The sequence below is a fragment of the Engystomops pustulosus genome, chromosome 2, assembly GCF_040894005.1.
Source record: "Engystomops pustulosus chromosome 2, aEngPut4.maternal, whole genome shotgun sequence".
Lineage (NCBI taxonomy): Eukaryota > Metazoa > Chordata > Amphibia > Anura > Leptodactylidae > Engystomops > Engystomops pustulosus.
Genome location: NC_092412.1, coordinates 157,452,784 through 157,596,962, shown reverse-complemented (window position 1 = coordinate 157,596,962; position 144,179 = coordinate 157,452,784). Strand labels below are relative to the sequence as shown.

Below are 144,179 nucleotides of genomic sequence, written 5' to 3'. Positions count from 1 at the left end.
GGTATGCAGGTCTTTGTGACAGATTGCCATGTCTGTTCCCTTAATAATGGAATCTCTCACTACGAGCACATGTCTGTCTGATCTTGCCTGTGCTCTCCTTCCCCTTCTTACTGGAGCAGACAAACCCCTGGTTGCTAGAGGCCTTGGTTGCTGCAGCATTGCTACCTCTGAGCTGATATCCCCCTTATCAGCCAGCTTGGCAAACGTATTGGGGTGCACCAGGCCTAGACTCCCTTCAGCTGCTCCCTCTACTCCACCTTCTACATGTTACTCACTCTGAACCTCTATACTACCATGCCCACACCCATCTTCCCCAGAGAGTTTGTGCTCCAGGAGCAGCAATCTTCGCTCCATATTGTCAATTGCCCGCAGCCTTTTGAGTTGCTAATTTAGATGCAGAATCTGGGCTTCCAGATGAGCAATTTTCACACATCCAACACAGCAGTATGCCGCCTCAAACGGTTGTTCAAGGAAAGCATACATGGCACAGGATTTACACTGTGTAGCCTTTGCACCTATGAAGAGAAAATATGGAAGGAAAGAATTCACAGAGGGGTTTGCGCATGAAAGAAAATTCTCAAATTTCAATCCACCATTGATGTTTACACAATAAAAATCATTTTAACCCCTTACTTTACAATTTTAGCCAGTTTTATTGCTTTTTTAGCTCCTATTACTCAGTGATGGTCAGTGTAAAGTGTGGACGGGGACTCTCTAACCAGACTCTTCATGATCCCTCAGTGCTAGGCGATGCTGTGTGGTGGTAGCTTGTAGTTTTTCTCTCCTCATGATGTGTAGATGTGATGTGTTGCTTGCCAGTGTCTGTGTGTGAGCTCAACCTGGAATGCAAAGGTGGGGGCTAGAGGGAGAAAGAGAGGAGCTCAGCTCTGTGCAGCGTCAGACAGAAAAACAAGATGTCTGCCGACTCAAAATATACGGGGTAGATTCTAGAAGAAACTCGGGGTAACCAATATTATATTAGTGACATGCTGTATTTTTGTTAATAACAATAAATTAGGAAATGTGTTATTTTGTTATCGTGAGTACATTTAAGAAACTTGTCTTCGTGGGAATGCCCCTTTAAGTCCCACACTGAACACACTTCGGATCACTGCACACTTACAAAAAGCGCACAGTTTGCTTTTGAATAGATTAGATGCCAAAATAAGCCGCTCCTACAACAAGGATCTGGCTGACAAAACTGATATGAACCAATATGAAGGATAAAATGTACATTATAAAATATCAGAAATAAAACTTTAAAAAGTTTGCCTTTCTTACATGCAAGTTCAAAGTATATCACATACTGTTAATCTATCCTGAGGATCGAGGGCCAGGCGACACCTTTAACCCATTTGGAGAGGTTGCGAGGGGTGAATAAAATTAGGAACTTTTTTCTTTAAAAATGTATAAGAAATAGATGAAAATGAAAATAAAAAGATAAAAATTAAATTCATCAATCGTCCCCTTTTCCCAGAGAATGTACAAATAAACAAAATTCTAAACACATGGTGTATCTCAAAATGTCTATTCAATTAATCTGATCGCCTTTCATGCTGTAAGAGTATGTCATGGATCCAATGCCGGTTCAGCTCACCGGAGCTGAACTGTCATTGGGAAACACGGGCTGTCAGCAGTAATTTTAAGCTGACATCCGTGTAGCAATCAGAGCTCGTGGCAACTGCATTTAGTTGCCTGCAGGTAGATTCCCTGCTTAATCAGTGCCCACTGGAACGTTTTCAGGGGCACCGATAGTCGCTATGACAACCCTGGGGTGAGATCTACTACCCCAGTGCTGTAGTGCATAGTAAACGCCTGAAAGGTCCTGTCACAGACAGGACCTTACAGGCAGTGCGTCAGTCTATGCATCAGCCATAGGCTGACAGTGCTAATAAGGCATAAAATATTGATCCCTGGAGGAAGAAGAGTTTTCCAAACGGAGCAATTGAACAAGAAGCATGCTCTCTCACATGTGTTCAGAAAACGGGTGAAGAAAGCCTAAAGAGGCGAAACCTGAGGTTGGAAGAGGTGCCTTGGCATTTTTTAAAGTTCTAAGACTACATGCACCTTTTTTCATCAGGAAAAGTTTGTTAATGAAAATACAAGATGAACCACATGTATCATGAAGAGACAAAATGAAATATACATACTTGGATATAATGAAATACTGTGCACAATAACGCATACTATAAAATGTCCATACATTAGCAAATGCGCAAACAACACATTGCATAGTGCGACAGATATACCAAGTGTTCATAATACAAAATTATTATCTCATGATTAAGGAAAACAGAAATGGAAGACTAGTCAGGTAGTAGTCGTATGTACCAAACATACATATAAGAAAGCAGACATGCACATTTTTAAAACTCGTTTGTAAGTATATAAATAAAAAAAAATTTTGTCTCTATACTTGGGTGGTCTGCACGACTGGTTCATTAACATTATATAGGATCCTCAACTAATTTCAATACATTAGGGCAAGACACAGAGTTGGACTGGCGCCGAAAGTGTGGACTCTTGGGACCACTTGGGAACTGCCACTGGTGAATGGATCGCTAACGGTCTTCCATTTCTGACCATGGTGGAGTAGTGTGAGTGACTTTTAACTGGAAAGTAAAAGTCAGTATTGCAGGGATTATAATGAACAAGCAATCGAATGATTGTTTGTTCACGTCCCATAGTTGGACAATTAAAAAAGTTAAAAAAAAATTTTAATTAAAAAAAAAGTAATAACCATACAACTGATGTGGCAAGCTCTGTGTAGTGCTGCGTAATCTGTGAGCGCTATATAAAAAAAATTATTATTATACAAACTCCCACATATAAGGCGTCACCATGTCCATAATGACCAGTACAAAAACAGAAAATCATTATTAAACCCGCACAATGAGTAAAAAGAATTTTTTTAAAAATCACCAAAAATTATGATTTTTAGTTATTTTGTCCCACATAAAATGCAAAAAAAGATTTTAAAACATATCTATGTGAAAATGGTACTGTTGTCAAGTACAATATATCCTGCAAAAACAAGCTCACGACTAGCTCTAAATGAAATGCACTTTCAATTTATGTAAGTAGTATAATTTTGCTGATTGTTCTGGTTTTTTGGGGGGTAAAAATTCTACTTTTTATGAAATGTTCTAGTTTTTGACATAACGCAATTTTTTTTGTAGAAAACTTTTGCCATTTTTCTTCTTTGTATTTCTATAAATCCTTTTACGTTTGCTTATTTTCTACAAATTTTAAAAGGTTTATAGTTTTAGTAGCAAGTTTTCAAATTGCGTGCACCACTACCTCCTCCGCATACAGCATGCACTACTACCTCCACATATGGTGTGCTCTACTACATCCACCGCAAACCATGTGCACTACTACATCCACCACATACAACGTACACTACTCCTACTTCTACTTTCACAATGCACTTACAAGTGGGGTTGGGGGGGGGGGACAAAACGGACAATAGGAGGCATAACGCAAGAAAAAACGGATGGCGGTGAGAATAACGCAAGGAAAAAACGGAGGATGGAGAGAGTGTAATAGTGATAGTGCAACAGTACGTATCTCTCCAACGCCACCAGATACAGAATGGAGAGCGGCGGATCTGTCCTGACTTACAATATGTCATGAAATGTTCTGTCATGACACGATCTGTCATGACTGAGGTTAGTCATGACTGAGATTAGTCATGACACAATCTGTCATGACTGAGATCAGATCCCTCGGATCTGATCAAATCATGACAGATTTGATCAGATGCGAAGGATTAATACCTTTTCTACCTTTTAGGTATAATATAAAAGACTGGGGTTACTAGGTGTGGGTTAGACAGACTGTCACACACTAGGGAATTAATTTATAGCCATTTTACATTCATTTGAAAAATGAAAAAAACATGTAGTGTACATTACAAAAAAAATCTTTTTCTCCAGTGTTTGTAACTTAAACCGCTGAAAACTAAAATGCTCTTGAACATTGCAAAGACAAAAAAAAAACACCCATTAATGGCTAATAGGAAAAATAGTCTATTCGTTTTATAGGTTTCGTCTTCAACTGGATTGAAAAAAGTAGCTTTAGGGTTGTATCTAGAGAGTTGTGATCAATCATTCCAACTCAAAATGGTCACCAGTTATGAGCGGTGTACCCCAGGGTTCTGTGCTGAGCCCAATATAATTTAACTTGTTCATGGATGGATTTAATATGACTGTCTAAATTTGCAGATGACACCAAGCTGTGTAACATAGTATAGTCTAAGGAGGATGTTCATAAGGCTGAAATCTGACATGGACACTAAGGGAGGGGAGCTGATTTAACACATCTCTTATTTCACAAATTTTTTTTTCATGAAAATGGAGCAAACATGGTGCAATTACAGACACCATTTTTGGTGAAAAAACAAGTACATTAAAATACATTTCAGAGTTGTGAAAAATCCCCCCTCACCTTAGTATTTTGGAAAACAGTTGGAAAATGAAATTTAGTGTGAATAAATGTAAGGATATGCACTTGGGTACTAATAATCTGCTCACAACATATGTCATAGGGGAATCGAGTCCCTCGATGAGAAGTACAGAGGGAATTAGTAGACTTTGTAGCAGCATGCAATGTCAGCTGCCAGCAGAATCTTGTCATGTATTAAAAGAGGTATGGACTTTCTACTATTAAAAGAAGACCCACAACCACATAGGGGCATACAATTATTTACCAAAATCTGTTCAGGAGAAGAGGCATTTCCTCCTTTAAATTCATATTCTGCAATACTCTTGGAAACATTTAAATAATAAAATACAATAAAATGACCTAATGACATCAGTCATCTTACATGTCAACAGCTGATCCTAGATTATGTTACCTTTTCCTTCCTAAGACAAGAAAACTCAACAGTTAAGAGTTTTAAATGCATTTACAAAATGCAGGTTGTTACACAAGCTGCAAGAAAAACAATTACAGTGGTGTGACTGAAACTCTATCCTCCATCTCTGACATCAGTGAAAACAGTATTATATAACATGCTATTGACGGACAGTTTTGCCATTATTAATAAGATACCATGTGCAAATACAAAGATAAAAAGATGAATGTTCTGCTTGTTGGTGTCTGGCCACTGATAATTATGCCCTTTCAATAAACAAGAGAAATTTCTTGTAGGTTAATGATGGCAGACTTGGATTAAAACATAGAAAATATGGACAGCAGTCTTTACAATGAGTATGTGTTACTTCTTTCAGACCGTTCAGACCCATAAAATAATTGATCATTTTTAAATTTTACAATAGCTAATTCCTCTATGACTCTGTAACGACAATACTATGAGTTAGAGGTCATAAAAGCAAGAAACATTTCTAGGTTTACCTAAAAAAGACTTGTATTTTTTAAAGACATTTTTATTGCGCTATTGTCTTGTTTAATATCAGGACTTCATTACCATGGAAAGAATGGGCTCTTATTTTTGTATAAGATTTTTAGCTGTAGTGATTGTAGCAATGAACCATAAAATGTGCTTGCTTTGCAAATACTCTTTGAAGCGTAACATCACAATTTCAGAAGCAGATTTCAAAGAATTTGAATTATCAAAGGCGAATGTGCAAACTGTCAAAACTATTGGCCACAAGAACAATAATTTAGTGCTATGAAAACTTAAACACAATAGCACTTAAGGAACTATGGGTAATGGCAACAACAATGCAAAAAATATTAGAGATAAATCTAAAGAACTACAATGATAAAATATTGTGCATAATAGCACATTTGAACAACTAGCTAAAACTACTAGCAAAATATATGTTTTTACTGCTCCAAGCTACAGATGGTGCATACCCAAGATCCATCTTGATTCATACTTACCCCACCACAGACACACAGCATAGCCCCATACTCACTGTAGTTAGTACAGTTGGTGGGAAAAAAGTGTTTAGTTAGCCACCAATTGTGCAAGCTCTCCCACTAAAAAATATGAGAGGAATGTAATTGACATCATAGATAGACCTCAACTATCAGAGACATAATCTGAAAACAAATCCAGATAATCATATTTTCTAATTTTTAAAGAATTTTTTTGCAAATGATGGTGGAAATTAAGTATTTTCTTCACCTTAAAAAAAGGATTTCTGGCTCTCACAAACCTATAACTTTTTCTTTAAAAAGGCTTCTCCGTCTTCCACTCATTACCTGTAGTAATGGCTCCTGTATTAAAGACACCTGTCTACCTGCCACACTCCAAACTCCATGATGGTGAAGACCAAAAATCTGTTGAAGGACCAAGCAGCTTGGTGTGAAGAAATTAACTGTGGGAGCAATAATTAGAAAATAGACATACAAGACCACAGATAATCTCCCTCGATCGGGGGCTCCATGCAAGATCTCACCCCATGGATTCAAAATGATAACAAGAATGGTGAGCAAAAATCCCTGAACCACACAGGGAAGCCTAGTGAATGACCTGCAGTAAGCTGGTAACCAACGTAACAAAGGCTACCCTCAGTAAAACAATGCCAGGGACTCATATCCTACAATGCCAAATATGTTCCCTGCTTAAACTACTATATATCTGAGCCTGCTTGAATTTTGGTAGAGATAATTTGGATGTTCCAGAAGAGTATTGAGAGAATTTCATATGAAACCAAAGTAGAACAATTTGTAAAAACACAACTTGTCACGTTTGGAGGTGAGTGAATGCTGATTTGCATCCAAAGAACACTACTCTGAAGCATGGAGGTTTCAACATAATGCATTGGGCTGCTTCTCTGCAAAGAGGCCAGGAAATCTGATCCAAGTGCATTGAAGATGAAACATGGCTGGGTCTTTCAGCATTACAATGACTAAGCATACCACCAGGGCAATGAGGAGTGGCTTTGTAAGAAGCATTTCAAGATCCTGGATAGGCCTAGCCAGTCTTCAGATCTCAACTCCATAGAAAACATTTGGATGGAGTTGAAAGTCCATGTTGCCCAGCCCCAAAATATGACTCCTCTAGATCTGCATGGAGGAATGGGCCAACATACCAGCAACATTGTGTGCCAACCCTGCAAAGACTTTAAAAAACTGTTTGACCTCTATTATTGCCAACAAAGAATATATGACAAAGCATTGAGATGAACTTTTGCTATTGACCAAATACTTATTTTTCTACCATAAGTTGCAAATAAATTCTTTAAAAATCAGACAATGTGATTTTGTGGAATTGTTTTCACACTTTGTCTCTCATATTTGAGGTCTACCTATGATGTCACTTACAGTGGGAGAACTTGCACAATTGGTGGATGACTAAATACTTTTTCCCCACTGTATTTTGAGATGAATAATTGAAGTATGGAGCCGATAATGGTGTAAATATCTTTGTCACCTAACCGGTCTTTGTTTGTAATATCTAGACATTACAATGCTGTCTGCTAAGTGGCTTTAAAGAATGCCAAATTTGATCTTTGTAACTTTCAGTTTAAATGTAAATAAAACTTGAAAATTTGTATTTGAACTTTATTGATTATATATTAGTATGATAAGTATATTTTTAAGTGTTATGCACTGATATGCATATTGCTCTGACCCTTTACTCCAGTTTTGAAGTTTTATCTGTCATCTACTCTTTCTGGGAAGGAAAGTCCAATAGAATTCAGAATTAGCAAACTTCTGAATTTACATAATAAAATATCATGCACTTTGGTGGTTCTCCATGCTTTTACATTTCCATCCACTATTTTTTACTTTGAGACAGTATATATTGTGTTTTCTTATGACCTTATATTATATGAAAATGTAATACCCTAATATTTGAACTTTGCCCATTCTTAAATTTTGGCAAGCTAATTATGTGCATAACAACATAATACATAACAATAATGTATTCTACATGGTATGCTAGTAAGTTATATATGTTGCTGCTCTAAGAGCATACAGGACAAATGCAGACAAAAAAGGCCAAGGCAACGTGATAAAACTTGTACTCTTTATTCTCTTTCCAAGAGATAGAATAGATGGAATATGAAGGCTGCAATAATTTTGGCTACGCTAAAGCCAGAAGAAAAATCACATGCAAGGATGTAGACAGAAAAGTCCAATATTTTGATTTTCCATCTTGAAAATGCATGTTTGTCTTCATTCCCTCTTTACTTTGGAAACTTTACTGAATTGTATGTTGTGCCTATTAATGAAGTAAAAAAAAGTCAAAGGCAGATGAGTGATTCTCTTTCACCTAATGGGAAGGCTTTTCACACCTTGAATATATAGGAATGACAATGTTCACATCAGATGAAAGATAAGTAACCTATACTAGCTTGCTTTGAAATGAAAGAATAGCTAAAGGCTTAGAACTACAAATGACCTGTGCACATCTTCATTTAGAGTAACAAAAGATGTGGTCATATGACATGGCTGTATAGAACTCACTGATGAAACCCAACTTCTACTATGAGTCTTAATTTATAATGCAGCTTTAACCCCTTAAATGTTCTGCACTTCATACTGACAGTATTTAATATTCTATGCCGTGTACTGGAAAGCCAGATTTATAAGGTTTTCAAAACATGCATTTGACAGCATTGATTTACAGGCGGTCCCCTACTTAAGAACACCTAACTTACAGACGACCCCTAGTTACAAACGGACCTCTGGATATTGGAGATTAACTGTACTTTAACCCTAGGCTATAACGATCAGCTGTAACCATTATCAAAGGTGTCTGCAATGAAGCTTTATTGTTAATCCTGGTTCTGATGACAACCCAACATTTTTAAAATCCAATTGTCACAGAGACCAAAAAAAATTCTATCTGGGGTTACAATTATAAAGATACGATTCCGACTTACATACAAATTCAACTTAAGAACAAACCTACAGAACCTATCTTTTACGTAACCCGGTGACTGCCTGTATACCATTCAACTAAAGCCGACATATAGTATTTTATCAACAAAGTATGGTGAATGTGTCTGTTAAAACATAACTGTTATTATTAAAAGTGGACAATAAAATGACAGACGAAACAAAGGATGATAATGTGGCTTTTCCACTCATGTATCTGCATTATTTTCAGCAGTTTATACTAATGGCTAGCATAACAACTGATTAGAACAGTATTCACACTAGATGGAGGGATGGGGTCAGACAAGAGCTGGACAATTGTGTAGTCCTGTCTGTCTTAATAGTGTACTTAGTAGAGTCAGGTATGCCTTCACAGACACTTCGGCCCCTTTCACACTTGCGTTTTTCACGCGCATTTTCTGCTCGTGCCTTTGACGCGCAGAACTTGCATTGCACTCTGACCCATTGTAATCAATAAGTCTTTTCAGACTTGCATTTTTTTTCACGCACACACGCACGTTTTTTTTAACGGCCTTTAAATCTCGACATGCTCTACTTTTGCAAGTCACGCGCGTGAAAAACGCACCATACAAGTCTATCGAGATGCATCAAAAACGCATTGCACTCAGACACTTGCAAGTGCAATGTATTTTTCACGCATCAATTGCCATAGAAAAGATAGAGCTCAGTCCTGAGTCCTTTCACGTGCATTAACGCATTGAAATTGCATTGAAAACACGCGTGAAAAACTGAGACTCTGAAGGCGCGTTCACACGTTGCGTTTTGGTTGCGTTTTCATTGCGTTTACGATGTCTAATTACATTACCGTTTACGTTTGTTAACACAATGTTAACATATATGTTAACGAAACGCATACGTTAACACGTTGTTAACACATGCGTTAACATCGCGTTTACAATATGTTTTGTAAACGGAAATGTTAACAGTGATGTAATTAGGCAAATCACCTCTCCTCAGCTGTTGTATATGCGTTTTAAATGCAATGAAAACGCAGGTCAAAACGCAACATGTGAACACGCCCTGACTGAAAACTGATTGCACTCTGATGCAAAATGTGCATTTTTCACTGACCAAACCCTGATCGCACCCTGATGTGATCTGCAACGCAAGTGTGGAAGGGGCCTTAGGAGTGTGTTCACTATTACAGACTGCCGCCAATTATAGTCCCACATTCAGTCCCCTCAGTTTCTACATCTCCAGATAATTGTCTGCAGGCTTTATGTCTCCATTACATTAGTCCTTAGTCTCTCCCACTATTTAAATCCTCATCCCCTGGCTCCATTCCTTGGATATATATCAGAACACTATGCTACCTTTCTAAACATTCTCCTCGCCCCTACATGTTTCAACAGTTTTATTTTTAATCTGGCTCATCAGGGGACAATCGGGCATAGTATCTAGCAGCAATCAGGTTAGCAGTGTCAGCTCGCCCACTGATAGTAAAGCTATTTAAAGAGCATGCTCCACCCCCATCAGAACAAGCCTCCCTAAACCACCAATCACAAGATGAGACATCATACTGGAGGGCGGGAACACTCCCTCCAGTACTTTGGGGCACATTTACTTACCCGGTCCTTCGGAGTTCACGAAAGTGTATTGTCCGATGATCATGCACTGTGCCGCAATTCACTAACACCGTGCGCCCGATATCCTGCATGTTTTGCTTTCCTGCTCAGGTCCGCTGGAGTTCACCACTTTCTTCTATGTAAGTGCCTTGGTTGCGACCCAATTTTAATCTTAAATCCCGCTCTCAGTTTGAATCAGACGGTTTGTCCGCCGCCCCGCCCCATGATTTCTGTGGAATGAAAGCCGGTGCTGCACACAATCCCCTGCTAAATCCTTTTCCCAGCTGTGTAAATCCCGAAAACCATGAACAGTCTGACAGAAATGAGATCCGCGGACCCTTAGGGCGCGTTCACACGTTGCGTTTTCATTTAGTTTAAAACGCATATACAACAGCTTTGCCTAATTACATCACTGTTAACATTTCCGTTTACAAAATGCATCGTAAACGCGATGTTAACGTATGCGTTTTGTTAACACATGTGTTACCATTGTGTTAACAAACGTAAACGGTAATGTAATTAGGCAAATTACCTCTCATCAGCTGTTGTATATGCGTTTTAAACGCAATGAAAACGCAACCGAAACGCAACGTGTGAACGCGCCCTCAGGGAGCGGTCAAACTGGACCAAACTGCACCCACAGGGGCAGGCCGCGGCCCAATTGCATCGGCGTTTATTTGGAAACGCCTGCGATCGGGAACGAGCCGCCGGTGTTTTGCATTACTTTGTCGGCCCTGATGGGTGCGGCTTGGTCTGTGTTTGCAAGCGCAGCCAAAACGTCCGGTGTGAAAGCGCCCTTAGTAAATAAGCCCCTTCGTGTCTGTGTGGGAGAGATGGTGGGCGGAGATTGCATTCAATTATCATAGGGGACTGTGAGGACGCCTTCCCACGTGCCATTTTCGTTGCAATTTTAAACGCATCCAAACGAAAGTGGGAGGGAGTTTGGCCAAAACACATATGTGTTTGCAATGAAACACATGCGTTTCAGTCAGACCCCCCCCTCCTACTTGCGCTTTGGCTTCGCTTAAAAATGCGATGAAAACGGTACATGGGAAGCAGTTACACGGTGCTTTTTGGTTGCGTTTTCTTTGCTTTTTGAAACCAATTACAATAGCTGATAAAGGGTGATTTGCCTAATTACATTACTGTTAACATTTGGATTTACAAAACACATTGTAAACACATGCGTTAACATTGCATTAACAAACTTAAATGGGAATGTAATTAGGCAAATCACCTCTCAACAGCTGTTGTAATGCGTTTCAAATGAAAACGTGACCAAAATGCAACGTTTGAACCCGCCCTTAGGGCGGGTTCAGACGTTGTGCTTACAAAATGCTGTGTAAACATGATGTTAACATACATTTACATTGTGTTTTGTAAACACATGCGTTAACCATCACATTTACATTTTGTTAACATGTATGTTAACCTCATGTATACACTGCATTTTGTAAACACAACGTCTGAACGTGGCCTAAGGGCGCATTCACATGATGCGTTTTGGTCGCGTTTTCATTGCGTTTGGAATGCATTACAACACCTGTTGAGAGGTGATTTGCCGATTTACATTACTGTTTAAGTTTGTTAACACAATGTTAATGCATGCATTTACAATGCGTTTTGTAAACGGAAATGTTAACAGTAATGTAATTGAAAAATGAATTGTATTTGGATAACTTGGTGTTTTCTCTGTTGCATTTTTTTGTCTCCGTTTTTCAGGTGCCTTTTCATTGCGCTTTTTAAAGCGATTCCGTTTTTTGAAAACGCATGCATTTGTGGTCTGAGTTTTGAAACGCAAGCAATTACTTTCTCAAACAGTAGGGAGAACTCAAATTTCATCCTATGTATCTACCGACATTCCTTCTAGAATATTGTTCTATCCCAGTTTCCTCCTTCTTCGGGATTCGGGAATTACTTGAATGCCAGCAAATGAAATTGCTTTCATGATCCCACCATGTTTTAGCCACATATGGCGATTTTTCTCAATGGGTCGATGGTCCCTCACCCTTCTGCATAATTCCCTATAGGTTTTGCGCATGTAGTCCAATGTAGGCAATCTTCCCCCACCATCCCTCTCATACAGACACAAAGTATTATTAGAGGGAGTGTTCCCGTCCTCCAGTATGTTGTACAATCTTGTGATTGGTGGTCTAGGGAGGCTTGTTCTGATGGGGGTGGAGCATACTCTTTAAATAGCTTTACTATCAGTGGGCGAGCTGACACTGCTAATCTGATTGCTGTTAGACACTATGCCCGATCGCCCCGTGATGAGACATTAAAAAACTGGCGAAATGTGTAGGGGCAAGGAGAATGTTTAGAAAGGTAGCATAGTGTTATGATATATATAGTATAGGGCAGTGATTTTCAACCTTTTTTGAGCCGCGGCACACTTTTTATACTTAGAAAATCCTGGGGCACACCACCAACCAAAATAGCACAAAATGACACTAAAACAGTCATAAAAGGCCTCCCTTTACTAATAAAAAACCCCTAGCGGCCTCCCTTTACTAATAAAAAACCCCTAGCGGCCTCACTTTACTAGTAAAAACCTCTAGCGGCCTCCCTTTACTAATTAAGAGCCCCTAGCGGCCTCCCTTTACTAATTAAGAGCCCCTACCAGCCTCCCTTTAATAATTAAAATACCCTAGCGGCCTCCCTTTACTAATGAAGAGGCCCTAGCGGCCTCCCTTTACTAATAAAAACCTCTAGCAGCCTCCCTTTACTAATTAAGAGCCCCTAGCGGCCTCCCTTTACTAATTAAAAGAACCTAGAGGCCTCCCTTTACAAATTAAAAGACCCTAGCGGCCTCCCTTTACTAATTAAGAGCCCCTAGCGGCCTCCCTTTACTAATTAAGAGCCCCTAGTGGCCTCCCTTTACTAATTAAGAGCCCCTAGTGGCCTCCCTTTACTAATTAAAAGACCCTAGCGGCCTCCGTTTACTAATTAAAAGGCCCTAGAGGCCTCCCTTTACTAATTAAGAGGCCCTAGAGGCCCCCCTTTATTAATTAAAAGGCCCTAGAAGCCCCCTTTTACTAATTAAAAGGCCCTAGAGGTCCCCTTTACTAATTAAAAGGCCTAGAGGCCCCCCTTTACTAATTAAAAGGCCCTAGAGGCCCCCCTTTACTAATTAAAAGGCCCTAGAGGCCCCCCTTTACTAATTAAAAGGCCCTAGAGGCCCCCCTTTACTAATTAAAAGGCCCTAGAGGCCCCCCTTTACTAATTAAAAGGCCCTAGAGGCCCCCCTTTACTAATTAAAAGGCCCTAGAGGCCCCCCTTTACTAATTAAAAGGCCCTAGAGGCCCCCCTTTACTAATTAAAAGGCCCTAGAGGCCCCCCTTTACTAATTAAAAGGCCCTAGAGGCCCCCCTTTACTAATTAAAAGGCCCTAGAGGCCCCCCTTTACTAATTAAAAGGCCCTAGAGGCCCCCCTTTACTAATTAAAAGGCCCTAGAGGCCCCCCTTTACTAATTAAAAGGCCCTAGAGGCCCCCTTTACTAATTAAAAGGCCCTAGAGGCCCCCCTTTACTAATTAAAAGGCCCTAGAGGCCCCCCTTTACTAATTAAAAGGCCCTAGAGGCCCCCCTTTACTAATTAAAAGGCCCTAGAGGCCCCCCTTTACTAATTAAAAGGCCCTAGAGGCCCCCCTTTACTAATTAAAAGGCCCTAGAGGCCCCCCTTTACTAATTAAAAGGCCCTAGAGGCCCCCCTTTACTAATTAAAAGGCCCTAGAGGCCCCCCTTTACTAATTAAAAGGCCCTAGAGGCCCCCCTTTACTAATTAAAAGGCCCTAGAGGCCCCCCTTTACTAATTAAAAGGCCCTAGAGGCCCCCCTTTACTAATTAAAAGGCCCTAGAGGCCCCCCTTTACTAATTAAAAGGCCCTAGAGGCCCCCCTTTACTAATTAAAAGGCCCTAGAGGCCCCCCTTTACTAATTAAAAGGCCCTAGAGGCCCCCCTTTACTAATTAAAAGGCCCTAGAGGCCCCCCTTTACTAATTAAAAGGCCCTAGAGGCCCCCCTTTACTAATTAAAAGGCCCTAGAGGCCCCCCTTTACTAATTAAAAGGCCCTAGAGGCCCCCCTTTACTAATTAAAAGGCCCTAGAGGCCCCCCTTTACTAATTAAAAGGCCCTAGAGGCCCCCCTTTACTAATTAAAAGGCCCTAGAGGCCCCCCTTTACTAATTAAAAGGCCCTAGAGGCCCCCCTTTACTAATTAAAAGGCCCTAGAGGCCCCCCTTTACTAATTAAAAGGCCCTAGAGGCCCCCCTTTACTAATTAAAAGGCCCTAGAGGCCCCCCTTTACTAATTAAAAGGCCCTAGAGGCCCCCCTTTACTAATTAAAAGGCCCTAGAGGCCCCCCTTTACTAATTAAAAGGCCCTAGAGGCCCCCCTTTACTAATTAAAAGGCCCTAGAGGCCCCCCTTTACTAATTAAAAGGCCCTAGAGGCCCCCCTTTACTAATTAAAAGGCCCTAGAGGCCCCCCTTTACTAATTAAAAGGCCCTAGAGGCCCCCCTTTACTAATTAAAAGGCCCTAGAGGCCCCCCTTTACTAATTAAAAGGCCCTAGAGGCCCCCCTTTACTAATTAAAAGGCCCTAGAGGCCCCCCTTTACTAATTAAAAGGCCCTAGAGGCCCCCCTTTACTAATTAAAAGGCCCTAGAGGCCCCCCTTTACTAATTAAAAGGCCCTAGAGGCCCCCCTTTACTAATTAAAAGGCCCTAGAGGCCCCCCTTTACTAATTAAAAGGCCCTAGAGGCCCCCCTTTACTAATTAAAAGGCCCTAGAGGCCCCCCTTTACTAATTAAAAGGCCCTAGAGGCCCCCCTTTACTAATTAAAAGGCCCTAGAGGCCCCCCTTTACTAATTAAAAGGCCCTAGAGGCCCCCCTTTACTAATTAAAAGGCCCTAGAGGCCCCCCTTTACTAATTAAAAGGCCCTAGAGGCCCCCCTTTACTAATTAAAAGGCCCTAGAGGCCCCCCTTTACTAATTAAAAGGCCCTAGAGGCCCCCCTTTACTAATTAAAAGGCCCTAGAGGCCCCCCTTTACTAATTAAAAGGCCCTAGAGGCCCCCCTTTACTAATTAAAAGGCCCTAGAGGCCCCCCTTTACTAATTAAAAGGCCCTAGAGGCCCCCCTTTACTAATTAAAAGGCCCTAGAGGCCCCCCTTTACTAATTAAAAGGCCCTAGAGGCCCCCCTTTACTAATTAAAAGGCCCTAGAGGCCCCCCTTTACTAATTAAAAGGCCCTAGAGGCCCCCCTTTACTAATTAAAAGGCCCTAGAGGCCCCCCTTTACTAATTAAAAGGCCCTAGAGGCCCCCCTTTACTAATTAAAAGGCCCTAGAGGCCCCCCTTTACTAATTAAAAGGCCCTAGAGGCCCCCCTTTACTAATTAAAAGGCCCTAGAGGCCCCCCTTTACTAATTAAAAGGCCCTAGAGGCCCCCCTTTACTAATTAAAAGGCCCTAGAGGCCCCCCTTTACTAATTAAAAGGCCCTAGAGGCCCCCCTTTACTAATTAAAAGGCCCTAGAGGCCCCCCTTTACTAATTAAAAGGCCCTAGAGGCCCCCCTTTACTAATTAAAAGGCCCTAGAGGCCCCCCTTTACTAATTAAAAGGCCCTAGAGGCCCCCCTTTACTAATTAAAAGGCCCTAGAGGCCCCCCTTTACTAATTAAAAGGCCCTAGAGGCCCCCCTTTACTAATTAAAAGGCCCTAGAGGCCCCCCTTTACTAATTAAAAGGCCCTAGAGGCCCCCCTTTACTAATTAAAAGGCCCTAGAGGCCCCCCTTTACTAATTAAAAGGCCCTAGAGGCCCCCCTTTACTAATTAAAAGGCCCTAGAGGCCCCCCTTTACTAATTAAAAGGCCCTAGAGGCCCCCCTTTACTAATTAAAAGGCCCTAGAGGCCCCCCTTTACTAATTAAAAGGCCCTAGAGGCCCCCCTTTACTAATTAAAAGGCCCTAGAGGCCCCCCTTTACTAATTAAAAGGCCCTAGAGGCCCCCCTTTACTAATTAAAAGGCCCTAGAGGCCCCCCTTTACTAATTAAAAGGCCCTAGAGGCCCCCCTTTACTAATTAAAAGGCCCTAGAGGCCCCCCTTAACTAATAAAAAGCCCCAGCCTCTCTTTACTAATAAAAAAAGACCCTAACTGCCTTCCTTATACAAATAATAACATTATATACTTACCCTTGATGTCTTCTTCACTCCTAATGGCGATCCGCCCACCTTCTGTAGCTCCTGCACCGCGCGCTTCTGGTCACGTGACATGGGCCGCGCGGTGCAGGAGCTACAGAAGATGGGCGGATCGCCGACGCGGGGCTTGTAGGTAAGTATGGGGGCTGAAACACAGGGGCGCGTGGCAGCACTACACATGGACACCATAGTTCGGGGAACTTTCCCCGCGGCACACTCAACCATGTGTCGCGGCACACTAGTGTGCCGCGGCACACAGGTTGAAAATCACTGGTATAGGGAATGGAGCCAGGGGATGAGGATTTAAATAATGGGAGAGACTAAGGACTAGGTGGTTACAAGAACTAATGTAATGGAGACATAAAGCCTGCAGACAATTATCTGGAGATGTAGAAACTAAGATGTAGGACTTTGGGTACAGCTGAGTAGGCATACAGCTGTGCCCTGGAGAGGAGGAGGAGGTGACCCCTCCATAGAGAGAAGCGCTGTGTACGACCCCTCCATATCACCGTGCCCATGTACGGCGCGGAATGCGTACCGCCGCCGGACCACCATTGCCGTTTATGAGGACATATATGCAGCCATAAATTTGCACATCCCCACAGACGGCCATCTGAATATACCCTAAAATTGGCAGCAGTCTTGTAATGGCCATGAGCCCTCTCCAAACACTCCCAGCCCCGTGATGTAGTAATGGGGGTAATGGTGGGAGTTTTGAGAGCCCTTAAGTGCTGCAGCTTCACAGGCTGTTACAATTAGAAGACCAGCTCTCCGCTCCCCCTGCACTACCTACTGATACTAGATTACATAGGCAAAGGGAGGAGATAAAGAGCAGGGGGAAGGTGAGACATGTTCTGCTCATTGTAACAGCCTGTGAATCTTCAGCACTGAGTGGGCTCTGGTAATGCCGCCACAGCCATTAAGGTTCATTAGCTTAATTTTAAAATTTGATTTAAAAGGAAGGAGGCCATGGATAACAAATATAAGAAGATTACCACAGTCATAGTGGATCTATGATGGTTTATTATGATGGATCTTGATGGTAGATTTCCTTAATATACTAGTGTATTCACACTAGTATATGACTAGAAGATGTCATTTGCAACCTGATTTAACAAAGCAGTATTAATGTGAACGAACATTGATTGCTTTAATGTTAGTGTAAGAAAAAGTAACATAGTAAGATTCTTTTTTGTGGTCGAGGCCACCTACCGTATATTCCGGCGTATAAGACGACCTGGTGTATAAGACGACCCCCCTACTTTCCTGTTTAAAATATAGAGTTTAAGATATATTCGCCGTATAAGACTACCCCTTTTCCAACACATACAAAACACCGGTAAAAATAAAAAAAAAAAGATTTGAATTTAACATGGTCCTTTTTTTAATTTAAATTCTTATGACATGCAGGTATATAGCAGGAAAACTGTCGCTCATAAACATGGCATACAACAACAACATTACCATTACAGCACAGCCCCCAGTAGTATACAGCACAGCCCCCAGTAGTATACAGCACAGCCCCCAGTAGTATACAGCACAGCCCCCAGTAGTATGCAGGACAGCCCCCAGTAGTATGCAGCACAGCCCCCAGTAGTATGCAGCACAGCCCCCAGTAGTATGCAGCACAGCCCCCAGTAGTATACAGCACAGCCCCCAGTAGTATACAGCACAGCCCCCAGTAGTATACAGCCCAGCCCAGCCCAGCATTAAAAAAAAAAACACTCGTCTTCAGTGTTCCGCGCCGTCTTCTTTCTTCTGCTGGGCGCCGCCATTGATCTTCCCCGGCAGGCGCCTAGTATGACACGCATGCTAGCACCGATCGTGGGTGTTACCGGTAAGCCTTTGCTGCAATATGCAGCAAAGACTTACCGGCTAAGGAGAGGGCTCAGCCCGTTAGCCCTCTCCATGCACCGGGACCCGACCGCCGCCGTGAATACACAGCGGGCGGTCGGGATTACCGGCGTATAAGACGACCCCACAGAAGACAGAAGATTTTTCTGTCTTCAAAAGTCGTCTTATACGCCGGAATATATACGGTACTACTTTTATGGCAGTGATGGCAAAACTATGGAACACAGGGTACTCAAAGCACTCTCTGTCAGCACAAATGGGTTTGGATGTCAATGTTGGGCTGCTGGGGTTGCTGCACTTCTCCAAGGAATCCTCTTAGTAGTTAATAGGCCACTGCAGCTTCTCTAAGCAGAGCAGGAACCATCAGGCCCCTTCCACACTTGCGTTGCAGATCACATCAGAGTTTGTTCAGTGTCTCAGTTTTTCATGTGTGTTTTCAATGCAATTTCGGTGAGTTTTTCATGCGTAGGTAATACGCGTGAAAGGACTCAGGACTGAGGTATATCTTTTCTATGACAATTGCTGTGTGAAAAACGCATTGCACTTGCGTGTCTCAGAGTGCAATGCGTGTGTGCGCGTGAAAAAAGATGCAAGTCTGAAAAGACCCATTGATTACAATGGGTCAGAGTGCAATGCAAGTTCTGCGCATCCATCAAAAGCGCGCGCAGAACACGCGCGTGAAAAACGCAAGTGTGAAAGGGGACTCAGGGGATGCTCTGGGGCGAATCCCATTGCATGACCATAAAGGGTAAATACCCCTGAAAATATCTATTATTATTTAACATCCTTTTATTAGCTTGTGGTAGATGAGGCTATGGATTATAACAAGCCTGATACACCAGAATAGAAGGGGAGATTTAGCGTTTCTCCACCTAGTTGTCCTGTAATTCTAGTTTCTTTTTTGTCTTGTTCTTAGTCTTATTTGTCTTAGTTTCATTTCCCTTGTGGTAAATTGTGTGTTTGCCTGTTAGGCTAACATTGCTGGCTAGTGTGGAGGATGCAATTTGTCACAAACTTTGGACAAAGATACCCAACTGCTCAAAAATCTGAGATTTTTACAACCTAAGAAAAATTTCCACAATAGAAATGTATTTACTAATAGTTCTCTATGTATTCCAGACAATTGTCCTCTTTTTCTATTTTATATAGTATTATAATAAAAATGATTAATAAAAATGCATATGAAACCCCACATTTTTTTTTTTCAAATTTAACCCCTTCCACTCTACGTCATAGGATCCACACACTTCGCGCACCTTGACGTAGAGTTATGTCATGGTGATCGCCCGGGCTCAGAAGCTGAGCCTGTCCAATCACCACGGGATCCCGGCAGTACGCGGTACACAACAGCCGGGAATGCAACTATCGCGATTGCACCTGTTTAACCCTACAGCCTCTATAGTGCATTGCTGCGCTTGCACTGCTTACCTCTCCCCGCTCCTGATCTCGGTCCTCGTCTCCTAGGGCGCGTGCGGCTGAAGAAGCTTTCTCCAAGCTGAAGTCTGACTTTTCATCTGCTCCCGTTCTCATCCGGCCAGATACTGAGAAAGCGTTCCTGCTAGAGGTTGACACCTCATCCATTGGTGCTGGAGCCGTTCTCACCCAGAAGGGGCCCAAAGGCCGAAACTCTCACCTGTGGGTTCTTCTCCAAGACCTTTTCAGCTGCAGAAAGGAACTACTCTATTGGTGATCGGGAGGTTCTAGCTATTAAACTTGCTTTGGAAGAATGGCGTTATCTTCTGGAGGGTGCTCGTCGTCCAGTCAGTATCTATACTGATCACAAAAACCTCCTGTACCTCCAGACTGCCCAGCATCTCAAACCAAGACAGGCATGTTGGTCTCTCTTTTTCTCCTGTTTCAACTTTCTGATACATTTCCGTCCTGCAGAGAAGAATGTTAAGGTCTATGCTCTCTTTCGTGCCTTTGATGTTGTTGGGGAAGATCCTGCTCCCAAACATATCGTTCCTCCTGAATGGCTGTTTTTTGCTGCTCTAGTAGACCTTTGGCAACTTCCTCCAGACGTATGTCCGACCTGCCCTTCGGAAAAGGATACTGACTTGGGAGCAATGCTCTGTCACCCTCCTTTCCCGATTCTACTGGTAGCCAGATCTGGTCAAGGATGTACGTAATTTTGTTAGCTCCTGCACTTTCTGTGCCCAAAACAAGCCATCTCGTCTTAAACCTGCTGGTCTACTTCTGCTGTTACCGATACCCAGCTACCTGTGGAGTTACGTGGCAATGGACTTTACCACCGATCTTCCATCTTCCTAGGGTAATACTGTCATCTGGGTGGTAATTGACCGGTTCTCCAAGATGTCCCACTTTGTTCCTCTGTCCCACCTTGTGTATCCCGAACTCCTTCCATGTCTCCCTCCTGAAGCCAGTCATCTTGAACCGCTTCTCCCGACAGGTACCTCCTCCCGCTCCTGAAGCTAATGCAACTGATGTCTGTGAGGTGAAGGATGTCCTGAGAGCCTGAGGACAATATCCTGGACCAGGATTTCCTGCGGAGATTTCTCTGGCCTGAGAAGAGGGGGGGCTGAAGGGGGGGGCACGACTCATATCTCGGGTTCACCGGTGCTTCTCTGTTCACGCTAGCTTAGCGCTTGCACTGCTTACCTCTCCACGCTCCTGATCCCGGTCCTCAGGACATGCATGGCTTTATCCCCATCTCCTAGGGCACATATGCCAGCTTCAGAAAATTTAAAGGGCCTCGTTAATTGGCGCTGGCCATTTTCCAGAGTTCTATATAAACCTTCTATGATCACTTGTTCATGCCCCTGGGACAAAATAAATCGGTAAAAAAAAAAGTTAAATGAAAGAAGTGCAATAAAAAAAAGTTATTAAAAAAAAGAATAAAAAGTCCCCTAAAGTCCCATCCCATAAAAAAAACAACATAAAAAAAGTGAAAATCACCCAAAAAACATGTATTGGGTATCACCATGTCCATAACAACCCGTACAAAAAAATAAAATTGTCACTGAACCCGTACGAGTTCACCTCGATTTTGTTTTAACCTCTGTGAAACATCTAAAGGGTTAACACACTTCTAAAAGTTGATTTTTCACACATTGAGCAGTGTAGTTTCTAAAATCGCATAATTTACTGGGTTTTACTGATATTTAGGTCTCTCAAAGTCACTTAAAGGGCACCTACCACCACGATTCTACCTATAAAGGTAGAACGGGTGGTAGGTGGATGCACAGAACGCAGGGTATTCGCATGAGGGCGAGCAGCTCCTCGTAGCTGCGCGCCGAAGATTAACTGATAGGCGGAGGAACGAGGCTACTGGGGTGTGGGGTAGCCGCGACTAGTAGCCTCATGTCCGGCTACTGCACGCCCCAGTAGCCGCATAAAAAAATTAGCATATAAAGTAATTAAAGTTTACAAAAGGATAGCCGGGACGTAAGGATTAGCCCAAAAAGGGCTATTCTTACGTCCCATTCATCCACCTACCACCCGTTCTACCTTTTATAGGTAGAATCGTGGTGGTGGGTCCCCTTTAAACCTGAGCAGATGCTTCTAAATAAGGGTTTTGCCGATGTTCATAAAATGAGAAAAATCACACCCAAATTTCTGAACATCTTAACAACCTAGAAAAGAGAGAGGATGCATATAAAGCCACACTGATATAAAGCAGACATTCGGGAAATGTTAGTTATAAAGTTACTTGGGTGCCACGACTATCTGCCTGAAAAGCAGAAAATTTAGAACTAGAATTTTTCAGAAATTTTTGCCTAATTTCCATTTTTTTCATAACAAAAGATATCATCTTGAGGCTACATTCAGGACTGATAGACCAGGTTCAGGTCAAACACAGATAATTGAAACTGTAGGAGCAGTGCAACGAATAAACTTATAGCTGTATTCACCATGCTGGGGGAATAGAGCTATAACCAGTGGTAGATTCCTTAAAACATGTTTTCCGGTGGTTGTTGTGCAGAAGCTTTTTGAACTGTGATGGCCTTTTAATTTCTTCTGGGTACATTTTTGCAGGGATTTGACAGAACAACACAGATATGCAGAAGACTGATACAGAAGACCCTTCACCTGGTTAATTATACAGGACCACATTAAAATTAATAGTAGTTTAGACTGAGGATCTCCAGCCCCTAACAGCTGCCTATACCATCCATGGTATGCTGCCTCATTATAAAGCACTACTCCATGATTAGATCAATGACTGTAAGATTTAAATTAATATATTACATTAATCTGTAAATAATAACTGTGTTTTATATAGGGCCATCATATTCAGCAGTTCTTTACAAATTATAGGGTACATACGTATATGAACAAAACAAGACATAACAGAGTAATAAACTAGTCAATAGTTGAAACAATGAAGGAAAGAATGAAACAACAATGAAAGCTCACAAGAGTTTACAATCTCAGAGGAAGAATGGGTGACACAAGAGGTAAAAGTGGTTGTACGATTGTCCATAAATTCTCTCTAAGTTGATTTGTTGCTCAGTTACTGCACCTTGGGAGAGGTCATAGAGTGTGAGGTTCAGATTAAATAAGACATTAATCTTAAATTGCTGGCAGATCTAGGAACATGGGTAGGGCAGCAGACTCAGATGATATGGAAGAGGTAGAGTAATACAGCACTGTGGGGAGCTTTAAGTGTGAATGTAATTATTTTATTTGTATTTGGAAGGTGATGGGAAACCAGAAGCTCACAAAAAATATCACAGTGCTGGGTTAAAAAAAAAAGACACTATTTGCACTAGATTCTGTGCTGTTGCTTTTTTCAAATATGGCTTTGTGGGAACCTTGTAGCAAGGATTAACAACTGCGTAGTAAAATAAAAAATAATTCTGGCTGCAGCTGTAAGGAAAGATTGTAGAGAAGAGAGTTTAGAAAGTGGAAGAAGCCACAAAGTAGGTAGTCGAGATAAGAGTGAATCAAAGCAGCAATTAGGGTTTTAGAGATTTTCTATGTTGATGGTAGGCGTGGAGGAGGCCCCCTTGTCCTGGTCACAGGCCTAGGTATACAAAGATCTTTGGAGAGATCCCTGTCCTACCGTTCAGGTATTTGTATATTTTAATGAGGTCTCCCCTCTCTTTTTTTCTAAACTGAATAACCCCAAATTTTGTAATATGTCATTGTATTCTGGTCCCTCCATTCCCCTAATAATCTTGGTTGCTCTCCTCTGCATCAGTTCTAGCTCTACTATGTTCTTTTTATAGTCTGGTGCCCAAAACTGTACCCGCTCCTGTTACGATCCCCGCTGTGCATTGTCTGACGATCATGAACTCCGGCACGATTCACTATGATCCTGTGCCCGGTTTCCTGCATGTGTTGTTTCCCTGCTCAGGTCTACTGGAGTTCACTTTCTTCTTCCTGGTGCATGTAAGTGTATGTCTTGTAACACAGTTTAAATGTTAAATCCCGCGCTCAGTCCGAATCTGTCATATCGTCCTACGGCCCGTCCCCCAATTCCTGTCGCATGAAAGTCGGCGCTGATGCGCCAAAATCTGATCGCGTGCAACACAATCCCCTTCTAAATGCCTATCCCGGTCGCACAATCCCCGATTGCGGCACTGGGACCCTTAGTAAATAAGCCCCAATATTCCATGTGTGTCCTTATCATGAGAATCTATTCCTTTCTTGATATATTATATAATTTTGCTTTAGCAACAGCTGACTGCCACTGGTCACTTAAATTAAGTTTACCATACACCAATACCCCCAAGTCTTTTTCAGCTGCAGTTTTACCAAGTAATTGACTGTTTAGAACATAATTGAACTTTATGTTTGCATGGCCCAAGTGCATAACTTTACATTTATCTACATTAAACCTCAAATAAACCATTTCTCAGCTCATTCCTCCAGTTTCCACAAATCCCTCTGTAATGATACACTATTGTCCTCCATATTAATTACTTTACACAGCTTAGTATCATGTGTACATACTGAAAGTTGACTGTGTAAACCATCTATAAGGTCAATAATAAAATATTTTAAAAAGTGGCCCCAATACTGGCCCCTGTGGCACTCCACTGGTAACATCAACCCAATCTGACAATGTGCCATAAATGATCCAGAGAATGATCCACTGAAACCGCATTTTTCTCAGTGTTGGTGGTTGATTTTATGGTGGGACGTTTAAAATTGTATTAAGAAAGAGGATTTATGTTTCGTCCCACCCCTTAACTGCATAGGTTTTTCTTCAGCTATAAGTACAATATATTACTGGAGACTTTAAAAAGAGCAGTTTCAAGGAGTGCAATGTCTTGTAATCACATTGTAACCCTACTGGAAACTGTAGTGGTCTACTGTTATATAGACCTTAATTCATATACATTCTCTTTATGCAAACAATTTAACGACAATAGGATACACGTCTATTTATTTAGTCATTTTTTGGAAATGGAAACAGTAAATAAACAAAATTACAAATATTACTTATTATCTAGATAAATAAATCTAACTAGGAAGTACTAGGAACTGAAGATAAATACATAAAAAACAACACTAACTTGTCTCCTTCTTTCCTGGTCCTTACAACAGCGGTGACCCACCTTAACCAGTAATCAGCATTATAGATTTTCCCCTAGTCCCAACAGTCTCATTTTATGTAACAACTTTTTTTGTTCCACTGTATCAAATGCCTTGGAAAAGGCCAGATACACAACATCCACAGCTTCCACCAGGTTCAATCTTGAACTTATTTGTCCTTAAGGAATCTTTAAATATTAAAAATAATGGTCAATTACAGTAAATAATTCATGCAAATGGACATATAATGGTTAGGTCAGATAGTAGATTGCAGAAAGACATGGGGGGAGAGTTATGGGGCCAGTGTAGAGCTAGGCTAGACAGTCTTCTGCTATGCCAGATTTATCACTGTGATTGATTCTGAATGAGTTGTACTTTGCACCATCTATTAACTAGTGTACTTTAATGTGCCAACTTTACAACAGCCCATCGTAAATATATGGTGGCAAGTCATGCAGGGGAATATGGAGAGGGCTCGGGGGCTAAGCTCTCTCCAAACACAGTGGGTGTCAGCTGTATTACACAGCTGACACCTGCCAGGAACTGCCACGGTCAGTGCTGGCACCTAACCCCGAACCCGATTGAGGCACTTAGCAGGTCTGCTGCTGGGTGCCACCATTTTTAAATGCCAGTCGACGCCCTCTGTGGCGTCATTGGAGGATGCCAAGCCAATTAAGGGCTCGCATAGCTGCTATTAGTATTTGTACAATATAGAAGCAATAAATGTATAATATACATATATGGGCTCCTTGCTTATGCAACCACATTATCATTTACTTATAATAGCTGGAGAATAAGACAATATACATTTTATAATACTCTATGGGGAATCCATCCACTCCCAGGGCCTTTTCATTTTGCATAGAGCCTCTTCTAGTTCCTCTAGTGTCACCGGGTAGCTTAGCAGTTCCCAGAAAGTAATCAGAGCTGTGTGATATAATGAACCGTGCACCTGTGTGACCATGGACAGATTTCTGTCCACTGAAAATAAACAATGAAACTTCCTATAGAATTAGAGCAAGCAGATATCTAGAAAACCGTGAGGAATTGATACAGAAAGCATAATGAAAATTTGTATAACTTTTCATTATTCAAACAACAACAATTACTCTCTGAAATGGGAACATCCCTTTAACTACCATACCCAATCGCCCCCCAGCACCCATGCTGGCAGGCTTAGCCCCCATGGCTTCGGGCCCTGGGGTCCCACCAGCACCACACCACAGAAGCAGCAGATGCCAAGCAATACCGCACCATGTGAACGCGACTTAAATGCTCCCCATGTCCCATGTGGTCTCAGACACTGGCTGAGAGGAAGTAGGCGTCAGCCGCGCTCAACACCTAATGCAGGTTCTGAAAGAAGTATATAGATGGGTATCGCCAGCATAAAGCTGGTACTAAAAAACAATCTCATTATAGTTTGTCCAGTGGAGGCTGGGTAGAGGTAAAAAAAAGAGAAGCTAGGATAGAGTCCTAGGAACCTTGGCAGCAAGAGAAAGAGATTAGAGATCCAGAGAATGATCCACTGAAACCGCATTTTTCTCAGTGTTGGTGGTTGATTTTATGGTGGGACGTTTAAAATTGTATTAAGAAAGAGGATTTATGTTTCGTCCCACCCCTTAACTGCATAGGTTTTTCTTCAGCTATAAGTACAATATATTACTGGAGACTTTAAAAAGAGCAGTTTCAAGGAGTGCAATGTCTTGTAATCACATTGTAACTAGAGATGAGCGAGCACTAAAATGCTCGGGTGCTCGTTACTCGAGCCGAACATTTCCAGATGCTCGAGTGCTCGTTTCGAGTAACGAGCCCCATTGAAGTCAATGGGAGACCCGAGCATTTTTCAAAGGGACCATGGTTCGGGAATAAAATGTGTTATTTAATTGAAAAAGAATGTCTTCTGATAATTTGCAAACATCTGCGATCTATTCTTCACTGTTCCGCGCGTATATTATCTCCCGACAAGTTAGCAGATGTAAAGAACAGTGAAGAATAGAATAAAAACAGTGAACACAGTGAACACAGTGAACACAGGATCATTTAAGATAAAAACACAGTGCAGAACACAGTGCAGAATAGATTACAGATGTTCGGCACATCTGCTTACTTGTCGGGAGATACGCGCGGAACGGCGCGTACAAAATAGCATGTGAAGAACAATATATATGTGTGAAGAAGACATTGCAGATGTATGAAAACATCTGCAATGTGTTCTTTACACACATATATATTGTTCTTCACATGCTATTTTGTTCGCGCCGTTCCGCGCGTATCTCCCGACAAGTAAGCAGATGTGCCGAACATCTGTAATCTATTCTGCACTGTGTTCTGCACTGTGTTTTTATCTTAAATGATCCTGTGTTCACTGTTTTTATTCTATTCTTCATTGTTCTTCACTGTGTTTTTTTAATTAAATGCTCGATCTCGAGCAGGGGAAATACTCGTCCGAGCAACGAGCCGTCTCGAGTACCCTAATGCTCGACCGAGCATCAAGCTCGGACGAGCATGTTCGCTCATCTCTAATTGTAACCCTACTGGAAACTGTAGTGGTCTACTGTTATATAGACCTTAATTCATATACATTCTCTTTATGCAAACAATTTAACGACAATAGGATACACGTCTATTTATTTAGTCATTTTTTGGAAATGGAAACAGTAAATAAACAAAATTACAAATATTACTTATTATCTAGATAAATAAATCTAACTAGGAAGTACTAGGAACTGAAGATAAATACATAAAAAACAACACTAACTTGTCTCCTTCTTTCCTGGTCCTTACAACAGCGGTGACCCACCTTAACCAGTAATTAGCATTTTGGCTGTTTCTATACTGATGCTGTAAATTCTGGGTAAGAAACATGCAAAGGAAAAAGCAAAACGATGCATACAGTGTTAGCTGACTTTCAAGAAGCCTAGTGAAATGACATTGAGCCATGTTATAGCCATTAAGTATAGACACCTAAATGTAAAAAGTACTGTTTTAGAGTCACATTTGGTGTGTATTCCTTTTGGAAAAGACTTGCTGGCTATAAACTCAGGTCATTTCACTAGGCTTCTTGAAAGTTGAGAGGACAGGAAGCAAAGTCTATTACAAATATGACAATAGTATACCCTCTTACATGGGTATAGGTCCAATCCTACCCTTAGCACATTTATATTGAGGTGTTTGTTTCCTTTTTTTGGATGTAATTCTATGACTGATTGTTGTCCTATGGACAGACTCTCCCACCTGAGCTATACACTCACCAGCCACTTTATTAGGTACACCATGCTAGTAACGGGTTGGACCCCCTTTTGCTTTCAGAACTGCCTCAATTCTTCGTGGCTTAGATTCAACAAGGTGCTGGAAGCATTCCTCAGAGATTTTGGTCCATATTGACATGATGGCATCACGCAGTTGCCGCAGATTTGTCGGCTGCACATCCATGATGCGAATCTCCTGTTCCACCACATCCCAAAGATGCTCTATTGGATTGAGATCTGGTGACTGTGGTGGCCATTTGAGTACAGTGAACTCATTGTCATGTTCAAGAAACCAGTCTGAGATGATTCCAGCTTTATGACATGGCGCATTATCCTGCTGAAAGTAGCCATCAGATGTTGGGCACATTGTGGTCATAAAGGGATGGACATGGTCAGCAACAATACTCAGGTAGGCTGTGTCATTGCAACGATGCTCAGTTGGTACCAAGGGGCCCAAAGAGTGCCAAGAAAATATTCCCCACACCATGACACCACCACCACCAGCCTGAACCGTTGATACAAGGCAGGATGGATCCATGCTTTCATGTTGTTGAGCCAAATTCTGACCCTGCCATCCGAATGTCGCAGCAGAAATCGAGACTCATCAGACCAGGCAACGTTTTTCCAATCTTCTACTGTCCAATTTCGATGAGCTTGTGCAAATTGTAGCCTCAGTTTCCTGTTCTTAGCTGAAAGGAGTGGCACCCAGTGTGGTCTTCTGCTGCTGTAGCCCATCTGCCTCAAAGTTCGACGTACTGTGCATTCAGAGATGCTCTTCTGCCTACCTTGGTTGTAATGGGTGGCGATTTGAGTCACTGTTGCCTTTCTATCAGCTCGAACCAGTCTGCCCATTCTCCTCTGACCTCTGGCATCAACAAGGCATTTCCGCCCACAGAACTGCCGCTCACTGGATGTTTTTTCTTTTTCGGACCATTCTCTGTAAACCCTAGAGATGGTTGTGTGTGAAAATCCCAGTAGATCAGCAGTTTCTGAAATACTCAGACCAGCCCTTCTGGCACCAACAACCATGCCACGTTCAAAGGCACTCAAATCACCTTTCTTCCCCATACTGATGCTCAGTTTGAACTGCAGGAGATTGTCTTGACCATGTCTACATGCCTAAATGCACTGAGTTGCCGCCATGTGATTGGCTGATTAGAAATTAAGTGTTAACAAGCAGTTGGACAGGTGTACCTAATAAAGTGGCCGGTGAGTGTAGTGATCCAGAGTGATCATGGGCCTCTTGGATGCATCTCTTATCAGTCTTCTCCTTGTTTGAGATGAAAGTGTAGAGGGACGGCTGGGTCTTGGTAGATTTGCAGTGGTCTGACACTCCTTCTATTTCAATATATCGAATGAATAACATTTCCCATATGTCTGCTTTACGTTTTCCTAAAGTTTGAAATGTCCAAAAAATTTATTTTGATGTGTTACGTGGCTTACAAATGGAACAGCAGTTTTCCATATTTTCAAGGAGATTGCAGAATTTACTTTTTGGGGGGGATTATTATTAATTTTAATGAAATTAATATTAGAAACCCCATATATATCAACCCATTTTCAAATCTGCACCCCTCAAACTATCAGCTTTTAGGAATTTACGTTTTAGCTTTTAGAAATATTGTTAACCCTTTGAGTTCTCCACCGTGATGAAAACAAAATGGAGATGCAATTTAGAATGTTCTAATTTTGTTGGTTATGCATTCATTTAGCCCTACACAATTTATACATTTTCAAAATATAAAAAAGAGAAAACCCATTGTAAAATTTTTTAATGCAATTTTTACGGAGACACCCCACATGTGGATGTTACTTGCTGTATGGGTGCACAGTGAGCCACAGAAGGGAAAGAGCACCATGCATCAGCCAGTTTTGTCCTTTAGACATTGAGCCATTTTGTAGGCTGTACAATTTTAATTTTTCCATGAGTGGGGCCATGAGTGGGCAATTTTTTACAGGATGAGATGTATTTTCCAGTGATACCATTTTTGGGCTGGTATCCGCTATTGTTGAAAACATATTAACTTTTTCAGGCATGGAGGAGTAGAAAAGCATCAATTATGTAATTGATTTTCAACATAATTTCTTTAAGTGTTCATCATAAAGCCTAATAAACATCTTATTTTTATTCTATGGGTTAATACGATTACGGGGATACCATACTTAGACATGTTTCCTTGCATTTTACTAAATTTCTCAAAATAAAACCTAATATGGGGAAAAACCTATAGTTGACTATGTAGTTTGTTTTTTGCGGGACATGCTGTACTTTTTTTTATTACTTTTTATTGCATTTTTGGGGGGATTAAATTGGTAAAAATCATAATTTATGCCAGATTTTGAACAGTTTTTTTACGCCATTCATCGTTTGGGTTCATTAATTATTTACATTTTATTCTACGGGTTGTTACGGACACAGTAATTCTATATTTGTGGGGTTTGTGTTATGATCTAGACTTTTTTTCACTTTATAAGTCTCTTTATATGTTATGAGGCTTATGAGCATTTTTATTAAGTTACTAGCTGTTGCTCCCGGCATAACTGCTCTTAGCTACAACAAAATAGAATGGGCTAACAAAAAATATTTATATGTATCTATAGACTGTCTCTGACTGTCTGTGTGGTCGGCAGTCTCTTTCAGTGACTGTCTGTCATGTATTACAGGGTGTTTGCTATGTCACCCTATGCACGTGCATAGTCTGACACTGTGCCTTTAAGATGACGTCACAGATGACACTGCCTGTGGACAGCCCTGGGGTCCTGATGAAACCTCAGGGCTGCCATGGGAATGATCAGTGCCACCTAACAGGCAGTTTAAATGCCGCAGTTGCTCTGTTGGCTGTATCCTGATGCCGGCCCAGCACTGATCTCTAATGCAGAGCGCTAAGGGGTTAAACTATTCCACAACAGTATCACGGACCTGCCTGGTGTGTTCCTTGGTCTTCTTGATACTCTCTAACCCGTTCAAGTCTAAGCCATTTTAGGTCCTTAGGACCAGGCCCGATTTTAAAAATTTGTCATGTGTCATTACAGGAGGTTATAACTTTGTAATGCTTTCACATATCCAGGGAATTTGGAGAATGTTTTCTCGTCATACATTGTACTTCAAATAAATAGAAAAATTTTTATGATATGTTTTATGTAATGAAAAAAATGGAAAATTGGCAAAAATTTCTAATAAATGAATAAAAATTATTCATTTACAAAGTTCAAAATGTTCTGCTTTTCGGGTAGATAGCCATAGCACCCAAGTAACTTTATAACTAACATTTCCCAATTGTCTGCTTTATATAGGCATAGGGTTTTATTCATCCTTTCTTTTTTAGGTTGTTAGGAGGTTCAGAATTTTTCTCATTTTTATGAAAATCGCCAAAACCCTTATTTAGAGGCACCTGCTCAGCTTTAAGTGACTTTGGGAGGCCTAAAAAGCTATAAAACCCCATAAATTATGCCATTTTAGAAACTACACCCTTCAATGTGTGAAAAATAAACTTTAAGAAGTGTGTTCACCCTTTAGATGTTTCACAGGGGTTAAAACAAAATGGAGCTGTAATTTTTCTTTTAGACAATGTATTAATTTGGGCTAATAATTAAACTGTTACAAAGTATGAAATGCCAAAAAACTCCACAAAGTTTGATACCCAATTTCTCCCGAGTACGAGGATGCCCCATATGTGGTAGTAAACTGCTGTATGGGCACACGGCCGAGCATAGAATGGAAAGGGCATCATTCAGAGCAAATATGCGTTGTCACATTTTACAGATCTGCATTGTCACATTTTACAATATGGGGGAATTATTTTTTTGTGAATGAGATCCACTTTTCAGGTACATAATTTCTAATGGATGTTATTTTATTAACTCTTTCTTGGTGGTGGTTAAAAAAAATCATTAAATCTTGTTTATGGTTTTTAGCATTTTTATTCCTGGACGTTCATCGTACCATAAAAATAATGTGTTACCTTTATTCTTTGGGTCATCAAGATTACGGCGATGCTCCATTTATATAGCTTTTTTATGGTTAAGTTGTTTTGCAGAATATAGACCTCATTTTGTGAGAAATGTGCTGGTTTTTGCATCGCCATGTAACAATGTGCATAACATTTTATATTTTTTGGTTTACAGAGCTTTAGAGCTTATTATTTGTAGGACAAGCTGTACTTTTTCTTCATATCATGTCAGGATAAATGTTACTTTTTGATAACTTTTTATGCGCTTTTTATGAAGTTAGATGTGAAAATTTCAGAATTTTTGTGAGTTTTTTTTTTTTTATGGTGTTCACCATACGGATTCAGTGACAATTTGATTTTATACATTCAAAAGGCACTGTATAATTTAGTCTCCATTACCCAAAAAGGGTAGTTTTGATCATTAGGCTCTATGCAAAGAAACTATTTTATATATTAATATAGAGGAAGGAAAAAAAACCTATGAAACTACTTTTGCATACACATTTACCATTCCTGGCTTTGGTAAAAAATAAAATGACAGGCAGAAGACTGGTTCTCTAAAACACCAGGTTAAATGCAGCTTATGTCTGTAAACTGCTGTCACTTGAATTGTAGATCAGACAATCCTGAAAGATAATGTCACTTCTACATATGGGACAGGTGGCAGGCTGTCTGCTGAAACAATATCTTTGTTTGAGGCTACATTTATGAAACCAGACACAAAAATGTGAAAAGTGATATCTTCCTGCTCAGCTGGTGGGTAACTGTGAGGAGACACTAAAAGTCCATTCATTTGGTATTTTGAAGCCCTGGCTTTTGATGTTGAATTCTAAATTTACTTAGTAGTTTTACAATAAATTGCAAACATGGGTTACATTAAAGGGGTTGTCCACTTTCAGCAATTATTTGATTTGTTTTGTATAAGGAAAAGTTATACAAGTTTTCAATATACTTTCTGTTTCAATTCCGCACAGTTTTCTAGATCTCTGCTGGCTGTCCTGCTATAGGACACTCTTTGTTTACTTCCAGTGGATAGAAATCTGTCCATGTGATGTGATGGACATGCATGTGCACAAGCCGTTATTATCACAGAGAGTAATAGGAAATCGGTGATAATAATGACTTCTGCACCTGCATGTCCATCACATCACATGGACAGATTACCGTATATACTCAGGTATAAGCCGAGTTTTTCAGCACAAAAAACGTTTTGAAAAACCTCATCTTAGCTTCTACAGGAGTCAATAAAAAAATAAGCTTACATACTCGCCCTCTGGTGCCCCGATCCTCGGCGTGGCCCCTCTGCTATATTCTCTATGCCAGTGATGGCTAACCTATGGCACTGGTGCCAGCGGTGGCACTCGGAGCCCTTTCTGTGGGCACTCAGGCCATCACCAGAGATGACTCCAGGTATATTCCTGCAGTCCCAGACAGCCCAGGACTTTCTGTGTACAGAGCTATATTAAAGTGAGAGCTCTACCTGGGACTGTTTTCGGCTATATTGGTGCCTCAGAGTGCTTGTATCAATGAAAACTGTGACAGAGCAGGGAGTATAAATCACAAATTAAATTTATGGGTTGGCACTTTGCGATAAATAAGCGGGTCTTTGTTGAAGTTTGGGCACTCGGTCTCTAAAAGGTTCGCCATCACTGCTCTATGCTATATCAGCAGGCAAAGATCTGCCAGCCGGCGCACACTATGATGCGGCGGTGTCGCCATTGATCATGTCATAGTGTGCTCGGCCGGCAGATGGCGTGGACGCGTCGCTGTTACAGCAAAGAGTATATATGGTATATCTATTGGAATTAAAATAGAAGCTTTTATAGCAGGACAGCAAGCAGAGATCTAGAAGTGTGAGGAATTGATACAGACAGTATATGGAAAATCATATAACTTTTCCTTACACAAAGCATATCAAATATTTGCTGAAAGTGGACAACCCCTTTAACACTTGTATTGTGGTAGTCATAATTTAAGAAGGTTGTATAGGCACTTGAATTCTGTACAAAAACTGGAACCATCACATGGTTTTTGTGATTATGTTTGATTATGATATTATTTTGCACTTAAAATTTTAATAAAAGATTTACAGGATGCAGGTTTTAGAGAACAATGCTATGTATTTTTGATTTTAATGTTGTGGCAGCAGCCATAAGTGCAGTGTTTTTCACACATAATTCTCAAAATATTACCTTTTTTAAGGTAGTTTTTGCTTTTCTTACAGTGTGTCCATACCACAGTTTCCAACCATCTGTGGGATATTTATGCAATTGAGGGTGCATTTTCTTATTTAACCCCTTGCAAAAAGTGTTGGGGACAATGCAATGTTTTTTTTTTTTGGAAAAAATAAATAAATTCTTTAAGTGGTATAGTTTTAACCAAGTGGAGGTTTGACTAACAGTGGTACCACTAGAACTTTTCAAATGTGTCATGGCACCTAAAAATAGATCAAAATTTGTGCTACAAATGGTGCTTCTACGCTTCTGAACCCTATTGTGGACCCATAAAATGGGTTGCATCTACATGTGGGGGAGTTGATATTCTGAACTTATATATAAGAAACTGAAAAACAAAAAACCAGGTTCATTTTCCCTAATCCTGCATGAATGTGTAAATTTAAGGGCTAAACCAAAATTTTACTGTCAAAATGTGAAAATTCCATAAAGAACCTCCATTTTGTTTTTACTTCCACCTTCAGAAATGTATAACTATGGAGCTTTTGAGACGAGCTGACGTTTTCTTTGCTACCAATTTGGGGACTTTACAACCTTTAGATCACTCTTAAATTTAGCAAAATGGCAAAAAGTGGCGTTTTTTACATTTGGGAGCTATTTTCTGTTACGGGGTTCAATGCCATGTTAAGTATTGATAAATACTTAGCGTGTTTTTGACTTTATTTGTTAATTTAGTTTTATATCAGTTATCGGGAGAGGGGTTGATTTGAACATTTAGGTTTTTTAAAAAAAAAATTTTTACTATTTTTCAGACCCCCTTGGGTACTTTAACCCTAGGTTTAAGAAAGATCGAAATACACTTGTTGATTAATGGTATATATTTTGCTGCTCTGTATACAGTTGAAAACGCTGCTGAAAAAAAGAACACACCAAAAAAGCACAAGACGGATTTTATGTATGGATTCCTCTTGAAATCAGCTCCATATTTTTAAACCAGTTAAAGGAAACCTACCACTTGAAATGGCAGGTTTCAGAAGAAAAAACCGAGCACTAGCTCAGGGTGAGCTGGTGCCGGAGCTTATTTTTGTTAGTGTTTTAAACCGCTGTATCGCGGTTTAAAACACTTTTTAAACTTTATAGCTGGCGCAGGGAGGTACGGGCTCGGCGCTTACCATGCGCGCGGCTCTCCTTCACTTCCTATGTAGCCGCGCACGGTCGCGCTCGTGGTAAGCGCCGAGCGCGTACCTCCCTGCGCCGGCAACAAAGTTTAAAAAGTGTTTTAAACCGCGATACAGCGGTTTAAAACACTAACAAAAATAAGCTCCGGCACCAGCTCACCCTGAGCTGGTGCTCGGTGTTTTCTTCTTAAACCTGCCACTTCAAGTGGTAGGTTTCCTTTAAATATACAGAAGGTGTACTTTTGCAAAAAACGCAATCATTCATATAAGAAAACATAGGCTTTTTATATGGCATGGGAACAATTTCCCTGTAAGCACTCCTGGTTGATAAAAAGTGGTCAAGTGTCATGAATCTTGGGATCTCTGGATATGGATCACTTGTTTAGCCTTTGTAGAATGACAAAAGCTGCAGAAAGCTTTTCATTGGTTCCTTGAGGATAAGGTGGGTCAGTGATAAAATGAAGGAGACTTGTTGAAATTTTGGAATTACTGAAAAACAATATGAAATGTCAACACTTCATTGTACTAAATGTCTTAACCAAATCTGGAAAGTGGTATACATATAAGTTACAAGTAAAATAGAGGCTTGAGAAGCAGTTAAAGCATAGAAATGAAATATTTAGGTGATTTTTGACATGCATTAACAGCAAACAACACAAAACTGTACTACAAAGTAAGTGTTTTATCTAAATTCATTGATTTGTGTGCAGCCTCCTGATAGGATTAGTAATGTTCTTTTAGGTATTCAGTATGTTCAACAGCACTGAATGCTAAGTGAATGCTTAGTAGAATGAAAAGAAACCCAGTGACTTAAAAAGTACATCACTTTATCAGTAATATTTTGGAAAAGCTCAATCAGGGTGCAGTTTTAGGTATTCCACTGTCTATAATATATATAGAAGAATGGGTGAGAAGTAAACATCACTAAGTTAGAGAGGATGTTTCATCACCTTGCAACCCCTGCAAGATACAGGGTCATGATGTGTTGCCTAGGGCAGTTAGCGCTGGTGTAATAAGGCTCTATTGGGCCCTGGTGCAAACTTTGGATCGGGGCTCCCTTGTACCTAAACTCTCACTGCGACCCCTGTCCCGCACAAACACTTGAGAATACACATACATGCTACAAAGAATTATACTAAAAGAACCAGACTCCTTATACACCGTATATGTAGTGTCCAGCAGCCTCCCTTATTTCACCAGCAATTATTAAATGCTCACCGCAACCCCCTTGATGAAATGTCAGCAGAGGCCCCCTTGATGAAATGTCAGCAGAGGCCCCCTTGATGAAATGTCAGCAGAGGCCCCCTTGATGAAATGTCAGCAGAGGCCCCCTTGATGAAATGTCAGCAGAGGCCCCCTTGATGAAATGTCAGCAGAGGCCCCCTTGATGAAATGTCAGCAGAGGCCCCCTTGATGAAATGTCAGCAGAGGCCCCCTTGATGAAATGTCAGCAGAGGCCCCCTTGATGAAATGTCAGCAGAGGCCCCCTTGATGAAATGTCAGCAGAGGCCCCCTTGATGAAATGTCAGCAGAGGCCCCCTTGATGAAATGTCAGCAGAGGCCCCCTTGATGAAATGTCAGCAGAGGCCCCCTTGATGAAATGTCAGCAGAGGCCCCCTTGATGAAATGTCAGCAGAGGCCCCCTTGATGAAATGTCAGCAGAGGCCCCCTTGATGAAATGTCAGCAGAGGCCCCCTTGATGAAATGTCAGCAGAGGCCCCCTTGATGAAATGTCAGCAGAGGCCCCCTTGATGAAATGTCAGCAGAGGCCCCCTTGATGAAATGTCAGCAGAGGCCCCCTTGATGAAATGTCAGCAATAAACTCTGCACTCACCTCACCCAGTGATGCCACATCATCAATGTGCGCAGGAACGGCGCATAGACCGTGTTGCTGTGTTACTTAGAGACCGCAGCAGGACCGAGACAAGCCCATTTTGGTGCCCTAGACAGAGAAGCAAAATTGTGCCAAATCCCCCCCCCCTTCCTGCACTGTAAAACTGTAGAGAAAATGCAGCAGAATCAGGGCAAAGCCTGAAGGAAAAAGTAAAATGCCCCATCCCCAATAAAAAAAAAAAAAATCATAATACTGAAATCCAAAAGGGCAACTGCTTTGGGATCATTTACAATAAAGCCCATCATTGGTAAATAGAAAAATATGTCCCTCCAGCGAAAATACTAGACATATAAATATAGAGACCAATTTCTATGCCGCACATATAAATATGTACCAAAAATAAATATACTACAATTATTACTAAATATCAGCAGTAAATAACTACATAAATATATACCAGCATAAAATACACTGCACATCTGGGCTGTAATCAGGCACAGATATCACTTACAGTTAGGCTGCCGCTGTTGCCTTCTATGTCTGTGTTGGCCTGGTCCATTCTGCTCTTCTTCCTATAGTCTCCTCATTGTTGCCAACGTCATGGAAGCTTCTCCGTACCGTGACTTACCACTGCGGAATTTGCCACCCTGGTGACTGACCTCTGGAGAACATCTTCACATCCACATCAGTATAAAGTAGCTCCCACACATGCCCCAGCGGTAGATGGTGGCCGCCCCTCACTCGTACCCCAGCGGTAGATGGAGGCCGCCCCCCACTCGTACCCCAGCGGTAGATGGTGGCCGCCCCCCACTCGTACCCCAGCGGTAGATGGTGGCCGCCCCCCACTCGTACCCCAGCGGTAGATGGTGGCCGCCCCCCACTCGTGCCCCAGCGGTAGATGGTGGCCGCCCCCCACTCGTGCCCCAGCGGTAGATGGTGGCCGCCCAGGAGCCCTTCAGTTTGTTAGCATAAGATTAAAAGTTGATTTTAGAAGGAAGAGGGCCATGGATAACAAATATAAGATTACCACAGTCATGGGGCCTGGATCTATGAGCAAGTGTCCTTGGGTTATCATGCTTGATTGTAATGGTATATTTTCTATAACTGTTATAGATTTGCACCATTACTGATGGCAAACAGAAACACTTTTGTTCAGCAATAGTTACAATAAACTTGCATACAAATAAGTATGCTTCTGGTATTTCTAACAGAAAAAAGCTGAATTTAGTGCAACTGCATTTTCTTGTCAAGTTACTGCATTTGGAATTTTTACTCTGCTTCCTAGAACACTGCATTATGGAGCATTTTAAGCATCCACTAGGAAGTTAAATTTATTCCCATAACACACATAACGCACACACACACACATACACACACACACACTACCCCGTTCTAATAACTTCACCCCTCAAACTCCAAAAAGTAGGAAGCCTGTTAAAGGGAACCTACCACCACGATTCTACCTATAAAGGTAGAATGGGTGGTAGGTGGATGTATGCAGCTATGAGGAGCTGCACGACGGAGATCTCAGGGTAGCAGGAGTAAGGAGGCCACTGGGGCGTGGAGTAGCCGCGACGTGTAGCCTCATGTCCGGCTTCTCCACACCCCAGTAGCCGCTTAACAAAATTTACATATTAGGCTAATAAAGTTTTCTAAAAGATAGCGGGGACATGAGGATTAGCTCTAAAAAGGGCTATCCTCACGCCCCATACATGCACCTACCACACGTTCTATCTTTATAGGTAGAATCGTGGTGGTAGGTTCCCTTTAAATATTTTTACAGAACTTCAAACTAAATGAAGGTCTGATATGGAATTTAGTCATTTTGCATTAATATGTTTCATTGTACATTCAAATTTACCCCCTTAAGCTAAATAAAAGTAGAAAACGCATCTACGAATGGCGGGGTGCAGAAGAGAAGGAGTGCCATTGAGCTTTTATAGGGCAGATTTTGATCAAATCGTTTTGATAGAATAATTTTCAGGTGCCATGACATGTTTGCAGAGCCCCTGAGGCAACATTCACACATGAGGGCACATTTACTTATCCGGTCCCTCGGAGTTCCCGAAAGTGCAATGTCCGATTGTGCGCCAGATATCCTAAATGTGTCACTTCTCCGATCAGGTCCGCCGAAGTTCACCATCTGCCTCCCGGCGTATGTAAGTGCATTATATGCGATACAATTTTAAAGTTAAATCCCACAGTTAAATTCCGATTTGTGTTACATGCAAGCCGGCGCCGCTGCGCCAAAATCCGATAGTGTGCGCCAAAATCTCCTTCTAAATGCCTGTCCTAGCAAATCCAAAAACGTCGGAATATCCAACTAAAGTGCGGTCCGCAGACCATTAGGCCCCCTCTACACTCGCGAGTGTGATGCGATGAACTTGCATCACACTCGCAACACATGCTGCTCGGATTGCACGGCCCGAACGCTGCACACCGGAAGTGAACTCAGCATGTCAGTTCAGTCCCGGTGTGCAGCGTTCGGCCAGTGCGATCCGAGCAGCATGCGTTGCGAGTTCATCGCATCACACTCGCGAGTGTAGAAGGAGCCTTAGTAAATAAGCCCCATGGTGTTTTGTTTGCATTTTGATATGCAATCCAAAGGCTCCACCTGCAATGACGTGTTGAGGTAAGATTGCATTTACTTCACATTTAGTTATGTGACCACAGGTTTCAACCAAAAACAAAATGTGTGAACGTGGCCTCAGATACCACGAACCCCTTAACCTAGAAAATGACTCAATTTTGTAAACTTTTTAACGCATTGCTAGTGATGTTTTTTTCCATTTTACTTTGTGTTTATCACTCCCCAATTTCAATAATCCATAACTTTTCAATGTACAGAGTTGTCTGGGGGCTTATGTTCTGTTTCACAAATTGTACTTCCTAGTGACTTTATTTTAAATTCCATGCCGTGTACTGGGAAGTGGAAATATAATTAAAAAAGCGCATTTCTTGTGGGCTGTTTTTACGTCTTTCAATGTGCGCTCCAAATGACATTTCTAATTTATTCTTTGGGTCAGTATGATCAAAGGGATACAACGTTTATATAGGTTTTATTGGGTGTTCGATTTTAAAAATGAAAACCTTTTATACCAAAAAGATTCTTCATTTTGCCATATTCCAAAAGCAATAACTATTTCATACTTTGATGTACGAAGCTCGGTAAGGTCTCATTTTTTTCCGGGACAAGCTGAAGTTATCACTGTTACCATTTGGCGGTCTGTGTGACCTGTTTTTTATTTTTATGTATTCCAAGACAGCAAAAAAGTGGCGATTCAGACACTTAGGTGTATTTTTCCATTACTGGGTTCACCGCCGGGAATGACCATTTTTATGTTTGCTTGTTTTTATATACTTTTTGATTTGTACTGTAATGTTACATGAACAAGTGCCATGTCTAGTAGGTCAATTTGCCGAATTGCACGGCCCTCCATCCGGCATTATGCTTAGAAAAGCAATCCTGTTCACATCCCATGTATATCTTTGTGGTTTCCCCAGCCCTGTGTATGAGCCTAGTGCTCCGGAGAAAAAAATGAGGATATGTCCTATTCTTGGCCATCTTTGTGGCACTGTCTTTGCAAAGAAGTCTGATGCAAAACTGGTGTCATCCATGTGCCACCATTATTTGTGGATCGGTTACTTAGTTCTACAATCATGTGACACTAAAGACAAACTGAGAGAAAAAACGGACAAGCAATCTGTGGTTTGCAAGCAGAGATGTGTGGGAACGTTTGGACTTACATTTAATAAGTTGCAATGTTTGCTTCTACAGTCACCAATCTTTTCTCCCCACTTCCATGAGTTTATCCACTAGTGACAATCCTGCAATAGTACCTGATAGAAGAGATCAATGAGGGAATTATCAATGTTCACACTGGACATCATAGTCATTCTCATCCTGTATACAAGGCTATGAATGTGAATATACAACATCTCAAGCCAATGGACTACGATTTTCAGGACTGGTGAATATTTAGTCTTTGAAGCTCTCCCATTACTGGTGTATCTCTATATATAGATGCCAGCTGTTTACCTATATGATCCCTTGTGCTGCCAGTGAGCACGAGAAGAGGACTCCCAGAGGTAGAGAGCCCGCACCCCTTCCGACAGGTGCTATGGCCGGGGGCACCCATACAGCAGGGTCATGCAGCGGTGGTCGGGGGACGTGTGGAGCATACGTAACCACAATCCCTCAGCGAGCCTCACAATTTGGAGTGAGATTTGTACACTCCTCCTCCTCCCAGACAGCGCATCATCTGAGGGCAAGCTTGTCCCCTGGATCCAGGGCGGATCTCTCCAGCCCTCCGTGACTGGCTGCCGGGGTCACACATGGTGGTTCCAGGGGTCCCCAGCAGTTCTCGGGTGACCTCTGCGATCTGTCTGGCCTGGCCCCTCCCAGTCGGCTCGGGTTCTGCAGCGCATCCCAGCCACCACCCCCCTCCATGCTCCGAGCATTGTGAACCGCGTTGTGTTACATTACAGCAGCTGCGATTTGGGGAGAGGAGGGCAGGCGGCATTCCGCGCACAGCCATGGCGGGGAGAGGAGCCTCCGCTGCCGGACTCGTGCGCTCTGCCTGTGCCCTCGCCTGGCTGCTCCTCTGCAGGGTGGACGGTGAGTAGAGTTTCGGGGAGGGGGCGGGGTTGGTGGCTTGAGGGGATCCCCGCTCTGTGGTGTCCCACAACTTTTTCTTGCACCGTCATGCCGGTCACCCCACCCCGTGCCATGTCCCCGGGGACTTGTGCCCTGCGGCTATTGTCACTTGTCAGAACCGTTACTTGTACCGCTGTGTGTGTACGGGCAGGAAGTGGCACATTCCTTCACAAAGTCCCTCGCAGCATCCCTGCCCTCCCCGTCCTCATCTCCATGTTTCATTCCATTCTGCCTTTTAAACTTTGGAGTTGTGTGGAGCGCTCCCCTCCCCCGGCAGGCAATTGTCGGCTATGGGCTGAGCCTTCCTCACAGCCTGTATGGTACGGGCCTGGGCAAGGACTGGCTACCTCGCTGTGTGACCTGGGAGACCGTGGCTGATGTCACCGGCTGGTGTGCAGTCACATTGGATTGTGATGTTGTGTGACAATAGGGATTAACCTTCCCCTTCGCTTTGGTTACCACCTGTGCGTGCACAGGCATCGCCAAGGCTCTCTCTGTTATTCCAGTCTCTATGGGAAGGAGCAGAATGGCAGAAGTCAGATATGTTCTCTACCCTCTCTAGAGCAGGATGACCTCAGCAGAGCAGTCCTTTGTGTAATGTGCTGTGTGGAGATATATATATTCCATAGATTGTGTGGCAATGTACTTAATTGTTCACAAGTTGGGACACGCTGGTAGAGTTGGCTTATTCACCTCATGTGTTTGTGGTTATCCACTGCTCTTATTGTCACTTGTTTGTGACAATGACCCCAACCCTCCAAGCTGTCATAAAGCCTGCCACCTGTAACCTTCCTGACACACATCACAGGCCATGTTTTATGAAGCAGTACATTGTACAGACCAGCATTAATGGCAGTGAGTGTATTCTGGGCTGCACACTTGGCAAGCTGTTGGGCATGGCATATAATGCACACAATGGAGTTCATATCTATACAATAACCCTTGCACCTCATAGACTCGTATGTTGTCAGGTATGCCAGTCATCCAGAAGACCCATGTGAATTATAGCGGTTGCATTCCTGTCAGATCTGTAAGATCTTACAACCACATTTCGTATAGAGATTCAGTGTATTTTTAAAAATAGCTATAAAATTATGACTGACATACATAAGGATGTCATTCTCATGAGCTTTGTCATTAGGGGGTCCTGCAGATCATGTGGTATTTTTTTCGGATTTGCACACTAAACTGTTCATCAGGCAATGTATATGAGATTTTCCTGGCATGCACTCTGTTTGTGCCCCATGGAAGTGGTGTATAGTGTAGGAACAGAAGATGTCTGCATCATGCCCTTGTGGGTAAAGGCCTTCTTATATAAGAGCCCAGGACACTGGCTGACAAGTAGTCATAACAGCTAACGGTCTGTGTTTCTTAAAGGAAACCCACCATCATGAATCCACCTATTTACGGGGTTGTCCAGTTTTTAAAAAAATGTAGGGGACGGGTCAGCTTCCACCTGTCCCCATATCTCAGTGCCTGATACAATGCTGGAAAGTCCCACCCCAGCCCGCCTCCAGAATTTTATAAACAATTGGACATCCGCTTTAAGTTAGATCTGATGGTAGGTTCCCATTTATATCCTAAACCCTAAACTATCCTTCCCTAACAATATTCCGCTCTATAACCTCATCTACAGCCTAGCTATTGGATAATTAGCATATTATGTAAACTGTAGATTAGGCTATAGGGTTGGGGAAGGATAGTTTATGTTTTGGGATATTAATGAAAACCTTAATTGGTCGATTCCTGATAGTAGGTTTCCTAAAGTTATGCTGGCGGTCAGGTTTCAGTCTTGTTTACGTGGAATTGTTTGCACAGTCACAGCTACATGCCCTGCAATCTTGGTTAATCATAAATGAACTTTTGTATGTGAACTTTGATTACCTACTGTAGTAAATCATAACCGTCAATGTTTATTCTTCTTCCTTTGTCAGGATGGCTTGCACATGGCCATTGTACCATAGTGTGCACCATTAACTAGACTATAACAACGCACAAATGGATGGTCACATATTTGTTAATATGTACTGCGTTCAACATTTATCCTTACAAACTAGATGATGGAGCTGGAGGTGTCGTTAGTTACGATAATTACAATCGCTCATAAATCTTTTCTGAACACACATTTTACTTGCACATGTGATGTAAGTAAATAGCAACCTGTACCACCCTAATGATCAGTGCTAGGGGATGGAATGCTAACAGTTTGTTGTTTTTTTAGCACATGCAGGCCCATCTACGAAGGCAGCAGATTTTAATTTACATCATTGTTAGCAACAAAGCATGCTAGTAAACTGCATGTCAATGGTTTCAACTGAAATAATAAAATTCCCACATGACAAATTCAGCCAAATAACATGTTAAACGGATTGTCCACTTTCAGTAGATTATTAATATTGTTTGTGTAAGGAAAAGTTATACAATTTTCCAATATAATTTCTGTATCAAAATCTCTGCTTGCTGTCATCCTATAGGAAGTTTCTAAGTTTACTTCCAGTGGATAGAATTCTGTCCATGTGGTGTGATGGACATGCAGGTGCACAAGATGTTAGTATCACACGGATCTGATTACTCTATGATACTTGGCTTGTGTACCTGCATATCCATTACATGACCATGGTCAGATCTTTATCCACTGGAAGTATAAATAGAAGATTCCTATGGAATAAAAGAATCTAGTAGAGCATGAGGAATTAATATAGAGGGTGTTATTTATCATAAGGCGGCTCCTCCTTCTCTTTTTGCCTTTGGAGCTCTGCTGCTTGTCAGTCATCAAAGTGTTATTGACCATTAAATAAATATCTCAGCAGTGTCTGGGATTTATTTTTTTTAATAAATAATTGCAAAATAATCACAAGAAGAGTAAAATAATTGCATCAGCTCATACAATAGGCGGTGAGCGGAGTGAGGTTGATATATATATTTTTTTAGCAAAAAATTGCAAAGATAGATCCACCGTAAAATGACGTTGCCCAGCCTTAAACCATGGTAAATTAGTTGCTCTAGTAACATTTGAAAGAATGATATAAAAAACACCTTTGCAATTAGATTATGAAAAAAAATCGCCTTTTAAAGTAACCTGAAAGCTCAAGTAGCAGTGCTGCGCAGTAGCCCACTGTGTTTCTAGATGCCACAGTTCATAAGACATAGTTCAGAGCATACTGAAAGCAATATTTGTAGTGGAGAGTACTTTGGGGAATTGGCCTATGGTCAGACATGCCACATCCCCCCCCCCCCCAATCATTCTTATTAAACCTCTCTTTTTGCCTTTGTATAACGTTGAAGACACACAGAGGATTGTAAATTATGGCTGCTGCACCTTATATTCTAACTCTGCCTATAATAGAACTATGTGTGCATGAATATAAATAGATACAGTTTGTCTTGTACAGTATATTGTATTCTATTCCAAGGTTCAAAAATGCTGTGTTTTGCTGTTTGAGAACATTGACGTTACTTTTACATCAGGCATATAGACTCATTTATGTGTGAAATTCCACATGCAGCCAGTATATGTACCAATATCTAAAACTTTAGCTCTTTCCATATTGGGCCCCCATGAGATTTGTCATTTATAACATAAGTCTATGTTGGGGCAGTGTTTCCAGGAACATCCTGTGTGTAGAATCCGGTAACAGATTTGTGCTTCTGATGACTTCTCATTCCCTTCCCGAGCAATACTGAGTAATCTGATGACGTAACCTTTTCTGGTCATCTTTTCAGGATCAATTTACTAGCAGAAGACATTCAGTTGTATGTAACCAACTATATTCTGCTCCCCTCATTAAATAATAATTGAAGACCGTGCGCCAGTATTCCATAACCTTGTGCACCCTGCACATTCGGCAGGCAAACTGAACTTAGTTCGTTTTGATAAATGTGGCCCAATATGTTGCAGCTAGCATTTATTTCTTTTAGATAAAATCTTATAAACAGTTTTAAGTGACACTAAACTTTACACTAAAGGAATTCACAATGCAATGAGGTACGTAAAGCATTCTATTGCTCTCAAGCCTTAGCCAAACATTTGTATGGGGGAGGGTTAGGTTTTAGTTATGTAGATTAGTTACCACATTTTTTTTTACCTACTTTAGACACATGGACCAATGCACCTGTCATGATCTTTTTTTCTAGTTTGAACTGTGGCTTTTGGTCTTTGTTGAAACAGTTGCTCAAGGATGCAGGCTAGAAGCTTGCACAGTAATAACACACTCTCTAGTGTTTTATCACTTTACTAAAAGTTATGACCTGACGTGTGGCAGTGCATTTTCTAAATCGTTCAGAAATTTGAGCAGATGTCCATATAAAGGTTATTTGAAGATGCCACGAAGATGCCACTTGTACCTATTATAAAAACTTGACTGCCTAAAACCCAATTTAAAGAAGACCTGTTACCCAGAAATTCGGCACTGGGAGCTGCTTACTAAAGTGTTAAAATAATAGCGTTATGGGAGGTTTCCGATAACGCTATCATTGTAACACTGCTGCATTAGTTTTAGCTGTCTCTTTAAACCCAAGCTCATTTCTTGCTTTCCATGACTTTTAATTTTTCTGCATACTTACTTACTATATTCTCCGTCACATTATTTATTATTCCATGCCGTGTACTGGGAAGCTGTGGATAGAGTCCAACTTTTCTTTGTGGGAAAACCCCTTTAAGGGCTGTTCCACACTTGCGAGTGTGATGCGATGAACTTGCATCACACTCGCAACACATGCTGCTCAGATCTCATGGCCTGAACGCTGCACCGCGGGAGTGAACTCCGCATGTCAGTTCAGTCCGGTGTGCAGCGTTCGGGCCGTGAGATCCGAGCAGGATGCGTTGTGAGTGTGATGCGAGTTCATCACACTCACAAGTGTGGAACACTCTTCCCCTTTGTCCTGAAGGACTGGTCTGCTGCTTGCCCAAAACAACTGGCAATAAGAAAAGAGAGGCGGTGGAACAGCTCAATGAACAAAGTCATGTATATTTTAGGGTGACCGAAAACCTTTTTGGTACTTGTAGGTGTAGTGCTCTGCTGAAAAATAAAAAGGTCTTTCTTGGTGCTCCAACCTGCTTGTTAAATACTACTTATAGACTCCATGTGAAGATTGTGCGGGACATTTATAAGTGCACTGGAATAATCACAAAATTCTTGTGCATTGCAAGAAATTGCAATTATTCTTGAGACTACACCACTTGGCGTGGAAGGGGTGTGAAGGGGCGCTTTCCGGCCCGCGCCTGAGCACTTTCTAAAAGCTTACGAACATTCACTGCTCAATGTTTGCAGGCTTTTACGCAAAACATTGCCAGGACGGAGATGGCGCAGCACGGCTGGCAGATGCATTATGAGATGCTTTATGAGGTCTAAGCCTCATGATGTATCTGCTGTGGCAGCGGGGAGCTGGGCTTTATCATACACCGGCGTTTGTCAAATCTCCCCCGAGTGTTTTCAAGAAGAAATTCTAGGCTAGGGTACCTCGTAAATGTATCACTCTGGTGTTCAGTTTCAATTTTCATGATTTCATTGTTTTTCTTATGATAAGGCAAAAACAAATATTACTTATGGTGCAGCAGCTTGCACCTCCATCTGTACTAACAAGTACTTGGCCTGACTTTGACAATACAGATTGTATTTTTATTTATAGATTTGATTCTTTTACATGTTTTGTTTGTTAAAAATATATTTTAAAATTCTGCTTTTTAGTTGCATCTACAGTTTTTTTTTTTTTTTTTTAAGCAAATGCACATGGAATTTTATTTGCTGTTGCTATAAAGTACTAACATATCCTTCAGCGCTTTCCAGAGGACATCAACAGACCTCATTGGTCCCTTGTTAGGGCTCATGATTTAAAGGCCACACCCCATATATTGCAAGTAAACATTCTTTATCATTGGACAGTTGACTTGTTTGACCAATGTTCATGCAATAAGTGTATGTGCTTTTATCCAGACATGTACATGTTGGGTTTGTTTTTGAAGTATGGAGAGTTCTCAAAGGTGTATTATGTAATGATAGATTGGTTTTATTAGATTTATTTATGCCTAAAATGCATGCAAATATCTTGTTAAAGCTTCCTAGCAACGTTGATTAAAAGATTTGATTTTTTTTTTTAATAAGATAAGTGCCACTTAAAGGGGTTTGCCCATCAAAGAAAATGATCAAATTTCAATCCTCTAGCGATGATTACACAATAAAGATCATTTTTAAGCCCTTACTTTACAAGTCTACTCAGTTTTATTGTCTTCATGATCCCTCTGTAATGTGCTGTGTGAGATCCTGACAATGTGCTTAGATTATCATGGCACAGGGTTTAGCTACAATTTTATTTAGCTTCTTAACATTCACTAGTATCTGACATAGAACAAGAGAAATGAGACAGAACAGAGATGATGAGATCCATGAGATGCATATTATCACAGCTATAACATACTGTCAGCTCTACTATATGCCTCCCCTGGATAAAGATTGTATCTGCCTGTAGCTTGTTGCTTTACTGTCCTCACGCAGTGTTGCTTGCCGGCAGGAAGTCTATGTGTGGGCTCATCTTGCAATGCAATTTGTGGGGGTTGAAGCGCAGAGAGGAACTCAGTTTAGCGTCAGACAGGAGAACAATATGTCCTCCTGACCCTAAACTCAGAAGTTCCAGAGTCAGATCCAGGGGCAACCAAAATTGTGTACACCAGGACTGATAGAGACAGGTTGGAATTATATCTGTGAAATGTTATTTTGTTGTTCTGAGTACATTCAACACCTACGGGACTCAGCCCCTTTTGGCCTTAAGGACGCGACCCCATTTTTCAAATCTGCCCTGTGTCACTATAAGTGGTTATAGCTTTGTAACGCTATGAGATTGTTTTCTCGTGACACATTGTACTTCAAATTAGTTTAAAAATTTGAATGAAATCTTTTGTGTTTAGTTATGAAAAAAAACAAAATTTGGAAAAATTCTTTATTTTCAACGTTCTAAATTCTCTACTTTTGATAGCACCCAAATAAATTCATAACTTACATTTCCCAAATGCCTGCTTTATGTTGGATGGTTTTTAAGATTCCACATATTTTACTAGAATGTTATGAGGCTCAGAATTTAGGTATCATTTTTCACATTTTTTGTAAAATCGCCAAAACCCGTATTTAGATGGACCTGCTCAACTTCTAATTGACACTGAAGGCCTAAATAATAGCGAGACTCATAAACTACACCCCTCAATGTATGAAAAGCCACTTTTAAGAAGTTTGTTAACCCTTTTAGGTGTTTTATATGGGTTAAAACAAAATAGAGGCGCAAATTGTAATATTTTTTCATAATACACTCATTTTGGGTGGAAAATTAAACATTTACAATAGATTAAATGAAAAAAGGCTCCACAAAGTTTGATACCCAATTCCTCCCGAGTACACGGATACCACATATGTGGTGGTAACCTGCTGTATGGGCATACGGCCGGGCATAGAAGGGAAGGAGGCGCCATCCAGAGCAGATTTGCTGTCACATTGTACAGGCTATAATTTTTTTCTTTTTTTTTATTGAGGACCTATAGGGGCTTATTTCTTTTGCCACATGAGATGCTCTTTTCTGGTATGTAAATTTGGGGCATCTATAGCGAATTGGTGAGATTTTATTAACTCTTTGTTGGTGGAGGAAAGGAAAATCATCAATTTTTAGGAAAATATATATATATTTTTTTTGGTCGTTAACCATGCCATGAAAATAGTATATTATTTTTATTCTATGGGTCGTCACGATTCTGAAAAGACCTCATTTATATAGATTTTTTATTTTTTCCCATTTTTACTGAATAAAAAGTAATTTGGCAAAAATGTTGTTAATTTTAGCATCACCGTCTTTCATATGCATAACTTTTTTATTTTTCGCCTCACAAATCTGTTTAATGGCTTATTTTTTGCAAAAAGGATTGTTCTTTTTAGTGGTCTTATTTTAGAGTGCATAACATTTTTAAATCACTTTTTAGAGCATTTTTTATAGGGTATTTATTAAAAAATGATCTTTTTTCGGAAAGTTTTTGCTTTTTTTTCCCCTCTGGCGATTACCGTGTGGGTCCAGTAACGATGCTGTTTTATTATACAGATTGTTACGGACACCGCAATACCAAATATGCGGGGGGGGGGGGTGTTGTGTTTTTTATACTTTACAAGTGTTTTTATGGGAAAGTGACATTTTAGGGGCTTATATTTTAATGTATTTATTTTTTATTTATTCTAATGTATATTGTTCAGTGTTTTTCACTTTTTTTTTACTTATACATACTTGAACTTGAACCAGTGATGCTCTGATCGCTGGTTCAAGTTCAATACACTGCTCTACAATACTATTTTATTGTAGAGCAGTGTAAACTGTCTGAGCATGCAGACCCGGAGGGGTCTGACTGCCAGGGAGACCGGGCAGCTCCGGGGCACATGCCAGTCCTCGGAGCTGCCCAGAAATGGATCGGATCCCCTGGTAAGCGGCGTGGGGGATCCAATCCATAGCGCAAACACCCTTACACGCTGTGGTCATGCTTGACCGTGGCGTGTAACGGGTTAACACCCCCGATCGAAGTCGGCTCCGATCGCGGGTGTTAGCGCTGCTTCTGGTGCCGGCTCCGTTTGTGAGTCGGTGCCAGAAGCAGGACATAATAGCACGTCCCCGTGCGCTTAGCATGTAGCCCCGGGGGCGTACTATAACGTCCTGGTGCGCCTAGGGGTTAAGAAAATTGTCTTCGTGGGAATATCCCTTTAAAGGAAACCTACCATAAGGAATCTACCATCAGAATTAGATCTGCAGGTAGATTCTTCCTGCCCACCTCCGCCCTAATCTATAATTTATTAAACCTGGAACCTAATCTAACTTTTTAAAAATGTTATTTTAGTAATATATAAATTAACTGCAGAGGCTACTGGGGCGTGTACTAGCCTAGCCTGGCCGGGCACCAGGAGCTAAGGCTACAGCACGCCCCAGTAGCCTCCGCAGTTTATTTAAATATTACTAAAATAAAGTTTTTACAAAAGTAGAAGTAGTAGAAAAACCACCAATATTATCTTACCAAAGCTGATGCCATCAACCAAACTACTTTTAAAGTTGTTTGTATGTAGTCCTAGAGATTGAAAGCTCATGGCCGAAGTCAAGCTCTCAGAATATCCCAAAACTAGACTCAACGTCATATGCATGATTTCAGGATTGCTGACTAGTAAGGGATTCAACACTTTATAAATTTTGTACTTTTGATTAGCCCTGAGCTTTTTACAATTACTAAGTTAATAACTTAAGAGGTGACATTCTGGATAATGCCACCACGCTAAACCATAAAGGGAACATGCTCAAGAAATTGCTACTCTGGTAGTGATTTATTACATAAATGGAATCAATTATCAAACTTCATTATCTATGCAGTATAAAAAGTGTAGTAGGATACACAAAATATCAGGTTGTCTATACTATAACCATTTTTTAAATAATCTTCAATCTTTTATTTCTAAATTTGGTTGAGAGCATAGATTTAAGCAGCACTTGAGACATCGCCCAGAAGACAGATGGATTGTCAATGTTTCTATACAAGTCAGAAAATATGAAAGCTGGAGAATCGGAAAGAAATTAATTAGTTCCAGGAAATTATCTGTTAGCCTATGGTGAATAATTCTAAAGAAGGGACAACATCTGTTCTTTTCTGCTGCATTTAGAGATCACTACATCACAGTATTTTATACATCCTCAGTAACTGTACTTGTAGTTACTGAGTAGTTCTGAGAATATATGTGATTTGTAAACGTACACTAGCGTACAAAATTAATTAACAATGTATGATTAGAAATAATATCTCCATTGATCAAGGGGTACACTATAACTAAACTTTGTGAAGGTTACAACAGTCGCCAATCAGTAGGAAGTGCACAGGCCTTTGTCTCTGCGACCACAGGACATCACTAGTCTCTCGCATTGCTCTGGTTTGATTTTGCTTCACTCTTCCTTCAGTCTCTTCCACAGTGTTGTGGTTTCTTTTGTATTGAGTTAAGATCAGGCTTCTGTGCTGGCCATTTCATTGTTTCAGTGTTTTCTTATTCAAGGAATTGCTTTACTCGTTTTTCTGTGTGACAGGGAGCATTGTCCTACATGAATACTGCATGCGTATTGAGTGAAGAACTCACAGAAGTAACCACGTGTTGTTGAAGAAAGTTCTGATGCACACTTTACCCTCCTTTCCTTCTGCGCCTTGCTGTAAGCCTCTACAAAAAGTAACATCCACATGTTGGGGGTCCCTGTACTCGGGAAAAATTGCATGTGAACATGTAACTTTTAGGGCTAAATGAAAATATTACCAACAAAATTGGAGCATTCTAAATTTCACCTTTTGATGTAATTACTATGAAGGGGATTAACAATCTTCCTAAAAGCTATTTCTGATACTATGAGAGGTACAGATTTGAAAATACGGAAAACCGATCGATTTGTAAGCCTCATTACATCAAAATAAATTATGTAGACATTTCAAAAATTATGAAAACTTAAAGCAGATATATGGGAAATGTTATTCAGTGGTTAAACTATCTGCCTGAAAACAAGATAATTCCAAATTTTGAAAATGGCAAATGTTTCAAGGAATTCATCATTTTTATAATTAAGTGTAAAACTTATCAGCCAAAATTCAGAATATTAGAAAAAATGGGGCTGAGCCTTAAAGGACACCTGTCATCAGGTCTCTGTCACTATTTCTGTCACCTCTACCTGGGTGCTTACAAGGATTCCATCCCAGCCTTTATCTAGTCAATTCATCCATTAATCATTGTAAACTCATCTATTCTTTATTATGTAAATGAGGCTGGTCACATGGTCAGAGGCAGTGATGTCACTGAAAACATATTTAGTTTACGGTTTATTTTGCCTGACGGGTTCTCTTTAAGCTATTGACTGGCTACATCCTGAAGGGGTTAAAATACTGCTAGCTTACTCATGTTGGGATATATGCACATAGGACTTGGAGGCCAGATGCATGGAGTGGGCAGAGCAAAGTGACTGCAGGAGGCGGGCTACATAACTACCTGATTGCATTACAGAAGAATAAAATATTATTTATTCATGCTCCAACCTAGAAATATGCTAGACCTATAAGTAGACCTCCAGGGCATGTACATATTACAGAAAAGGGTATTGTTGGGTCGGGGGGGGTCGTTTGGGAACAGGTCCCCTTTAATATCTGGTTCTATAAATTCACTGTAAGACATAGCCAAGGTAAATTCCTTCCTTGCCAAAAAAGGCCAGACTTTCCCTTGGTAATTAGCACTTACTTTACTGTGAGACAAAAGATAAATGACTGGTCCTTTTCTGTAAAGCTGCCCCCCCTCTTCCTCCCCCCATAATACTGAAGATTGGAATCACATGAAGAACATTTAAAGAGAACCTGTCGGGCAAAATAACCCCCCTAAATATATTTTCATAAACTGCCATTAGAAAGCATTGCCTCTATTCCTTTTATTGTCCCTCTACATGCCTGTAAACCTAAGCAATGAGGTCCTAAAGCTGTATGCAAATGACCTGTGAGATGTCCAATGAGTCATTAGCATATTCAAGCTGTCTGGCTTATTCATGAGTGGGAGGCACAGCCACACCCCCAGTGCTTGACTGACAGCCTGTATAATGGTGTGAGGCTGTATAATGATGTGCTTCCTGGTGCTGGCGCCCCCTGTGTGTGTATAGGAGAAATACAACAGCTCCAGGCTGCAGCCATGTTATAGCAGAACATGTCAGGTACTTGTGTAGCTGATGTCTGTGTCTCTGTGTATTAGAAGGATGCAGCATGTCAGCAGATTAACTATGCTTTACTATACATTACACACAGACATGAGCAGGGGGAGGAGAGGGGAGGGGTAACAGGGGTGACATCACTGCCTCTGACCATGTGACCAGACTCATTTACATAATAAAGAATAGATGATTTTATAATGATTTATGTATGAATTGACTAGATAAAGGCTGTGATGGATCCTTGTGAGCTGCTCCAACAGGTAGAGGTGAGAGAAATAGTGACAGAGACCTGTTGACAGGTGTCCTTTAATAGTTTGTGTTTCACATCTTTCCAAAAAGTGTTCAATAGAATTTTTGATGTATGTATACAATTATATTGATTGTGCAGGTGGATCTTGCAGTGATGACTTCAAATACTCATTTATGTGACTGCGGCTAATTTCTGGGCGCAGATCTAATGTGCTGTACATTTATTTACCCAACGGCAGCAGGTTTCTTGTGAATAATGCTGTAGGACTGGCAGGGATCACCCAAATAGCATGAAATTCAACACAATAGTATTGGTTGTTTTCTTATTTTATCACTTGTTCTTTTTAGCCTAAATGTTGGTAATTTGAAAGACCTTAGTTTTGCATAATTGTTTGCTCATATCTTTTCTGTTAATAGGTTTTGGACAACGTTCACATGGGCATTCAGTTTTGTTGATCACTATTAAGCAGAGTAGCATAGTCTGATTCACTGTTCTGTAAAAATATATGTCGTTCTATTGAAACTTTACAATTATGCTTGTATTGTAGAATACTTTCTCTATTTATGAACCCTTGGCAGCTCCTTCTGTAAGTTTTTTTTTTTTTTTTTTCTTTTGTGTTTTTATTATTTGTAGTCCACCTAAAGGCAGTTCTAATGGCATGAGTCGTTTTTCTCCCTCCTCGCTCCACTACCTCCCCCTCCCTTAGCCTTTCCACTGTTCCCTCCCCTCACTTACATCGGCTCAACGCTGCAAGTAGTTCTCCCAGTACTCACCACACTGTACTGGCAGGCAGGTAATCTTCAAAATACAATTAAAATATGTGCAATTGTTATTTATTTTTCTTAAAGACTTTATTTTCATAGGCCTCATCAAATAATATCACAGATATGAAATGAACATACTCCTAACAAAAGATACCCGATTCCTAGGGCAGCAGACTCACATTCTGCCAACTGCACACACACAACTCTTATACGGAAGCTACTCCTCCTCTACGTTTGAGGCAGTTTGTGCCACCAACCATACATCTCAAATCAAAGAGAATCATTCTGGAGTATCTATGGCAGGTTATGGGAGTTTGTAAACTCGTAGATCAGCATTAATCATTGAAATCCATGTAGCTAGAGTTTAAAGGGGTTTTCCCATGAAAAAAAAAAATTTTAAATCTCAACCCACTAGTGATCATTTTTAACCCTCTACTTCAAATATGTACACAGTTTTATTGCTGTTTTAGCTTGTATTACTCTCTAGGCTTTTCAGTGGAAAATTCCAGAGTGTGGGCAGGTCTTCTCTAAGCAAACACATTATCATCCATCTAGTTCTGTGAGCTGACAATATGGTTAGATTATCACGATACAAGGTCTTTATACACTTTCATTTAGCTTCTGAACATTATTCTAGTATCTGACACATAGAAAGAGAGAAGACAGATCAGAGATGATGAGATGCCTATTACACCCAATGACGCAGTCAGCTCCTACATCTCTGCTATTCCACAACACTAGATCTTCTGTTCCTTACTTCCCTGATAAAGAACTTCTGTCTGTAGCTCGTAGTTCTCACGCTGCTGCCAGCAGGAACTCTGCATATGTGTCAGTGTGAGCTCTGTCATGGACTGCAGGGTAACAGGGCTAGGGTGCAGGGAGCACAGAGAGAGGGAGAAACACGGCTCCACAGCCGTCACACAGAAATACAATATGGCTTCCCCAACCCTTAGTCAGAAGTTACAGGGTCTTGTGTAGGTGCAACTGAAATTGTTGGACTTATATCTGTTAAACGTTGTATTTTGGTTAATAACAGAGAATCTGTTATTTTGTTATCCTGAGTACATTTAAGAAACTTGTCTTTGTGGGAATACCCCTTTTAAGGGGTTTCCAGTTAAGAAAGACTACCTTCCTACCTAGATCATTGGCATATGGCTTGACTTGGCTTGTTGATTTGTATCAACTGATCTTTGCAACTGATGACCGTGGAACGCCAGTTATATGTGGGTTCTCTTCGAGGGTGACGGAAGTGTGCCTATTTGTTTATAGAAGGCTAAAGAAGGTTTTGTGAGCTCTTTAGTTCTAATCTCCAAAGGACTACACTCAATTTTCAGGTCCTCTTGTCCAAATTCTGTCCCCAGCTGAAGTCCTCTATTCAAGGCAGTAGGTACTAGATTAAACTCCAAATTAAGGGAAGCAAAAGTCCTAATAATGTCGTTTTGGTACCGCTGTTTAACATATTTGATACCCTTGTGCGCCCAGAATTCAAACTCCAGTAAAGAGTGTACATGTATGCAAAGCTTGGCACTCAGAAGAAGCCACCAAGATGGCTAAAATGCAGTTTTTCTTTATTTTTGTCTCTGGAACATAACAACTTTAGTGCAAATGATCAACGCTTTTCAACGCAGCACGTCGTAGTCATGACTAAGACGCGCTTTGTCCAAACGCGAATGTTCCTGAGACAAAAATAAATAAACTGCATTTTATCCATCCTGGTCACTTCTTCCGAGTGTCGAGCTTCGCATACATTTATACAGTTTGGATCCTATAGCGTGGATATTGCTGCGTGCACCGAAGCTGAGACCGGGGGATTTGGGATTGTCTCCATCTGGGTGAGCTGGATTTTTCACCTACAGGTGTGCCTTCTACATTTGTTACCAGTAAACAGTATAGCTCGGACAGGAATGGGTTGCGCAACAAGGGTGTAACGGGAGACCAGGCCTCAGAGTCATCCCCTGAATCAGAAGTATCTGAGAGTAGAGCCCATTAGCCTATATTTTGATTTTCCACAGCAGTTTATAAAGTTAAAGCTGAGCTCTGGTTGCTATGGGCAAGAAGAACAGCTCTGCCATCTGACAATCTCCTCCAATGGTTATATTCTCAGTAGTTTTGTTAGTTTCATTCATATGGGGCTGATTCATCAAGCCTAGCGGGCTTAGCTTTTAATTCTAGCAAGATGAATGTTCTATGGTTATTAAGAAACTGTAGTATGTGTGTCCCTTTCAATATATTTAGGCATATTTTCATGGAAAAACAAGGCAGAGAAACATGTCTGCTAAAAATGTGTAATATACAGGCTTTATTCCCCCTAAAGACCCTTTTCTGTTTAAAAACGTATTCATGAAATTGGGGATGGCCTATTTTTAGAGTTACATTACGTGGCAGAATGTGCAAGTGTTATGTGAACTCCTTTTAATGAATGCTGCTTGATCAGCATGAACTAATTCTGGAATAATGGACTCAAGTTTAGATGCCTGGATTTTAGCGAAGACGCTTGTACTCTTAATTAAAGAGACGGTTTCCTAGTTAGTGCCAACATGAAGACCCCCTTTTCTTGTGTAGCTACAGCAGAGGTTGTGAGCACTAATGATGTACTAAATGAAGATTTAATTCCCCCAATTATGGAGAAGATCATTTAGAGCTCTGGTGTGCCTGCAATAAATGCAGCTCCATGGAACAGAAGATGGAGTGGCTTCTGCAGACTCATACATCATTTATATTCTTATGCTGATGGGAAACTGAAGGATTCAATAGCTTCACAGCTCTTTTATTACTACAACAACAATGAGGGTAAATGCCAGGGTGAAAAGGAGGAAATGGTTACCAGATTATCACTTAACATCTTGTGTCCTATACATATGGCTTATTGGCGTATGAATTGTAGCCTTTGCAAGTTTAAGTATATATCTGAAATATATCTTAACCAGAGTAGCGTGCAGAGGACTTACTTATACACTGAATTGGCACCAATTCTCAAGGTTAGATGTACTGCTTTAGATGACCGTATCAGTTGGTGCATTGCTCTTCTGGTGACATTTTGATGCACACAGCAAATCATTACTGTAATTTAATTATAGTACCTCTGCACCCAAGTGATACACTGTGGATACAAAATGAGTGTCATATCACACAAAATTCTTCACACTAAACACAATATACAATACATAATATACACACACAAGTATTCACATGAGACCCCATAAGGAAGGGCGCACCAGGCTTTCATAAGATTATAGCCAGACACTATAACCAGGTTTTACCCCACTAAACTTCCTGCCCCTCAGGTAGCATAAGAAATGTGCCTGTTTATTAATAATGCAGAGAGGCTGCAGGGAAAGGGTCACTTCTGACACCCCTTTATTGGGATCTATAGTTAAGTGATTTAAGCTAAAATATCAGACTTCTGCACTAAACCTCCAAAAATGGAAATGTTACACACTGCTTCTAATTCCGCTTGTAATTCCTGAAGTGTTTTCACACTTTTAAAAAGTATGTTCTGGGTCTTCCATAGTGAATATGGACTTAAAATTATAGACAAGCGTGTTAAATGTACCAGCTACAAGATCATCTTCACACTGATCGCATTACAGTTGCACATGCTACTCAGAAGTTAGTCACATGAGGAAAAATTTTCATAGAGAATGGAGATGAACTTCAAGGTAAATCACAGATCACGCCATCTGTAGCGGTTTTTGCCACTGTGGACTTAAAGTGTAACCGTCATTTCAAAAAACTTTTGATATGTTGTAGGGCAGGTAATTTTAAGCACTTTTGCAATTGGATTAGTTACCCGAATCTTGCTCCTTTCTCTTGTATTCTGCAGACTTCCCCTAAATGGCAGTGATCTCTCATATGTCTGTTACTATGGACATTCAGTCTTCATAAAGAAGACTACAGACAGGAGAGACACGCCCCCCTCCCCCTGCAATCAGCTGTTACCTCATGTCTCCCTGCACACAGCTGTTACCTCATGTGTCACTGCCCCAGCACTCAGCCATGTGCAGGGAGAAGTCCTCACTAATATAGTGACCAAACACCTAAACGCATATCTCTCCCCAGCTTTCCCTACACCTGTATACTGTATAACAAATAATCCACAATGACAGAAACTGCAACAGCCCCTCCCCTCCCCCCATCACCTCACACACACAGGAAATGGCAGGAGACCATTTCCAAGTCTACAAGCTGTGCCCTCATGTGCTGTGCTGGAGTGTTACTTAGGTAGGTAGACAGATAGACAGACATGGATAGATAGATATGATATGAGATAGATAAATGGATACTAGATAGATAGAATATACATAGCTCTGGTGTGATTGGTCAGCAGCAGGCGTTTGTGATGAGGTGACAGGAGGCAGGCTCCACCCCTCCATCTTGCTGATTGTAGTTTTTTGAGAGCTGGAAACCCTGGTTGCTATGGGCCAAAAAAGGTACTAAATGAGGACTGAGAGGGAAAATACTTTAAGGAATGATTCACATGGACACCTGGAGCAGAATTATGTATTTTAGGTTTTTTTTTGCTCAGAATGACAGTTACACTTTAAAGAGAATCTGTAGGGGAAACTATTTTTAGTTAACAAAAAAATTAGAAAAAAATTAGTTAATAAGACTCTATGGGCATCTGTCACTATCTGGATTTCTAAAAATGTGGTGACAGGTTTCCTTTAATGAAAGAGTATTAGGAGGAAACCGCTATTGAAAGAAGATAAAAAAGCAAGACTGGAATTAACCATATCACATATTGACAAGCCAAAACTTCTGGGATAGTGCCCTTTGGCAAAACTAGTAAGTCACATCAGCTCTAACTTTACATGCAGAACAATGAAGTACCTAAAAGTAAGGCAGTGCACAGTTAGTTGAGGCGGTCTTATGCTTTGGCAGATTTATCAACACTGCTGGATAATTAATCTGGCTTACCGTATTTTTCGGCCTATAAGGCGCACCAAAATTCCTTTAATTTTCTCAGAAATCAAAGGTGCGCCTTATAGGCCAGTGCGCCTTATATATGAACTTATACAGAAATGTACTACAGACAAGATGTACTGTACATTTACCAGTGTTTAATAGCTCCATCCCCAGAAATTTCCTGCACCTTCCCACACAGTATACAGGGTCCCTAGCTCCTGAAGTGCCCTGGCACCACAACTAACATTGTGCCCATCCTGCCCTCCCCTAGCACGGAGGAGCTGCCATAGTGCCAACCACGAGGCAATCATCATCATCATCATCAGTAAACAATCCCCCATACCTGACAGCTCTGTAACAGGGGAAAGAGAAGGAGCCACAGGGTACCCCACAGTAATAACACCCTCGCTGAGGAGGGAAGGAGAAGGGGCAGAGGGAGACCGCTTAACCCCTGCTTCATCACCCTGCATTAACCCCCAGCAGCCATACCTCTGAGATCGGAGCTCTCTGACACGCTGAAGACAAGTTTCCCGGGAAGTGTAGCTGGCTTGAACTGTGCACAGGTCTGCCACCTGCTGGTCATTTTTAGGTACTGCATTTGATCCTGCTCCTTATACTCCAGTGCGCCTTATATATGAACCTAGATGTCTTAGCAGGCATTTATTAGAGGTGCGCCTTATACTCCGGTGCGCCTTATAGGCCGAAAAATACGGTAGTTTACGACGGTATAGTTGTACTTTACACATCCTATCAGTTGGTGCAGACACTTGCACTTTTTTTGTCCAGATTTTTTTCCCTTCTTTTTTTTTTCATTTTTTCCATTTTTTTTGTCTATTTTAGGCCATGCCCTTTATGTAGAAGATATGTCCCTTTTGGAGCATTAGTCTTATAAGTGTTTAAAACTGATACCTTTTGATAAATGTGGTGCAAGATGTTTTAGACAATTCTTTTGGTGTAAATTATGACTATATGAAATATGCCCCATTGTATGTGCAATATGGGAGAGGAACCGCATATGGCATAGCTGTCTTGAATCTGTGCAGGTTACAAGGAAATATTAAGACTACCAAGGCTTTCTTGAGTATAATATGCTTGGTCTCAGTCACAGATCTAAGGTCCTCAAAAAGGATAATGACCCAAAACACGCACATAAAACATGCAAGGATGGCTAAGACTAAAGCATTGTACTATTATCTTCAGTACATTTTATTGAACATGTCAAGGCACTCTTCCCATTTGAGACAGTTGAAGCAGTTTGATCACAAGAATTTAGCCAAAATAACTGGTGCAGAAGAGTCTCTTTTGGGAGTTGCACAAATCATGTGGACAGGCAACTTAAATTAAGAAACCTGCTCAGATTTTGGTTTCATTCCCAATTCCATTCCATTCATTTCTTTAATATACAAATCTGTGGTACAATTAATAATATGGTGTTTATTAGGATAGTGTCCTATAATTATCAAGATTGTACAATAAGAAATAATAACTTTGACTCCTTGTCTGATTAGAAAGCTTTACTTGTATCCTTTACCAATTTCCATATGGAATGTAGAACAATGAAGGTCATGTGTAAGCTGCTGTCTCAGCAGTAAAGACTGCAGTGGTATCTTCATCTCATCAGAGAAACCAGCTCTGCTGTCTCAAATGCTTATACATGACAATTCCTTCCAGTCAGCTTCTTTACAAGTATTGTGACTTCTCAAACAACATGATGGCTGTAAGGTCAGTGCAGCCGGACAAACTTCTGAAGCCCTGCGTTCTTTAGGGTTTTCAGCCGGTGCCTTGTTTGTTTCCACAATCCAAGGGCATGAGTTTTATTTGCTTAGATTTTGCCACAGTAGCTGAGCCTTTTCTTGCTATTCAGATAGCACTTTCAATGGCAGCTTTGTTATAAAGGAAACAATGACTGTATCTTGTAAGCTTATCAGAGTGTTTTGCAGTGATTTATTTGACCTTGATTTAGAAAGGAAAGTAGTGGCTTTCAGAATGCACATGAACAGTTCATTTTAATACTTAAAAGTGCAAGTTCATGGTCACCCACATCTCCTAGCAACACACCCACTTTAGGCAGTGTTTTCTGTGTTCTGCATACAATGTCATAAAATGTGACTTTCTGGAATTGGAATAGGTTTACATTGATCAGCCATAACATAGAGTGAATAGCATTGTTTATAACGATAACACATGTTGGGAGGTGGAATATATTAAGAAGCAAGTAAATAGTTATTGAAATTGATGTTATGGTGCCTGTAAAAATAGGAAAGCCTGGTTTTTACACATGTTAAATTATGACAGCTTGATGGCTTGTTCACAGCATCTCCAAATACATTTATTTGTTGTGGTACTAGATGATGAGGTTGAAAAATTATTTTAATCCATTCTTATCTTACCTTGTTCCAAAGGAAGGCAACCCCCTATTCATCGCATATTGTGGAATATCTAATTGTGGCATCTACCTTTCTCTTCCTGAAGTCTAATTCCTATAATTTAAGTCCTCTGCATGAAAAAATTACATGTTTATGGGGATACATAAAAAATGCATTGCACTCTATAGTATCCTTTTCTCTAGAGAGTTTGTGTTTGAGAAGAACTTGGTATGATGCTGCATAAAACAGAGGATAAGAAGATCGACTTTCCTAAGGCAAAACCACAAATAAAACATTTTTTTTGCAATTCCAGGAATGCTCAGTGACAGCCACTTCTGTCACCAGTGTCATAGGTTCGCCAACACTGCCCTAGGGTTAAAGTACCCTAGGAGGACTAAATAAATAGTAAAATAAATAAATAAAAAAACCTTAAAAGTTAAAATCCCTTTCCCTATAACCGCACATGCCGGGTGCGGGTGCATGTAGAGATGTAGAGGGCTGAGGCTGAGCCCTCTCCATAGCCGGTAAGTCTTTGCTGCATATTGCTGGTAACAGCCTCCAGGCGACCCAAGGGTGTCTCATTTTAACCCCTTCGTTACAATGTGCTATCAGCCGGTTCCGATCGCTGCGGTCAAGCATACCCCGAGGACTGCAGAGTGCTCCGGGGCTGCCTGATGTTCCTGGAAGTCAGACCCCCTCCGTGTCTGACTGTAAACTGTCTGCATGCTCAGACAGTTTACACTGCTCTACAATAAATTAGTATTGTAGAGCAGTGTATTGAACTTGAACCAGCGATCAGAGCATCGCTGGTTCAAGTATGGGAAAGTAAAACAATGTAAAAACATTAAAGTTACACATTAGACATTAGAATAAATAAAAAATAAATACATAAAAATACAAGCCCCTAAAATGTCACTTTCCCATAAAAACGCTTAATAAAGTATAAAACACACAACCCCCCCCCCCCACGCACATATTTAGTATTGCCGCATCCGTAACAATCTGTATAATAAAACAGAATTGTTACTGGACCCACACGGTAAACGCCGCAGTAAAAAATGCAAAAAATGTTCCAAAAAAAGATAATTTTTAATTATACTCAAGTATAAGCCTAGATTTTCCCAAAAATGTGCTGAAAACCCATACTTGGCTTATAATCGAGTAAAAAAAATATATATAAAAACTCACCTTTCTGGCTTCGCCCGCTGCTGGCTATATACTGGGGCAGGGGGCTGGCTATATACTGGGGGAAATGGGCTGGCTGGCTATATACTGGGGGGCAGGGGCTGGCTATATACTGGGGCGGGGGGCTGGCTATATACTAGGGGATATGGGGTGGCAGGCTATATACTATGGGGCAGGGTCCGACAGACTATATACTAGGGAGGCTGTGACCAATGCATTTCCCACTCTCGGCTTATACTCAAGTCAATAGGTTTTCCCAGGTTTTTGTGGTAAAAAAAAATGCTCTAAAAAGTGATAAAAAAATGTTCTACACTCTAAAATAAACCCACCAAAAAGAACAACTCTTCTTGCAAAAAAGAAGCCCCAGATTTGTCAGCCGAAAAATAAAAAAGTTATGCATATGAAAAGATGGTGATGCTAAAATGAACAAGATTTTCTCCAAATTAGTTTTTATTCAGTACAGAATAAAATACACAAAACTCCCACATATTTGGTATCCCTGCGTCCGTAACAATCTGCATAATAAAACAGAATCGTTATTAGATTCGCAAAGTGAACCCCATTTAAAAAAAAAAAAACTCCAGAAAAAGATAATTTTTAATTAATACCCTATAAAAAAAAATGCTCGGAAAAGTGATTAAAAAAAGTTATGCACTCTAAAATAAGAACACTGAAAAGAACAATCCTTCTCGCAAAAAATAAGCCCTTATTATGTATTCAAATTTATCCATCACAATAAACCAAAAATATAGAAGAATTGCGTGCCACCATCTAGTAATTTATGAACTCCCCTTACTGCCTGGTACCGCCATACATAGCCCCTAAAGACATAACGAGCCTGTGAGTACTAATGGTCCTCAATCAGGCAATCTGATGGTAGATGTCCTTGTAAGTTATTTTCCATATAGGTGACACAATTGGCTGAAGCCGCATAATTTAAACTCTTTCTTTATTTAAAGCATACTAAAGGTTAAACCTGTTTGTTCGGCTATTTCTCCTATCCTTACACAGTAAAATGTCACCATGTTTCCTTCTATTTATGTGCACATAACATGCTGGTTGTCTATTATGCTTTTGCTTACTGCTGCGCCCAGGAAAGGTAACACACGCCTCTGGAAGGAACAGTAATACTACAAAAGAGGAACGTTGCCATCTAGTGGAGAGTTTGAAACGTTCATCTCCTTAGCCTTATCATCATCTAGAATAACTGAAAACTCCCAAATAATGTTATATAAAAATATAATTTTATTACCACTACTGATGCTATAGATCCAAATTCTAAAGGGAAAAAGAGATAATAAAAAGGTTTGTATTTCTTTTGTGTTTATGCTCCAGTCCTGGTTTTGGCTTTAACCGCTTCAAGACGTAGCCAGTTTATAGCTTAAAGAAGACCTGTCAACCTAAAAAAACGCATTAGGAGCTGCTTACTAAAGTTAGCAGCTACTAGCCCTACCCCATTTTTAGCAGTGTTAAACTGCTAGCTTTATCTGAACCCTCCAATGAAAGACACTGCAGCGCCATAGCCTCAGAACGCCGGACCGAGCTCACAGCGGTCTGGCATATTCATGAGGTGGTGACTGCCGCTTGAAGCCCGGCAGTCCCCGCCGGCCTATGGTGTGGGAGGGGCAGTCCTGGGGAAAAAGGGCCTCGGACCGCCCCCTCATGAGGCTATGATGCTGCAGTGTCTGCTAGCTTTATCGGAGGGATAAAGCTAGTTTAACTCCTTAAGGACGCAGAGTTTTTCGGCTCATTTCTCGCTCTCCAACTTCAAAAATCCATAACTTTTTCATTTTTACGTGTACAGACCTGTGTGAGGGCTTATTTTGTGCGTAACAAATTTTACTTTCCCGTAATGTTATTTATTTTAACATGCCGTGTACTGCGAAGCTGAAAAAAAAATTCCAAATGTGGAAAAATTGAAACTGAGTTCTTGTGGGCTCAGTTTTTATGACTTTCACTCTTCGCTCCAAATAACACGCATACTTTATTCTTTGGTTCGGTGCGATCGCGGTGATACCAAATTTATATAGGTTTTATTGTGTTTTAATACAATTTCAAAAATTAAACGAATGTGTACAAAAAAGAAAAAAAAATTTTGCCATCTTCTGACGCTAATAACTTTTTCATACTTTGGCGCACGGAGATGTGTGAGGTGTCATTTTTTGCGAAATGAGGTGACCGCCGGCCGTAACCGTTTTTGTGATTTTTACTGTTTATTATGTTTTATATCCGTTCTAGGGAAAGGGGGGTGATTTGAACTTTTAATATTTTATTAATTTTTTTTAAACTTTTTTTTTCTTTTTTTTTCCCACTATTTTTTTAGACCATCTCGGGTACATTAACCCTAGATGGTCAGATCGCTCCTACCATATACTGCAATACTTCTGTATTGCAATATATGGCATTTTTGCAGGTCATACATTACAATGAGCCACTGGCTCATTGTAACGAACCTGCATAAGCCATGTAGCCTCGTGTCAAAAGAAGACCCGAGGCTACCATGGTAACCGATCTCCGCCCCCCGATGACGTTCGGGGGCGCGGCGATCGTAATAAAGATGGCGCCGCCCGCGCGCCGCCGTCTTTTAAACGTTGAGAGGGTTGATAGCCGCGATCGGTGCAAGCACCGACCGCGGTTATTAGCGGTGGGGGTTTTGTGCAAAATGCAAAAACCTCCACCTTTGTATGAAGAGGGCCCGTGAGCCCTCTTATACCTCTGCGCCGTAGAGCTAAGGCGCAGAGCGTTAAGGGGTTAACACTGCTAAAAAAAGGAGTAGCATTAGGCAAGCAGCTCCTAGTCAGTTTTTTAAGGATCAGTCCCATTTTTTGGATTCTGACCTGCGTCGCTTTATATGGTCAAAACTTTTGAACAATGTTACTTATCATAGTGATTATGTTTGTTTGTTTGTTTGTTTGTTTTTGTTTTTTCCCCACTTGTTGTACTTCATTTTAGTGGTAAATTTTTGCTGATAAGATTTGCATTTATTTATAAAAAAAAAAAAGAAAAAAAAAAGCTGATTAATTTTTAGAAAAAAATTGCCATTTTCTAAATTTTAAATCCTCTCGTTTTCAGGCAAATAGATTCACCAACTAAATTAGTTGCTAAATAACATTTGTCTGCTTTAAGTTTTCATAATTTTTGAAAAGTCCACATAATTTATTTTGAAGTTACGTGGATTACAAATCGAACATTGGTTCTATGTATTTTCAAGGAGATTTCAGAATTGACTTTTTTGGGGATAATTACTGTTTTTAATGCAATTTTAAATATATAATATTAGAAACACCCTATATATCAACCCATTTTCAAATCTGTACCCATCAAACTATCAGAAACGGCTTTTGGGAATATTGTTAACCCCTTCAGATCAAAATAAAATTTTAAATGGTCTGATTTAGTCAGTAATAGGTTTAGCCCTAAAATGTACACATTTCCAAAAGATAAAAAAGAGAAAACCCATCTTAAAATTTGTTATGCAATTTCTCCTGAGCAAATAGACACCCCACAAGTGGTCGTTACTTCTAACTTGTATAACAAAAGTTATAAAATTTTCCAACATACTTTCTGCATAAATTCTTCAGTTTTCCAGATCTATGCTTACTATCATGGAACAGGAAGCTTCATTATTTACTTCCTGTAGGTAAACACTAGGCCGTGGTCATGTGGTGTCGCACAATTAAAGAATTAATATCCCTGTTCCATGACAACAAGCAGAGATCTATAAAACTGTGAAGAATTTATGCAAAAAGCATATTGGAAATTTTTTTAACTTTTCAGTATACAAACAATATCAATTATTTTCTGGAATGTGCTTAAAGCAGACAACTCTTTTAATGTTTCTGTGGGAACCCTCCAGTAATAGAAGATGTAAATGCATACATTTTTGATTTTTTTTTTTATTCTGCTAAACTAGCAAAACATAAAAAATATAATAAAGTTAACTTAAAACATAAGACAGAATTGATATTTTTTTTAAACTCCATGAGAAAGAATTTATAATTTTTTTATTAAAAAGGTATGACAGCCCAAAAAATGTTGTCATTTAAAATGTATCTCCTTTCACTATACTTTCAGCTATTATGTTAATTGCAGTTTACTCTTCCACAAGGTTTTAAAGCTACACTATTCAGGCCTAAAGTGCTTGTTTTAGGGAATGTATAAGTAATGCAGGACTGTGTGAGACTGTACACTCCAGGTTGAGCATTAATAAGGAAAAAGGTATCAGAATCCCCCCCCCCCCCCTTTCCTTAGGATGAAGCCCCACCTAATCCTAGAGGTCAAATAGTGCATACCCTATATATTCTCTTCATCTGGAATATAAAGTATTCCAAATTCTGGGTATTAAAATGCTCCCTATATTCTGTGAATTCTTGAAGAGATGGGTTTTTCTCTGGGGTTTCCACTGTTCTAGTTACATGGACTCCACTTAGACCCAAAATTTGTTGCAGAAAAATCAGCCCTCAAAAAGACAAAAGATGCCCTCTACATTCAGTGCCTTACTGGGTGCCCAAACAGCAGGCTATGCCTACATGTATAACAGGCTTGACAGGATATGACAAGCACCAGAAGGGTCTTCTAAACTCATTTGAAACCAAGTGATACACTTGATAAAGAAATTTGTTTTACATATTGACTTCTACTATATGACTGCATTTTTAACAAGCGGTAGTGCAGGTTGCCATAGAAACACTTGTAGGTATATTTAGCTTGTACTTTTTTTTTTCTTTTATAAAAAAGTGAAAGCCTCTTGCACTTACCATGCAAAAACCTTATGTGTTGTATTTGAGGAAGATCAAGGGAAACTGAATCCCTCCAGCAAGTCTTTCAGTAAGTTTGGCTTTAGATGAAAAGCTCTTATACCTGAGTTGTTGCACAGGAAGGTTTTGGCACGTTGATGGAATCGGACTTATAGCTGCTCCCTGTTGAGTGTCCTGACAAAGCCTGTTAATAGCTCAGGAACATTTTTGGAAGTTGTTCCTTGGCAGATTTCTTTTCTATTATTGCCTCAAAATTGAGGTACTTCAATTTGCTTAAATTGGTCTGTCACAGTATGAAATGTCAAGGCTTTTTGCCATTTCTTTCAGACAATTTAATTATATAAATTATAATCTGCCCTGTTCTCACTTTTGTAATGAAAATGAAACAAAAAAAACATAGTAATAATGCCTTGGCTAGCCAGGAACTTTGATAATGGTACAAAACATAATTTTTATGAAATAAAAGGAAGGAAATCTAAGCTATAAAAATAATCAAATAAAAGGATATACAGCACACTTGCAGAATAGAACATGAGAAATGCATGAGATCACCTTTACTTTTATTTACGAAAGGGGAATACCGTATATACTCGAGTATAAGCCGACCCGAGTATAAGCCGAGACCCCTAATTTCAACACAAAAAACTGGGACAACCTATTGACTCGAGTATAAGCCGAGGGTGGGAAATGCATTGGTTACAGCCTACCAGTATATAGTCTGCCCAACCCCTGTAGCATACAGCCTGCCCAGCCCCTGTAGTAGGAAAAAAAATAACACTGTACTCATCTTCCCGACGTCCCCCATAGGTCCTCTTCTGTCTCAGACTGTCTCAGACAGAAGAGGACCTATGGGTGACGTCAGAAAGGTGAGTTTTGTCTTTATGTTTTTAGTTGACTCGAATATAAGCCGAGTTAGGGTTTTTGAGCACAAATTTTGTGCTGAAAAACTAGGCTTATACTCGAGTATATAAGGTATACACTTATATACAAATACAAATCAGCATTAAAAAACTTAATGTAAGAATAGCCCCTTTTAAAAGGCTGTGGAGCAGTAAATAAATAATTTGGGAAGTTAATGTTTTGGAAGCTGCAAGGACACTGATCTGTCAACTATGTGAGGGGTCAAACTATGATGCCTAGACCACTCAGAGCGTCTCCAAAGCTCCAGATCTTTATGTGGTGTTCCTGTTATCCAGCAGATGTAATTGGTCAAGGACATGGGAATCCAAATTACACTAACAGCCTATATTGAGGTTTTGGTCAAAAATGCATTCTGCTCTGCCTGGCCCAAGAAATATCAATTTCCCTGATGGGAACACAACATATCCCTTCCTAAATGTATACTAGCCCAGATATGAACAAATACTTAAAAAAGACATGTCACCAGAATTATACCACCCTGACTAACTATGCCTTCAGATAAAAGGTTACATGTACACCCTATATCCACTAAAATTAGCTGCCAGTGAGGCACTGTACTTTAATTGAAATCAGTTTTCTGATCAGCAAATTGGCTTTCCTAACTCATAACTTCTGGCTTTGACTCTTCTCTCTCCTGGGCTGCCTGTCAAAGATGCCCCCATATTTTGACTGACAGCTCTGCCTTGTGTTACATTCACATCATATGACCAGACTGAGATCATCTCGGGTCCTTTAGCCTCCTAATATTAGCAAACTGTACCCGTACTGTATGTATCTGATGACCTGAATTCACAGCAGCCTCCATGGAGGATGAAGAAGAGTAGAAATCCATGGAGGCTGCTGTGATTTCATGTCATCGGATACATACACGGGGTACATTTTGCACATGTAAAGGGTACAGAAGGACATGACATGAACTGCTGAATAGTCAGGAGGTTAACAAGAAAGTAGGAAACCGTCTAAAGAGATCAGCAAGATCTAGGGAAACCGGGAAGGGAAAACTGTCCCTTACTCTAAGGCTAATCTGGTCCCTGTCTGCTGCTGATGGTCAGCTTATCTGTCCTAGCTTTGGACCCAACAATTTCTCTCGGAACACGAAGACCTTTCCAGATAGTTGGAAAAAGGACTAAAGGATACTAGGGTCTGGTGTACTAAATTTGGACCTCCGTAATGAAACAATTGTTACAAGTAAAAATTTGGTGAACAAGCAATCCCTGTATGCCCACAAACACACAACTGATACTGATGCAGGAAGAAGGGTAATAGAGCGGACAGGAATAACAGGTAACTACCAGAGCAGGTCCCAAAAACACTCACTAGAAAATAAACACAGACAAAGGGGAACCGACAGGAAAGTGGTGAGTGAATACAGGAGAAAGGACAAACTTCACAGAATCTCTCACCTAAGTCAAAGAAACAAGCTACATAGTAAGTAAAGATATTCCTACAGAACAGAGCCAGGGATAAGCTGCAGATACAACAATACCTAGCAAATACCGATTGACAAAACCAGCCTTAAATGGATCCTGACTACCCCTTATAGGATAATATAAATGAACACAGCTATGGGTGGGAGAGATGGGAGAGGACTGTCAAGCAAGACACCCCCACCTCTGATTCCAGGTAATACAAGATAAAAATGATTTATGGGGATGTGAAGGAAATGCTTTATAGCTAAAAGAAGTGTTTCAAGTAGGTAATAGGGCTCTATAGGAACCTGCCACTAGCTGTATATGTGCAAATTTGGTGACAGGTTCCCTTTAACCCCTTAACGCTGAAGCCACTTTTCACCTTCCTGACACGGCCCATTTTTTCAAATCTGCCCTGTGTCACTATAAATGGTTATAACTTCGGAACGCTTTAACATATCCAAGTGATTTTAAAATTGTTTTCTCGTGACACATTGTACTACAGGTTAGTTGAAAAATTTTGGTGGTATGTTTTGCATTTATTTATGAGAAAATCAGATATTTGGTGAAAATTTGGAAAAATTCTTGATTTTCGACCTTCAAAATGTTCTAATTTTTCTAATTTATGTGGACATGGTTTTTTATGCATACTCTTATTTTTGTAGGATGTTATGGGCCTTTAAACTTTAGGTGCGATTTTTCACATTTTCATAAAAAACGCAAAATCTGCTCAGGTTTCAAATCACTTTGAGAGGCCTAAATAAAGTAAAACCCCATAAATTACTCCATTATTGAAACTACACCCCTCAACGTACGTAAAACAACTTTTATGAAGTTTGTTAACCCTTTAATTGTTTTACAGGGGTTAAAACAAAATTGGATACAATTTTGAAAGTAAAATTTTTTTGGCTAAATTAATGTGTTTTTCAAAAAATTTACAAATTCTCAGTGGATAAAATACCAAAACGCTCCACAAAATTTGATACCCAATCTCTTCCGTGTATAACAATACCCCATATGTGGTGGTAACCTGTTGTATGGGCACACGCCAGGGCATCGAAGGGAAGCTGCGCCATTCAGAGCAGATTATGCATTGTCACTTTTTATTGGCTATACAATCTTTATTTTTTGGCAATTTGGACATAAAAGGGCTTATTTTCTGCGACATGAGATGCACTTTACAAATACTTCATTTTAGTGGGTCATTAGCTTAGTGATGAGATTTTATTAACTCTTGAATGTATGGGTGAAAAGAAAATTGTCAATTTTGGTTTACTTTTCATATTTTTTGGGGGTCGTACACCGTACACTAAAAATACTATATTATCTTTATTCTATAGGTCACTATGATTACGGTGATACCTAATTTATATAGTTTTTCATTTATTTTTACAATTTTACTGGATAAAAACTAATATAGAGGAAATCTCATTTGTTTTTGCATTGCCATCTTTTCAGAGACGTTACTTTAATATTTTTTGGTTGACAGAGCTAGTTTAGGACTGAGCTAGTTTATCCACTGATCACTTGTTCAAGCTCTTCTTCACATTACACAGTGTAATACAGATGTATTACACTGTGTAATGTAACACACTGAGCATGCTGCTCATGCTGCTCAGCTGCTGCTCATGCTAATGTAACACATGCTGCGCATGCTCAGTGTGTTACAGTCGGGTCCAGCCAGAAGGCAGGGACCCCGCACACAGAGGATGATCGCGCAGCCCCGGGCACCAGCAGTCAGGAGCCGGTGCCAGAAGCATGACATAATAGTACTGCATTTTGCGGGAACGCACCTCCCGCGATGCAGTACTATTACGTCAAATATCGGGAAGGGGTTAAAGGAAATCTACCACCAGGATCAAGGATTGTAAACTAAACACACTTATAAGCTAAAAGAAAAGCAGATCCTGCACACACATGCATGTGTCACAAAAAGGCTATATGACAATTCATGTCTATCAGTTACAGAACTTTGATAACTTCACCACCACCATGTCCTCAGTTCCGTGCACATCTCAAATTTTTTTCTCTGTCCCTTGTCTTGGGCCGGGCGACAGATGTGGGTCCTGGAAAGGACCAGGCCTGGTTGCAGTATCACACCCTGTGAATGTGATTTTGGACACTTATCGACTGATACAGAAGTGCTGTGCCCTATGTTATGCACCAAAAGCTGATGTATTTTTATGGCATAAACAATATGGTATAGCACAAGGCAATTCACGGTGAATAGGGATGAGCAGACCTGAAGTTTAAATTGTGGTCTGACGGCTGCCTATCCTAACTACCAGCCATGGCTTTGACTGGTAAGGGGTACAATATGTTTGGGTTGCACGTGACACATCCAGCCATGGACCCAAACTAAAAAGCAATCCTGTTAATCCCTAATGGGCAGCTATGCATAACAAATAATAACTAATAAAAGGTGGAAAGTTTGACTAGACAATTCTAAACTAAGACTGTATGCTAAATGATAAGCAGCATTAAATATGTCAAAACAAGTCACTTGATACTTGAGGCTCTTTATTTTCCTTTGTTTGGGAAACTGTCTAGTTTTATTGAAAATGAAATAAGTCACAACAAATATAGGCACCACATTTCTTTTAACTGCATAACTTCTGTGGTTTTTACAGGAGCATTTTCTGGACCGGTACACGTGGATCCACATGGCACTGCAGTGTGGGGAAAGAACATAACTTTGAAGTGTTTAATTGAGGTCAATGAAACAATAACCCAGATCTCATGGGAAAAAGTCACAGGCAAAAGTACTCAGACCATAGCTGTACAGCATCCAATCTACGGAACATCTTTTCATGAATCGTTTCAGAATAGAACATCTTTTAAAAATACATCACTCCATGATGCAACCATTGTTATTAATAATGTAGACTTTTCCGATGCTGGGGAATACATATGCAAAGCAGTTACATTTCCCCTTGGAAATGTGCAGTCATCGACTACTGTTACAGTACTTGGTAAGTCTGTATGATGTGCATGATTACTTGTGTTACCAGAAATATTTCATTCTAACACTGCTGATTATTTGCTGTAGGTTTATTTTGTAATGTGCCCCATTAAACTACTAATCTCTCAGGTAGGGTGTGAAATGTCCATTATAGAATTCCCTCTTGATAATCTGAAATCTTGCCCATTCAATGTATAGAATCTCCTTTGAAGTCATGAGCAGTAATGCACAGACAGTCGCATATAGTGTTGCCATCTTGACAGTGCATCCTCCATACTGTAACTGCAATTGTATCAGATTTAGAACCGGTAGGTCGGGGATGGCCAACAGAGGTAATGGTGTGCCTTTGCTTTTTAGATAACATTTTGGGGTAGCAACAAGACAGAAGAGTCGAAAAAACACAGGTTAGTATGTGCGCGCTGCCCCTACAGCTAAAATATACACTCACCGGCCACTTTATTAGGTACACCATGCTAGTAACGGGTTGGACCCCCTTTTGCCTTCAGAACTACCTCAATTCTTCGTGGCATAGATTCAACAAGGTGCTGGAAGCATTCCTCAGAGATTTTGGTCCATATTGACATGATGGCATCACACAGTTGCCGCAGATTTGTCGGCTGCACATCCATGATGCGAATCTCCCGTTCCACCACATCCCAAAGATGCTCTATTGCAGTGGTGACGAACCTATGGCACGGGTGCCAGAGGTGGCACTCGGAGCTATTTCTGTGGGCACTCAGACCATCACTCCAGGATAGAGTTCACCAAATAGGACCAAATCCACCAAATCTTCCTGCAGTCCCAGGCAACTTAAGAGATGCCACTATTTTAAAGCAACACTTCATTGGCTGTTTGGAACTGCGGGAAAAGTGAGAAGGTGTGGACAGAACTGCATTATCTTTGGAGGTCCTCCTGCTGGACCAGCCATTCTTCCTCTACAGAGCGACCTGGGAGAGAAGCTACAACGAGACTTTGAATTTGCCCTCCTTCTTTCAACTGTATTGGTGTCCTCAGGGGGCCGATATGATTGAAAGATGTGGATGAACAGATAACAATAAGTTACTGCCTAAAATGTCATGTTGGCACTTCCCGGTAAATATGTGGATTTTGGTTGTAGTTTGGGCACTTGGTCTCCAAAAGGTTCTCCATCACTGCTCTATTGGATTGAGATCTGGTAACTGTGGAGGCCATTTGAGTACAATGAACTCCTTGTCATGTTCAAAAAACCAGTCTGAGATGATTGCAGCTTTATGACATGGCGCATTATCCTGCTGAAAGTAGCCATCAGATGTTGGGTACATTGTGGTCATAAAGGGATGGACATGGTCAGCAACAATACTCAGGTAGGCTGTGGCGTTGCAACGATGCTCAATTGGTACCAAGGGGCCCAAAGAGTGCCAAGAAAATATTCCCCCACACCATGACACCACCACCACCAGCCTGAACCGTTGATACAAGGCAGGATGGATCCATGCTTTCATGTTGTTGACGCCAAATTCTGACGCTACCATCCGAATGTCGCAGCAGAAATCGAGACTCATCAGACCAGGCAACGTTTTTCCAATCTTCTACTGTCCAATTTCGATGAGCTTGTGCAAACTGTAGCCTCAGTTTCCTGTCCTTAGCTGAAAGGAGTGGCACCCGGTGTGGTCTTCTGCTGCTGTAGCCCATCTGCCTCAAAGTTCGACGTACTGTGCATTCAGAGATGCTCTTCTGCCTACCTTGGTTGTAACGGGTGGCGATTTGAGTCACTGTTGCCTTTCTATCAGCTCGAACCAGTCAGCCCATTCTCCTCTGACCTTTGGCATCAACAAGGCATTTCCGCCCACAGAACTGCCGCTCACTGGATGTTTTTTCTTTTTCGGACCATTCTCTGTAAACCCTAGAGATGGTTGTGCGTGAAAATCCCAGTAGATCAGCAGTTTCTGAAATACTCAGACCAGCCCTTCTGGCACCAACAACCATGCCACGTTCAAAGGCACTCAAATCCACTTTCTTCCCCATACTGATGCTCGGTTTGAACTGCAGGAGATTGTCTTGACCATGTCTACATGCCTAAATGCACTGAGTTGCCGCCATGTGATTGGCTGATTAGAAATGAAGTGTTAACGAGCAGTTGGACAGGTGTACCTAATAAAGTGGCCGGTGAGTGTATATATATTATAGAGGTGGACTTCAAGGTGTGTAGAAAGTTTTTTTGAAGTATTTATTTCTTAATTGGTGGAAGTCCACCAATTAAGAAATAAATACTTTAAAAAACTTTCTACACACCTTGAAATCCACATCTATAATATATATATATTTTAGCTGTAGGGGCAGCGCGCACATACTAACCTGTGTTTTTTCGACTCTTCTGTCTTCTTGCTACCTCTTAATTAGACCGTAGGTACTCCTGCATGCCACAGGGTTCGCTGCAGCCCCTCCCTATCCTATTTTCCATATACAACCTTTACTACCATAGCTCTGTATATCCTCAAGACTTAAGGCGCCACGTGTTCCCTTAACACTATAGATAACATTTTGACAGCCTAAGATTTAGTGATTAGCAGTTTTAGTTAGACTAGTACTTACAGAAATAGTCCTTTTGTTCAATTCTGGTTTAATTCTGGTATAATTCAGTTTGTGCACTTAAGGGGTTATTAAAGGGGTATATTTAAGACAAGATTCCACTAGGATCTACTAGGATAACAAAATAACACATTCTCTAATTCACTAGCAAACAGTCCGATTGTGGAGCAACACAGCAAGTATAATGGATCAAGTTCAATGGTGGGTGTACACCTCCAACAAAGCCGATCCGCAGGTTTGCAAGATCAAATATCCAAAAAATTCAATGAGGCAGCACTCCGGTAAGTATAAAGGTGGTCTTTATTCACCCATGCAATATAAGGTGCAACGTTTCAGCTCATCCATAGAGCATTATCGAGCATTCCATATGCTTGATAATGCTCTATGGATGAGCTGAAACGTTGCACCTTATATTGCCATGGGTGAATTAAGACCACCTTTATACTTACTGTAGTGCATTTTTTTGGATATGCTCTAATTCACTGTTATTAAAATAAATATAGCATTTGACAGATATAATTCCAACCTGTCTCTATCAGTCTTGTATACAATTTTGGATGCCCCTGGATATGACCATATATCTTCTGACTATGGTGTGATCCCACCATAGTCAGAAGATTTACGGTCCTATACAGGGGCATCCAAAATTGTATACAAGACTGATAGAGACAGGTTGGAATTATATCTGTCAAATGCTATATTATGAATAGCTTCTCCTGTCTGCATGGCTGCAGTTCTCTCTGCCTCCTGCCCCAGCCTGGACACAGGCACATCCTGCTGGCAAGCAAACAAACAAGATAAGGTCTTTATTTGGGAGGGAGGCATATAGCATACAATGCTGCTCTCATTTTTGTTATATTATTTTATGGGGTTTATCTGCACCGCTACTTCTGTACAAATGCAATGTTCATGATTGCATTATGAACTCCCTTGAGGAGGATGCTTGCTGTTTGTAAGTTATGTTTTAAATAGAATTGAAAATAAAGCCTTTAAAGAATATGCACACATAATGGCACACAAACACCATGCAAATGCAGTGGGATTACCTCTAGCTGCTAGGCTGCTCCTGTACTTAATATAGTGTGTATGTGGGTATGGGAAGCACTGTATACTAAAATGAGCCGCTCAGCCTGTGATGTTTATGCTAATGTAAAATTATACATTATGTTGACATGGGGTTCAGCCTTCTAGTTACAGAAGGCTGTAATTTTTTGTGATTATAAACGATTATGCAAAATGTGGTGTGATCAGATAAGGAGGACAACAGAGTAGGGTGCATTCTAAATGATAAAGGTTTCTAAGCCTGACTTCAAGATGTATAGTCCCTAAAGACAAATTGACTCCACTGCTCTAAACTAAATAATTAAGTTGCCGAATTTTGGGGGGGGGGCTATGAAAAAAATTGTCTACTAGTAAGTGGACTGTATTATTATTATTATTATCTTTTACATTATTTTTCCAAAATGTACACGTATATTGTAGAGTATATCAATCTCCAGGTAGGGATGCAGGGCCGGATTATAGGGGGGGTTTCAGGGAGAGCACGCCACGGGGCCCCCACCACTTTGCCCTTGAATGGGCCCCCACACAACTGTATACAGTTATTATAGGGGGCTGTATATATTTATAGGGAGGCTGTATATAGTTAATGCTGTGGAACTGTATATAGGTAATGTTGGGGGGCTGTATATAGTGATTACTGTTGGGCTGTATATAGCTATTGCTGAGGGATTGTATACCGTGATTACGGGGGGTGTATATATTTATTACTGTGGGAGCTGTATATAGTGATTACTGGAAGCTGTATACAGCGATTGCTGGGGGAGATGTATATAGTGATTACGGGGAGCTGTATACAGCGATTGCTGGGGGAGATGTATATAGTGATTACGGGGAGCTGTATATAGTGATTGCTGGGGGAGCTGTATATAGTGATTGCTGGGGGAGCTGTATATAGTGATTGCTGGGGGAGCTGTATATAGTGATTGCTGGGGGAGCTGTATATAGTGATTTCTGGGAGGCTGTATATAGTGATTGCTGGGAGGCTGTATATAGTGATTGCTGGGAGGCTGTATATAGTGATTGCTGGGAGGCTGTATAGCTGGGGGGAGCTGTATATAGTGATTGCTGGGGGGAGCTGTGTATTATGATTGCTTGGGAGGCTGTATATAGCGGTTGTTGGGGGAGCTCTATATAGTGGTTGCTGGGAGCTGTATATAGTGATTACTGGGGAGCAGTATATAGTTATTGCTGGGGAGCAGCATATAGCGATAGCTGTTCCCTGTCTGGACTACATTCAGTGGGGGCCCCCACCAGATTTTGCGCCCCGGGGGCCCTGTAATCCGGTCCTGTAGGGATAAGCATTATAAACCGTGAGCAAAGCCTTTTTTAGATGAAATGTGTTAATTGATGTTCACATCCGATTAGGACACTCCTTTACAGAACCAGCTGTTTGCACACTTATAAAAATAATGGACAAAAGTGAAGCTTAACTGCCTGTTATAGTCATTTGGGTCTTTTGAGCACTGTGGTGCTTGTTAAACACAGCAAAGGGGACATACATATTTTTTTAACTCCTGCATCAAAGAAGAACAAATATCCCATTCCTATTGTGATCCAATCTAAATCTCTAGCAGTCCGTTGTAGCTTTTATCTGTCATTTATTGTGCAGGTCTGATGTATTTCTCTTTTACTATCTGCTGATATTCTTCAGTGTAAAATTGTGTGTATGAAATGTGCCGTGTAATTTTTGGTAGTATTGCTATTGTGTTTTTATAATGGAATTGGGTAATTTTATCTTTCAGTTGAGCCTACTGTAAGTTTAACAAAAGGACCGCACCTGTTAATGGATGGTGCAAATGAAACTGTAGCAGCCACCTGCACAGCAGCTACAGGGAAACCTGCTGCAGACATACATTGGGAAGAGTCTCTCGGGGTAGCAGAGGCCAATTCTACAACATTTGCAAATAAAACTGTGACCGTTATTAGCCAATACAAGTTGATCCCAACCAGATTTGCAAGGAGGAGAAATATAACCTGCATCGTAAAGCACCCTGCTTTGGAAAGTGATATTCGGTATCCGTTCACATTGGACATAAAATGTAAGTACGACCATTGCTCTCTGTCTCATGTTTTTCCATTTGGTGTTACTATTAAGAGGTCAATTGCTATTGTTTTTACATTTATTTATTCCTGGAAACTTTATTAGAGTGATGTAAGCCGGGGTCCTGGGTTTAAGTCCCATCCAGGTCAACATCTGCAAAGAGTTTGTATGTTCTCTCTGTATTTGCATGGGTTTACTCTGGGTCCTCTGGTTTCCTCCCACACTCCAAATCATAGTGGTAGGTTGATTAGATTGTGAGCCCCATGGAGACAGGGACTGATTTGGCAAGCTCTGTGTAATGTCTTTATCTAGACAGCCAGCCTAACCCAGCTTTCCCAAAGTCCTGAATGTCTGTCTGTTTTTTTCAGCAAAACCACTCAGCTCAGGGATTAACTAAGATATGATCCTGCATCAGTGTAGCTACAGCATTCTCACGGTAGCTTCATAATGCATCAAATCAAATGGTAGGTTTCCTTTAAGTTCTCTAGAACAACACATATCCAGGTCTGAGGATCTGTTGTCAATCCAACATTTAAGGGAACAGACAAAATTAACTGTTTGTGGGCTCTCATGATCACCTTTGCTGTGTTAGAGAGACGAGACAGAAGTTTAGTTGAATGAGGTCAAATTACTAAGAAAATACAGATTATCTGTGAAAAATCTGTGGTGCTTAGCACCATCTTTCCTTGAAAGTTTATGAACCCACATTTATATAGAAACAATATTGCAAACTCATCATTTAGTGGTGGAGGATAAAAGAGAGAAATAGGGGTGCCAATGGATGAATCAATTTTGGTATGGAATGTTTCTGAAACATGGATTGACGGAGTCGGCACAACTCGAATAAGCCTGCAGAAGGACTGGAGGTGCTCCTTCCATGTCCAAAGGATCGGGTTGTAGAAAGCCGTAGTTATCCCCCTTTTAGTGCAAGTTGCTATACCGATTTTTGGAAGTTAGAAACATTTACTTTTATTAAAAGTAAAAGAAAATGCAGACAAAAAAACACATGCAAAATGGGACAACTAGAAGTCTGCCTTGTATGCAGACTTTCTCTAGGATCTGCTAACTTGAAGTTATTAAACTTATCCAGTTATTTACTGGAAATTTGTGCTGAAACATCCATAATTAATAATCACATTGAATAAACAAAGTGCAGTTAACCTATTTAGATGTGTAAAGCTCTCTTACAAGATAAACACAAAAATCTTTAACAACATAATGTAGAGACAAGTGAGAAGATGACAGCCTCGCATTACTGTTTACTTTCTGTAGCTGCGTGCAGATGGAGGCAGATTCAGAAATTTCCAGATATGTGAACTTTAATCAGGTGTTGTCTGAGAAATGACTACCTATGTATGAATGCTGCTACCACCACTCCCTTATTAGGGAAAGTGAGGATTCCTTCTGGCTTTTCTGGAGTCAGACAAAATGTATAAATGGAAAAGCTTGTACACAGATGCTATATTTATACATTCCAAGTGCGAGGCTGCTCATCTTTCCATGTGTATTGCCCTAATTCTAGCTGTGCTCATGAAGCAGCAGATGTTTAGAGCAGCCTGTTGTTGGAAATATTATGCCGTCTTCCGTAGGTTTATTTATTAAAGCTACATTTTATTCACTCTATGAAGTGGAGGAGGTTTAGAAAATCTTTATATTCTTTATCTATTACATAACTGATTTGTTTCACATGAAATTGGTGTGACTTCTCCATGAGTATAAGTTCTGTAGAGTTTTGGAGTAGTTTTTTCAAAATCAAAAGAGGGTCACATGAGAGAATACGCCAAATCTCACATAATGAATTAACAAGGGATAAGGCATGTTGAATTTCAGCATATGAATTCTTGTTCCCCGTAGGAGATAAACCAGTATGAGAGGGATTTGGCAGTAGCCCACTCCTCTCAATGCATTAAAATATACAGAATTGTAAGCATGGACCTAAAATACAGCTTTTCTTTCAATGATTTAGATGCACCTGAAGTTTCAATCACTGGTTATGATGGCAATTGGTTTGTTGGCAGAAAGGCTGTTCAACTGAAGTGTAATGCTGATGCTAATCCCCCACCCACCGAGATAAAATGGACCAGGTAAAGTCATTTCTGCTCACTTATAGGCACTTGTTTTGTGTCTGGCAGACATTGTACTAGTTGAGAGTTCCTGCCATGATACATTGCTAATTCCATGGACAACATTAGCATCAAGAAATTTCAGAATGAAAATACTTTTACACAACGGGACTGAACTATCACTAATGGGGCTGATTTTGATGTGGTTTTCCAGCGCCTTATGGTTGCACTCGAACAACATTTAGTGTAGACCACGGAAGCATGCGCCTCATGTGCTGCTGCCAGTGCAGTCCGTGTGCACCAAAAGTCGCACCTTGCAGCTTAAAGATCAGTACTTCAGTATTGGCAAACATTTACATATTTACTGGGAAGAGCTTTACAATCTTTCATAAATACGGTATAATTGCAGTGTGTGCTGAATATCCAAGCTTCTGTAAAAAAAAAAAATTTTGCCGTCTTTTTGGATAATTTTTTTTTTTTTTTAATAATGTGCCTACAGCCAGTTAAACATTATAAGAGTCGAGTTGAAATTTGCTTTGTCACCTAATTCATCACACCCTGCAATACAAGCTGCACAAGTAAAAAATGTCCAATTTGTAATTTAAACATATTACTAAATCTTATTTTTAGCCCTCAAAAGCTTTAACTATATAAAATTTTCACTTTCCTCAGCCTTTGAATACAGAAGGTGCTACATTGTTTCTCTTTTAACCTTTACCACACACTAATTTATTAATTTGTGATGGAGCAACACAAGTCTCAAGTATTTTTGAATTGGCAAGAAAATTATATTATAGGTTGCATGTGTATTCAGCTCCTTGTACTCTGATACCCTAAATATAATCCAATGGTGTAAATTTATCAAAAGCTCCTGAGAGCAAAAGTGTTCTAGTTGATCATGGTAACCTATCAGAGCTCAGATTTCAGTTTCCCACAGCAGTTTATGAAAATGAAGCATAGTGATGGCATTGTGATGCTGTTGGGATGCTTTGCTTCAGCTGGGACTTGGAAGCTGCTTAGAGCTAATGGGAAGAGGGATGAAGCTAAATACAGGGCAATCCTGGAGGAAAACCTGTTAGAGACGTCAAAAGAATTGAGACTTGGAGTAGGCTTACTTTCTAACAACCCTAAGCATACAGCCAAAGCTACAATGGGATGGTTTAAATCAAAGTATATTCAACTGTTAAGATGGCCCAGACCTAAATCCTATTGAGAAGGGCTACTGGGGTTGTGCCCTACATGCTGAAGATTCACAGGCTGTTAGAACGTCTCTCGCTGAGACACGCTGAAAGATGGGATGCAAAAAAAAAAAAGGACTGGAAAATTGCAATAGGACTTCAGTGCTAAAATAATAGGTTTAACTAGTTCACGACCACCCGCCGTGTATTCACGCCGGGCGGCGGGCCCCGTTGCATGGAGAGGGCTCACGGGGTGTTATCACAGCGATATGGCGGCGCATGGGCGTTGCCATCTTGCCTAGGATCGTCGCTCCCTGTGACGTCATCGGGGAGCGTTGATCCGTCGCCATGACAGCCTCGGGTTTTTACCCGTTCATTACAATGTGCTGATAGCACACAGTAATGAATGAGGAGGAAAATCCCCATATACTGCCATGCTGTAGTATGGCAGTAAATGATAGGATCGATCAGACAACCCAGGGTTTAAAGGGCCCTAGGGATTCTGAAAAATAGTAAAAAAAAAAAAAAAAAAAGCGCCCAAAGTTGAAAATGGCACTTTTTTTCCATTTTGAAAAATATAAAAAAAATCTATAAAAAGTGATCAAAAGGTCGTATAGTCCTAAAAATGATATCATTGAAAATATTATCAAATATCGCAAAAATGACACCACCAACAGCTCTGTACAACAAAGTATAAAAAAGTTATTAGCGCAAGAAGATGGCAAAATCAAAAAGAAAAATTGTACAGGAGGTTTTAATTTTTGTAAATATTTGAAAACATTTTAAACCTATATAAATTTGATATCCCCGTGATCGTACGGAGCCAATGAATAAAGTAGACATGTCATTTGGGGCGCACAGTGAAAGCTGTAATATCCAAGCCCACAAGAAAACGGCGCAAATTCGTTTTTTCACCATTTTCACTGCATTTGGAATTTTTTTCCAGCTTCCCAGTACATGGCATAGCATGGCAGGTTAAAATGTGCAACATCCACCTCCTGGGAACTGTCTACTAACTGATATTTTCCACTTGTGAATAATCTTTCTTACAGTAGAATAGTGAAACTAAAATTGTTTACTGAAGGTCTTATTCATGCTCAGAGAGGCTTTTAGGGGCAAAAACAGCTCTTCTCTTATACCATTATTGGTGTATTTTTTTCTTTGGCATTGTGTTAACACACATCTGAATGGACCAGACCCGAATACAAAACTTCTTCTTGAGTGCGTTCACACATGGCAGTAGCGCATGCATTTTCAAATGCATCAGAACAGCTGAGAAGAGGAGATTTGTGTGATTAACATAGCTGTTGACATTGCATTTACAAAATGCATACAAAACCACATGCATTAACACTGTTTTAACGAACTAAAACTGTTTTAACAAACTAATGAGTGAACACATGTGTTAATGCATGCATTAGCATTTTGTAAACACAATGTTAACAGCTATGTAATTGGGCAAATCTCCCCTTCTCAGCTGTTCTGATGCTTTTGAAAATGCATATGTTACTTGTGAACACACCCCGACAGAGGTGGTTACTAAAGGGTATTTGATGAGCAGCACCTGGCCACTACTTATGGCGGGCATACATCGTGTGAATGTAGCCTTAAGGGTGAATGTGGCCTACTACGGTACGGCGGGCATACATCGTGTGAATGTAGCCTTAAGGGTTGAGTTACTTTTTCACATACTGCTGCTGCATTTTGTGCAAGTTTATGTTAAAGTCGTTTAAAGGGAACCTGTCACCATATTTTTCACAAATACACCTAGTGGAAAGTTCCCATACAGCCCTATTAACTGACACCCTTTTTTTAGCTAAAAAATGTTTCCCTCGGATCACCATATATTCAACTTTATAGTTTTACCTGGTATCCAGGCTTGTCTATAGTGAGTCGAGGGGTGGTGTGGCCTCCTCGGGTTGATGTCATCACAGGTCCTTTAGCCGCCTAGGGCTGAATCTAGCAGATCATCCCTTTCTGTGACCAGGGTGACATCATCACAGGTCCTTTAGCTTTTTAACATTAGAAAACTGTACCCCATGCATATATATCTGGCCTAAAGTTTGCTAATCCATAAAATCACAGCATTAAGTGTTCACTGCCTGCAATAACTATTTTTAAATTTTGATAAATCTGGCATTTTGGGAAGCAGCGATTATAGTTTTCTATAAATGATTTGGACTTTTTGTTTTTTATTTAAACTTTTACATTTTTTACTTTACCCATAAGGTACTTTCGATCCTAACATATACTACAATACTACAGTACTACCAGCACACTGTTATAGATTGTGCTGAGTGATCATGCTGAGACTCCCAGCTGTCACGGCAACGGATCGCCGTCCATTGACGACTTTGCCAACGGCACATGCATGCCTCCATTTTGGGCTGGATCGTAACAGCCCCACCGCCTGCAATTAGATTCTGCCAACGGCTTTGCCAGCACTGATTGTGGGTGTTAGCAAACAACCACTATGTATGAAGAAGGCTCAACCAACAAGCCCTGTTCATACACCTGCTGCAGAAAGGGGGCAAGTGTTGCTGTTCTTCTTAGGTTTTTTTTTCCATTTCTTTTCCCCAATATGAGTTGTCCCAGAGTTGTGGATCCTCTGCAGGGAGTGTGACATTTTGCATAATGATCAGGAAGGATGGGGACAATAGACAGCAGCTGAAGCAACCACCGGATGGTAGTCACTTCAAGTTTAAGTTCAGCTTTACTCCATTTTGTTTAGTTCCAGTATTAAGTTCCATTTGGCTACTAAATGTTTTATTTAGAAATGTATGCTAATACTGACTTACTCCTTTGTTTTAGTTTCCAATGACCTCTATATAAAGCTTCCTATGCATTTATAGGAATTACGACAATGTAAACCAAGTAATGTAAAAAATGGCAACCCTTTTAACATGTACTAAATGTGGACATTTTCTGTCCTGCACTTAAACATGTTTATAACTTCTATTAATACAGGTTAGATGGACCTTGGCCTGATGGTTTATTAGCTCTCAGTAACACACTACTTTTCAACTCCCCGCTAACCCACAATATGTCTGGGACATATACGTGCAGAGTGGCCAATGCTCTTGGGTACAAAAGTGACCAAAAGATCATCACTATAATAGGTGAGTTGTTTTGGATTGTTGTTGCATAAGATCTACTTATCATCTCCTCTCTCTGTTATTCAGCATTCTTCTAATTTTTCCTATTGGAAAATGCAGCTTCTGCACAAGTCAGCCAGCATTGGGTTACTGGTTATAACAATTTTTAATACTTAAGACTATTTTTTTTCTAAAAATGTTAATTGTTTTTATCTATTTTACACAAAGCTATTTTCAAGAGTTTTGTTAGGTTGCCATTGGTAACAAACTGTGAATTATGTATTTTATGTTTTGCATAAAGGTTTTCTATACTTAGGTTTGGTAATCTTGACTCTCACACAGTTTCTCGTATCAAAGGAAAGAAATAGCATTAGATATTTGAAGATTTTTCTCTTGCCACTAAGCCAAATAAAAGGCTACCTGTTTTGTAGATATTCCTTGTTAGCAGTCATTTCATTATCATCACAGACATGATAACATAAAATAGTATCTCTGATATAGAGAGAGGCTCTGCCTATTAAAATGGAAGATAACTTAACCCATCTCCCATAACTCCCTGCACGGGTGACTGCAAAAGCCCACAATGCTTTTTCATGGAAGTCCTCTCTTATCTACAGGTTTCTGGTGTGTATATAGGTGTTGTAGAACATATCTCTGAATGCTATTACAGGGAATGTATCACCAATGTATAGAAAAATGACAATTTTTTACATTTTTTATGATTCGTTATTAGTTTTCTTTGTCTCCTCTTTTTTTGAGTGCTGCTATCTTGTATGACAGAAATTAAAGGTATAGGCAGCAAAAACATATAGCCTACTCATGGAGATTCTACAGACATCTGTTGTCAATAGTAGAGGCGATGATGTTTTCTGCTATTTTGTATTGTAATCCTGTCTATAAAGTAGATTAGATTAAGGCAGCATTCACAGATTAGACTGCGCTGGAGAGGAGGAGCGGTGACTCCTCCCCTCTCTATTGAAATGCACGCTGTATGTGCCGTAACACAGGAAAAGATAGAACATGGTGCCACGCGCTCCGTGCGGCCATTGCCGTCTATGGGGGATGTATATACGGCCGCAAGCTTTTGGCCGTACATACATCCCCGTACAGTCGTGTGAATGCGGCCTAAATGCATAGATCCCCACAGAATTAGCAAGTATAAGCCTATTCTTAGAATGCAGCGTTGGACAATTTTTTGGCAACTGCTATCACCTATTGTTGATCTAGACAGATGCCGACTGATGGCAGATAACCTCTTAAGGGCTAGTCAGCCAATCCTCGATGAGATAAATATTGCACCCATCTAGCACACTGCTGTTGTATGTTGTTTTTTAAATCCCTTAGATGTGAAGTGGAATGCAGAAATGGTGTGTGAGCTACACGATTTCCATAACTCCCAGAATTAGAACAGCCACATGCAACTGTTTACACAACTCTGGCCAAGACAGGCTACTCTCATTTCAGCTTCTAATGTTGTGTTGAATTTTTCTTATCATTGTTGAGGTAGTAGTTGAAAAGACATTCGTGCTCAGCAACAAATCTACACTCACCGGCCACTTTATTAGGTACACCTGTCCAACTGCTCGTTAACACTTAATTTCTAATCGGCCAATCACATGGCGGCAACAGTGCATTTAGGCATGTAGACATGGTCAAGACAATCTCCTGCAGTTCAAACCGAGCATCAGTATGGGGAAGAAAGGTGATCGGAGTGCCTTTGAACGTGGCATGGTTGTTGGTGCCAGAAGGGCTGGTCTGAGTATTTCAGAACCTGCTGATCTACTGGGATTTTCACGCACAACCATCTCTAGGGTTTACAGAGAATGGTCCGAAAAAGAAAAAACATTCAGTGAGCGGCAGTTCTGTGGGCGGAAATGCCTTGTTGATGCCAGAGGTCAGAGGAGAATGGGCAGACTGGTTTGAGCTGATAGAAAGGCAACAGTGACTCAAATCGCCACCCGTTACAACCAAGGTAGGCAGAAGAGCATCTCTGAACACACTGTACGTCGAACTTTGAGGCAGATGGGCTACAGCAGCAGAAGCCCACACCGGGTGCCACTCCTTTCAGCTAAGAACAGGAAACTGAGGCTACAATTTGCACAAGCTCATCGAAATTGGACAGTAGAAGATTGGAAAAAAGTTGCCTGGTCTGATGAGTCTCGATTTCTGCTGCGACATTCGGATGGTAGGGTCAGAATTTGGCGTCAACAACATGAAAGCATGGATCCATCCTGCCTTGTATCAACGGTTCAGGCTGGTGGTGGTGGTGTCATGGTGTGGGGAATATTTTCTTGGCACTCTTTGGGCCCCTTGGTACCAATTGAGCATCGTTGCAACGCCACAGCCTACCTGAGTATTGTTGCTGACCATGTCCATCCCTTTATGACCACAATGTACCCAACATCTGATGGCTACTTTCAGCAGGATAATGCGCCATGTCATAAAGCTGGAATCATCTCAGAATGGTTTCTTGAACATGACAATGAGTTCACTGTACTCCAGTGATTTTCAACCAGTGTGCTGCGACACATGGTCGGGTGTGCCGCGGGGAAAGTTCCCCAAACTACGGTGCCCCCTGTGTTTTGTTTCCCGGCAATGCTCAGCGATGCACAGTCACGGCTTCTTACAATGTAGGAGACGTGTACAATAACACATGCGCAAGCTTTGAACCTCGCAAAATGACGTCACCGGGGCCGGCGCATCATCCTGAGAGCGGAGAGACTCTCGCATTTGCCCACCGCCAAGGTAATGCCCACCAATAATGCTGACTATATGAGCTTTTGCCGGAGTATATGAACTGTTGGCAGAATACTCAGCATATGAGCTGGTACTTTTAGTACTCCAGCTGTATACTGCATATAACAATGAGAAATGTAAAATGAGAAATACTATAGTCATGAGGCCGGAGTACTACAAGTACCAGCTCATATGAGCTGGCACTTGTACTCTGGCCTCATGGCCATAGTACTTCTCATTGTACCCCTTTATTTTGCAGTATATGAGCCACATAATAATCAGCACCAGGGAGAAATTGAGAACTGCTGAGGAAGAGCTTCGTGTGCGTCTTTCCACCATTCCTGCCAGGATATCCCTTTTGTGTTTATCAAAACAGGCCCAGGTTTCACACTGAGTGAGTAAAATAAATTTAGAATCTATATTATTAACTATATGTATAATATGACAGTTTTAGTGTCATTTTGGTTGGTGGTGTGCCCCAGGATTTTCTAAGTATAAAAAGTGTGCCGCGGCTCAAAAAAGGTTGAAAATCACTACTGTACTCAAATGGCCTCCACAGTCCCCAGATCTCAATCCAATAGAGCATCTTTGGGATGTGGTGGAACGGGAGATTCGCATCATGGATGTGCAGCCGACAAATCTGCGGCAACTGTGTGATGCCATCATGTCAATATGGACCAAAATCTCTGAGGAATGCTTCCAGCACCGAAGGCAAAAGGGGGTCCAACCCGTTACTAGCATGGTGTACCTAATAAAGTGGCCGGTGAGTGTATATCGCATCCATGTACAATAGTAGACGAGAACAAATGATTAGGTCTGAAATCCCTTATGTATGACACAGTACAAACTACTGTCTTTCTCCCCCACTGACATATGAATTAGCTGTAGTTCAGGGTACTAGCTATTAGTTAGTTCACCCAGGTCTGAAATTCCTAAGCCGAAAAGTGTCCCATGTTTGGATTTTGTATCTGCCAATAATTTCTTTTTCGCATTTTGAAGATTTCTTTAGTGCTGACATATAAGAAAACATTTTCCTCCGTTTTTTTTTTTATTCCTTGGTTGCTTTTTTTTGAGGTAGAATGTGTTTTTGTTCAGGTCTCTTATGGGTTTTAGACATTGAGAGATGAAACTGTTGTGGTGGCCTTCAAAATGAAAACACAAAGGTAGGGATTTGGAAATGTTTTCCATATTTAACTTGTGCAGTTGACTGCTGCCATATATTGTCTTAAATAATTAAAGAAATTGCTCTTTTTATAAAGCACTAAATGTATTCAATGGAAAGTCTAGCAGCGCCTGCTCATAGAGACTACTCATAATTGTGACTATTCTAGCTGAGTTTGTAGTCTTAGGTCACCATCTGGTGGACAGTCCTGGTTACTCCTGAGCTGATCAGGCAGTCTACTAATTTCTATGGTTGTGTGTACTAAATAATATTTAGAGTGAAGGATGTACAGTATTCCATTCTAAGGATATATATGTACATATAGGTGCAGAGAAAAGGCAAAACTCCTAACTGTTCAAAGATAGATGCTTCAGATGTATTTTGTGAAAGGTTAAATCAATGCACCTCTATACAAGATCCAGGCTTTTCTGCAGTCCCATTTACCTAGAACTCTGTGTATAAGATGGTGGCTGATGGCTGGTTTAAGTAGCAGTAGCTTTATTTATTTAATTATTTTCTACTGTTCCGTTATAAAGAATGGCTGGAGCATTATACAAGCTCTTATACCTCTTGTGTCACCCCCTCATCCTCATAGACTGTAAGCTCTTGTGAGCTATTGTTCCATATGAATGTTTGTGTTCTGTAATGTAGTATTTTATTTGTATGTGTCCCCAGTGATTTGTAAAGCTCTACAGAATATGATGACTCTTTAAAAATAAAAATTATTATTATTACACATCAATAGTTAGCTTTTTTATTAAAGTTTAACTAAACGTTTTAAACCATTTTTTTCAATAGATTAGATAATAATTGTGAACCTTGTAATATACTTTATTAATCAAGTATAATACAAAGTCTAAGATCCTCACCATTTGGAATTTTAAAAAAAAATTTAAAAAAAGTTTCAAATGTTTAGTTATGCTTTAATAAAAAATCGTGCAATCTGGTTCTTGATAGTTTAACAATGCTTGACGAAATAGTACTCACAAATGACCTGGCACCAGAATCAGCAGGTGTCAGCTGACACCTCCCTGTAATGCCTTCGATCGGAAATAACCCAGATTGTGGGTGTTAACCCCTTGCATTCCTTGGTCAAGGGACTTGAACAAGCCATCAGAACATTGCCCTTGCAAGTACAAGTTCAAAAAAAAAAAAAAAGCTAGAAAGCAAAAAAAAAATGTGAAAAATATTTTTAAAATAAAAACCAATTAAGAAAGTCCCTCAAACCCTTCTCTTTCATATACACCTAAAAAAAAAAACCACAAAACACATAAAACCCCCACATATTTACTATTGCCACTTCCATAATAATCTGTATAATATATCTGAACCATGATTGGACTGAGACGGTCAACACTGTAAAAAAAAAAAAAAAAACCTGACAAATCCCTTCACAAAAAATATTCTTAAAAGTGATCAAAAAAAGTTAAATGCCTAAATGATACAACTGAATAAAACAACTCTTCTCGCAAAAAATAGGCCGTCGACTATGTAAGTCGAAACTGTATATTTTATAATGGTGGATCTAGACAAAAAAAATTTTTTGCCCCTGTGACAGTTGGAGTTTCAAATTTTTCTTGGACCAAGTACAGGCAGTTCCCGGGTTACGTACAGGATAGGGTCTTTAGGTTTGTTCTTAAGTTGAATTTGTATGTAAGTCGGAACCGTATACTTTATCATTGTAACTCCAGACAAATTTTTTTGGGTCTCTGTGACAATTGGATTTTAAAAATGTTGGGTTGTCCTCAGAACCAGGATTTACACTAAAGCTTCATTACAGACACCTGTGATAACTGTTACAGCTGTTTATTGTAATCTAGGGCTAAAGTACAGAAAATTACCAATTACCAAAGGTCCGTTTATAACTAGGGGTCGTATGTAAGTCGGGTGTTCTTAAGTAGGGGACCGCCTGTATTATCAATAAAGCGTCATTACAGACATCTTACAGCTGATCATTGCAGCCTGGGACTAAAGTAAAGCATCCAGAGAACTTTACCAGAGGTCACAGTGGTCAGAGAGGTCCGTCTTTAACTAGGGGTTGTCTGTAAGTCAGGTGTCCTTAAATATGGCGTCAATTTTATTCAGTAAAATTGGCCAAATAAAAGGAAACTATACAAATGAAGTATTGCCGTAATCGTAGTGACAGCTACCATGATAACATATTATTTGCACTGTACGGTAAATGGCTCCCAAGGATATGTTAAAAATCCAAAACAAAAAGCGATGATTTTCTTTTTTTCTACCCAGAAAAGCTAATAAATTCTAAGATATAGATGCCCCAAATTGAAGTATCTCATCTCATTTTGCAAACAATAAACCCTCATATGTCTGCACTACCAAAAAAATAAACATTTTATAGCTTGTACAAAGTGACTATGCAATATATAGGGTACTGGCACACACAGAACAAATTAGGTAAAAAAAAACTTAGCATTTTATCCTTTGTGAATGTATAAATTTTTGGAAAAATACATTCTTTTAGTAAAAAAAAAATTTTCTAAAAAAATTTCAATTTCAAAATTGCACCTCAATTTTGTTTTAACCCATATGAAACACTTAAAGGGTTAAGAAATGTAGTAAAAGAAGTTGTTTTATGCAGGATTTGCGTTGTAGTATCTACAATTGGGTAATATATAGGTTTTAGTATTATTTAGACCTCACAAAGTCACTTGAAACCGAAACAGGTCCCTCAAAATACGTGTCTTGGCGATTCTCATGAAAACGTGAAAAATCGCACCTAAAGTTCTAAGCCGCCTCACATTCCACAGAAATGAGAGGACACATAAAAAACCATGCCAATGTATATCAGACATTAGGGAAATGTTAGTTATCAAGCTGCTTTGTTGCTCTGACTATCTGCCTGGAAAGCAGAAAATTTCAAACCTTGAAAATGGAGAATTTTTTAGAATTGTCACCAAAGTTCCATTTTCTTCAGAATGAAACGCAAAACTTTTCACTCAAATTTTATAACTAACATTAAGTAAAATGTGTCATGAGAAAACAATCTCTAAATCACCCAGATGTGTTAGTGTGCCAGAGTTATAACCAATTATCATGACACATGTGCGATTTGAATGGCCTATGTCAGGAGGGTGCAAAATGGCCAAGTTATTAAGGGGTATCTGAATCTGGGCATTGACATTAATTGAATTCATCTGCCATATAAATATATACATTTCTTCAATTTTGTGTTGTCCTAGGATACGACCACCACTGCTTGAGTGATTGCAGAAATAAACAAATATTTTTTCCATATAATCGTTGGAAGTAATTGCATATCCAATAGCTGTCCTGTAGCTCAGTAGAGCATGTGTGGTCACCACTACCAGGTTACAGGGGTGATCATATCCAAGGACCGCTATCTTGTTTCTGTACAACATGTAATTTAAGAAATGTGTGTATAAATATAATTTACTTGAGATAAGTGATAATTTGATGAAGAAAAAAAAAACTTGTAACTTAACCCCCTCTAAGATTTGTGGTGAGTCTCATCTAAACTGGAATATTTCTGGCACCGATTTAAAAAATAATAAAATAGATAGAACTTTATTTCCATGAAGTAAACAGATGACTTCTGCTAGTGTAGTGCACATACTTCCACAGGTAGAAATGGAGCCCAGTATATGGAAACTATCACCATGTTTAACTCCCTACTAGCTGTAAAAGAAATGTTTGGAAATGGCTTAAACTATTTTAATACATTGCTAGATCTAGATAAGTTTTTCATTTTGAGATTCAATTATGTTCACACTGACACAAGTAGATTAGTGAATGTGTCACTGTCTCCTAAAAGTCTACATTATTTAGCAAGATATTCATGGCAGTCTTGTAAGACAATCCCTCATGTCCTTAAATTACTGTGCAACTTAATCACATTGGCCATGAAGCAGTGTAATAAGAATATCCAGCAGCCATTCTGATGCCAAGTACAATGATTATTTAGAAAATGTGTATCCATATGTGAAATCCAGAGGATTCTATAAGAAAGTAATAACATTCTCTAATATGTCAAAACACAATTGTACTTGAGATCCAATTTGGATTTGTATCCACAATGGCAATATAGACATAGATATGCAGATATGCAGACTAATTTCCCCCTAATATGCTAAATAAAACGTCACAAACTTTGGCACCTGTCTGGCACAAGATGTTTTTTAATATGTATTCTATATGCTTTGAGAATCATTCAGATACCTTGAGCATGTAAAATCGGTATGGAAAGTATTCAGACCCCTTTACATTTTTCACACTTTTTATCTTCCCAATTGGCTGGCATGAAACAAAGTTCTTTTTTTTGCTCATTAATATACACTCTGCACCCCATCTTGACCAAAAAAACTGAAATGTATGTATGTTTGCTAATTTAATAAACAAGAAAAACAGAAATATCACATGGTCATAAGTATTCAGCCCCTTTGCTCAGTATTGAGTAGAAGCACATTTAGAGCTAGTAGAGCCATGAGTTGTCATTCTTCATTGCAGATCCTACCCAGTTCCCTCAGGTTGGATGGCCATTTTCAAGTCTCTCCAGAGAAGCTCAGTTGAGTTTAGGTCAGGATTCTGGCTGGACCAGTCAAGAATGGTCACACAGTTGTTCTCTAGCCACTGCTTTGTTATTTTAGCTGTGTGCTTTAGGGTCATTGTATTGTTTTTGGAAGGTGAAGCTTTAGCCCAGTCTGAGGTCCAGAGCACTTTGGAAGAGGTTTTCATCCAGAATATCTCTGTACTTGGCCCCATTTATCTTTCCTTCAACTGAAACCAGTTGTCCTGTCCTTGCAGCTGAAAAACACCCCTATAGCATGATGGTGCCACCCAGAGGTCGCATTAACGCCTCACCATGCTTCATAGACGCGTGATGAGGCAAAATTACCCCCCCAAAATAATTGCCATGCGTAAAAGAACGCATGGCAATTGTTCCCTGTAGCACGCAGGCTGAGCGGTCTGGCGCGCGCTGCAATCCCGCTACTAACATTTCCCTCTTTTCAGCGCGCGCCAGACTGCTCAGCCGCCTGCGTGCTACAGCGCCGGGCCGCTCAGCGGGACACGTGACACAGTGTTCCATGTCAGTAGCGCTCCAGAGAGACCTGGAGTGAGAGCGCAGGGCCCGGGAGACATGTGGACAGCAGGGCTGCTGCTCCTCGGACTGTAGGATCCCAGCAGGACCGGAGACCAGTGCCAGGTGAGTGCGAGGCGCACCTGTGGAGTGCACCGCCCATACCGCACTCACTGCACTCTTTGTAGTGAGCGTGCTGTTTGTGCTCTGTGTGTGTGTGTGTAGTGAACGTGCTGTTCTGTGTGTGTGTAGTGAACGTGCTGTTCTGTGTGTGTGTGTAGTGAACGTGCTGTTCTGTGTGTGTGTGGTGAGCGTGCTGTGCTCTGTGTGTGTGTACTGAGCGTGCTGTGCTCTGTGTGTGTGTGTGTGTGTACTGAGCGTGCTGTGCTCTGTGTGTGTGTGTGTGTGTGTACTGAGCGTGCTGTGCTCTGTGTGTGTGTGTGTACTGAGCGTGCTGTGCTCTGTGTGTGTGTGTACTGAGCGTGCTGTGCTCTGTGTGTGTGTGTGTACTGAGCGTGCTGTGCTCTGTGTGTGTGTGTGTACTGAGCGTGCTGTGCTCTGTGTGTGTGTGTACTGAGCGTGCTGTGCTCTGTGTGTGTGTGTGTGTACTGAGCGTGCTGTGCTCTGTGTGTGTGTGTGTACTGAGCGTGCTGTGCTCTGTGTGTGTGTGTGTGTACTGAGCGTGCTGTGCTCTGTGTGTGTGTACTGAGCGTGCTGTGCTCTGTGTGTGTGTGTGTACTGAGCGTGCTGTGCTCTGTGTGTGTGTGTACTGAGCGTGCTGTGCTCTGTGTGTGTGTGTACTGAGCGTGCTGTGCTCTGTGTGTGTGTGTACTGAGCGTGCTGTGCTCTGTGTGTGTAGTGAGCGTGCTGTGCTCTGTGTGTGTAGTGAGCGTGCTGTGCTCTGTGTGTGTAGTGAGCGTGCTGTGCTCTGTGTGTGTAGTGAGCGTGCTGTGCTCTGTGTGTGTAGTGAACGTGCTGTTCTGTGTGTGTGTAGTGAACGTGCTGTTCTGTGTGTGTGTAGTGAACGTGCTGTTCTGTGTGTGTGTACTGAGCGTGCTGTGCTCTGTGTGTGTGTGTGTAGTGAGCGTGCTCTGCTCTGTGTGTGTGTGTGTGTGTGTAGTGAGCGTGCTCTGTGTGTGTGTGTGTAGTGAGCGTGCTGTGCTCTGTGTGTGTGTGTGTGTAGTGAGCGTGCTGTGTGTGTGTACTGAGTGTGCTGTGCTCTGTGTGTGTGTGTGTAGTGAGCGTGCTGTGTGTGTGTAGTGAGCGTGCTGTGTGTGTGTAGTGAGCGTGCTGTGTGTGTGTAGTGAGCGTGCTGTGTGTGTGTAGTGAGCGTGCTGTGTGTGTGTAGTGAGCGTGCTGTGTGTGTGTAGTGAGCGTGCTGTGTGTGTGTAGTGAGCGTGCTGTGTGTGTAGTGAGCGTGCTGTGTGTGTGTGTAGTGAGCGTGCTGTGTGTGTGTGTAGTGAGCGTGCTGTGTGTGTGTGTAGTGAGCGTGCTGTGTGTGTGTGTGTGTGTGTAGTGAGCGTGCTGTGCTCTGTGTGTAGTGAGCGTGCTGTGCTCTGTGTGTGTGTGTAGTGAGCGTGCTGTGCTCTGTGTGTGTAGTGAGTGTGCTGTGCTCTGTGTGTGTGTGTGTAGTGAGCGTGCTGTGCTCTGTGTGTGTAGTGAGTGTGCTGTGTTGTGTGTGTGTAGTGAGCGTGCTGTGTTGTGTGTGTGTGTGTGTGTGTGTAGTGAGCGTGCTGTGTTGTGTGTGTGTGTGTGTGTGTAGTGAGCGTGCTGTGTTGTGTGTGTGTGTGTAGTGAGCGTGCTGTGTTGTGTGTGTGTGTGTAGTGAGCGTGCTGTGTTGTGTGTGTGTGTGTAGTGAGCGTGCTGTGCTCTGCGTGTGTACTGAGTGTGCTGTGCTCTGTGTGTGTGTACTGAGCGTGCTGTGCTCTGTGTGTGTGTGTGTACTGAGCGTGCTGTGCTGTGTGTGTGTGTACTGAGCGTGCTGTGCTGTGTGTGTGTGTACTGAGCGTGCTGTGCTCTGTGTGTGTGTGTGTGTGTGGTGAGCGTGCTGTGCTCTGTGTGTGTGTGTAGTGAGCGTGCTGTGCTCTGTGTGTGTGTAGTGAGCGTGCTCTGTGTGTGTGTAGTGAGCGTGCTCTGTGTGTGTGTAGTGAGCGTGCTCTGTGTGTGTGTAGTGAGCGTGCTCTGTGTGTGTCTGGTGAGCGTGCTCTGTGTGTGTGTAGTGAGCGTACTGTGTTCTGTGTGTGTGTAGTGAGCGTGCTGTGCTCTGTGTGTGTGGGGTGAGCGTGCTGTGCTCTGTGTGTGTGGGGTGAGCGTGCTGTGCTCTGTGTGTGTGTGTGGGGTGAGCGTGCTGTGCTCTGTGTGTGTGTGGGGTGAGCGTGCTGTGCTCTGTGTGTGTGTGTGTGGGGTGAGCGTGCTGTGCTCTCTGTGTGTGTGTGGGGGGTGAGCGTGCTGTGCTCTCTGTGTGTGTGTGGGGGGTGAGCGTGCTGTGTTCTGTGTGTGTGTGGGGGGTGAGCGTGCTGTGCTCTGTGTGTGTGTGGGGGGTGAGCGTGCTGTGCTCTGTGTGTGTGTGTGGGGTGAGCGTGCTCTGTGTGTGTGTGTGTGGGGTGAGCGTGCTCTGTGTGTGTGTGTGGGGTGAGCGTGCTCTGTGTGTGTGTGTGAGCAAGCTGTGTTCTGTGTGTGTGTCTAGTCAGCGTGCTGTGCTCTGTGTGTGTGTGTGTGTGTGTGTGTGTGTGTGTGTGTGTGTGTGGTGAGCGTGCTGTGTGAAGTGGTGTGCGATGAAGATGATTTTCATGTATAAATAGCGTCTGTTAACATTATAAACAGCTAGGAGTTTTATATTTGTATTACAAAAAATGTAATACTCCTCCTCGGCTAAAAATACTCCCCAAAAATAGGAGGAAGAGTATTATTACCCTTCTGTAAAAATCTTAGTGCGACCTCTGGTGCCACCTCCATGCTTCACTGTTTGTATTGTATTTGGCAGGTTTTCTCCACACATACCGCTTAGAATTAACAATTAACACCAAAAATTAAGTTCACTCTTAGTCTTATCTGACAAAGAATGTTATTTCTCATGGTCTGGGAGTCCAAAATGTATACAGGCTTTCATATGTCTTGCACTGAGGAGAAGTTTCTGTCAGCACACTCTACCATGAAGCCCCGACTGGTTGGGGGTTACAATGATAGTTGACTTTGTTGAACTATCTCCCATCTCCCTACTGCATTTTTGGAGCTCAGCCACGGTGATCTCGGGTTTATTCTTTAGCTCTCACACCAAGGCTCTTCTCCCTCTATTGCTTAGTTTGAGGAAGGTCGAGGAAGAGTTGTGTTCATCCAAAACATCTTCCATTTAAGGATTATGAGTGCTGCTGCAATTATTTTGTAACCTTGGTCAGATCTGTCTTTGAGCTTAGTGGGCAGTTCTTTAGACCTCATGATTCTCATGTGCTCTGACATGCACTATGAGCTGTGAGATCTTTCCTTATCATGCCTTTCCTTATGCCTTTCCTTATCATGTACAAATTGTTTAATTAAATACAGCTGGAATCCAATGAAGGAGTACAACCATCTCAAGGAGGCGAGTTAAATATTAGTGTCACAGCAAAGGGTCTAAATACTTATGACCATATTTCAGTTTTTATTGTTTAATAAATTAGCAAAAATATCAACATTTCAATTTTTTTCTGTTTAAGATGGGGTGTAGAGTGTACATTGCGCACTTCACATGAAAGGTCAGAGCAGGTTATACCTGCGTAGGAAGCTGTTGTAGTCTGTTGGGAAAGCAACAGCTCCGCTAAGGAGAGGAGCAAACTGGACAAACTAATAAGGAACGTCAGCTTTGTCCTCGGGGGTCCTCGGAGAATAGCTTCCATCCCATGCATGAGACTGTGGTGGCATTGGGTAGCACCTTCAGTGACCGACTGCTGCAACTCAAGTCTGAAAGGGAGCGTTATCGGAAGACAAGGAAGTAAGCTGTGCTCACCACCTAAACAGTCCCTGCAAGTCCCATCCATATACTGAATACCATCTTCTTTTTACAATTTTGTTCCTTTCTTTTTTGGGGGGGGCTTTTATCTTTAATATTATTGTTCTGTCATTGTACTGTACTCTCTGTACTCTCTTGCTGCTGTAACATTGTGAATTTCCTCACTGTGGGAGTAATAAAGCTTTATCTTATTAATGAGCAAAAAAAACCAAACCTTTTTTGATCTTACCAATTGACTTCAGTGAAACATTAAAATCTGTCTCAATACTTTCCGTACCCACTGTATGGAACTTTTTCATTTGTTACTCTCAAGCAGCCCGCATTACTTTTTTGGCTTCAGGGTCTCTTTTAAAATGTTTATAAAACTCAGTCCCCACAAAAAAATCCTTCTACATTACACTGGTAAAGAACACTGGTATGTGCAGAGAACAAAAAGCACCTCAAAACCCATGTTGGATACACAAAATAGTTCCTCACAGAGCAATACATTTCTTTAATATCAGATACTGCCTCTCCAAGCAAAAGGGTCCTATGGTAGGCATTTAATTCTGCTAACAGAGACACGTATATATTTAGCAGAACTCTGATGGGTCTCATCTGTATGTGTTTTTGCAAATATGGTGAAATTACATACATGAGACTTTTTAGACACAAAAAATCCTGCACATCTGATCCTTCAGAGATATGATAAATCGATATATAGGCCCGGGGTAAGGTTATAGGACAGTGGTGGCGAACCTATGGCACGGGTGCCAGAGGTGGCACTCAGAGCCCTTTCTGTGGCCACCCAGGCCTTCACCCCATACAGAGTTTACCAGCTAGGACTCAAGGCTTTCTCCTGTGATACAATACAGCCCAGGACGTGCCAAGCTCAGTGCTATTTTAAAGTGACATCCTTGGCTGCCAAGACTACAATGCATTGTCATTGGAGCACCTGCTCTGGGTCTCCTGATTCTTCCTCTTTAGGGCATCCTGGAGGGAAGCTACAGTCCAAATTTCTCCATCATCTATCTATTGTATTGGTGAACTCAGGACGCCAATATGATTAAAACCTGTCATACAGCAGGGATCAATAAGTTACTGCTTGTCATGCTGGCACTTTGCAACATATAAGTGGGTTTTGGTTGTAGCTTGGGCACTCTGTCTTCAAAAGGTTCGCCATCACTGTTATAGGATATAGGCCAAAAGTAAGCAGTATTTATTGGTCCAAGGACCATATTGTCATACTGCTCAACCTTCAGGGGCTACATTAGTAACCAGCACCCTAGATGCACCAACAACCTCACAGCAGCACAAAATGGCAATCCAGAAATTATAAATGCCATAGTACAGGAATAAATAACACTCCAGAAACTAAATACTGCATTCGGAGCACACAATAATAGTGCAGACCCCACAGCAGATAGTAATAATAATAATTCCTTTATTGATTTAGCACTCACAGAGCTTGCCAAATCGGTCCCTATCCACATGGGATTCATAATCTAATCAACCTACCAGTATGTTTTGGAATGTGTGAGGAAACCGGAGGAAACCCAGAGAAAATATGCAAACTATTTGCAGATGTTGAACTGGATTGGGAACCCAGGACCCCAGCGATGCAAGGCTCTAATGCTTACCACTGTGCCACCTTGCTGCCCAAGTACTGGAGACCACAAAGCAGACAATAATACTAGAGACCCCATGGAAGACAATTTGGAGACCCCTAGAGCATAACACTAATGACACTGAAGAAGTGAACCACACTGTTTCTTCTTCTATCCTCCATGTGCCACTCTGCTCTGTGCTGGTTGTATGCGCCAACATCAGGACCTGGAGCAGAGCTGTGCCAGGAGCAGGAGAGGAACTGGAGCAGTATAGTACAGCTGAAAAGTGCTTGCCACTCCTGAGACCTCTTTTGGTTTCTGATTTTGACGCATACAACCAGTGTAAGGAGTCAGGACACGGAGCGGAGCGGCAGGACCTGGAAACAGTAAGAACTTCTCAGCTGTACTCACCACTACTTGGTCTCCTGTACCAATGAATGCTTCCATCAGTTATGGAAGTGCTCATTGGACTCTGACTGTCAGCAGGGTGTGGACCTCAACCCATGGCTTGACAGGCTGCATGTGGTCTGTTGGCATGGCTTGTGCACCCCTGACCTCCCCTTTTAGCTGCGTTGAATGTATGCTGCACTTTATGTACATACTCAGGAGTGAGGCTTCTCTGCATCTGCATTCTGGAAATTGAGGAGCTTTGGCTTACCGACTCCTGATATTAAGCAGAGCTGTGTCATGTGACAAAAATGATAAGATGCTGAAAAGACACTGATCACATTGGTCACATCTTGTTCTAAAATCTTGTTTTTATTATTAAAATAAGCTAATAAAAAAGCTTTTTAAGCCCATTCTGTGCTTTTCCTCAGTGACAAATGACAAACACCACACCAAAACCTGATGGACCCCATTATATACAGTGAGGGCCTTTGGTATCTTTTAGAATCTGTCTGATCTGTCCATTCCTAGCTTTGTGCTTTTGCTAAGAGAAAAACTAAGCCTTACACTGAGTTGCAAGAGAAATGTGATAAAATAACATAGTGAAAGAAAATGCAAATTATAAAAATACTCCTCTTAAAGGAAACCTACCACCACGGATCTACCTATAAAGGTAGATCGGTGGTAGGTGCATCTTTAGGACGTGAGCATAGCCCTTTTAAGGGCTAATCCTCATGTCCCCGCAATATTTTACTTTTAATTCCCTATTATGTAAATGTTCTAAAGAGGCTACTGGGGCATGGAGCAGCCGTGGGCCTGTGCTACGAGGAGCTACGTGCTGAAGATTTCTGGTAGGAGGATGAAAGAGGCTACTGGGGCATGGAGTAGCTGCGCCATGTAGCCTCAGCTCCGGCTACTCCACACCCCAGTTGCCTCTTTAGAAAATTTACATATTAGGGAATTAAAAGTTAGTAAAAAATTGCGTGAGGATTAACTGTTAAAAGAGCTATCCTCACGTCCTAAAGATGCATCTACCACCTGATCTACCTTTATAGGTAGATCCATGGTCGTAGGTTTTTCTTTAACATTTCTGAGGAGTATTTTGTAGCCGAGGAGGGCCTTCAAACCAGCTTGTACTTTGCTGCTTTGGCTTATGGTCCCCATCCTGGGACCTCAATCCTGTCTGAGAATACCACACATCATTGTGCATGTGTAGTAAAGCTAGGTGCCCTCCCCTTGCCTTAAGGTGTGCAGATACCATGTTTCAGTTGTAAACCCCAGCGCCAAAGGACATGCTGCTAGTTTATGGATCACAAACCTGGTGACATGTTCATACATCTGTGCCGCCAATATGAGACATGGTATTACATCTCACTTAATTATTTTTATTCACATGTTGTACGTTAACAAGGAACCTGTTTTTTCTTTTGTCAGTTTAGCTGTTAAAAAAAGAGGAAAAAAGTACAGCCTGTGACCAACTTTTTATTATAAAAGCACACACAAAATGAAAACATCCAGTGGGATTTATCTGTCGTGATAGATCTGCACAGATGTGAATCAGTTTCCATGACAGAACTCTGAGCATCACAGTAGTGATATATGAAGAGTTATAATACAAGGAGTCCCTTCTTCTCTGGAACAGAAGAACAGCAGCGCCAAACTATAATAATGATCACGGCAGAGAAAAAAGGACTTCTTGTATCATATATACTGTAAGTATGATGCTCAGGAGTCCTGTCCTGGACACTCCAGTGGTTGATTCCCCACACTCATCTGAAACTGTATTTACTTTGTATGTAAAGAAAGATGATGCAGAAATTTAGGAAAGGCAGGGGTTAAAACAGTGTGAGAGCAACAATGTAGTGCAAGACACAGACAAGAGGGTGTTAAATTCATACCCACTTTCTGTCTCTGCAGAAGCAGTACTGCTCTGCCAGGAGAAACTCTTATCACGGAGTTAGACTGCCTGTGCAAGCGTTTTTGACAATGATTCAGGCGTTAATGTGACTTCTGCGGGACAGTATTCTGATGAAATATGCAGGTGGCACTGAATGGTCTAATCTCTGTGTCTCTCTTGTATTATACAAGTAATGAAACTTATTTACTTATACAATAAGAACACATCTGTCACCTACTATTTATCATCTTTTATGCATTGTCTTTATAGTCTTAACCATACTAAAGCACTTCTAACCTTCATATTTGATAATGATGATAGCTGCAAATATCAAAAACATTGATTTTAATGCACAGAACCAGCCTACTGCAGAACATAGAGGCCGCACCTACAGCAGTGGCTCACATTCACTTTCAAAGTGTTTTCATGCCAACAAAAAGTTGATTGGTGGATAGGCTATCAATAATTATGAGAATTGAGTTTGTCTTCCTCGTAGGTCAATTTTAATAGAAGAATAAGTGATTCAGGACAGTGAACCTGTCACATCTACATATATACAGAAGGGAATAACAGTATTGATTATTACACATAACAATGTTCTTAGATCATTATGTAATTCCTGTTATCCCTCCTGAAAATATACAAGAAAACGCCAACTGCATGTAACCGTGCTCCTCATGGGGAATATCACTATTTATTACAACACATGAGAAGAGCTGACAGTTCCTCCTGCAGTTTCATTCATCTATAAATAGTCACAGTTCGATGCTATATCAGATGGGAGACAAGAGAGGCCATGTAGTAACTGTAGAAGATGAGAGGAAACCATGTTCAAATAAAATCACATTTTTTCACATTTGGCAGGCCGTTTTACTGTAACAGGAAAAGGCCCAATTTGGTTTGTATGATTCACATCTTTCCATTCCTGTAAGATTGAATCACATCTTCTCATAGAAATAGATGAGGAAAACGGTCTGTAGGCTTTAGACATCAATTACAAAATGGAGGGAGGGGTCAGTGAGTTCAACACCCAAATGGCAGCCTACTAAATATATCAAGATGATAAAGAAGAATTCAGGTCCTTAAATTATTATATGGATTCTTGTCTTGTGAATGCACAATATTTAAGTGGTGACGCTAAAGACAACACCAATTTCCCTATTTTCACTTGTTTTGTATATTTGCAGCTTAATACTTATTTTATAGCAAAAGTTACTTTCATTTGTCATTATCAATCTTCGTTACTAGCATATTATTGACATTGTTTTCCCTTTTTGTCCATGTCTACTTTTATTAGATCCTCCTGTTACTACTGCACTACCCACAGTTTCACAAACCCATTCAGGCTTTGGCGCAGAATTAACGTCTTTGAGAAAATTTCATATTCCTGCTTCAACCATGGCGACTTTGCAGGATGGAAATTTTGGAACCATTATTGGCAGCGTAGTTGGAGGTTGTCTCTTTCTGATTCTTTTAATTGTGCTCATTGGCGTTCTGTACCACAGAAGAAAACAGACGTTTCGTGGTGATTATTTTACCAAAAGCTACATTCCTCCTTCAGATATGCAGAAAGAATCTCAGATTGATGTACTACAGCCTGAAGATCTTGACCCTTTTCCTGACAACATGAAAAAGGAGATTGACATTAAAAGTAATGATCATATTTATAATGAATATCTCCATGATGACGACAACTCAGATTGGAACCATATTGTTAGCTATAACAGATATCAAGAGCACTTTGATAGACCTGTCAACAATTATACCGACAAAAACATGCCGGTAGTTTCTCAGTACAATCAGAACTTCGACACCGAAGAGGACTTGGTTTCCCATGTGGATGGTTCAGTCATATCCAGGAGAGAGTGGTACGTGTAGAGACTGCTGCAACTGGACTTATGTGCATTCAGCTACATGATTGTCAAATTTACATTTCTGATCTTGACATTTTTTTGTTAGAACTTTTTTTTTTTGCCTGTTTTACCAGATCTTAAAATGGATCAGTCCAATGATTTTATTTTCTCACATTTGAGCTATGTAAATAATAATGGTAAGGTAGAGTTTTGAGGACTTCATTTAATAGAAAATGGCAGAATAGACTGTCACATAGCACTTGCAGCAGAAATGTGTTAAAACACACAGCTGACCACTACGTTGAGATGTCATTTGGCGCTGTTTTGATATGTTTGTGCTACTTGTGCTGTGTAGGTGTGTCTTTAATAGCTCTGCAGTGCCTCAATACAGGAACACTCAATGTAGATGATCCCATGAGATTTCATCCATATCCACTGTATTTTCTGCTATGGCCAGGAAACTAGTAAGGATAGAAAACAATGCTGCTATCAATAAGATGTACTATAGTCCTGTTACCACATAAGAGAACAATCCACACATTTATTTGTAAGATGCTTCATCACATTCAAGGACGCAATTTATTTTTGTAAGGTATTTTTTAGCAATTTTCTACTTTTTCTACAGCTCAGATTAAGTGCTGTATGTTTAGTATTTCACTAGAGAAAATACATGTTTAAACGCTTATAGCATTAAACTACCAGACAGTGTAGATCAGATATGTAAAATTTATTTAATTTTCTTCATTTGCTTGCATTTTGCCTTTTTTATAAATGGAAGATTAAAAAGTGATATTTTATTTTATTGTAGCCAAAAGTCTTTTGATTTCTAGTGTATCATGAGTAGTATGTACATCAATTTCACTTTTCTTAACCCAAAGTAGCGACATTTCCTTTGATATTGCTTAGAGGTATAGTTTGCTAGAACTGGTGCTTCTTAAACTGCTGTCATACAATTCTCTAACACAGAATTGCTTTATTTTATGAATTCAAATGTATGTATGTAAATATGTATATGTCCTCATTAGTTCTTCTCCCAGTATGGCATTTCATTTATGTAAATGGTAAAAACATCACATTTTGAACATTAATCACTCTGTGACATCATAATTCATCTCCCTCATATGCTTCTTATACCACCCATATAACAATATTCAAGTATATTTAACTTTACCTATCTCCTTTAACCCCCCTCCCCTCAATTTTTAAAGGGGTATTCCCATTTTGGCAAATGAATATTATTGTTTGTATGATCGAAAATTATGCAATTTTCCTATATACTTTATTTATCAATTCCTCACTGTTATCTAGATCTCTGCTTGCTGTCATTCTATAAGAAGCTTCATTGTTTATTTCCAGTGGTCACAGGTGCAAGGTTCGTTATATATACACCTGTGATTACTCTCTACAAAACTAACGAGTCATGCACCTGTATGACCATGGTCAGATTTCTGTCCACTGGAAATAAACCATGAAGCTTCTTGTGGAAGTACACCAAGCAGAGATCTAGAAAACCATGAAATGATACAGAAAGAATATTGGAAAATTGTATACCTTTTCATTATTCAAAAAAATTGTGGAAATTGGAATACCCCTTTCCTCATAATGCTAAGCTTACGCATCCCTAAGTGTCAGTCACTGCCTTTACTTTTACTGTTAATCTTTGCCTATATCTGTCATTGCAGCCTAGTAATTTTATCTAATGTAAATCAGAATTTCTTAAATGGAATCTAAGCAAATTTAGCAAATATTAGGATAGGAGTTACATGAAAAGCTTAATAATTTTTAATTCTCTGCTGCTCCAGATCCTCATCTTGCTGGTTTCGGCACATGTGACTGCTGACACCAGTCAAAAACATACTAGTGGTCTGTGATTAGTGGCAGGAAGCCAACAGATTGGTGGGGCAATAGTAGTCGGATATGGAAGAGTTAAGCATAGTTTTTGTTTATTTTGATTGTTGGCTTAATGTCAGAGGTGTATAAGTTATCCCCTTTCATCAGTCATGAGAATGGGAGTCCCAGTGATCTCAAGGATGGAACGGTGTTCCATTAACATCATTGGTTGGGGTCTCGGCAATTGGCCCTCTCCGATCACCTTGTTATCCCCTACCCTGTGGACAAAACACTTTAAAAACATCATCTTTGGCCAATCCCCTATATTAACATCTCATTTCTACTCTCTGTTGTAAGGATACGTTTGGAGGATTGCTGTTGTATCTTCATAATAGAGAGCAGCATATCTCATTGTATACTTAGATTGGAATATGTCCTTTGTTACAGCACTTCCTCCCTGAAATCTGGAGGTGGAGGCCCAAACATCTTCAGCAGGCTGCTATACAGGGTGCGTTCAGTGGGGGTCCAGGGATGGATGTCATAAAGGGGCATTTGTCTCTCTTGGTCTCTATTGGCCTGCACAGAATGTCTACTTTTTTCATGGGAGGAAGCAGGATGAAAAATCACAATGTATTTTGCGTTTCCATCCCGAGTTTCCTTCTGGATGAGGAGAGACAAAAGGCCAAAAGGAGGCCTTTGTCAGCCAGTACAGTATATGTCTAAGGAGCACGCCAAACTGAGGAATACAGCCTGTTTTATTTACATATTTATACACAATTACACAAGGCCCATATTCTGTAATGCTGGTGATGTTAATTACAGTATGGGAGTGAAATTCTTAATCACTTTAGGTAGTCTTTGAGAAGAGGGGTGAAGTTAGACTGGCTAATGAAAGATGGAATGTAGAGCCTCAGAGTCAGGGAATCCCAGTACTACGTACACTCGAGAGCAGGAAGGTACATACCTGATATCTCCATTCATCTTTATCATCAGCTCAGCCACATTGATAAGAATTATGTGCCACTTTTAGGGAATTCACGGAACTTTGGTTTAGTAACCTTCAGTGCCATTACTAAATATTAGGCTCAGTGAACACCTACTTCAGGGGTTTCATTACACTCTCCATTTTAGGAAGGGAAACTTAGAACGAAAGTGGAATGGAATATTGAATAAAATGGAACCTGCTGAATGCAAATGTGAGCTTACCCTGCTGGGCATATGTCAGACGAGATGGAGAGCAATACATTGCGTACGGCCCATAACACCGGGAAACATAGGACATGTCCTATTTTTTCCCCATGTACGCAGTGGTGCGGTGCCGCATGTGTGGCCGTGTGGCCATTGCTTTCTATGGGGGTTGTATGTACTTCCGCAGGCTTGTGGCTGTACTTACATCCCGCATATGGTCGTGTGAATGCGGGCTTGCCGTGGTTTCACAGGGGGCCCATCTGCTATGTTTTGCCCTGGACAAATTCTCCTGACAATGACAATTCCATTATTATACTAGAGAAACAGAAGTCATTTTCTAATTAAACAGGACACAAATGAAGTGGAATCCTCATTACTAGAGGGTGAATGAAATGCCAATTTATATAATACAGATGTGTACAATATAGAAGCACAGGTAAGATAGTGCTGGCGCTATAAAAAAAAATGTTACCAGGTGCATGTATATTGCCTACAAAGAAAGAAAGAAAATATATGAATGATTTACATTTGAAAACAGCTCCCTCTAAGTTGCTCTGAACTCACCTAACAAAAGCAAAGTAAAGATGCTGATTTATATTTCTTAAAGTGTAACTAAACATCACCACCAATGAGCTGTTATCAAAATCTTCTGCACACCGCCCAATTTATTGTGTAGTGGCCATGGTACGGATCTTGCAGTGCAGAAACCTTTAAAACCTACATTACGAGTTTCTTTTCATAATTATCTTTTGTGTGTATTTTGAGCTAGTGAATAGTGAAACAGCTGCTATATCTTCAGTGCAAACAAAGCAAAAGAGGCCCTTAGAGTAGCAAAACAGCAGAAATAATAAAACAGTTGTGAATTCAGCACTAGAAGATGAGGCAGACACACAGAGAGCTGTGTTTGTGAGTCATCGGGGCACATGGATTATAGTCTTTCGGCTGCCTTTTTGCAAGTTTCCTGAAGTTGGCCTACTTAATCATAGCTGCCTCCAGTACAATGCAAACTTTAGTACACTGCTTGATTCTGCACAAAAATTCGCACAAGTAGTTACACAAAAAAAAGGAAAGCAATAGGAGTGATACATATCCCCCTTTGTCTTTCTTTGGCAGCTGACTCGTCTTCCTCTTCTCTCTCTATGTTACTATGGGCGCCATGTAGAGAGTTTATAGTCTATCTTTTAGCTTGTAGGTAAGGAGAAGTGAGTGAGCAGATTAGGAGGCAGTAAAGAGACGTGGTAGTGGCTCATAACTTAAGAATGAAGCATTTTTTTCTGAAAAAGATACATTTAAAACTATTACTTCTTTAAACACACAAATAATAAACCGTGCCTATCTAAATTATAAAGTCTAGTTGCTTTAAGCATTTCTAAGGGAACCTATGAAATAATTGCACACAATTTATCTTAAGAGTGTACACTGAGCCACTAGCCAGAATAATAATATTTAGCCATATGATTTGGTGCTTGTATCAGAAAAACAGAACTCAGTGCATTAAAAATCTACAGAGAAAATATAAATTTTTTTGTTTGACATGTTGGATATGCCTAAGGTGCTAATACCCTTAATGGCAGCCGCAGGTACCAGTTATGGTCCAACACTACTGCAGGAACACCAAGAATGCTATCTGCAGCCGCTAGCACTTGTGAATTGTACACAAACCACATGGTTTTACCTTATCAGAATAAATAAAATTTACAATGCCATGAGACCTTCAGCTTTGATAATATAAAAACGGAAGTTTACTCTTTCTTCATAGACTATAAATCCACCCTATTTATGTGCCTTTAGTGGTAGGTAGTAGCTTCATGATGCTTACTTTGAATTGTATTCAATTCTAAAGAATAGTGTTTTTCCCTATCAAATAATCAGATGGAGTTACTATCTGACAGCCAAGTTCCCCATTTTCAGTCGCTCTCATTGAGACAAAATCTTTAAGGTAATGAACATCTTTATGAACAATTTATACGTGTAAAAGGTTCATGATATTTGATACTGCTCTTCAATATACAAAAAAATTATAAAAGCTAATGTTTTGGATACTGTATGGGTAGTGAGGCATAGTCATCCCTGTGGGGGGGCTACAGCTTGGAAAAGAAAGAAGTAAACATGCACTTTAATACAAGAGAAATGCATGTCACATGTCAGTCCATTAACGAGATTTTAAGGAATACAGTTACTGTCCTAGATTTGGTAGATACAGTAATATGTTCTGTGGGTAGTGATACAAGTGAATGCAGCAGTAATTGTGTAAAGCTTAGATATATGGATCATACAATCTCATAGCTATTCAGCAGTGCCTGTTAGATTTACGGTAGTCAAGCAGGTCAAATCTCCCCCATATTTGGTGGTTCAGCAAATGATTTTATATTAAATACTGGCCATGGCTCAGCTGTATTTAATATATTTTATCACAATTGAACTATTGCAGTTTTGGAGAAAACACCTGTGCAGTTTAGAGACGTCTCCATGTGTTAGGAAAGATACTATTAGTTTGTTACATGTTGTACCATATTCATGGAAATAAAGTATGTCTTAACTCTTTGTAAATTAATGTTGAGGGCAGTTTTGCCTTTTTGCCTATTCTTTTCACTAAGTAAAATATTTCCCTGTCTTCCAGACTTCTAAATCAAACTTGGCTTCTACTAACCCCATTGCTAGTATCTATGTGTGTATAAAGAGGAGGTCACAGGCTCAGGGCAAACTGTGGCTCAGGGCAATTTTTATCAGGATAAGTATAATATGAATGACCCTATCAAGGTCTTATACATACCCGGTTAAAGTTTTCTTTAAAGAGGACCTGTCACCCAATTTATCGGCACTTGGAGCTGCTTACTAAAGTAAGCAGCTCCTAGTACTCAATCAAATGCTGCAGTGTTAGAGTGATAGCGTTACCGGAAACCTGCGGTGGAGTACAATGTAATCATCGGACAGCTCGCAAAGCTGTCCGATGTATTCATGAGGGGGCGGTCCGAGGCGCTGCCTCTTCCCCGGACCGCCCCGCTCGCTCCATAGGCCAGCAGTGACTGCCGCGCGCTAGGCTTTGCGAGCTGTCCGACAATTACACTGTACCCCGCCACAGTGTTAGATAGCGTTACCGGAGGTTTCCGGTAACGCTAGGAGCTGCTTACTTTAGTAAGCAGCTCCTAGTGCCGATAAATTGGGTGACAGGTCCTCTTTAAGTGGCCAACCGACAAGCTAATTTATTTAATGGATGATGCTTATCGTACAGTGAGGGTTTGGGAACTGTCAACATTTGACACTTGTGCAAAACAGAAAGACGTAGCCTATTGCACTGTTGCCTTGGACTGCATATGCTATCGAGTTGAAGAAATCTGCAAATCAAAAAGCCTAAATGATTATCTAAGTCAATGTCTTTATAGTATATATGCCATTCTTTTCAATGAGAGTCAAATCATAACAGCAAGTGGAATGTAATTGTTGAACAAGTGGGGTTTGTCAATGTAACTAATAACTACGATAATTTTTGTTTATATTGGATTAATACTAAAGGTTAGCCAATCGGATGCTAGGATTGGGTTTACATACTTGTGACCACTTGCAGTTTAGGCATATTCATACTCATATTCTCAAAAAACAGTAGATTGTTTACAAAACTAAAGGAACCTCTGGCAATTTCAGGAGGTTCAACCAATACCAGCCCTCTACTGCAAGAGATCTTTAAGTAAATATCTGGGATTTACAGAAGTATTTATTTGGCTTTAAATTATTTTTCTATGAAATGCTGATCTCTGGTAGGTTTACGTTCAGGTGGGTACTATTTTGAAGCATTGTGTTTTCTATTGTAGCCTGCTATACATAATGTGCTTATAGATTTGTAATAAGTGGCTTATTTTTCTGCTTTTACACTTTCCAATGTATGTATGAGCATAACTATTTGTTTATATGCTGTCTGCTGCTATCAGGGATATGAATGATTTTGAAATCAACCAAAAAACCAATAAAATCTTCTGTTAAATAGTTCAACAGAAGTATAAGATTGTAAAATCTCTTTGAGAACAGTGGTCTTAAGATCTTAATTTTATCTGCAATAACATATTTGGAGGTTAGAAAAGCATATTATAATGTGAATTTTTATAAATAAAATATTTTACTTGCGCTTCTGGTAAGTGTTAGTATGTAATTTTCAGATTCTGAAGTTTTTTTATGTGCCCAAAGTTGAGTTTACCAATTTTTTTATGATTTGCTAGAGTAAACTATGTTTTTATGATGAATAATTTGTTATTCTTGCAACTGTTGGTGCTTGCTGTGTTTGCTGTTAAGCAATGTTTATTACTATTATATTGTACAATATGTTTTTAATAAATGATTGAAATTCCATACTTATCTGCACATTTATTCAGAAATACTTGGAATCACACAAAGGGTAAAAAAATAATTAGGCATATAACTTAAAGAGAACCTGTTACCAGATTTTTGACAAATACAGCTAGTGACAGGTTGCCAAAGAGCTCTGTTAACCAAATGCCACCTTGGCAAAAAAAAATAGTTTCCCTCACATCCCCATAAAATTAACTCTGGTATGCAGCCAGATATAGAGAAAATCAGAGGGGACATGTCCTGCTTGGCTTACTCCAGTGGCTCCTCCTATCCTTACTCACTTTTGCAAATCTACCCCATGTATGTATCTGATGACATGAAATCACAGCATGTCTCCCCTCACCATGCCTCTTAACTACAAACTCATGTAAAAACTATTTATATCCATACAAATATGATTTATTAATATTTAATCACAAAAAATTAGTCACGCAAAATAAATTTTAAAAGTTTCTCAGTGTTTATTTTTCCAATATTTAAACTAAATAAGGCTGCATTCACACGATGTATGCCCGCCGTACTGTAGTATAGTATGGCGATGTATAGGGGATGTATATCTACGCCGTATATACGTCGGCCGTATATATACATCCCCCATACGTTCGTGAGAATGTAGCCTTACAGCAACCATAATGGTTGAAAAACATTGGTTACAGTGTAAATGACACAAAGGGAACTGCGCAAAAGTGAAATCTGATAAGTTGAACAAAAGGAGAATATAAACGTATACAGTAACTTTGTGCATTTTCAAGCACAAAAAACTCACACTATCAAAAAAACTCAAGCTCAACTCTACCTCCCCATTCCATAACTGGCTACCCCAGTGGACATTAGACAGCAGTTAACAGTTTGTACCACCATCTTTACCATATCAGGTCAAATTTATGATGGCAAGATTTATTGGCATAGACTTTCTGTTATTGTCACATGGATCAAATAATTAGTATGAAGACCGCCCTCGGGGGACCTAAAACAGGTAAAATCAAAGTGGAGATTCAAAACTCAGGCCCCTTCCACACTTGCGTTGCAGATCACATCAAAGTTTGATCAGGGTGCGATCAGGGTTTGGTCAGTGAAAAACGCACATTTTGCATCAGAGTGCAATCAGTTTTCAGTCAGAGTTTGTTCAGTGTCTCAGTTTTTCATGCGCGTTTTCAATGCAATTTCAATGCTCAGGACTGAGCTCTATCTTTTCTATGGCAATTGATGCGTGAAAAACGCATTGCACTTGCATTGCACTTGCAAGTGTCTCAGAGTGCAATGCGTTTTTGATGCATCTCCATAGACTTGTATGGTGCGTTTTTCACGCGCATGACATGCAAAAGTAGAGCCTGTCAAGATTTAAACGCGCGTTAAAAAACCGTGCGTGTGCGCGTAAATAAAAATGCAAGTCTGAAAAGACCCATTGATTACAATGGGTCAGAGTGAAATGCAAGTTCTGCGCGTCAAAAGCACGCGTAGAAATCGCGCATTAAAAACGCAAGTGTGAAAGGGGCCTCAGGATCCTCAAACTAAATAGAAGAAATCTAATGGCAGGACCAGACACAATGGGGCAGATTTATCTAGTGTCTGAAAGTCAGAATATTTCTATGTTGACACCGAATTGGCTAATAAACTAAAACACCACTTCGCCCTTGATTGGCAACCCGGAACACATAACTAAATTAGGGATAGAACTAGCATTCCCAACAAAAAACCTATAGAAATTTAATTACATCACCCAACTACAAACAGATAAAGAATTAACAGATTCTGTCATGGTGTGGCCGTATCACATCTTGTAAAAAAAATTACTCTTCCAAAATGTCTCTAGGACCATCCCTATTCTGGAATCATTTATCAGATCGGTTAGGACCCAACTGAGAAAATTTGTTTGGAAAAACTCTAACCCAAGCCTAGCACTACACACACTGAGCAAACATAAATTGGTGCGAGGGCTGGGGGTCCCAGAACTAAAAGACTACTACACAGGCTTCATTCTAAACCAAGTTGGGGGAACGACAAAAACAAGAAATGGTACTCGAAAAACGGTACAATAACAGTACCCCCCTTCAAGTTTGCCTAATAACCCCCCTCTGGCATATCCACCCCTCACCACCTAAGTTAAGCACTGTGATAGCTACGAACCAAGCCTGGAAAGATTACAAACACCCTATTCTTCCTAGCATCATCATTACTTTTGATAGATCTTAAGGATTTCACTCTCAAATCTCGTATCATTATGGCCCATATTCAAGAGACATTGGAAAGACACTTGTGGCCCCAACATCGGGGAGGTAATTGCACCAATTAACATCACCTGCTCCAAGGAAAAAGCAATATCCCCGCTGACTCATGGATGAAACGCACACACTTCCAGCTCTAGGCCACAATGTTTTAAATAATATTTTTTTCCTTTTATATTTTGTTATTTACTTTTTTCCTTATAGTCTCCTCCTAGGTATTACACTATATTTACTTTACACTCTCATGAGATTTAGTCCAAAGGTTCGGAGAAGTTATGAGCAAGTAACTCTGTGATTGATGTAAGAAATTATGGTACTCAGTTATGAAAACAATAAAAATTGTTTTACTAAAAAAAATATACATATATTTCTGGCATTTGTAATGACTGCTTTTTTTTTTTTACAAGCAGCACCACACTTGGCTACATGTTGTTCTGTAGAAAACCTGTAGAGAACCTGTTGTGCTAATTAACCCACCCAAAATAAAGATCTATTTAACCCCTTAACGACTTGGCCTTTTTTAGTTTTTTCACTTCCATTTTTCACTCCCCACCTTCAAAAATCTATAACTTTTTTATTTTTTCACATAAAGAGCTGTGTAATGGCTTATTTTCTGCGTAACAAATTGCACTTTGTAGTGACGGTATTTAATATTCCATGGTGCGTACTGGGAAGCAGGAAAAAAATTCCAAATGCAGTGAAAATGGTGAAAAAACACATTTGCGACGCTTCTTGTGAGCTTGGATTTTACAGCTTTCACTGTGTGCCCCAAATGACATGTCTACTTTATTCTTTGGGTTGCTAGGATTATGTGGATACCAAATTTATATAGGTTTTATAATGTTTTCATACATTTAAAAAAATTTAAACCTCCTGTACAAAATGTTTTTTTTTTATTTTGCCGTCTTCTGGCGGCAATAACTTTTTCATACTTTGGTGTACGGAGCTGTGGGTGGTGTCTTTTTTGCTAATTTTGATGGCGTTTTCATTGCTATCATTTTTAGGACTGTGCGACCTTTTGATCAGTTTTTATAAATTTTTTTATATTTTCCAAAATGGCAAAAAAAATTTCATTTTTGACTTTGGACGCTATTTTCCGTTACGGGGTTAAACACAGCGAAAAACCATTATTATATTTTGATAGATCGGACATTTTCGGACGCGGCGATATCTAATGTGTTTATGATTTTTACTGTTTATTAATATTAATATCAGTTCTAGGGAAAGGGGGGTGATTTGAATTTTTAGGTTTTTTTATTATAATTTTTTTTTTTAATTTTTTTTTACTTTTACTATTTTTCAGACTCCCTAGGGTAATTTAACCCTAGGTTGTCTGATCGATCCTACCATATACTGCCATACTGCAATATGGCAGTATATGGGGTGTGGGGAATTGCTCTGGTAGTTGACTGGTAGCAGTGCAGGAAGCAGTGACACACGCAGGTTTAAAAGTCCAACTTAAGTGTTTATTCACACTTGCAAAACAGAACACAAATTCAGCCTTGGCTTAGGCACATGCAAAAACATTATAAAAGTAATTCCTGCCCGGCTAGGCGCTGTCTAATACATTTTGAGGACCCTAGCTATCCGGGTACCAGGCTGCCTGGCACACGCTCTTGGCCAGCAGCAAGACAGGAGACCCTCAGTTACCTTTGCTGTGAGAATGCAATCTCGCTTTCAGCTCTCCAGGTAGGGCCTCTCCTACTGCTTCTGGCCTGCAGACTAAATCAGGCCCTAACGAGGCCTGTGACCTGCACCTGTGGGCTATACAAAAGCCCAGGACCGAAGCCCGGGTGGAGTAGGAGTCCCACTACCAGCCTACCCCTACTCCATAATAAGCAGGCCCAGTACGGACATTACCAATGTGTCTGTGTTAGCTAGGCCAACACAGACAAAACAGACTATTCCTGCTTATCATGTCTGCATTAACCCTTGGGTTACTGCAGACAAACCCAGGGCTTTTACCACCAGCATTTCATCTGCCTGTAAGACAGATAGCGGTTTTCCCACACAACACCTCTCACTTTCTCACAGGGGATTTTACTCCTCATTCATTACAATGTGCTGATAGTACATTGTAATGAATGGGTTAAAACGAGACAGCTTCGGGCCTCCGTGAGGCCCGAAGCTGTCATGGCAACGGATCACTGCTCCCCGTGACGTCATAGGGGAGCGATGATCCGCGGCAAGATGGCGGCGCCATCTTTCTGAAGCCTCCGGCAGCATTGCCAGCGGCGATCGTAGTGAAAGCTAGTGAAAGCTCGTAGTGCTAGCACCGATCGCGGGTGTTACCGGTAAGCCTTTGCTGCAATATGCTAGTACGGCGCGCGTCGGGAAGGGGTTAAAGACTTGGCTTAAAAGCATTGTCCTTATCTCTAAATGGTTCCTTTCCATGGCTGCAATGCTACAAAAATCAGTTTGTAAACTTATATGCAACTCACCTGGGTGCTTGGCTGAAAATCTAGGGTTTGATATTCCAATTTTCACAAACAAGAATTCTTTAATTCATCAATGTAAAAAGCACATAAAAGTCGAATACAACTGCTCTGAAGAATTTATTGGCCTCCCAGCCAGTAAAAACAGCACAAACAATCTGGCAAAGAAATAGAATCTAATAAAAACATTAAGCCTCAAGTCAGGAGATGTTTTCAAAAACTCTGTAAGGGTTGTAGAGAAACAACTCATGGTTGCACTACGTTTACATCATTAAGACAGAGATAACATGTCAGACTAAATTTGTTATTTGAATATGTAAAAAATAGATTTGACAAGCTTTGTTGACGCATGGTATATGGAATGTCAGGATCAGGAGTAGTGGACCCACTGCATTACTGCACCCACTGCACATTGACGATAGCTGACACCTGGGAGTGTCGTCTGAGTGGAATCCAGTTTTCACCAGAGCTCACCGCAAAGCATGTTGGACTTGTTGCGGCGTGGTACCACCAGGCCGCTCCACAGGAGCGACTTTGTCCGCAGTGGCAGTTAAGGTGAAGTACAGAGTCATATAGCAGAATCGTAGTTGGGGAAAGGCAGGAGGTCAGGACAGGCAGCCGGGATTGTAATCAGTAGCGGAGCAGAAGGTCACGGCAGGTGGTGGAGGAGCATGGTTAGGAACAGAACTGGGGTCACAACAGGAATTCAGCAGACAGTCACAAGGCATATGGATAAAGGTTTCTCTCAGGCACGAGACATAAAGATCTGGCAGGGCATAAGGGAAGAGGCTGGCTATTTATTACGTACCTGGTGTCCAGAGCCAATTAGCGGTGCGCTGGCCTTTTAAATCTCCGAGAGCCGGCGTGCATGCACCAGACTGCCGGAGACACAGTAGGAGCATGGACAGGTAAGACAGCCATACCGATTTTAATTGTTGCTGACAATGTTGTAGCCTTTGCATTTATCTCTCTGCACACCTCATGTATATATTTTGGGGTCTACATTACTGGCCTGGGAAGCGAGAGGTATGTGCTAATTCACTGTATTCAAAATAGGAGCAAAAAGCGATCCAGAAAAGCACAGACCTTTGACTTTAATATTGGTGAAAATATTTGAGGGGTTTGTTAGAGAAGCTTTCCTGGAGTATCTCACTTTACATAACCTTATAACTCAGCATCAGCATGGGTTTATGAGGGATCAGTCCCGTCAGACTAATCTGATCAGATTTTATGAGGAAGTAAGATCTAGACTGGACCTGGGGGAAGCTGTGGAGCTTTTCCATTGCACAGCTTAAAAGGTTTGTACACAAAATTAGACTACTGGGACTAGGGGGAAATTTGTGTATTTGGGTTAGCAATTAGCTAAGTGATAGAAAACAGAGGACCTAGATTAATGTTACATTCTCAGTTTGGGTTGAAGTTACCAGTGGGGTTCCACAGGGGTCAGTATTGGGTGGGGGGGGGCATGCTATGTGAAATGCAAAACAGATCAACAGAAAATTAGCAGTTCTACCAGATGCTGTATATTGATACTGTCAAACTAATTAGATATAATTGTTAGCCTTGTTGCCATAAGGAATCATCATCTTATCATGTTGTCCATTTTGTTCCTTCAATATATAGACCCTCAATATGGGTAACAACTTAGGATACTGGTTGAATTACCCACTTCTGGTGTAAAAATAGTAATTCAAGGGGTAAATGTCTTGGCTCAAGTTGATGACGTTTTATTATTTTTGGAAAATCGTAAATTCTGCGGTTAGGCGCAGATAACTATTAAACTGAGGCATTACTGAAGTTTATATCCAAATGGAGAAGGTGAACAGCTGGCTCTCCTTTATTGTGGCTTCTTGGGGATCATTCTCCCTCCAAATTTGCATAAATGATACCAAATGAAAATCATGCCACTGTTTGGAAAAAATCTCTTCACTTGAGGTCACTGAAAACTATTTTTTTTTTAGAAACATCTGCAACGTCCCTGCCAATGCGCATGGCAGAGGATTAGTTGAGAATAAGCCCTTTTACTACTCAATACATATAGAGGTAATTGAGCAGCGGTAGCTTCTGCCTGGATAGGCAAGGGTTAAAGGAATGTTAATGTTATCATCCAATGATGTTCCACTATTGTAACTGGAGTGTGATTGGAGAAGGAGACCACCTGACTAGGGAGGAACTAAAGAGCTCTTGAGATCAGGCTCTCAACACAGGAGGAGCTCAGGGCACATGCTCTGCATTCAGGCCTCCTAGGCCTCATCAACTTCACGCAGACTGATACTGAAGATACTCAGGATTAAAAGCTGCAGCTTCCAGCATTGGACACCGCTACATCCCAGCCTGCCCCTGCATCCAGGCTCTAGACCGAACTTCTGAGGTTCCTCTCCAAAATCACTCCAGTACTGCACTTGTACAGAATCGTTTGGCGTGTTGTTACCATTGGTTCGAATAAAGAACTGTAAGTTACTTTTATGCACAACATTGCCTCCGTCTGGTCCCTGCTACGGCTGTATCACCATCAAGGGCGCCCCATCCATCCACCAGGGACACATACTACAGCCTTTAAGGGCTACCCCAGGGAGAACCAGTACCACAGCCTCTCCCTCCATATAATTTCTTGCCAACACCACCTGCTGGAGACCTTCCAGACTGTGGGACAGCCCTCCGGTCCCCATACCAAACACCGTGACACTAGCATGCCTAGGCTCCAACCGCCAGCCACTCCTGTATTCTTGGCCCCGGCTGTCTCCAGGCCCCAAGAGAAAGCTAGGCCCCGGTGGGGGATGTTGCATATCAAAGCGTTTGTATGTCAGTTTTTTGGTGTACAAGCCATGAAAAAGTGACACTTCCTGGTATGAGGCCATGAATTGTGACTTTTCTTCCACTCATGCCACCCTCATGCCAAGTGGGCTCCTAGTATATTGGGCTCATTGACGACAGAGGGATTACCACGTGATAAATTCCCCCCTTTATAAACCTACATTGCAAATGATATATACAGTGCAAAGATCAGTTGGAATAATCACACTCATGGGGGCACATGTATCATTTGTTTTCTTTTTACGACTTTTTAACCCCTCACCGACATGTGACGTAACAGTATGTCACATGCCAGGTCCAGGTACATGGAGAGGGCTCACAGGCCGAGCCCTCTCCGCCATCTTACTGAGGATCGTTGCTCCCCCTGACGTCATCTGAGAGCGGCAATCTGTCGCCATGACAGCCTTGGTCTTCCGAAGACCCGAGGCTGTCCCATTTAACTCTTTCATTACACTGTGCGTTCAGCACAATGTAATGAATGAGGAGAAAAATCCCCATAGACTGTGATACTGTATTATGGCAGTATATGATAGGATCGATCAGACAACCAGGGGTTTAGGTACCTAGGGATTCTGAACAATAGTAAAAAAAAAAAAATTATAATAAGAAAACTATAAAAATAAGAAAATTCTCACTGTTAATTCGGTTTCCATTAGTCCACCATGACGGCCCCAACTAGAGGATGACCCTTGACCTCTGTAGGGACAGGAAGCAGAGAGGTTAAAGGCCCCTCCCCCGCATCCACACTCCAGTGGCTACCAAATAACTACACCGGCTGTGGATGCAACCCATTTATTGTATGTTATAGTCACACACAGACACAACAGGTTAAATAATAACAATACTAAGACTACTCTGTCTCATAAAGCAAAAAAGGGGACGGGAAAATACATGGGCCATCATGGTGGACTAATGGAAAACGAATTAACGGTGAGAATAATTCTCCTTTTCCATTGCGTCCTCCATGACGGCCCCAACTGGAGATGTACCAGATTACCAGTACTTCTAGGGGGGGACAACAGCCTGCAAGACCTAACGACCGAAGGCCTGGTCCCTGGCGCTTTGGACATCAAATCTGTAGTGTCTAGCGAATGTTAACTGGCTAGACCAGGTAGCTGCTTTGCAGATATCTACTAGAGAAGCCCCACATTTTTCAGCCCATGAGGCTGCCACCCCCCTGGTTGAGAGGGGCCCTCACTGTCCCTGGAATGTCCATATTTTTGGCAGCATATGCCTCTTTGATGGTAGTTCGGATCCAATGGGTACTAGATGCCTTGGAAGCTCTTTTCCCCTTGTTCTTCCCCGTGTACTGCAGGAGGATGTTGTCGTCCTTTCTCCAAGGTTTAGAGATGTCCAAGTAGTAGAGAAGACATCTCCTCACATCCAGAGTATGCCATGCTGACTCCTTACTGTTCTTTAGGTTCTGGCAAAAAGAAGGTAACACAATTTCTTGATTGCGGTGAAAACTGGAAGACACCTTGGGTGTGAAAGTCTTATCTAGAGTTAGAATTACTCTGTCTTCCAGAACTCTAAGATAGGGCTCTCTGAGGGAGAGAGCCTGAATCTCCCCTAGCCGTCTAGCTGAGGTTATGTCTATAAGGAAGGTCAGCTTAAGGGTTAGGTTTCTAAGGTCAGTATTCTCTAAAGGCTGAAATGGAGGCCCCATCAGGTGATTCAACACCAGAGACGGATCCCAGTTTGGGATGTTTTGTTTTAAGCGAGGCCTTAGCCTGGAAGTAGCTTTCACGAACCTCTGGATCCACTTGTGCTCAGCCAGGGAGGTATCAAAGAAAGCACTAAGGGCCAACACCTGGACCTTGAGCGAACTTGTCTTCAGCCCTTTATCAAATCCTGCTTGCAGGAAATCCAGTATCTGCGATATGTTAGGGGACAACTGGTTAGGAGGAACTGAGCCGCAAAAAGACACAAATTTCATCCATATTCTGGAGTAAATTCTGTGGGTGACCACCTTACGACTGGCTTTCATTGTGGAAATTACCTTGTCGGATAGCCCCTGGGCTGTTAGTATCTTCCTTTCAGGATCTATGCAGAAAGCTGGAGAGTCTGCGGATTGGGATGAAGGACTGGACCCTGGAATAGGAGATCGGGACGAGGCGGTAGCAGGGATGGATCTGTCAGTGCCATCTTCTTTAGCCAAGGAAACCAGTTCCTCTTTGGCCACCAAGGAACGACGAGGATAACTTCCGCCTGGTCTTCCCTGATTTTTTGTATGACTCGGGACACGAGAGGTATAGGGGGAAAGGCATACAGTAACAGCCCCCCCCCCCCCCAGGACTGGCTGAATGCGTCCCTTTGGCTGAAGGGAACTGTGGGTTCCAGAGAGAAGAAACGCGGGAGCTTCACGTTCTTGCTGGAGGCAACAAACAGGTCTATTGACGGATGTCCCCACCTCTTTACTAACTGAAGGAAGATGTCTTCGTTCAGACACCACTCGTTCTGATCGATTTTTCTGCGACTGAGGAAGTCTGCCGCCTGATTTTCTTCTCCCTTCAGGTGAATGGAGGAGAGGGATTGAAGATTGTCTTCTGCCCAGGCAAAGATCTTGCTTGAGAGTCCCAGGAGATACAGATTTTTGGTTCCCCCTTGGTGGCGTCAGTATGCCACCGTAGTGACGTTGTCCGAGAATATCCTGACGTGCTTCCCCCTCAGCATTTGTGTGCTGGATCTTAAGATTTCTAGCACCGCTCTTAATTCCCGATAATTTGAGGAACGGGATTTTACTGAATCTGGCCACAGTCCTTGAACAGGATGATCTGCAACAATCGCTCCCCAACCCGACTGACTTGCGTCCGTCTGTGTAACTGTAACTGGCCAAGCATGCCAGGATACTCCTTTCCTCAGATTTGCTAGATCTGTCCACCTTCTGGTTTAGGTGACGAGGATCTTTGTCCAAGGAAGACAGCACCCAGTTTTGGAGTGTCCTTGTGTGGCTTTGACTCCATTGCATGCACGGGATGCATCGGTCATGAGTCCAAGGATTCTCATCGCTTCTCTTATGGAGCAGCACTTCTTCTTCTGGAATGTCTTTACCTGGAGAATTAGTTTTTCTCTTTTTTCCTGCGGGAGAAAGGACATTTGTTGTGTGGAGTCTATTAGTACTCCTAGGAATACTACGCTCATGCTCGGGTCTAGGTTGTATTTTTCTGTGTTGATAATCCAGCCTAGCTGTCGAAGGGTCTTCATGATGACATCTCTGTGAAGAATCAGCTCCTGTCTTCAGGCACTTACTACCAGAAGGTCGTCCAGGTATGGAATGATGGATAATCCTTCTTTTCTCAGGAATGCTACTACCTCGACCATTATCTTCGAAAAAGGTGCAGAGGATATTCCGAAGGGAAGGGCTTTGTACTGAAAATGAACTTCCTCGCCTTCTGGTGACAGAACTGAAAACCTGAGAAACTTCTGCGAGTTGGGGTATATTGGGACGTGGTAGTAGGCGTCCTTCAGGTCTATCGTGCACATGAATGCCTGCTGTTGGATTAGAGCTGAAGGCGAAGAGACGGTCTCCATCTTGAACCTCCTGTAGCAGACATACTTGTTTAAGCCTTTCAGGTTGCATCATTCTGGACTCCCGGTCGGCTTTTTAATGAGGAACAATGGAGAATAATGTCCTCTTCTTTGATGTTCCGTAGTTACGGGGATAATCACATCCAGCTCTATTAATTTCTGCACTTCTGTCCAGAGTTGGAGTAACAGATTCCGAGAAGGTTGCCTGGTTAGGACGTAATTTGTGGGAGGAAGAGCGGTCAATTCTATCTTGTAGCCATCCTGGAGGATAAATAGGATCCAGGGGTTTGACGTGATCTGGCTCCATTGTTGATGAAATTTCAACAGTCTTCCTCCCACCTTGGCGTCATTGCTTCCTGAAACTCGGGGCAGAGTTACTGGCACTAAGGAGAAACCCCCTGCCTCTTCCACCTTTGGGGTAGCTCCACCTTCCTTGCTTACCCTTACCCCTAAACGACTGTCTCCTGTCTTTGGGGTCACGAAAGGAAGGTTTCCTCAGATTGGTCCTGGATTCTGGGAAGCCCTTCTTATCTGCCACTTTTTCCAGGATGGTGTCCAATTTGGGTCCAAACACGTATTCTCCCTCGAATGGAATGCCGCACAGCTTAGACTTAGACCTGAAGTCTCCACTCCACTGACGCAACCAGAGGGATCTTCTCACTGAGTTGGATAGAGTTCCTTCCTTGGCACTAATCCTAACCCCTTCCGCTGAGGCGTCCGCGTTGAAAGCTGTGGCTGCCTTGAGGGTTGAGAAGGTATTAAGCAATAGATCCCTTGGGGTTCCATCCCTCACATGCTTCTCCAACTCCATTACCCAGTGGAACAGGGTGCGAGCTACAGACAAACTTAAGGTTCAGCATGGAACACTCCCAGCTCTTTTTCAACAGGCTATCTGCCTTTCTATCCAGTGGGTCCTTCAACTGAGTAGCGTCCTCAAAAGGCAAGTCAGTCTTCTTGGTCATCTTGGTGACCTGAAGGTCCATCTTAGGAGCTGACTTCCATAGCCTGGCTTCCTCTTCATCAAATGAAAGGCGGTTCCTAAATTCTTTGGACCGAAGAGTTCATCCTGAATGGACTGCGTCTCTTCTACCTCCTCTATTTTCAGGGTATCTCTTACAGCCTTTAAGAGGGGCTCTAGGTATCAGAGGTATCAGAGGCCAGTAAATATCTTGACTCCATCTTATTTGCAGAAGTGGAGGGGGGTGTATCAAACTCCAAAGAATCCCTGACCGTAGCTCCTTCAGAGTTTGAAGCGGGGTCTGAAGATGAATCTACTATCCTCTGTCGCTTTTGAGGTGGCTCCTGGGGGGTAAAGGCAGCCAAGGATGATGAAACAGATGATCGGACTTCCTCCTGGATAAAACTGTGCATCTCATCCATGAATGAGGTCCTCTCCTCACAAAGCAAATTATCCAGGCATTTTTTGCACACAGGTTTCTTATATGCACTCGTCAGTTTTTCAAAACACATGTTGCATTTTTTATGAGCCTTTTTCTTTCTTTCAGAGGAGGATTGCTCCTTAGAACGGCCTTTTTCCTTCTCCTTGGGATTCTATAGAGAAGAGCCCAAATAAGGAACAGAGGAAAGGGCAGAGGAAAGGGCCGCGACCGGATCGAGGCCCCAAACTGAGCTGGGTAGGGGATAGATCCCGCGCCATGGTGCTCCCCCCTAACTGTCCCAACTAATGGGAAGCGAGGAGAGAATTTTCCTTTTACTCCCTGCCCTGTGTAGGGACAGGAAGCCACTGGAGTGTGGGGGAGGGGCATTTAACCTCTCTGCTTCCTGTCCCTACAGAGGTCAAGAGCCATCCTCCAGTTGGGGCCGTCATGGGGGACGCCATGGAAAATGGCACTTTTTTGCCATTTTGAAAAATATAAAAAAATACAATAGCAAGCGATCAAAAGGTCATAAGTCCTTAAAATGGTAGCATTGAAAACGTTTTAATTTTTGTAAATGTATGAAAACATTATAAATCCTATACAAATGTGGTATCCACGTAATCGTATGACCCAAAGAATAAAGTAGACATGTCATTTGGGGCATACAGTGAAATCGGTAAAATCCAAGCCCACAAGAAAATGTCACAAATGCGTTTTTATATCAATTTCACTGCATTTTGAATTTATTTCCAACTTCACAGTACACGGCATGGAATATTAAATACTGTCACTACGAGGTGCAATTTGTAATGCAGAAAACACAGCTTTGTACATGGAAAAATAAAAAAAGTTATAGATTTTTGAAGGTGTAGAGTGAAAAATGAAAACCCAAAAACTAAAAAGGGCTGCTACATATTTTTCTATATGTGTTGTTGTGATATATGTCTTTTTTTTCTTTGCAGGTATTTTTATTTTTTGCTACTTTTTAGGTTCATTTATGGAACTAAGCATGGGTCAGTTGTACTTCGTTTTGCACCTAAAATGTCTGTAATTTGCTAATTTGTCGCAAAACAAAAAGACCATCTGTTTTGGAAAGATACATTTAGGAACACTGAAACAGACACTCACTTCGGCTAACTTCTAATGACCCTGGCATACTCGCAAAAATGCAACTTAAATGTCCCCCCCAAAAAATCGAGCAAAAAGAGAAAAAAAAAATGGTCAAAATAAAGATGCATTTCCTCCATGGAGCTTGAGTTCCGCAAAAGCAGGTGTTGGTTAAACTCCGAGCTGAGAAGGATATCCTTAAAAGGGTTATAGTTACTGTACAGGTTTTTGGGGTGGCTACCTAATATTGGCTGTTCTGCACAGTGAAACCTGCTTACATCTTGACAACAAGCAACATACTGACAGAATATTCAACTGAATTAACACCTATTTCTTGAGCATAACCACCTAATTCACTGCAATAAGGGGTACAGGAAGAGCCTCATACAATCTAGTAGTTTAGAGATGGTCAGGCATTAGAGAAACCACGTGCTGGTGCTATCAATTGGAATAGCCAAAAAGCAGAGGATGTTTCCATGCCAGTAATGCCAGACTAAAGCTGCTTTATTGTATCAATCGCGTTATAGAAATTAGGGAGCACCTCACATCATATTAGTTTAGCAGTGCCTAAAAGTTACTTTTGCCTGAGCATTGCAGCAAGGATGCAGAACTGAGAAATGTTAACATGGCTAGTGTTGTGATGCCATCCATGTTGTGATACCTGGCTGTCAAAATTGTGCAGATTGGAACTAGTAGTTTGGCCATACATATAGAACAGACATCAGGCAATAACAATTCATTTCAGCAGTTAACTATTGTGAGTGAACACAAAATGACAAAATAATCAAGTATATCCATTAATTGTTGCTTTATAGATTATCCACTTAAGGACACATCATCCTTAGAAGCAGCTGGGGCAATAATAGGAGCTGTTCTAGCTCTTTTCTTTATGACAATTTTTATGGTGATTCTACTAACTCTGGGAAAGAAAAGAGCATACCTTGACACCATGTAAGTATTGTCCAGTGGAAACAGTACAAAGCTATTATGTTTATGATTGATTCTGTCCCTGAATGTTTATATTGGGTAGGTTGACCTCTAAAATCATGATCAAAATCCTTGATCAAAAAGATGATGTCAATAATAAAGAATCAGATTGATATCTTAATTGATTAATAACACATTGAATTGAGTGCATAGTGGTATCCATTCCACACCTTACATGGCACCTAAAATAAAGATCCAATTTTACTCGGCCTTTGGCTTCTTTTTAGTCTGTAACTGCCTATGTGAGATAGTAATGTGGAAAGTAATCGAGGATAGATATATTCCCTCAAGATTTTTATCATACGTGTCCTAGGCTCCAGGGTAGTTGTTGTGTTTAGTGAAAAGCAGAGACTTTCCAAGGCTGGTTTTTAGTAAAGGGGCACTGTAGCTGGACTGTGAAAATAGAGGGCAGGTTTCCCAATCTATGGTCCATATTATGCTTTTGGACCACATGGCTGTATAATCAGGTGCAAAAAAAAAGGTTCAGACTGTGGGCCTTTCTGTCTCCTGCAGCTGATTACTTCATGTGAGAGCTGAGAGCACTAAGTCTTGGACTGCAAATACGGCTGTCATTTTTGCCTACCCCGGGCCTGGTAGGAAGGGATCTGGCAGGATCGGACTGGCCCACTGCTGTACTGGTAAAACACTTTGTGGGCCACAACACCTATTGGTTCCACCCCTGTCTGCCGCTGACTCTGCCCCTGCCAGCCACTGACATCTCCTGCTGCCATTATCCTGGAAGTTCAGATGATGGCACAGAGAACCTTCAGCTCTTAGCATCATCACTGTTCCCCTGTTGCAGCAGTACCCAGGAGAGGCCGGTAGGCACAATGTGATGATGTCATCACTACACAAAGCAGCAGAGGAAGTAGAGGAGAGCTGCTGGGGAGTGGGAGCAGTGACGGGGGGGGGGGGGGGGATCACAATATGAGAGGGAGATCATGGGCCACATTATGAGGGGGAGAGGATAGGAGCCACATTATGGAGTGGAGATGATGTGGCCAACAAAACAATATGGTGGGGAGATGATGGAGGGTCTCAATATGAGGGGTAGTTGAAGAGCCACAATATAATGGATAAATGATGTGGACTACAATGTAAGGAATTTAGATGGGTCCACAATCTGAGTTGTAGATGATGGAAGGCTGCAATATAAGGGAGAGATAAAGGGATCACAAAAGGAAAAGGATACAAGGCCACAATATGAGAAGGAGCTGGCGGAGGCACCAATTGCTTTAAAAAAGAGATCCTACCCAATGCTGAACCTTAAGGCTGCATTCACAAAATGCACTTGAATTGCGTTTTGAAGTGAATTTCGCATCTGGAGAATTTCTCTACCCGAATGTGTATGTGTTTAGATCTAAATGCTTGTGTCTGGTAAGTGGCAACAGGTTTGTTTGTTTTTTTAATGCAGCACAAATGTAAACAATTGTTCCTACTTACCAGCTGCAAGTGTTTAGGTTTAGGCACATCTGTGTTCAGATGCACTTGAAATTTCAAAACGCAATTCACTTGCATCTTGTGAATATGGCCTTTGGCCACATTCACACTTTGTGTTTGTATTACATTTTAAAACTCATTGCAAATACGACAGGAAAAATGCAACTCAAAATACATCTGTGTATCTTTAATAAAGATGTGTTTTGAAAACACATTGCCTAAAGATATGCAGGTAATATCTCTTTTTAGTAGTATGAGGGCCCCCAGATTATATTTCATTGGTGGGCCCAGCCTCCCCTGCTACCTGGTATAGTCAGGATTGAACGAGTTTAGTAAGAGCACAGATTAGAAGACAGGCTGTGGTTTTTTTTTTAATAATGCACAGACCAGTCTGTGTCCATGTGTCAATCTGTTAAAGCACATTTACCTGCCTTTACCAAAGCTAATGGTTTAAATGTCCCCCAAAGTGTCTATGATTATTGTGAAAATTACAGGCTACACACAGACATTCCAAGTGCATTATACCTAAGTGTAACTACATCAGTAATACTGTCATCAGAAATTGGCCTACTATACTATTACCAGTAAGTTGTCAACCTGCTGAACAGCTTCTTGGTTATGTTTCTTTCATGGTCCAGCTTGGTGGCATCATCAAGAAAATCAACTTTGAAGTCAGGTGCTAACAAGTTGTATAAAGTCAAGGAGGTGGAGAGTTTAATATTGAAGTGAAACTCTCCCTGCCTCTGAACACTTCACCCCTCGGATTGACATCATGCGTTACATCATGCGTTGGACATCCGGAGATCTGGTCAATGATGTCCCTGGACGCAAGACCATCAATTCTAATGAAGGGGGCATTCTGAGGCAGGGAAAGCTTGACTAAGGTGTCAAACTCTCCGCCTCCTTGACTTCATAGAACCAATTTTAACCTCACTTCAAATTTGATTTTCTGAATTATGTCACCACACCAGTCCATGAAAGAAACTGGATCGAGAAGCTGCTCAGCTGCTTATTAACATACTGGGAGTGGTTTATTTGGCCAACTTCGGATGACAGGTTCCCTTTAAGGGAAATGATATTTGGTTATGTCACCTTATTATTAATTTTTTTTTCTTTTATAGAATCGAACTGCCACCAACACAAAAACCATGCCCTTCCTTTGAAGATCCTTCACTTTCTGTTGTTGGTAGGAAATATTTTTACGAGGTAAGCTGTAAAGTGTATTTTTATGAACTTAATGTGATAATTCATGACTTAACCCCTTAAAGGAAATCTGCCACTTTACAAAAGAAAAACACACCTACACAGGCACGGCTGAATTTTCAGCTCTCTATGAATAAATGTGTGTGAAATAGCTCAGATAGTCAGTGTAAAATCTAACAGCTAGTTCAGTATGTGATATCCTAGATAGTAATAACATTGTGAAACAAAAGGCTATATGAATCTAAGAAGGTGTTGGTAGCATACTGTAATTAAAGGCTGTAATTAAATGTAGGATTGACTGTGATCCACATAAAACTGCGGGTCAATAAGGAACTTGTGTATAAGCTCAGAAGGTAGCTCAAATGATAGTTGCAGCCCCTGACAGTGATCTGTATGAACTACGGCTGCAACACAGACTCATGTATCAGCACAAAAAAGGAATCTGCCAGCACTTCAATATTTTATTGGAGCCATAAAATCCACAAGTAAGTTACATAACAGGTGCAGCGCGACGTATCTACGTCATGCCGTTGCGTTGCGTTACCTGCTCTCCCCTGCTGATCGGGTGGCTGCACGCCGGACAATGGAGGATCTGGAGTCCTAACTTTTTCGTCCTCCACAGCTTCTATGCTGTTGTCTCCCCTCCGTTGCTGGTCGGCTGTCCGGGGAATCCGGTTGAATGTAGCGCTGCATGCGTACATCTGACTTCACCAGATGGGCTCCCTGTTCCCTGCTCCGGGCTTATGAAAGCATACAGCAGGAGGTACACTGAGAAGGCAATTTCTGTGGCTGGATCGTGACCGGAAGAGGCGCTGACTCGGATTGATGCGACCCCAGGGCGCCGCTGCTGAGATGGGGCGGCTTGGGTGTTCTCCGCGGTGTCGGCGAGCTTAGGAGTCGGAGCCATCAGCCTTTTACTGCCTGTTCTCCTTCTTCGCCCCGCTATGCGACTGCTGATTGACTGAGTCCTCTGGAGCCTTGTCTACAGGATGGGTGAGATCTATCTGAGTTTGGTTTTTCCCACGGCCGTACTTTAGGTGTTACTAACATCTGTTACTAACTGGAACTAACTGGAACTAACTGGTACTAACCACTATCTGGTACTAACTGTGTCCGGCTGTTTTGCTAATTGAATATTAGCTTTAAAACTTGTTCTTTTCTCTCTTGTTTCTAATTTACTCCATCTACAAGGAACTGCATCTCTCATTTGTTACTAACTAGTCTCCATTATATGGACATTACTTTCATACTAACTCTACTCAACTCAGTCTCTTAGATTGCCTCGGTTTCAGTAGAGACGGTGCAGATATTATCATCAAAGGTCCTTTCCCTTTTTTTTTTTTTTTTTTTTTTTTTTTATATATATGCGATATGTGTTATCCTGTGGTTCTGTACCTTTAGAGACGCCTAGGGGCTATATTGCTACTGTCAGTAAGCTGGTGTTATACACTGTGTAATTGCTTATTTGTTGTGTTTGTATTAGAAGGGGTTGGCTGTCTTGGTTTCGGTTAAGACCCTTTTATGATGCCACCAAAAAATGCATCAAGAAAATCCCTAGGTACAACATCTCCTAGGGAGAAAGAGAGAGGAGGGTCCAAAGTGGATAATTCCACAAAACTAGACAAATTATGGAAGTCCCCTTCAGTGAAAACTCGTACCGGCCTGACAGCCCAGAAAAATCCTGAATACGAGTGTCAGGACCCCAAAAATAGACCACAGGGGTCGAGATTTGCAGTCCTCGAGGGGGAAGAACAGGAGAGCGACGAGGCGGGAGTTGGGGGAGAAAAAGCAATGCTCAGAGAGATTCTTGACTCTATAAAAACCTGTAACTCAGCCATCTTGGATCTCACAGATCAAGTGGGTGCCTTGAGAGGAGACGTCTCTCTTATGAGAGAGGATCTGAATAAGGTTAGGGATAAGCAGAAAATTTTTGAGGACAAAATTGGCAATATCGAGAAAGAGATAAGCACTCTAAAAAAAGTTACGTCCTCATTAGAAAGTGAAAACAAGGGCCTTAAAGGTAAACTGGCCGATATGGAGGATCGCACAAGGAGAGCTAACTTGAGGGTTATAGGGATACCAGAAAAGGCTGAAGGAGAAGACCCCGTTACCTTTATTAAAGAGTGGTTTCTGGAAAAAATTGGGAAGGAGCATCTCTCCCCCAGTTTTGACATTGAACGTGCTCATAGAATCCCCTCAGCAGCTTATGTTCCTGGTAATAATCCCCGGACCTTCATCTGTAAAACACTACTCTCTAGAGATCGGGACATTATATTACGAAGAGCACGCGATTTAAAAGATCTATCGATTCAAGGTGTAAAAATATCGCTCTATCCGGATTTCTCTAGGGATACCCTACAAAAAAGGAAAAGTTTTTTTGAGGTGAAAAAAAGGTTAAGAGATAAAGGTATTATTTATTCACTGATGTTTCCGGCAAAACTAAAAATTATTTTTCAAGGTCAGTCCCAGTTTTTTAGCACACCAGATCAAGTCTCTGACTGGCTGGATCTCAAGGGTCTATGAAGACAGATGTGCAATGTGTACCAGTTTTGGGGGAGTAGGGGTTGGACGGGGGTGGATAAGTGGCCTAAGTAGGTAGAGTTCTACTATGGTAGGACATGTGTTTGGGTTTGGGGGGGAGGGATGCCTTGTTGCTGGAGATGTTGATTGGTTGATTGCTTTCCCATCCACTTTATCTAATGGGCACTAGGTTTATATCCTGGAATATAAGAGGGCTGAAGGATCGTCTGAAGCGCTGTATCATTTTTGATTACATTATCAAACAACTTCCTGCTATTGTGATTTTGTTAGAGACACATCTTGACAAAGACTCCTTAGCCCTAGTAGACCGGAGGTGGGCCAGTCAGATATATAATTCAGTCTATACATCATTTTCCAGAGGGGTATCTATTCTGGTCCATAGAGCTATTAGTTTTCAAATCTCAGATGCTTGGTGCGATGGAGAGGGGAGATTTGTCTTTCTGTGTGGTATTTTAGAAGGCATTAAATGTGTTGTGGCAGGGATATATATTCCACCTCCCTTCAGATATGACGTCCTGATAAGTTTGATGCGATTTCTGGAGAAGGTTGGTGACTGTCCCGTATTGGCTCTGGGTGACTTCAACTCTGTTATGTCAGAGAAGGAGGACCGACTAGGGAAAAGGAAGTTGGTAGGTACAACCGCGATGGACACCCCCTTCTCCAGATTCTGTCAGGAGGTGGGCTTGAAGGATGTCTGGAGGTCCTTAAATGGGGACTTATCAGTATTCTCATGCTACAATCGTTCTCATAACTCCTTCTCCAGGATCGATTTGGCATTGGCCAATGATTATGCCATTGGCTGGGTGCGGAAAATCCGCTACGATAACCGGTCTATTTCAGACCACTCACCATTGGTTCTCGAGCTGTTCGCCTCAACTAAACCCGCTATGAGGTTTTGGAAACTTAATGCGCATTGGCTCTCCCTATTAACAGATGAGGATAAAATTAAGAGAGAATTATGCAATTTTATATCCGCTAACCGGACCTCTGATAATGTGGGTTTGATCTGGGATGCTTTGAAATCCTTCCTTAGAGGGATAATAAATTCAGAAATTATATTCCTCCGTAAACAATGGGTGAGGCAAGAGAAGAACTTAAAGGAAGAAGTCGTAAAAAGAGAGAGGGACTATCAGGCAAATAGTTCACTAGACTTATATGATAGATTTAATAAAGCACAAGAGGAGTATAACAGATTTATTACTAATAAAGCTTTGCAAAAGTTATTCTTCCTGGATCAGAAGTCACATTGTGAGAGTGGCTCTCCTTCAAAAGGGCTTTTTCACAAAGTTAAAAAACAACAGGAATCAAATAGAATCACCATGATTAAAAATGTGCATGGGGAAGTAACTGGCAATGCTCGGGAGATCGGGGGTATTTTTCTGCAGTTTTTCCAAAACATTTATTCCTCAGATCTGGAGGTATCAGCGGAGGATATAGGCCACTATCTAGATAATATCCAGTTCCCTAGATTATTGACAGACAGAGCGGACAGGTTATCTCGTCCAATATCTGTCTCAGAGCTCGAGGAGTCGCTCTCATCCTCCAGACGTAACTCCGCACCAGGGTTGGACGGGTTACCTCTAGAAATTTACAATAGATTCGGTGCTATTCTCCTTCCCCTTATGGTGGAGATATGGGAGACGGCACAGAGGGTGGGGAGACTACCCGAGTCCTGGTATGAGGCATGTATAGTTTTATTACCAAAAAAAAATAAGGATCCTTTGGAGGCAGAATCCTACCGTCCGATCTCCATTCTTAATACTGACGCTAAATTGGTGGCCAAATTGCTTTCGAATAGATTAAAAGAATGCGTCTCAACCCTCATACATGAAGATCAATGCGGCTTTGTGGCCGGTCGCCAGGGCAAAACTAATATAAGGCGGTTGTTTGCTGGCCTTCAGCTGGGACGGGGGGAGTCCCGCTCCATCCTGTCATTGGACGCTTCTAAAGCCTTTGATAGGGTGGAGTGGGACTTCCTCTGGGAAGTTCTGCGGAGATTCGGGCTGGGCAGCAGATTTGTTGACTGGGTTAGACTCTTCTATCAGGCCCCTAGGGTCTGTATAAGAATAAATGGCGACTACTCTTCGTTCTTTAGTTTGTCTAGGGGTACTAGGCAGGGATGTCCCCTGTCACCCCTATTATTTGCCTTTTTTATAGAACCATTGGCAATAAAAATTAGGTCAGATGGGGAGATTGGGGGCGGAGGATTGGCCGGACCTACAGATAAGATAATGTTGTATGCCGATGATGTCTTGCTCTGTCTAAAGGACTCTAACACATCTGTTCCAAAAGCCCTGAAGGTGATTAGGGAGTTTGGGAGGTTTTCGGGTTTTCAGATCAATACCCACAAATCTATTTTGGTCCCACTCGATACCGATTCTCATCTTAATTTGATCCAGGTGGATCTAAAGATTTCAGCTTCATGTGAATATTTGGGATTAAAGATTACACCAAACGTAGGGGATTATATATCTCTGAATTTGGCCCCTCTATTAGCAAAGCTAAAAAATAAGGTGAATACATGGAATACGCTGCCATTAAATCGAGCAGAGAGAGTTGTTCTCACTAAGAGTATTTTGCTGCCTCAAATGTTATACGTACTTTGCAACTCTCCCTGTTGGATTGGTAGGAAATGGTTTGGCCTTATTCGTGCGATCATAAATAAACTACTATGGGGGAGAAAAAGGGTACGCATTAAACAGGAAACATTAATGGTTAACAAGGAGAGGGGTGGTCTTTCACTCCCCTCCCTGTACCACTATTTTTTGTCGGCACAGATTCAGTATATCCTTGAAAATAAATGCTCCACAGTATTTCAGGTGATCAGTGATCGGGTAGGGCATAGATTTATGTCTATTCTTGCCCTATTGGAGTCAGGTCTATTGAAACGCTGTGCTAGCAAAACATTTCCATTGGCTGTATTACTGGAGAATACCTGGAGAGACTTTAAGAGGTTGTATGGCATTAAGGGGGGTTTCAATTTCACCCCGCTATGGGGCAATCGCAACTTTTTAGAATTATATAAAATGGAAGATGTCGGATTTTGGAAGAGAAAAGGGATTCATTCACTGGAGCATTTGGGGGCACAGGGGGGATTACCCACCTTTCAGTTTTGGTGTATGAAGGGGATTCTGGAGGAGAAAGACTATTTTAGGTATTGTCAATTAGCACATGCATTTAGGAAAGAAATATTTCACGATAAGTTCACGATACACGAAGGTGGTAACTCCTCTGTAATTTTAGGGTTAGAGACGTCACTTCTGAAAATGTCTAGGATCTATCACCTGATGAGATTGGACATAGACCAGAACTTTAGTCATATAAGTCAAGTAAAATGGATAAACCAGGTTGGTCCTATCACAGCAGCACAATGGAGAGATATATACAAAAATGTGGTGCGATCCACAATTAATTTAAATCACAGATGCACTCAACTTAATATTCTATATAGAATTTATTTTTCACCAGTTGTTATGTTTAAAATTGGGTTAAGTGAAAACTCTAATTGTAAGAGATGTAAAAGTGCACATGCCGACATTTTACACGTTTTATGGGATTGCCCTAAAATCAGTCTATATTGGGAAGAGGTCTATAAGATAATAGAGATTCAGCTTCAATGCTCCCTGACACGAGACGCTACTTGCGGGATACTGGGCTTCCATCCGATTTCCGTTGACTCTAAAGCAAAAAGTCATCTAGCGTTGAAGCTACTCTTTCTCGCCAGATTTATATTAGTGAAACATTGGAAAGATGACAAACCACCAGTGGTGAAAGAATGGAGCAATCTTGTTGCTCGCACTAAAGCCTATGAATGCGCATATGAGAAACGCTATAGGAATGGCAGCAGATTGAGTGGGTTATGGGACCAGTGGAGAAATTGAAGAACTGGTTCCCCATCTTCGTCCCTGGGAGACCTTGGGATGGGTGGATAAGGATAAGTTAGATAAAATTTTGGTTATCTTTCACATCTCCAGCACGGGCAGAGGGTGGTGGGGTGGGAGCGGGGGGTTTGGGAGGGTAGGGCGGGTATTTGGTTTTTTGTATAGGTTAGACATTTCTAGGGGGAATGGAGTCCTCATAAGGTGGCTATTTATGATATATATTCGCCCCGCCCCCTAGATATGGTGTTTAGGTATTATTGCATCTCAAAAAAGAAAAAAAAAAAAAAAAAAAAATTTAATCGTAAACAAATTTTATTATGTATGTAGACTCTCTGTATATTATATGATTAATTTGTATGTTGGATGTTTGATGCTAGGAGAAGGCACCTGCGCGTTCCTGATCTCCTAATTCTTGTCTTCTTTGAATCACTTGTAATAACTGAGTCTATTTAATAAAATTTTATTTAAAAAAAAAAAAAAAAAAAAAAAAAAAAAAAAGTTACATAACAGACTGACCCGTTTCGAGCTAACCGCTCTTAGTCATAGTCTGACAAACAGTATGTAAAATACCAGTATTTACACATACAATGTGTTAATCAACGATCAATAGGAAAAGATAAAGGGATTGTTTCTTTTAGGAATTGACATCACTAACCACACCCTGTAAAAGGGGTGAGGAGAGAAAAAATAAAAAAATGGGATGGATTACAGCAGATAAGGATCATGCGATCTTAAATACATGCATGACAAGTATAAATATAAGCATAAATATAACTAATAATTTAAGTGCGTCTGGTTTCTGGTAGCAAAATATGAAGTAACATACCTAAAAAAATCCCCATATAAATAGCTATTCTTTTGTGACAACAAGTATGAAGCAACACTAATAAAAAAAAAAATATATATATATATATACACATGGATCTAAAGTGTTACAACCAGAAGCATATATGTTGATAAGATTATTAATCCAAAGGACAATATATATATATATATATATATATATACATATATATATATAGTAACGGGTTGGACCCCCTTTTGCCTTCAGAACTGCCTCAATTCTTCGTGGCATAGATTCTACAAGGTGCTGGAAGCATTCCTCAGAGATTTTGGTCCATATTGACATGATGGCATCACACAGTTGCCGCAGATTTGTCGGCTGCACATCCATGATGCGAATCTCCCGTTCCACCACATCCCAAAGATGCTCTATTGGATTGAGATCTGGTGACTGTGGAGGCCATTTGAGTACAGTGAACTCATTGTCATGTTCAAGAAACCAGTCTGAGATGATTCCAGCTTTATGACATGGCGCATTATCCTGCTGAAAGTAGCCATCAGATGTTGGGTACATTGTGGTCATAAAGGGATGGACATGGTCAGCAACAATACTCAGGTAGGCTGTGGCGTTGCAACGATGCTCAATTGGTACCAAGGGGCCCAAAGAATGCCAAGAAAATATTCCCCACACCATGACACCACCACCACCAGCCTGAACCGTTGATACAAGGCAGGATGGATCCATGCTTTCATGTTGTTGACGCCAAATTCTGACCCTACCATCCGAATGTCGCAGCAGAAATCGAGACTCATCAGACCAGGCAACGTTTTTCCAATCTTCTACTGTCCAATTTCGATGAGCTTGTGCAAATTGTAGCCTCAGTTTCCTGTTCTTAGCTGAAAGGAGTGGCACCCGGTGTGGTCTTCTGCTGCTGTAGCCCATCTGCCTCAAAGTTCGACGTACTGTGCGTTCAGAGATGCTCTTCTGCCTACCTTGTTTGTAACAGGTGGCAATTTGAGTCACTGTTGCCTTCCTATCAGCTCGAACCAGTCTGCCCATTCTCCTCTGACCTCTGGCATCAGCAAGGCATTTCTGCCCACAGAACTGCCGCTCACTGGATGTTTTTTCTTTTTCGGGCCATTTTCTGTAAAGCCTAGAGATGGTTGTACATGAAAATCCCAGTAGATCAGCAGTTTCTGAAATACTCAGACCAGCCCTTCTGGCACCAACAAGCATGCCACGTTCAAAGGCACTCAAATCACCTTTCTTCCCCATACTGATGCTCGGTTTGAACTGCAGGAGATTGTCTTGACCATGTCTACATGCCTAAATGCACTGAGTTGTCGTAATGTGATTGGCTGATTAGAAATTAAGTGTTAACAAGCAGTTGGACAGGTGTACCTAATAAAGTGGCCGGTGAGTGTATAATCATCCATGCAGTATAAACACACAGTATACACACATATACATACAGTATATAGACACAATACGCATATATACACACTATACAGCACGTGCACATCCATACAGTATATAGCATATATACTCTGTCGCACTGCAGACCTTTAGCAGCTGCTATGGCTGCTACCCCTGAATTGGGCCTGCAATTAATATTTGCTTAAATTTAGTAATAATTTTTAATAAACTACTCAGTTTCTGTATATTTTCTCCTAATTTTCACCTTTTTTGTAGGTGCATTGCCACGGTCATGATGATTTTGAAGGGACAGTGCAGAATTTAGCTCATCATCCACCATACTGTGAAACGAATAATATGAATGAGCCAAGAAGAGCTTACTTAACCCATTGGCATTACGTCTGAATGATTCAAATTTATTACATTTGGCACTTGGTTGACGGATAGTATTTTTCTATTTAAAAAAAGAGAATCTGTAAGAATTTGTAAGAAGTTTTTTAACATATTTTTTGTTTTGTTATGTAGAAACTTGAGATGAATTTCTCCAACTTAATTTATCACAAATCACACAATAAAATGTGTTTCCATCACTGTTTGTTAACTCAAATTTTCTGTTATTGAACACTAATGAGCCTCAACAAGGGATCTCAACAGACAGGTGCTATGTATTACAGACAGAAAACATGAGTATTTCAACCCCATAACAAATGTTCAGCAAAGAAGTGAAACATTTTCTGTATATGTGAATTATGCTGCAACATTTACCCCTTAATGACTTCCCTATCAGCTGTTTATACCGGTCATTGAGGGTACTTCTTCTGACGTCCCGCCTTTCTACGGCGGCGCTTCAGAAGAAGATTGCGGAACGTCGGGTCCCACTAGTGCAGTTATCCGGCTGTGACATCACAGCCAAGACCCGGCACTAACAAACGGGATCGGAAAAACTCTGCTCCCGGGTATTTAACCACTTACATACTGCGGTATAAAACGACCCGAGTATAAGCCGAGTTACCTATTTTTAACACAAAAAACTGGGAAAACCTATTGACTCGAGTATAAGCTAGTGGGAAATGCATTGGTCACAGCCTCCCAATATATAACCAGCAAGCCCCCTGTAGTATATAGTGTGCCTGACCCCCAGTATAAAGCCTGCCAGCACCTGAAGTATATTGCCTGCCAGCCCCCTGTAGTATATAGCCTGCCAGCCCCCTGTAGTATATAGCCTGCCAGCACCTGTAGTATACAGCCCGCCAGCCCTCCAAGTATATAGCCAGCCAATCCCCTGTAGTAAATAGCCTGCCAGACCCCTAGTATATAGCCTGCCAGCTCCCTGTAGTATATGGCCTGCCAGCCCCCCAGTATATAGCCTGCCAGCCCCCTGTAGTATATAGCCTGCCAGCCCCCTGTAGTAAATAGCCAGGCCCCTGTGTTATATAGCCTGCCAGCACCCTGTAGTATTTAACATGCCACCCCCTGTAGTATATAGCCTGCCAGCCCCTGTAATATATAGCCAGCCAGCCCCCTAGTATATACCCAGCCAGGTCCCTATAGTATATAGCCTGGCAGCCCCCTAGTATATACGCAGCCCCCTGTAGTATATAGCCTGCCAGCCCCCTAGTATATAGCTTGCCAGCCTCCTGTAGTATGTAGCCTGCCAGCACCCTTTAGTACATAGTCTACCAGCCCCCTGTAGTATATAGCCTGCAAGCCCCCTCTAGTAAATAGCCTGCCAGCCCCCTCTAGTATATAGCCACCCCCCTAGTATATGGCTAGCCAGCACCCTGTAGTATATAGCCTGCCAGCCCCCAGTACATAGCCAGCCCCCTGTAGTATATAGCCTGCCAACCCCCTAGTAAATAGCCTGCCAGCCCCCTGTAGTACATAGCCTGCCAGTACCCTGTAGTATATAGCCTGCCAGCCCCCTGTAGTATATAGCCTGCCTGCCCCCTGTAGTATATAGCCTTCAAGCCTCCTGTAGTATGTAGCCTGCCTGCCCCCCAGTAAATAGCCAACCTGCCCCCCTGTAGTAAAAAAAAATTAACACTGTACTCACCTTTCTGATGTCTCCCGTAGGTCCTCTTCTGCTTCCGATGCTCCGGTGCCTCCTCTGTTCCTTCGGTCCTCTTCGGGTTCTTCCACTCCTCTTCAGGACATTCTGCTCCTCCTCGAGGAGCGGAACCACCCGAAGAAGAGCCGAAGAGGAGTGGAAGAACCCGAAGTGGATCCGAATGACCCGAGGAGGCACCGAAGCATCAGAAGCAGAAGAGGACCTACAGGGGATGTTGGAAAGGTGAGTACAGTGTTAAATATTTTATAGACTCAAGTATAAGCCGAGTTAGGGTTTTTCAGCACAAATTTTACAGTAAATGAGGTATCACCATAATCATAGTGAACCAGAGAATAACAATAAAATATTTTTTGTTTTATGTTATGGCGAGCGGGAAAAAAAGTGCTAAAAATTCAAAATAAAAAATGATGGATTTGTTTGTGTCGCCCTTGAAATAGTTAAAAAAATCTCATGAATAAGCTATAGACCCCCAAAATGAATTACCATATGTTTGCATAACCAAAAAAATAAACATTTATAGCCTGCACAATGGGACAATACAAATCTGCTCTGAATGGTGCTGCTTTGATCCTATGCCCGGCCGTGCGCACATACAGCAGTTACCACCACATATGGGGTGTCGATACACTCGGGAGAAATTGGGCATCAAACTTTGCAGGGCGTTTCATCATTTTATTCATTATGAAAGTGTCAGTTTTGGCCTAAATGAATTTATTTTCAAAAAAAATTCAAAAGTTTCTAAATCGCAGGTCGATATTGTTTTAGCCCAAGTGAAACACTTAAAGGGAACCTGTCACCAGGGACCTCATTTTCACTAAAGACAGGTTGCAGAAGCTCATCACACCTGCAGTGCAAAAATGCCTCTCTGCCTTTTATAAGCATATGCATTACAACATAATTGTGTGTTATAAATTACCTTGCACCCTGACAAAATCCTTTGACAATGATTCCGTCTTGTCAATTCTATCTTTTCTTCAATAACTATTTTATAAAGGTCGAAACACACTAAGGCCTCTTTTACATGACCATGTGTAGAGGCCGTGAGCTAGTCACACAAACTGCAGCTAACTCACAGACCCATAGCCTTCTATTAGGCACATTCACAGTGCACTGTGTGCCTCACTGGACCGACTGACTGTGCCTTCGAATTATCAAGCAGGCCCTATTGCTGCCTGTGAGTCATATGGTCTCAGGTATGAAAATCGGCCCCTATTGAGACTTCCACCTCGCTCGCACCTAAGATTTTGCAAAAGGCAATATCCAGTTCATGACAATATTTACCCACAGGAGACCATTATTCAATTCCAGGGTACCAAAATTAACATTCAAAAACATGAAGTCAAAGAGAACCCTTGGATTTCACATATTCAGCCCACCTTCTCTCATCTGTAGGTACGTGATTCCTCAAGCAGTTCCCCCACAAAAGTTTGAAGAACAGGATAAAGAGCCTTGCATAGAAAGATTCTTGAAATATGTAAGAGACATACAGGTAGACTGGAACCTTCGTCTTTGGATCATTGCTGAACCTTTACATTTCCAAGCTCAATTTAGTGTGGCATTATCATTTCTCTCAAATTGGATACCAATCTTTTTTACTTGGATAAATGCCTTAGTGATATCACCACAGTTAGATTCATTCTATTTTCAAATGCAAACAATGGGAGACCTTCACCTCCTGAAAACGAAACTAGTGCAGTGAGTGCAGAAAAGAGATAGCTCCCAACTGCCATGGATTCGGTAGGACAGTCCAGGTCCAGGAACTGCCTTCCAGGGCAGTTGGGATATTGTCTCTATTGTCCCTATTTGTCCCAACTCCTGCCACACTAGAGCTGCACAGGGATGGAGGATCCTGGCCCACAATATAAAACAAAATGATGGAGGACAGGGGAGCCACAATATGAGGGGGATAGAGGACAGGGGACCTCAATATCAGCTGAATGGAGGAAAGGGGCCACAATATGAGAGGTATGGAGAACAGGGAGCCACAACATGAGGGGGATGAAGGACAAGGGTCCATAATGAAAGAGATGGGGAACAGGGAGCCACAACATGAGGGGGATGAAGGACAAGGGTCCATAATGAAAGAGATGTGGAACAGGGGACCACAGTATGGGGGGATGGAGGACAAGGACCATAAAGTGAAGGGGAGAATAGGGATACAGAAAGCTAGTGCAATATAAGTGTGTGGGGCCACAGAAAGGGGGAGGAATAAAGAGGGGATATTATATGCGTCCATAGGGGGGCTGGCCACAAGAAGAGGGCATTATACTATGTGGGGAGCCATTAAAGGGGTATTCCCATTTTGGCAAATTAATGTTATTGTTTGTGTAATAAAAAGTTATATCCAATATCCAATATCCTCCAATAATTCCATACAGTTTTCTAGATATCTGCTTGCTGTTCTCCTATAGAAAGCTTCTGTGTTTACTTTCAGTGGACAGAAATCTGACCATAGTCACACAGATAAACAGATCATTAGTATCACAGAGAGTATTGAGAGCTGTGTGTTATAACGAGCTGCGCACTTGTGTGACCATGGTCAGATTTCTGTCCACTGGAAGTAAACACAGAAGCTTTCTATAGAATGAAAGCAAGCAGAGTTATGGAAAACAGTGAAGAATTGACACAGAAAGGATATTGGAAAATCGTATCACTGTGCATTATGCAAACAATAACATTTATTTGCTGAAATGGGAATACCCTTTAAGCTTCATAGTACACTATGCTTGGTTTATGGCACAAAATATTTTCTTTCTCTTCACAAAAAGTTATGAGCTAAGACATACAGCAATAGACTACATATTTAACACATCTTCCATCTCACTTAGGCTACATGCACATGGGCATTGCTTCTGTCTGTGTGTTGTCTGTTATTTTTCTTGTCTCATGCACAAGAAAGTGTTTTTCACTGATCAGCGTGAAGGCTGTAGAAAAATCAGAGAAAGTCCTATTCCTGTGCCAGTTTGTGTCCCAAACCTTCTCATAGAAGTCTATGACAATGTGAAAAATACAGATGACACATGGATAACACCTGCATTAGCTCCTTATTTGCATGTTAGATGCTATTTAACAAATTGTAGAATAAGGTTTGTCTATTACATGACCACTCACTGGTGAGCTTTATAAAACAAAAAAGACACAGTGTGTGGAGTTAATCAGAAGGAGTGGTCTAGGACTGGAGATTCTCCGGCTCTCCCTTAAAATCGCATTCTATGAACAGTGTCCAATAATTGACCACATTAAACTGTTTAGTAAATAAGTATTGCTTTTACTTCGTAGCTTCTTGTTCATACATCATTCTTAAGAACTTTCATTTTGACGTTTGCTTGCATAAGGTGAAATTACCTCAGGGTCAAGTGAGTCAGTACCAATACAATTGTGTACTATTCATAGAGTCCGGTAGTACGGTACATATAATATGGTAGGAAAGACTCACGTAGATATGATCCCTGGGGCAGAGACGCTACCTCACTTGCACGCCGGACAGCGGTCAGGTACGCTCCATGTTAGTGACGTTTCGAGGGACACGCCCTCTTCCTCAGACATCACCAGCTATGACAGTATTTAAACAGTAGGAGTCAGGGTATAGTAGGGAAAAAAGTGATCTTATTGTGTGTTAATTTATACTGTGTCTGTCACCAGACAAAACACAGTGGCAGCAGGGCCGCATCTGCTATGTGACGAGATGAAAATCTCGCTTCAGGCGGCAGAATGCGGGTCCCTGTAATGGGCGGCGAAATTTGCTGCTCTAAAGTGGGCGAATCGCCCACTAGCTAAATAAATCGCGCCTGTCTCTTTAAGAAACAGGCGCGATTTATAACAGGCGCGTTCTAAGCAGTGACACAGGCGTCATGACATCACGCCGCCTGTGTCACTGTGCGGAGCCGCGTGAAGACCGGAGCTGCGCACCGAGGGAGCAGCTGCCTGCAGGTGAGTATATATTTTATTATTTTTCATGTACTTTAATTAATTAAATGTGGCTAATAAGTGTGTGGGGAGGTGTCATGTTATACTGGGTGGGGGGGGGGGGTACTGTATGTATTATATGGGGCTAGAAAACGTTTAATACTGGGGGGGGGGGGACGCTATATATATCATATGGGGCCATCATTATTTTATACTGGGGGGGATGATAGAATGCTATGTATTTTATTTGGGGCTATAATTATTTTATACTGGGGGGAGTGCTATAGATATATTTTTTGGGGCTATAATTACTTTATAATAGGGAGGTGCTGTATATATTATATGGGGCCGTAATTATTTTATACTAGGGAAGGATTCAGTATATATTATATGGGGCCATAATTATTATATACTGGGGGGGATGCTATATATATTACTTGGGGCTATAATTATTTTATACTGGGGGGATTCAGTATATATTATATGGGGCCATAATCATTTTATTGTGGGGGGTCCTGTATATATTATATATCACTATATCACTTAGCTGGGGGGATATATTAACTGTATATGGGATACAGTATATTACTAAGCTGGGGGCTGTATATGGGATACAGTATATTACTAAGCTGGGGGGGCTGTATATCGGGTACAGTATATTACTTAGCTGCAGGGGCTGTATATGGGATACAGTATATTACTAAGCTGGGGGGCTGTATATGGGATACAGTATATTACTAAGCTGGGGGGGGGGCTGTATATGGGATACAGTATATTACTAAGCTGGGAGGGGACTGTATATGTGGGGCAAGATTTTATTTAAGCTGTAGGGGATCTGTATATGGGAGCTGTATATAATTTAATTGGGTGGTGAATAACGAGGCCTTTAAATATATGAGAGCAGGGCTATATAAAAATAAATTATATATAATATATATATATATATATATATATATATATATATATATATGCATTAGGGGGTGCTATATATTTTATCAGGGTTGCACTGTATGTAAAATCATGTAACATAATAACAGGGTGGGATATATTAGTTATAGGATACAGATTACTTTGCATCATGTAAACCAAATGTTGGGGGGGGGGGTCTGTATTAAATTGGGGCTGTTGTATATTGATTGGTGCTTAGCATGCTATAATTCCAGTAGAATATATATATATATAAATATAATGAAGGGATGTTTTGTATGTGGGGAGAGT

At 41.1% G+C, this 144,179-nt stretch overlaps 1 protein-coding gene across 3 annotated transcripts; it reads left to right on the top strand.

Moving 5' to 3' along the window:
* Nucleotides 1-41,522: 41,522 nt before the first annotated feature.
* On the top strand, nt 41,523-137,496 carry NECTIN3 (nectin cell adhesion molecule 3). 3 transcript variants are annotated; one of them, XM_072137111.1, is made up of 8 exons: nt 41,523-41,940; nt 72,888-73,229; nt 78,592-78,888; nt 80,857-80,974; nt 85,099-85,250; nt 125,551-125,686; nt 128,284-128,368; nt 137,264-137,496. In XM_072137111.1, the coding sequence occupies exons 1-8, from the start codon at nt 41,658-41,660 to the stop codon at nt 137,390-137,392; spliced, it is 1,542 nt and encodes a 513-aa protein (XP_071993212.1). In that variant the 5' UTR covers nt 41,523-41,657; the 3' UTR covers nt 137,393-137,496. The 3 variants fall into 3 exon arrangements, with proteins under 3 accessions (XP_071993212.1, XP_071993211.1, XP_071993210.1); XM_072137110.1 differs by lacking the exons at nt 128,284-128,368; nt 137,264-137,496 and adding an exon at nt 103,333-103,903 and having other exon boundaries at nt 41,530-41,940; nt 125,551-125,638; XM_072137109.1 differs by lacking the exons at nt 125,551-125,686; nt 128,284-128,368; nt 137,264-137,496 and adding an exon at nt 103,333-111,247 and having other exon boundaries at nt 41,531-41,940.
* Nucleotides 137,497-144,179: the final 6,683 nt, after the last annotated feature.

Excerpts from the sequence above, each read along its gene's own strand:
- NECTIN3 (XM_072137109.1), top strand. The coding sequence starts at position 41,658 with ATGGTGGTTCCAGGGGTCCCCAGCAGTTCTCGGGTGACCTCTGCGATC. Across the intron at positions 73,230-78,591 it reads GACTACTGTTACAGTACTTG|TTGAGCCTACTGTAAGTTTA; the intron begins GTAAGTCTGTAT and ends TTTATCTTTCAG. Across the intron at positions 78,889-80,856 it reads GTTCACATTGGACATAAAAT|ATGCACCTGAAGTTTCAATC; the intron begins GTAAGTACGACC and ends TCAATGATTTAG.